Source organism: Papio anubis, chromosome 11 (assembly GCF_008728515.1).
Source record: "Papio anubis isolate 15944 chromosome 11, Panubis1.0, whole genome shotgun sequence".
In the NCBI taxonomy this organism is placed as follows: Eukaryota; Metazoa; Chordata; class Mammalia; order Primates; family Cercopithecidae; genus Papio; species Papio anubis.
In genome coordinates, this window is record NC_044986.1 from 88,615,123 (window position 1) to 88,757,734 (window position 142,612).

Sequence of the window (142,612 nt, forward strand, 5' to 3'; positions counted from 1 at the left end):
TTCCACCAGCTCTGTGATTGGAAACTAGAGCAGTTATCTGATTTGAAGAATGGGACAATTTTTATACTCCAGTGTTTATAAACTAAAATGCATACCCACTAAAAACAGATAACCTGACCTAGGCTAAGAGAAGCTGAGTGACTTGACCAAGGTCATGCAGCTGGTAAATAGCTGAAACTGACCAGCCCACCCACCCTGCCTTTTTTTTTTTTTTTTTTTTTTTTGAGACGGAGTCTTGCTCTGTTGCCTAGGCTGGAGTGCAGTGGCGCAGTCTCGGCTCACTGCAACCTCTGCCTCCTGGGTTCACTCCATTCTCCTGCCTCAGCCTCCTGAGTAGCTGGGACTACAGGCGCCCGCCACCACACCTGGCTAATTTTTTGTATTTTTAGTAGAGATGGGGTTTCACCATGTTAGCCAGGATGGTCTCGATCTCCTGACCTTGTGATCCACCCACCTCGGCCTCCCAAAGTGTTGGGATTACAGGCAAGAGCCACCGTGCCCGGCCCCACCCTGCTTTTAACAACCACATGACATGATACTATGGGTGCCTGGATCTCAGGAAGAGTGGCCCACTGACATTGGAAGCCACAAAGTGAACCTCAGGGGCTGAGACCTGCAGAGGGGGTATCTTGTGAGAAGTACTGGCTGCCCATCAGGAAGAGCGGCGTCCAGGAGCAGAGCCTTCAGTTTCTGCACTGGGGAGCTGCTGCTGCTACCTCACCTTCCTTCCCAATGAGGGACCTGGAAGGCACATGTGGCCACTGTGTTGTCATACCTGTGTTAAAAACAAAATTTAATCGGGAGGCCATTGGGCTGAGGCCGCTGCAGTGCCCCCCGATTCCTACGTTAGGAATCCACAAGCCAACTCAACATGAACAGTCATATTCTAGGCCTATCAGAAACTGCTGACTAACCCCTAACTGGCGACTTTCTACTAGTTAAGCTTAACCAATCAGAAATCACCAACTACTCTCTAACTAGGGACTTTCCATTGGAATGATCTGAATGAAATTACTGCTTCACTGTAAACAATCATGTATTTCCTTTGCCTTACTCCCACCTCTGCCTTTTAAAAGCCTTCCTCTCGCATGCCTTCCTCGGGGTCCCTAATTGCTTTCTATCTGGAACTGCCCAATTCATGAGTTGCTCATGAAAATCTCTTTGATATTTTATTATGTGCCTCAGTTTATCTTTGAACAACAGCAAGTGCTGAGGAGTGGTCCCTTCTTTATTCCTTTGTCTGGTTTTTCTCTGTGGGTTATACAGAACTGCAAGAGCAAAAAGACAAACTAGGAAAATCACTCTGTAGGCTATCAAAATATGTGTCCTAGATCTTTGTTTTTAAAAATAATCTCTAAAGCCAACCCAGACCTACACAGGCCACCTCTGGGGTGACTCTCAGGTCTCATGTGTGGGGCTCAAGCCTTCCTTCTGCCACAGGTTTCCTTGAGGCTCACAAATAAGAGCCAGTTTGCAAACAACAAAGGATGCAAAGGAAGGCTTACTGGGCACTGTCATGCCTTGGAGTTTAAAAATGGCAATCCCACCCTAGAGATGGTGGGGCTGAGCCCAGGGACCGTACACAGCCAGCAAGAGATAGCACCACAGCCCATGGTGCTAGGGTTTCAACCCTGCTGTGCTTTACAATCATCTGGGGACTTTTACCACCTGCAATGCTCAGGCCCCCTCCCCAGAGACTCTGGTTTATGGCACGGGGGCAGCCTGCTTTATTATTTTTTTAATGTTTCCCAGTTGATTTTAATGTGCAGCCAGGACTAAGAGCCACTTTTAGACAAGTAGTTTTCAACTCAACATGCCTGCACATTGTGTACACATTGAAATTACCTGGGGAGCCTTAAAAAAGGTACTAAGCCTGGGTCCCACCTCACTCATTCTGATGGAATTGGTTTGAGGTGTGACCTGGGCATCAGGACTTTTGAAAGCTCCCAGGTGATTCCTATGGGCAGTCAAGTGTGAGGCCCAATGTCTTAGGTGACACTTAGGTGAAGAATGAATCTGGGATTCTCAGAAAAGTTTTTTTGTTTGTTTTTTGTTTGTTTGTTTTGAGACAGAGTCTCACTCTGTTGCCCAGGCTGAAGTAGAGTGGCATAATCTCAGCTCACTACAACTTCCACCTCCTGGGTTCAAGCAATTCTCCTGCCTCAGCCTCCCCAGTAGCTGGGACTACAGGCACACACCACCACGCCCAGCTAATTTTTGTATTTTTGGTAGAGGCAGGGTTTCACCATGTTGGCCAGGCTGGTCTTGAACTCCTTACCTCAAGTGATCTGCCCGCCTTGGCCTTGCAAAGAGCTAGGACTACAGCGGTGAGCCACTGCACCAGTTGAAAGCCCCCCTGCTCTGCCGCTCCCCTCGCCCGCCTGGGTGCTTGCTAACCCCAAGGAGTTCCATGCACATCATCCTCCAAGGTTAAGATCTCTGGTCATGGAGACAGACCCACATGCAGAGAAGCCCTGCAGCTGGCACCACAAAACTCAGGTCACCCAGGTCCTGCATGCAGCTGTCTTGAGGCTCCTCCCCTGCAGTCCTGCCTTCCTGCATCCCCGTCTGAGCCAGGAGCCAGGCAGGCTTCCCTGGAGACCCTGCCAAAGACTTTTCAGTTCCTGCTGGTCGATTTTCTGGGTCATGTTACCTTTTCAGGGCATTAGCAGCCTGGCTTCTGAGGAAATTGAGCTCTCAGTCCTCCAGGGGTGGCACAAAGTGGCTGGGAGGCACCAGCGGTCTAAAAAGAACTACTTGGGCCAAGCACGATGCAGAGGACCCTACCTGCAGTTTCCCTGATGGGCCCACCAGAACCAAAGCAAGAGAAGCAGGGTGATTGTTCTGGAGCAAAGGATCTCATCAGAATCTCCTAGAGGGTTTGTGAAACCAAGACTGCTGGGCCCCACCCCAGAGTTTGTGATTCAGTGGGTCTGGGTGGGGCCATAATTTGTCTTTCTAACAGGTTCCTGGTTGGGGTGATGCCGCTGGTCCTGGAAGTCTCCTTGGAGAACCGCAGGCCTAGGCTGCTGCTTTCTGCTTTCCCACAGTGTAGCTTTTTCTCTGGCATGAGCATTCTCTGCAAGGCTAACTAAAGCACTCTGACTTTTTGTGCTGAAGTTCCCCACCCCAGTCTTCAGCAGAGGCAGAGTGTGTGGAGGAAGGATGGAGAGTGGACGGGGCAGAATAGTGTCAAGGTCCTAATCCCTGGCACCTGTGAGTGTTGTGTTGCTGGAGAAAGGGAATTCAGGCTGCAGACAGAATTAAGGCTGCTAACCAGCTAACCTGAAGATACGGTGACTGATTAGCCTGGGTCATCCAGGTAGGCCCATTGTAATTACAATCGCACTCCCTTCCCAGCTGCAAGAAAGAGAGGAGCAAAGAAGCAGAGACTCACAGGTGAGAGTGACTGGGTCACATTTGCTGGTTTGAAGACAGAGAAAGGAGGCGGCAAACAAAGGAATGTGGGTCCCTCTAGAAGCTGGGAACAGCCCTACCCTGACAGACAGCAAGGAAACAGGGACCTCAGTCCCATAGGTACAAGGAACTGACTCTACCCACAGCCTGAATCAGCAAGGAAACATGAAAAGCAAAAAGGCAGAGGAAAAGTGAAAGCCTGGCTTTTAAAGTTGGGAACATACAGACAGGAGCTGACTTGGTAGGGTCAGAGCTGGGGGCATCAGCCCACATGGAAGGTCATGGGGGCATGCCCTCCACCCCAAACTCAGAATCGCTTGCCAGCAGCACAGAGAGGCAGCCTGGCCTCTCCCAAAACCTCCAGCAGCAGGGACCTCACCATGCTCCAGGTCGTTCAGGTCATCAGTTCCTGGCTCACACTGATGGAACTGCTGGAAACTTCTCAGCAGAGAAAGCTTTGAGTCTGCTACTGCAAGGCACGTAATCACTAACGTGGGCCCATGTTTCCAGCAAGACTCAGACAAGCGCTTCAGTGACTGTGGGCGGCAAGGGCTGGAATGATCCTGGGCTGATTTCATCCTCTTGGGTGCTGAGGCCTCCCATGTGTGACTTGGGGTGATTCCCAAAAACACCTCCTCTGAGAAGCCTCCCTGGGTCAGCTCAGCCTGCTTATTTCTCCCTCGTGGCACTCAATTCACGTAGCCTTTATTGCTGTGAACTGTACAGGGCCTCATTCTTTTCTGCAGTATCTATAGTGAGACTTCCATGTATGAGCACTCTGAATATTTCTGTTGGCACACAGATGATTTCAGTATTTAGGTTAAATAAATCATTTAGCAACATGCGTATTAACTTTATGGTAAGAAAATGTTTTTCTGTATATGCATAAAAATATATCTAGAAGGATGTATTGTAGTATATTAAAATCGGAATGTGGAGGCAGTATTTTCTTAATATTTATGCCTGTTCCTTTTCTTAAATACTTTTTTATTTTTTTCAAAATAATACTAAGTTTAAAAAGTCAAGAAACAGTAAGTCTTAAAAAGACAACAGTAATACAGAGCTGTCCCATTTCACCCTTTCCACCCCCAGTTCTACCCACAGACAAACATTGTCATTAACACTTCTAGGAAATTCTTCTCACCTTCACTTTCATATTTTTGGTACTATATTCATGTTGCAATTTTTAATTGATTAGCTGTAGGCATTAACTTTTGAATTTCCCTTCACTAACCCTCTTCCCATCTTCCTAAGACATAATCACATTGAAGACCCCTTTTCTTCAGTTTTGGGAAATTTTCTTGCATTACATCTTTGAAGCTTTCCTCCCCCCATTCTGTTTCTGGAACTTTTATAGGTCAGCAGACTGGCCTTGAGAATAAATCCTATAATTTGTTTTATGGTTTCTCTTCTATTTTCCTTTACCTTTTTGTTCTACTTGATTTTAGCTTCTAACCATTCTGTTGTTTTCTGGTTTTATTTTATTTGTTTTTTGTTTTTTTTTTTTTGGTTTTTTTTTTTTTGCCTGCCTTTAATTTTGAGATTCTTGTGGTCTGGTTACTTTCCATGGCATTCTGTCCTTGTTTTATAGATGTAACATTTTCTCATATATCACTCAGTATAGTATCTGTAGGGTATATTATTTTTTAAAGTTTTCTGTATGTGTCCTACATTGGCTGCACTGCCCTCTCTGGGTCCCCTTTTTCTGTTTGTCCTGGTTTCTGTGCTTCATGTTGGATCCTTTCCTCAAATGCCAGCTGACTTTGGGCGGTCCTCATACCTAGGACAATGCTCTGAAAAACTGATTGAAAGTATTACATGTGAGTGTTGAAGATTTCAAAGACTTGTTGGCTTCACCAGGGGGTCATAGAATTTTTGGTCCCCCAAATGTTAGTATCCCTGTATTAGTCCATTTTCACACTGCTGATAAAGACATACCCAAGACTGGGCAATTTACAAAAGAAAGAGGTTTACTGGAGTTACAGTTCCACATGGCTGAGGAGGCCTCACAATCATGGCAGAAGGCAAGAGGGGCAAGTCACATCTTATGTGGATGGCAGCACAAGCAAAGAGAGAGCTTGTGCAGGGAAACTCCCATTTTTAAAACCACCAGATCTCATGAGACTCATTCACTATCATAAGAACAGCACAGGAAAGACTCACCCCCATAATTCCATCACCTCCCACTGGGCTCCTCTCACGATGTGTGGGAATTGTGGGAGTTACAATTCAAGATGCGATTTGGGTGGGGACATAGCCAAACCATATCGCTGTCTTTTCTGGGGTTACTGACACTCTCCAAGAAGAGTTCTCTAACTACCTGGGATAGAGGTGCCCTGCTGCTGTTCTGGGGATGGGGACTGAAGAGCCACTGATTGACACAAGTCTGGCTTCAATCCCTGTCTCCATCTTCTGTGTCACCCAGCCTGCCAAGGCCTGGTCCATCACCACTCAGTTCATGTGGAGAATAAACCTCTGGTCTGCATTGGATGAGGAAGCAGAAGGGCAAGGAGGGGGCAGGGAGGAAAAGAGGGATGGGGGTCCCCAGATTGGGTGGAGCGGGAGAAGGAGATTGGGGTCCGACTGCTCTAGAGGTAGACTTTCAGCTATCCCCTCATTTTCAGACCCAAGCCCAATCTCTGCTTAATTTCTGGTGTCTCTGGGTGCAAAGCCCTTCAAGTGGGATCAGGTGAAGCACTCATTGCTCACAGGAACAGCCTACTGCCAGCAGAACTCTCCGTGTTCCGCAAAATCAGTTACCCCCCAATCCTTAACCAGAATTCCTGTCTGCTCTTATCTGTGTCCTCAGAATGAATGTTTTTAAAATTCTCACATTCTTTTTCAGTGGGGAAGAGCCAAATGCCGATCACTGAGCAACTATATGTATCTGGAAGTCCCTGAGTTTTCAAAAATAAGCCTGTTTTTGGTTTTGTTTTTCAGTTATGCCAGGAAGTATATATTTTTACTATGTGGATTGGCAATTGGTTGATGGCAGGTGAATGAACAGAGCCAAATAAATAAAACACAATTTTAACACTTAGGGAAGTTACAAATGACTTTTACTGACTAAATTCTCATTTTTCCTGATAGAACTTTAGCCATCTTTTGAGAATTATTTTAAACTGAAAAAATCAAATGTTCAGAGACATTATCACAAAAAGCACTGACACAGATGGGAGGTTGTAACTTCCCTCCAAAGTCTACTCAGCCCTACACCCCTTGAAGAGCGCAGCCCAGCCCTCACAGAGGATCCTTTGTGCTTTCTCCTGGGCCAGGCCCTCGCCCCTAGAGGCTCTGATTAATGAGGAAACCCCTTCCTCACAGCAACAGCAGAGGGGGACCCTGTCCACAGACCCTCGGTGCCTTCGCCTGAAATATTGCTTCCTCTGCATGTTGGAATCTGTTCCTGGAGGCACTGGGGACTTAACCTCTTGAATGCTGTGTACTTAATCTCCTGGGTCTCTGGGGAGGACTGACGTCAGACACCAATTTACAGAAATCTGCCTTCATCTAGAAGGCCAGGCCCGGGAAGGTTCAGACTCTTCCGTGGCCAGACATTGTAAATCTGCCTCGCGACATCTCATTCCAGGAGACAGAGCTACCCGGCAGGGCCAGGAGACATTGAAGGATGTCCAATGAGCTTGCGCAGCAAAGAGGCAATCCCTGGCCTGACCCCGGCTGGCACAGCAATCCCTCACTCTGTCAGTGCCCTCTTTCAAGGAGGCTTAGTTGAAATGGAGCTCATGGTGATAAAGACCTCAGCTTCAGTGACTCACAAGGATCTGAAGGGTTCAACTACCTCTTTGTGAACAGAAAAACCAGTGCTCAAATAGTGTGGCTGCACAAGCTCACACTGACCTTTAGCTCCAATCAGGATTCACCTCCAGGTAATCTGGCTGGAAAACCACTGCACCATCCCCCTACCAGAAACCAGGTGGCAAATGACAGCTGCTAAGTCCCCCATATGAGCTGCAGGGGGAGCAGAGCCAGCTGTTCCACAGCCCCATTGTGGAGTAGGTATCTCACCCGACCCCACACAGACCAATGCCCAGTGGACTAGGCAGTTCTAATGCGCTGGAAGCTAAAGATTGACTTGCTGGGCAATGGTCAGGAGAATCATGCACAATAACAGGGCCTTTCTGCTTTGCTGGGAACACAGGCTCTGCACATACTCTAGATACTGCCCACGGTGTGAAGCAGGAAACGGGGACTGCATCTAACTCAGAGAAGGAGGGAGAGGTGAGGGACAAAGGTGAGCCTGAAAATGTATCCACTGCACCTTGTTCCACGGTTGGCTGTGTGGCTTTACCTGCTTCATGGATGTTGGCCAATTGATTCTACGGAAATGAATCTAAATAAAAGGGCCCCCTTGGACAAGTCTCCTTCATTCATTCCATCATCTACCACCTCTGATTTTACAAATCTTCCCATCTGGTGGGAGATCCCAGCATTAATTTAGGGAATTCAGATACAAAGGGGCTGGGCACGGTGGCTCATGCCTATAATCCCAGCACTTTGTGAGGTCAAGGAGGGAGGATCGTTTGAGCCCAGGAGTTCAAGACCAGTCTGGGCAACATGGCAAAACCCCGTCTCTACTAAAAATTTAAAAAATGTCGGGTGTGGCAGCACACACCTGTAGTGCCAGCTACTTGGGAGGCTGAGGTGGGAGAATCGCTTGAACCCAGGAGGCAGGAGCTGCAGTTAGCCAAGATCACGCCACTGCACGCCAGCCTGGGTGACAGAGAGAGACTCCATCTCAAAAAAAGAAACAAAGCAAAACAAAACAAAACAAAAAAAAACAAAAGGATGAGTGCTGGGGGCTGGAGGGCAGGTAACTAACTCTGATTGTGGGGATCAACAACTGTCGGGGGGCAACTGATCTGGACTTTGAATAATGTGTGTGATGATGATAAGCAGAAGAGAATGTTGAGGGGGAAAAGAGGAGAAAGAAGTAACAAAAGAATAAGGAGAACATGACAAAGGTAACAGGAAAGCATTTGTCTGCGTGGCCTTGGAGTCAGTCTGGAAGAGAAGGAGAAGGAGAAGGAGGGATGCTGGAAGATAGAGAGGTGGTGCAGGGGAAGCTTGCAGAAAGCCTGGGATATGGATGAAGGAATTCAGACTTCAGGCAATGGAAAATGTCTGGGAGTCTTAAGCAGGGATGTAATGTGTGAAGACCTGCTATTTCCAAAGTGAATTCCCGCAGGTGGAGGACAGATTGGAGAGGGATGATGCTGGAGGCTAGGAGGCTCATTAGGAGACTGGGGCAGCATCTGTACAAGAAATGAGAGGGATGGCAGATGTGGAGCAATGAGGATGAGGACTGGCAGAACGGAAGAGGAAGAAGTATTGTCAGAACTTATTTTGTTTCCAGATTTGGTGGCAAGGGTAATAATGAAACCAGTAGCCAAGATGTAAAGTCCAGGAAGTGGAAAGGAATTGAGGTGGAAAGAAGGTTTGATTTGGAATACATTGAGTGTGACACAGAGGTGACCAATAGGTAGGTGGAAATGGAGCTCATGGCTGAGGAGAAATGCTGGTGTTAAATCCCTGCTAGGAACAGTCCTTCTGCTTATGGTGCTCAGGCCACAGAGCTTCTTAGCAATAACCAGGAAGAGAGCAGAGAATGGATGGGAGAGAGAGGGTTGCAAATGATGCCTTGGTGTATTGCTGAGTAACAGATTACCCTGACACCTGGCAACTTGAAATAACAAGCAGCTATTATCTCACAGTTTCTGAGGGTACCTGGGAGCAGCTTAGCTGGGTGACTCTGGCTCAAGGCCTCTCGTGAGGTTGTAGCCACGTGGTCAGCTGGGGCTGCCAACATCTGAAGGCTCAACTGGGGCTGAGGCATCAGCCTTTAAGCTTCCTAACATAGCAGCTGCTGGCAAGAGCCCTCAGTTCCTCACTGCATGGGCCTCTCTTCAGGGCTCCTCATGGAGGCAACTGGCTTCCCCCTAAGACAGCAACCCATGAGTGAGACAGTGACCAAGGTCATAACTTTTATAACTCAATATTGGGACTATTGCTACCACTTCTGCTGTGCTCAGTCCTATAGGCAAACCCAGGTATAATGTGGGAGGCGACCACATAAGGATGTGAATAACAGGAGGGTGGTTCATTGGAGGCTGCCAACCATAGATCACCAGCCCAGGAAACAGCATAGAAAGAGGACTCTGTAAAGGATGCACAGAAAAAAGAAAGAATGCAAGCCCCAGTGCATGTAGGATGACTACCAGAGAATAATATATAAGGGAGATTGTCCAGAAGGACAGGGTGGTTTCAAATGCTAAAAAGTCCAGGCAGTGGGAACTGAATGAGCATGGAAATTAGGCCACTGGACCTGGTGACCACCTTCCAGGCTGGCATGGCCAGCCACAATGCTACAAAAGCAGGTAAAAGTCACCTCTTAGCAGATGGAGAAGTGGGTGGAAAATGAAGACATAATGGCAGGTCGTGGTAAAAGTAAACCACTTTCCAGAGTATTGGTGGTGATGTGAGGAGAGGCTGAGAGTGGTTTGCAGGGGAAAGCTGTTCTGTACACAAAAGGTTTGGCTAGTGGGAAGAGGAGGAGGGGAAAATTGGAAGACATGGGACAGAGACTTAATTGATGATCTAGAGTCCCAGAGGACATATGAGGACAGTGACTGGAAGCACAAGCTGAGAGAATTAACTCCCCTTCCTCTAGTGGAAGGAAAGGACAGGTGAAGGATGGTTGCAAGGGATGCGAGAGGTATGCAGGGTGCTCATCTGAGGGTCTCTATTTTCTTCTGCTGACATTGAGTTGAGGGATGAGGTGGTGGAGGGGGTTCAGAAGAGATCAAAGGCTTAGGTTAGCTCTGGTGACTTGTCTCTAGGGACAGGCACTGGCGTTGAGTAATGCCCATGACCTTCCTGCTGTGTTGTGGAAAATTCCTCACTCCACAGCTGAAGAGTAGCACACACCCCTGTTTCATCCTCCCCCGACTTCTCATGCTCCCCAGAGCCACCCAGGCATCTAGAATTTGTGTGCTGCTATCAATGGTGTATAATTTATGTCCATCCCCTATGGCTTGGAATGTCTACAAAGCATGTATTTATAGTAACAGAAGCTCCAGGCAAGGCTGGGGGACCTGTGGTCTTGACTGCTGGGGGAGTTTATTCACCTGGACCACCTGGAAGGAAGATGATGTGAGCCTTCCCCAAATCCAGCATCAGCTCTGCAGATCTAGGAGCAGTGAGATCAGCACCTCTGCTTCTAGTCCTCCCAAATCTTCTGCCCCGAGGCTGTGGAGACTCTCTTCTCACTAGGCAGCTCTATGCCTGAGGCACCTATGAAACTGAGTGTCAGCAGAGGGTCAAGCCTTGGGCAAGTCCACCTAACCTCCCATGACTCTGCTCCCTCATCTGTAAAACGGGAAGAATAGAGTTATTCATATATCATTTAGCACACTACCTGGAATGCATTTAACGTTAAGCAAACACTAGCTATTTTTCACAAGCCCTGGAGGCCAGACATTGACTGCCAAGGGACTCGATTATAGTTTTATTGAGTCAATCTGTCCTTCTATTGCTCCTGCACACAGACACTCTGCTTAGTGTACGGTGAAATGAAACAATATGGTGAATATGGACTTTGGATGAGCTTGTCCTTCCAAAGAAAAGCTACTCCCTTTAGCCCAATTTTCCATGGCCAGGGGTCCAGGCTCTGTCCCCAGTTTGGAGTGTTGGTTCAGTAGGTGGAATCCTATAACAAAACCTATGCAGGATTGGTCAGGGTGGCCAGTTTTCTTTGTTCTCTTATGATATTAGCACCCATTTCCTGGCACCCTCTCTAGACACAGTACATCTGACCCAGTAAGACAACTTCTAGACCCATTTTATAGATGAGGAAATTAGGACTAAGAGAGTAAGGAATGACTCAGGCCACACAGCTGCTAACTGTGAAGCTGGGCTTTGCTCCCCTCCCCTCCTCCCTCTTCCAGCCTCCTTCCCTTCATACATGGTTGCTCTGCCTGACCAAATACCCAAGGACCATGGACAAGAAAGAACTGGCAGCGAGGAAGCCCCAGCTGTGGTTTTTTGCATGCCGGGGTCCGGCAGAGATTGCCTTCCAGAGTCCTTTTCAACTTCTCAGAGCTCTTCTCAGAGCTCTCAGGGTTCTTTCAGGAATTACAGATGCCCAGAAACACAGACTCCTGGGTCCAAATGGTTGAGTCAGTGTGTGAGAACTGTCCGGGACATCCTCCCCCACCCAGCACCAAAACAGGTTACAGGGCGTCACTACCTCCCTCCCGCAGCAGCTCAGCCTAACACCAAGTGGCGGTTGCGGAGCGTCTTCCCTTACGTTGAGCTAAAACTCCCCTACCCCAGCCTCCCCTCACTAGCCCAGATTTGGACTCCTTAGGATGCAATGGCAATTGTGCTTTCTTTGTGTAATATCCACATTGCACCATCTTCCCCTGGCAGCCGGGCCCCTGTCCACTCTGCTTCATGAATGCTGTAACTTGAGACTCCCTTCTCATAGTACTTTTCCGCACTTGGCAGGTTTCCACCTCCCTCACTGCCTTGGGGCTCTCTGTCCTTCCCTCTGTCCTTCCCCCTCCTCTGCCTCTCACAAGCCTGTTAGAAGCAGAGCTTCCCGGGTGTGTGCTGATTTCTCCAGGAAATGCCCCTTCTCTTTTTCCTCTGGGTCCATTAGCAACTGCTAGGTCAGACGTGGATGTCTGGGGCTTCACCACCATCTCTTCCAAGTTCTATTTTAGGCTGTGGCCTTTTGTTCCTGGCAACCTCTTCTCTAACTCCGGAGAGGTGTAAGGAGCACACCCGCCCAGCCAGACCTCCCCCTCCTCCGGGGGCTCCACAGATGGGCTTAGATGGTAGTAGAGGAGTCGGAAGTTCCACAAGAGCCCTCTTTGTGGGTTATTCAAGAGGGGCCTTCTCTGAGGTTCCTCCATATTTTGCTTTTTGCCACAGGCCCTACTTTCTTTCCACCATCACCCAACACCTGCCTCTTCCCTACCTCTTATGGGGGCAGTCCCAGGATAACCCTCAACCTTGTTAGTTCCCAGTTCCCCTAACCTGAGCCCAGTGCACAGAAAAAAAAGCCTTCTGCGGGAAAGGCTGTGGGGAGAGCACAGCTCAGACACAGTCCACCGTCAACAAAATGCTCTTAGCTCTAACTGGAAGCCTACACCACCCCTTTGACAATTAGGAACAGGGAAGTTTAGCAGCTCCAAAACATCCTCCGCTGCCCAGTGCTGCTCATGTCTCATGGGCCAGGCCCTGAGCTGGTCATGGCCTTGGCTGAGCCCTGCCACAACAGGAGACAGCTGGCCACCTTGAGCAGGTGCATCCAAAGGGAGGGCGTGCAGCTGGTCCTCTCCCTCTTGTTAAAAGCGAGGGAGGCTTTCCCAGAAGCTCCTCAGCACACACTCTGTCTGGGCTATTTGACCAGAACTGGGTCACACCCTCTCATTCCTAAAGCAGTCTCTGGGAAGGGGAGACGGTGGACTAACCTGTGGACTGAACCAGGCCCAGAAGGAATTCATATCTTCTGAGCAGGTGGCCGTCAGATACAAAACAAAAATAAGTGACTGTTAGCCAGCAAGAAGCAAGTGAGCACTGCAGGCTGGCCAGAGCTTCTCGACCCATGCAGATCAAGGGTTCCTAAAGGACAGGGAGCTGCCAGCACTGCTGAAGCCCGGCCCCCGCAGCTCCATCTGTGCAATTCAGTGTGTGCCACAGAGACCGGAACACCTGCATTTGGGGGAGTGGGTGTGAGTGGGTGTTTAAAAAGACTGAAGCTGATAGAGTCTGCTAATAGACAACAACAAACCCAGGAAATAAGTATGTAAATCATACACTTATAAACCTGATCTTGAAGATCACATGAGCACAGAGATTCCTAAACTCATTCAAGGCAGAAAAATACAAAAAAAAAGGTAATCTTTATGGAATGCCAAGATTCTTGATCAAATTAATCAATCAAATTAAAATAATTTTAATAGCAAAAATATCTGTTCATTATATATGTTGAGGATGCAAGCCAGGTATGGTGTGCACCTGTAATCCCAGCTACTTGGGAGGCTGAGGTGGAAGGATTGCCTGAGCCTGGGAGGTTGAGGCCACAGTGTTTGCGCGACTGTACTCCATCCTGGGCGACAGACAAGACCTTATCTCAAAAAAAAAAAAAAAAGAAAGAAAGAAAGAAAAGAGAAAAGGAAGGGGCAAGGACAGGGGCAGGGGCAGGGGCAGGGGCAGGGCAGGGTAGGGAAGGGAAAGGAAGGACCCAAACTAACTGTCCTTGAGTTTTCCATTATTATTGGCAGTCCCCAGCTTTCCATGGTTCGACTTAGGATGGTGTGAAAATGATGTACATTCAGTAGAAATTGTACTTTAAATTTTGGATTTTGATGTTTTCCTGGGCTAGCGACATGTAGTACAATATATTCTTACATGAGATATTCCACACTTTATTACAACATAAACTTTGTGTTAGATGATTTTGCCCAACCATAAACTGAGTGTTCTGAGCACACTGAAGTAGGCCAGGCTAAGCTATGATGCTCAGTAGGTGGGGTGGATTAAGTGCATTTTTAACTTAAAATATTTTCAATGTCTGATGGGTTTTTGGGACATAACCCCATCGTAAGTTGAGGAGCATGTGTATTGGGTTTGCTTGGAGTTGTTTTTCCTTATTTGGTTGTTTTGTTTTCTATCTTATATGAGCAAAGGGGTAAAAGATTTCAGAAAAACACCTGAGAGGTAATACCATTCATAGTAAGATTAATGAATCTTAATACCATTCAATCCAGCATATCCATTAGTAAATTAAGAATGAGTGAAAGCCCCCCACTGGCCAAGTGTAAAGGCTGGACTCCCTGAAACAGCTACAAGGACACTCCAAGTACTTTGAAAAACACCAATTCAGCCAAAACCTCACATTTATTTTCTCCAAAAGTTACCAAGGCTCACAGATGCCTTTGGGTTTCCCCAAGGTCACCCAGTTAATTATTGACATAGCAACTCCCCTCGCAAAGCAAAGAACCAAAATGAATTTCCAACATCCCATGTTGAGATGCATGTTAATGAGGAAGGAAGGCCTCTGCATGGGGGGGCCTGAGCTAAGTATGTCTAGTCAGAGTCCAAATCCGGGACAAACTTGAAAAGCTTCCTAATCCACCTATATGCAGAAGAATGAAGCTTGGAACTCATTTCAAAAGTTGTTTCTACTGGTGATTTAAAGACATACTCCTCTCTCCCTCATGCACACAAGCACAGACCTGCAAGAACACTGTCCCCTCCAGAGCCTGACGCTCCAGACCCCCAGCAAGTGTGAAATCCAGGTGTGACTTTCTAGGCATGGCCTGGTAAGAAAGGGCCTGGCCTACTCCTTGGCTCCCTCCTCCCAGCCAGAAATGGTTAATTGCCAGCTCCAGGCTGCCTCCAGCCCAGCCCTAATCGCCGATCTCAGACGGCTGGGCTGCGCTGGGGCTGAGCGGCTCCAGCCCAGGCTGGGGTTGTGTGAGCAGCAGGAGCATTCTTCCAAGGTAATGATTAAGCTGAGTCCCTGGCAAGGGCACGGGCTGAGCCGGGAAGGTGAGCCCATTTCACACCTCGGCCAGGCTGCGGTGGCCAGGACTGGTTTGGGAAGGCAGGGCCCCGGTGTGCAGGGGCCCCGAGCCAGCAGCCGCAGCCTCCTACCTGCACAAGGGTGTTCGGGAGCATCTCAGGGCCGGAGACTTTGCTGCCCGCCCTGCCGGGACTTTGTCCTCACCCCCAGCACCATGAAGCTCCAGGTGTTCTGGACTGGGCTGGAATATACCTGCCGGCTCCTGGGCATTACCACTGCTGCAGGTAAGACCCCGCCTCCTGGCTGCTGATCCTTGCACACTGGCACGGCAGATAGGGCTGCCTGAGGGGTGGGAGGTGGCTGAAAGACAGCAGGCACATCTGGCCACTTCTGTGCTTCAATTTTTTCCCAAGACCCCCAGAAACACTGCTCTGTAGAGCAGCAGCAGGTGCAGTGGGGTGAGCCTCAGGCCGGGGGCCAGAGGGCTGGGTGCTGGATCTTTGCTTGGCAACTCACCCTCCCTGTGACCTTGGGAAGCCTCAAGATCCTCATCTGCAAAATGATTCCAGGGGTCTACCCCACCTACTCAGAGAGTTGTCATGAGATGGAGGTAGAGACAGAAGGTGAAGGTAGAAAGGGCTGGGCCTCGCTGTGCAGCTACAAAAGGTCAGCTGAGCTCATCCTGCTTTACTCAAACCATAACCCTACCTCATGGAGAGAGAATTCCCAGTCATGAGCAGCTCTGCCCAGTGGGGACAGCCTGAGCTAGGCTGGACATGGAGATCACAGGCTTCCCTCGGGCCCGTGCTGGACCCTGTTAACAGAACACCCTGTAGGAACCCAGACTCCCGTCTGAGGTCTGGCTGCAGGAGTGAACTGTGGTCTTAGCAGCAGAGATGCTTCCCAGAGATGCTGGGCTCCCCTCCCTCACCCAGCAGAATCACAGGGCTGCTCAACTGGCCAGGAGGGCAGATTGTTAGAGCAGAGCCCACAGCCACCATCCTGAGCCCTGCCTGCTCACTTCCCCAGGGCAGGCCTGACCCTTAGCCCCATGCCCCCTACAGGGCCAGGATCTGTATTGGGGAAGTGAACGGGCAGCACTCTGAGCCCTTAACTCTGAGCCACATTGTCCCCTGGGGACAGAGAGGAGACACATCCCCTATCAAAGCCCTTCCCCACCACTGGGCAAAAGCTTACCCACAGGTCTTGCCAAATGGGGAAGTTCTCCTAGGTCAAAATCACGCAGTGCTGGTTCCTGCCCCAGCCCAGTCACTGGCCTGACCTTGGGGAGCCCCTGCCCCCTCGGCGGCTGCACTTTCTGATCTGTATGACGGAGATGCTGGACCTGCTGGCCACGCGTTCGGACAGGTTAAGGATGCAGGAACTGAGCATGGCTAAGTGGAACTGAAGATGAAAACCTCTCAGCAGAAGCCCCCATGACATACTCCTGAGCTCAATGGGAAGCTGGGTCATTTCAGGAGCACTGGGCTGGGTTCAGCCATGAGCTGACCAGTAGGCTCTTCCAGCATCTAGGCTGTGAGTTAGATCATGAAGGGCTGCTGGATGGTTTAACCCCACCCCTCCTGCTATAGGATGGAGCACCTGAGCTCAAATGCGAGTGGTGACCTTGCCCAAGGTCATGCTGCATGTCAGAGAGACAGCCAGCCTGGAACCCTGGTCCTTCAACTTTCACAAAGGCCAGAGCTCTGGCCAAAACCTTCCCTGCCTTGCAGAGTAGGAAGCCCTGCCCAGCAGGCAGCAGGAGGAGGTTCAGAATTGCTCTGCTGAGGCTCTGAGTGGAAGCGCTGATGGAGGAGCCAGATCCAGCCACTTTCAGAATCACGTTGTCATCTACACTGAAGGGAATGATGGGCAAGATCCCCAACAAGCAAACAAGCCATCCTGGGGAAAGGAAGGCCACCCTAAATAGGTTTCCATATCTGTTGATCTGAGTCCACCCTGCTCCCTCTAGACTTTGGTTTCGAAATCTGTAAAATGCCAAGAATCCCACAGTTTCCCTAGCCACACTTCACCCAGAGCTGAGGCCCACCTCCTGTCGAGAGGCTGTTCTAAGATGTATGTACCTATCCTTCTAATGGATTAGCTAGAGACAGTTTAACAGTCTGATTTATCTCAGTCAATGGAAGAGTCTGCGGCCCTTGACACTCCCATGTGCATGCGCGCGCGCACACGCACACACCCACACCCACACACACACACACACACACACACACACGTGCACGTGCGTATAGTGCTCTTCTTAACCACAGCCTTTATCTCCGTACAGGGGACTGCTGTTATGCTGAGAATGGGCCTCCCTCTTGGTTTTGATAGGAGATTCAGACTAAAAATAGGCCATGAGTTCCCTTCTAATGGCCAGGCTTTCAAATGATCTTGCTTGGGCTTTCTAGAGTGCTGGGAGTGAATGGGAAACTAGAGAGAAGGGTTTGGTGTTCTTGGGCAAATCTCGAGTTTCTTCCAGCATCACTGAACTTCTGGTCTATTTCCAGTACACAAGATTTGCAAATTCCTTATTCTCCTAAGCCTCTTTTTTGTTGAAATCCTCTGTTGAGAACTCCAGGCTTCATTTACAAGGGCACTGCTGCTACAGAGGAAATAAGACTGGAAATAGAGGGCCTCACTTTGCAGAAACCCTAGGGAGGTAGGGAGTGCGGATTTCTTAAAAGCTAGGAAGACATGTGACTCAAGGGTACTCACAGTGTCAGCTGCAGGGACCAGGCAGCTGCTAAGAGGCTACAACCTCTCATTAGCAGCCTCCTCCCTGGACCCCCTGCAGACAGGATCAGGGCTGTCAAAAGCACTGAGGGTACCTGGTGGGTGCTTCTGCCAGCATGTCAAGGCCCTATGACTGTGGATGAAGCCACAGCCTTCGGATGATGCCTCCTTAGGATTCCTCGAAGTCCCGCAGGCCATTCTTGCCCAACCTCAGTGTCCAGCCCCACATCATGAGGGGTCCTAGAGCACAGACGCATCATTGCCGCCACCAAATGGGGATAAACAGGCCTCAGGTAGTAGCACCTGGGTGGAAGTGTTTCTAAAATTAGAAAATTCGTTCCCTCTGAAAATTCCTTCCATGTGGTTTCCAGGACATCACAGACCACTCTCACATTGTTTACACCGGGCTCATTTGCATCACCTCCCTGGCTCGGGATGCGGGGGTGGGGGGCAGGCGCACGTGCGTCCATGTGCATGCATGCACCAGTGTGATGTCTAAGTGCCTCAGTTGCTGAGACGCGGCATCCACTGCTGCCCATGGAAGCAGACCCAGCTGGGAAATGGCACACAGGCTGTGAGCACTCCACATCCCCCTGTGCGGATGCCAGGGCTTCTGCCTGTCCATCCCTCAAAGCAAATTCTCCCTGTGTCCACTGCAGACAGGGTAAAGGTGTCCTGAGTGCAAGACTCAGGCCCCAAAGTAGGCTTAGCCCTGTGACAGGTTCTCAGCACAGACCAAATGGCAGGAAAGGGGGCCTGGGAAATGGGTTTAACTGAGCCTGGAGCATAGCGGTCCAGGGCGCTCCTCCTCTGTGAGATGAGAAAGGACCAATCCCACAGCATTGGTCCCGATTGCAGGCTAGGAAGGCAGGGTTGGCTTCCCTTAGAACTTTCGCCATCCTCTTACCCTTTAACCTCAGGGGAATCGCGAATAACTCCCTCACCACTCCCCAGCTCCTGCCAAGGTGGCCAGGACGAGAATGGGAAGAGCCCCCTGTGTGGGGCAGAGGGTGCACCTCTCAGGCTGTCCAGGCTGGACATGGAGGGAAGGGGAGGCATGTCCCCGGGCCCCGCCTCGTAGAGAAAGGCCTCCCCTCCAGGCTGTGTCCTCACACACAGATGTGCGTGGGCTTCCCCAAAACAGGCTTGCTCAGAAAATGTCTCTGCCCGCTTGAGCAAGGCCTCCCAATTTCCCTCAGAGCAAAGAGGCTCCAGCTTGGGGCCCCACTGCCCCATCTCCAGGGCTGAATTTCACTCTTCCAGCCTCTGCCCAGAGCAGGGATTGCTGAGAATGAACATGATTATTTGAGTGTGTATTCACATAATACTCAAAGCCCAAGCTTTGCACTACATATTTTAAATGCAGTATCTCATTGCATCCTCCTGTCCTTGGAAGCATCATCATGTTCATCCTCATACCCACTGTACAGGAAGGGAAACCGAGGCCTGATGGGGTGAAGAATCTTGCTCAGGGTCTCACACCAGGAAGTAAGAAGACAAAGTTCCACTTGATGATGGTCTGCTCCTGAGGCCCCACTCCTAATTGCTATTTCCTCCACCTAAATCAGGATTTAAAAGCATGTCTCGTAGTATTTTGATGATCCCAAGATGCAGGATGAAAAACACACAGAGCAGAGCAAGAGAGGCCTGATCAGAACTGCCCGTCCTCTACCCTCATGCTCCTGCCCTTGGCCAGTTCTGATCAGGCAGGCGGGGTCATGGTGAGGACACACGTACACTGAAGCACATAGTCAAGGGTCACCAAACACTTCCTAAATCTCAAGACACCGATATTCATTGCACCTGTCCATTCTCTGTCTCAAGATGCTTTAACCAGCACCACCATGACCTTCTCTAGCCAAACCTGCTTCTGGACCCCATCTGGGGACAGAGAGATCTGCACACATTTCCAGAGGGAACTATCACAGTAGGGCTTGCCTTGATGGGTCCAGAGGTGCAGGGCTGACTGCATGCATTATGGTCATTGTCTCGCTCCAGCCCCACAAATGCCTGTGAGGCTGGAGTGCTGGGCTCAGTCCCATTTTACAAATGAGGAAACTGAAGCTCAGAACACTGAGGTAGCCTGGCAGAGCTCACATAGCCAGGGGACAGAGATCTGGTGTTGGAACTCCACTCTGCCCAAACACAGGACTGTGCTATGGCAGCTCCAAAGCAAAGGGCATAGCAGAGCCAGCAGGGACATGAGGGGGATGGAGGCAGAGCCATCCTGAGCGACCTCTGCTTGTCAGGCTGACATGCTGTTTCTCACAAATTGAGTGCTTGGGAACAGACTGGGATCACTGAGGGGTTTTGTTTTGTTCCAGGTTTTGACCCATTAACCTGTTTCTCTATATAATAGATGTGGCCACATTTTCAACTGCTCCCATACTTTCCACACAGTTAGAGCATTGGCTTATTAAAATAAATTAAGAGAAAAGAAGTGTTTAAAACCCAGCTGTTCTCATTATATTTTAAAGGATACAGCAAATGCATAGCTGACCTTAGCCCTGTTCAAAGCCTTCAGGAAAACAAATGCTTCTGAAGCGACCATCTTGGGCCCTCCATGCTAATTTCACCCCTCTTACATGTATATCCCCATGACCACTTCCTGCCGTTGAAGAAAGCGTCACGCACTCCAATGCCTCGCAGGTGATTTATCACCCAAGCAAGCCCACGTTGCGTTTTCAGACCTTCCAAGTGAATATTGACTGTTTTCCTCTTCTGTTACAATTGGCTCCACGAGTAAACGGAATCTGCCTCCCTCTGTTCCCCCTACCTACCACCGACACACAATAGGATTTGGTTCAAACACTTCTTTCTTCACAACTTTGTGCCTGTGCCTTGCTTCTAGCTTTATAACAAGAAATCTGAAACTTCAATTAGGTTTCATTTACTCGGCAAACTGTTGCTGAGTCCTCAGTCATGCAGTGTAGACACTTGGATTAGGATGGCAAGACCTCGCCCTGTGAGAGCACATAGGCCAGACAGAGAAGCAAACTAGTAAATGCACATCCGAGCACCAAGCACCACAGCGTAGTGTTTGGGAGATGGGTCTGTGTCCTGGGACAACCACTGTATCTACCCTCTGGAGTTGTGAGGACTCAATGAAACAATGGCTAAAGTAGCAAGCTGCCTGGCACATAGATTCTCACTCAACATAGGCTAATTTTAGAGGAACGTGCAGGGCATGGAACTGCATAGCATGAGTTATCGGCTCCTTTTGTAAGATGGAAGAAGTAGGAAAGTCTGAGGAAAGGAGCAAAGCAGTATGTGACCCATGAGGCTGGAAGGAGGAAGGGGCTACACTGTAAAGGACATTATACTGGGAAACATTTCTCATCACATTCTGAGCTTGGGTTGTGAAGATCAGCCCACAGGAACTTGGCTATTTCTACACCACATATAGCAAGCCAACCAGAAGGAAGATGGCAGCCCTGTTTTATTTTTCATGGGATGACAGCTCTTTCAAGATTGTCCTGGGTTCTATTCAGCCTTCTGAAGAGGGCTGTGAACAAAAAGAAATGTTGTCTGACGTAAGTGGCTGACACTGTGGAGAAGGGGCTCAGGAAGCCCCCCAGGAGGCCAGGTAATAGTCAGATGAAGAAGCCTGGTGTGTGTGGAATAGACAGAGAACAAGGGGGACATGGACAATGCTTTCTGGAAACCTGTCATGTGGATGAGTGAGCAGATGCATTCTACCTAAACACTGAGAAGGAATAGGAAGTGAATACCTCGGTTCTCCCTGACATTGAGACCTAGAAGAAATTTATCCTGTGGGCCTGTATAAGTTTGTTTTCATGCTGCTGATAAAGACACACCCAAGACTGAGCAATTTACGAAAGAAAAAGGTTTAATTGGACTTAGAGTTCCGTGTGACTGGGGAAGCCTCACAATCATGGTGGAAGGCCAGGAGGAGCAAGTCACGTCTTACATGGATGGCAGCAAGCAAAGAGAGAGAGCTTGTGCAGGGGAATTCCTCTCTTCAAAACCATCAACTCTCTTGAGATTTATTCACTATCATGAGAATAGCATGTGAAAAACTTGCCCCCATGATTCGATTACCTCCCACTGGTCCCTCCCACAACAGGTGGGAATTCAAAATGAGATTTGGGTGGGAACACAGCCAAACCATATCAGAGTCCTTACAAGGGAGATGCTATTCTACGTGGGAGACTCTATCCTCAATACTGCCAATGAACCACGTGGGTCTGCAGAGTACTTCTTCATCACCAAAGAGTGGGGTATCAGCCCAGATGGCCTCACAGGTGAACTCTACCAACACTTAAGGAATAAATAATATCTATTCCACACAAACTCTTCCAGAAATTTGAAAGGAGGGAATACTTCTCAATTCATTCTATAAAATCAGTATTTATGTGAATACCAAAACTAGACAAAGATATTACAAGAAAATTATAGATTAATATTCTTCATCAACATAGATGCAAAAATTCTAAGCAAAGTTTTAACAAATACAAATATATTGAAAGAATAATATATCATAACCAAGTGAAGTTCATCTCTGAAATGCAAGCTTGTTTTAATATTTGAAAAATCAATCAATGCAACTTACCATGTGATATGGACTAAATGTTTGTGTCCCCCCCACCCCCAGTCAAATTCACATGTGGAAATATTAACACCCAAGATGATTGTATTGGGAGGTGGGGCCTTCTCTGAATGGAAATAGTGCCCTTACAAAAGAGACCCGAGAGAGTTCCCTAGGCCCTTCTACTATACAATGTGCGGTAATAGTGAGAAGACAGTTTTCTACAAGAAAGGGGTTCCTCAGACGCCGAATCTGCCAGCACCTTGATCTTGCACGTACCAGCCTCCAGAACTGTAAGAAATAAATTTCTGTTATCTATAAGTCACCCAGTATATAGGATTTGGTTATAGCAGCCGAAATGGACTAAGACATCATATTTAAAAACTAAAAAAGAAAAGCCATATTATCATTTACATAGACACAAAGTTTTAAATAAAATACAACTTTTTTTATGATTAAAATAAAACTATCATCAGCAAACTAGTAACAGAAGGAAACTCCCTCAACCTTAAAAGGTCATTAGAGAAAACATATATCTACTTAAATGTAAAAGGCCAGGTGCTTTATCCTAAGATTAGGAACAAGGCAAGCGTGTCCACTCTACCACATCCAGCCAGCATTGTACTGGAGGTTCTAGCCAGTGCTAGAAACAGAAACAAAATGCATACAGGTTGTCGAGGAAAAAGAAAAATTGTATTCACAGATGACATTATCATCTATAGAAAATCTAATAGAATCTACCCCCAAAGCTACTTGAGCTAATGGAGGGAATAGCAACATTGCAGTAGACAAGCTCAATATATAATAATCAACTGTATTTCCATATATTAGCAACAAACAATTAGAAAATGAGATCTTTAAAAATACAATTTATAATAGCATCAAAAATCTGAAATATTTAGGGATAAATCTGACAAAAGATGTAAAACAAACTACACCAGAAACTAGAAAACATTGCTGAGAGATAATAAAGAAAATCTAAATGAATGGAGATTTATCTTGTTGATGGGTCAGAAGGCTCAATATCGTTAAGACATCAGTTCTCCCCCAAATTGCTGTACAGTTTCAATACGAGCTCAATCTGAGGTCTCTTCCAACTGAATGTCCAGAAATATCTACCATGAAATCCTTCCCTTTTCCCACACTGTCTCCGAACCCTGGCTCATGTATGTCAGCTGAACTGATCTCCACACGCAGGTGAACCTCCCCACCATGCTTACCGTTTACCACAACTTCTGAGCTAAGAAGCCTGTGGCTACTACTTACTGTCCCAGTGAATTCACAGCAACCGGCTCCAGCAACTCCATCTTGGAAATGGTACAAATCTACCTTTTCATCTCTACCCTGGCGGTGACCACCTCTCCTGGATCATCCACGCCCATTGTCATCAGCCTGGAGCATCTTTCCCTGAGATGTCCTTGGAGATCCTGAGTCCAGCAGGAGATGAGAATGAAGGGAAGCAATAAATATACACGGTGGGCTCTGAGGCTGCCCTCAGCAATGGTGAGTACAAAATTCTCATCCAGTGCCCAGGGCATCCAGTGCCAAGGTCACTGCCTGATACTAAAATCCAGTTAGTGTGGCCTCTGATGACTGTGAAGCATCCCATGTTGCCACCATCACAGTGAATGCAAGACATATGTCACAATTCAACCCATGGAGTCAGAACGGATAAGCAACAGTGGACCATGAGGTCAGCCCTATGGCAAGAGCAGCAGCAGCCTGAGGCCAGGAGAATATCCCCTCAGTAGGCAGCCCCACAGATGGCCCCAGCCTCAGGAACATGCTGGCCTGAGCCCCGTGGGAACCCTAGCAGGGTTATGGAGGGCTAACACAAGAGATGTGGAGATAGATGGGAGTTTGGGTCACTTATATCCCAACTGGGCTTTGAGAAGGGACCTCAAAGTAAATTAGTGAACAACAAACAACATTGGTGCACAGGGAAGAGCTTTTTGGATACACACAAAAAAAACCACAAGTGTGTTAATGGAAGCAAAGAATGAGAATAAACCCTCTCCTTTCCCTGGAGAATACTGATGGGAACCGCCTGCCTCTTATAATAGCTTTCCTAGCCATCGTCTGCATTTGTGCAGCACTCTCATTTACTTAGACTGAGCAGTGGTGGGCACCAGTTTGCATGTTTTTATTTTCCCCATTTTCCAGAAGAAGATGCAGACCAGAGAGTAAATCACTTTCCTGAGGATGCAGGACTCGGCTTTTCTGATGCAGGCCCCGTATTCTTTCTGCTCCGGTGCAGCCCCCTCCTAGCTTTCATCCACCCATGCTGAAACCAGAGCTCCAGGATGACAAGGATACTCACACAGTGGCTGCCCTGCCCAGGGCTGCACCACAGGTTCTTGGCCCAGGATCTCTGATCTCTGCTAAGCCTGAACTGCAATAAACAGCTCCAGAAAGCAACACAGAAGCAAGCCCTGGCCCCTGAGAGAAGAAAATTCTTGTACCAAGGTTGGATCTGGCCCAGACAGGAGGGACAGAGACTGGAGGGAAGGAGCTAATGAAATGAGAGAGGCCAGGCTTGTCCATGTGGCTCCATCAAGGTGCAATGCAAGGCACCTCCTGGGATCATGCAGGGAGTGAGACAGAGGTGTGGGGTGAGCTGTGCTGGGGTGGGCGTAAGGTACCTCTGTTGGGCTGGGGTGAGAGTAGCTGGGGAGCCTGAGGTGGGATAACAGGGAGGGATGGAAGGAGTCAAATGCCACTAATGGCCGTGTCAAGCAGTGCTGTTCAGTGCTCCCGTGCCCCTCCATCTGGGCAGGAAAGACAGCCCAGCCAGATTGAAGCAAGTCTCAGGGTGATTCTTTCTTGCAGAGAATTTGGTGTCATGAGGCTCTGATTCTGGGGGTAGCAGGGCTTTTGTGCCATTGTTTGTCTCCATTGATTAGCTCCTAATCATTGATCTGCTAATCCAAAGATCAGCTCTTCAGTCCCTGGTCCCAGATCCGGGCAACGCCCCAGGGGTATCTTTTCCAGTGAATTGCTAATTCAGGCCAACCACTTCCACATTGGACTAGCATCCTGTGAAGGCAGAGTTTCCAAGACACAAGCCTCACTGCCCTGTGAGAAGGATGGAAGGCCAGAGCGCAGGCCAAATTCCACAAGGAGCTAGAAGCCCTTAGACCCTGGGCCACCCAAATCTCTGGATGCCAGGGCCAGGGAAGGATACCACTGTCAGGGCCAGGGAAGGGCCTACACTGCCCCTGAGGGAGGGAGTGTTGCCTTGGGCTTAGAGTGAGGGTCACATTAAATTACAATGAGGGCCTCCTTAATTTTACAATAAGTACCCCCTTTATTTTAAGAGGAGCACCTCCTTCATTTTAGAATACCTCCTTAATTTAATGGCAAATACCATCTTAGTTTTAGGGAGAACACCTCCTTAATGAACGAGCACCTCTGTAATTTTAGGAGGCGTGACTCCTTAATTTCGAGCCCTGGTGTCTTTCTGGGCCCGCCCTGGTCCTAGTTCTCTGGGTGCCATAATTTCTTTGTGTTTAACAGAGAGCCCCGCCTAAGTCTGGAAACCTGGCAGAAACCTAAGGTCCAATTCCACAAAACAAGGATTGGGCCACCCTCATCCATGGGTTGAAGTGAGGCCTTTGAGAGGGCAGGGGCCCACCTATGCAGTCTCTGGGAACAGACGCTCAGGAGACCAGAGAGGAGCTCCTTCTTACCTGTGCCAATCCTATCCTTCATTCAAGCCCACACTGAATTTCAGGCCACATTTCATGTTCACCTCCTGCCAATTCTGGAGACTAGTCCCCTGGAAAAAAAACTTTTGGGAAACTCCAGGCCCTGAGTGAAAACACTTTAGAGTCCTATATTTGCGTCATGTGGAACTGTGATACCTTCCAAAATATTTTGTTCCCAGTACAGTCTAGTCAGCACACCAGGCTAGGGGCTTCCACAGCCAGGCCCAATGTGGCTGTCTGGGGTGAGTGTTGGATACAGGTCACAAAATTCCTACAGCAAGGAATCTCACTTCTTGCTTTCTTCACTTTTTCTACTGGGAATGTTTGCAAAATGCAACTGTGGGAGGGACCTGCTTTAGATGATACAGTGTTCTCCTCCACAGCTCCTCTATGAAGTCTTAAGATATAAAACCCCCAATAGGATTCCATGACCCAGTGGAAGTCCCCAGACACCACCCCTATTCCTTGGAGTCTGAATCTCCAAGGCTGTGGGGCAGGTGCTGCAGGACCCGGAAATGCTTCCTCCTGAGGAGTCAGAATATAATGTTTACTCCTAAGAAGTCAGACCAGACACAGAGACTTCCACACCAAAAACCTCAGGTGGCTAGATGACAGAATAAACTGCTTTTCCAGTTACCTGTGTGTGGCTGCACAACAACCCACTCTAAAACGTAGTGATGTAAGACTACAACCATTTGATTATGCTCAAAACATTGTGGCTTGGGAATTCTGGCAGAACGCGGTAGAGGCGGCTCACCTCTGCTCCATGATGACTGGGGCCACAGGTGGAGTCACAGGGTGGCTGGCATGGCTCACGTGGCTGAGGTGGCTCATCTGGTGCTTTAGTTCTGATTGTTGTCTGGGTCCATCACTTCCAGTCTGTGTCACATCTGCTGGTGCCAGAATGTCAAAGATAACTTCTTCCATCATTTGATCCACATCCCACAACCAGCTGGGGCTGTTGTGCCTCTCTCTTTCTCTCTTTCTCTCTCTCTCTCTTTTGCTTCCTTTCTCTATTTCTCTCTCTCGCTGTCATTTCTCCCTCTCTCTTTTTAGAAGTCTCTCTACAAGGCTGGCTTAGGCTTCCTCACAATGTCAGTCTCACTCCTCAGGGATTAGCAGGCGTGTCTTCACAGCAAAATCATTCTTAGCCAACGTTCCTGAGAGATGGCAGCCAGCACATCGCTGAGAAAACTGGCAGACTTTAGGGTTGGCAGTTGCCACTTGGGAGATGTGCAGATGAAACAAGACGTACGGAGAGGGCCTACTGTCTATATGGTGTGTGGTGGCACCTGGGTGAGAGGCAACAGGGCTGACATGCCCAGGAAGCTTCCAATCCCAGACACCTCCTGGCCAGCCCACACCTCTGCCCCCCACTGCCCGGATAAAGCCCAAACATCGACATGCAAGGGCAGGGCATGCCTTCTGCTTTATGCCTGGGAAACCTCCTTCTCTGGGTCCCCAGACAGAACAGACCCTCCACTCTCCTGAGCCGCTATGCCAAGCGCCCTGCTGTGCCACTGGACAAGAAAGCCACCTGCACCACACCATCAGGAGCCACAGCCAGAACAGTGCTTCAAGCCCAAGTCAACAAAGAAACTAGCAGATACCGTGTGCTGGGAGAGGAGGTGACCAGGAGCACCTGGAGCTTGTCTCTGTCCCTCAGCCACCACCAAATATCACCGAAGTCTCTCACCGTCTGCACGGGGTCAGGGAGCTTTCTGAAATACCAGTCCAAACATGAGTCCCTTCTGCTCACGCTGTACAGCCCAATATTTAAGAACCCTGCAGTCACCTTGATCCACATACACTGCCCATTGCCCCCGACGGTGTCCCTGCTTCTGCTGTTAAGGGCTCCCACCCCCTGCAACGCCTGGCCCCTCCATCTGCACAGGTCCATTCCTGCGGCTTTTCTAGTCCACTCTGCCTTCATCTTTATTCATCTTCCCTGATAGTCCCACGGGCGGCCCCTCCTGTCTGGCCCCAGAGCTCCTGGGTGAGTCCCTCGTCCAGCCTGGGTCACTGCCCTCGCTGAATGCACTTTTCTCAGTCCACATCACATCTCTCCCGCTGGACTAAGCCTATCCCAGCCGTGAGCCTGGTGCCTGGCCCAACCAGTAGCCACAGAAGACCAGGTGGGCCTAGGAGAAGTGGCCAGGAGCCGCCCCCAAGGAGAGTGCGCCTGTCGCTCCCAGCAGAGCGGCCTGAACATCAAGACCAGAGGCAAACAGAGCGGAGGACGGAGGAAGGACTCAGTGTGAGTCCATATTGTCTCAACCTGGCATGCTCTGCATCCAGGAACACGCACCCCACAAGTGGGAGGATTGAGCAGAAAGCAGTGACCCCCTGGCCTGGATATCAAAGGTCTTTACAGCCTCCCACGAGCGCCCCACTGATCCCCTTCCACCTTGCGTACATTGAGGAGCCATACTCCTGGCTCCCCACACTCTCCTCCTCCCGCCAACTGGCATCCCTCAGTCTCGACACGCAGAATCCAGCCGACTATGGTTGGGAGGGAGCTTGTGGGAGTGACTCCACACTCCTTAGTACAAAGTGACTGACTGGATACTGGGAAAGCTGCCAGGGCCAAGTTGGGGGGAAGGAGTCGCCTCTTTGCATTGATCACCTGACATCTATCAGGCACTAAGCCGTGCATTTCAGACTCCAATCCAAGCAATTTTCTCCAATCCAAGCAATTACTCTGAGTTATAACTTATTCTGCTGCTTCCACAGATGAGAAAACACAGCTTGGATGAATTAAGTACTTATCACTTGTGTGTAATAACACACAGAACTGGAATTTCCATCCAGCTCTCATTTCTCTGTTGCCATTTTTTGATATTTTTTTAATGCAAACCAGCACTGTTTCTACAGTGTTCCTCAAATGCCCCTCTGACCGCTGACCCCTTGTTTGTCTAAAGAGTACAAAACAAAAGCATCAAAATAGCTCTCCACATGCTAAATGGGTGCAGATCAGGGAAGAAGCTGAGTTCCCAAGACCCTTTCCTGCCATCTGCTGGTCGTCTGCCACTAGCCCCTGCAAATTGGCCAACATGACATGCCACGTGAGTGGAGCCCACACCTGCCCTACAGAATGCGCAAAGCAGACATCAGCCCTGAGTCGAACACCCGTTCCCGGGCCCAGGGCAGCAAGCACTTCTTCCCCATCCAGTGATTCACTGAGCACCCGTGACATGCTTGGTATCAGTTAGCTCATGACCACTGTGTGCAGGAGGTATGATGAGGAACAGACTCAGAGAGATTGGGTGACTGTGCTATGAACTGGAAAATGAGAGACCGAAACTGAGGATCTGACCTGGGCCTCCATCCGTAGTTGGTTGGTTGGTTTGACTTACATTCTGTGTGCCTCAGTTTCCTCTATGTGAAGTGGGGATAACAAGAGTACCTTCTCATAGGACTGCTGCAATGATTCAAAAAGCAAATGAATGCTGGGTGCTGAGAACAGGACATGGTGAAAACCATATAAGTGGCCATTTGCCTGCACGACACACGTATACTCACATATTCACACATGCACATTCACATGCATACACTCACATACACTCACACACATTCACACACACGCACATATATACTCACATACACTCACATTCACACATACATTCACACACATGCACTCACATACACACACATGTACACACACATACACTCACACAGTCACATATATACTCACATATACATATACACTCACACACTCACACATACACTCACACATACGTGCGCTCAAAAGCCTACCCACACACATACACATGTGTCCACACACGCATAAGCACATGCTGGCAGGCAGTGGATAGCAGGAAACTGTGCACCACCTAGAGCTGGCTGCCTCCATCTGGTCTCTAGGCCCTCACTTTCCAGCATGTATCCTTGAGTGAACTACACAGGCCACTGAGCCTCACTGTCCTCCTCTGTAAAGTGAAGAGAGTGGGACTCCTGTGCCACGGGCCTGCTGGAAGGGCCGGGATGTGTGCACCATGGTGTGGAAGCTCTGAAGTGCTCTGTAAGTTTGGACCCTTCAGTTAGGCTGACACTGCAGGGGTATGTGGCCAGCTAGCATCATCCGTCCTTGCCCCAGGTGAGCCAGCAGGGTAGCTGGAACCTGGAGAGGGTGGGAGACTCAGTGTCTGCCTCCTGTGAACCAAGGGGCTGGTGGCAGGTTAGTATGGGCAGTCGCCCATGAAGCACAGCGGAGCCCCAGAGCCCTCCATCCATCACTCAGAAAATATGACCGCCTCTTCTTGCCTGCCTAGATCCAAGTGCTCTGTCCCCTTTCCCTGCCCCATATCTCCACCATCACCCCTCCCACCCCCTACCCCTGGAATCGAGGAGTGGAGTGCTGGTCGCTTCAGTGCAAGGCTCTTCCCTGCTCTCTGGGAGGGGTGTTTCAGCATTGGATGAAGCGCCTTTCAGCTTGAGACACCAGGGGATGGAAGCCCACACAATGTCTCTGCCAGGGAAGAGAGGAAGCATCAGAAGCCAGGAAGCAGCCCCATGAGCAGCAGGGAGGAGGGGCCACCCCCAGGTTGCCAGGGACGACAACCCAGCCCACCATCTTTGACTGGGAGGAAAAGAGGATGAAGCCACACTCCAGCCATCATCAGAGCCCAGAGAGAAACAGGGTGCCCAACAGTGTAATCAGTTAGGGACAAAAAGATGTCTGCTCAGCAGGCCGATGCACTGCCCCTGGAATGTTTCTGTCAGGGACTCCAAGGGTCAGTGCTGTGCTGGTTGTGGGAAGCCATGGGAGCCAGCAAATCCCTGTGAGGAGAGCACCCAGAGACAGCAAGTCTGGAAAGGCAGGTCCGAGATGAAATTCACCCAGGACAAATGGAAGGTCATCACCAACTGCCACAAAAGGGGAGGAGGAGAGCTGAGGCTGAGCAACATTTCCTTGTCAGGGCGAAAGCCCAGGGGTTTAGTCAGTACTGGGTCCAAAGAAATGAGCAATGAGTGTGACCTTCAGCTACCCCTCAGCAAGCAAGACCAAGGCCACACAACAGCAACCAGTGACCCAAGCAAGAGAACAGGGCTGGGGCAGGGCCCATCCATGGCTAAGCACTGAAGCCAGACACACAGCACACACTGGGGTGGGCCCCAGCACGTGGCAGAGAACAGCTGTGAACCAAGGGGCTGGTGGCACATTAGTGTGGGCAGTCGCTGGGGGCACTAAGGGTGGCTGCTCTGGGGAAGCTTAATCAGAAGACCTCTGGGCCTTTGCCTGGAGTTCCAGGGACCAATCCAGGAGGCTTCCTGCTCTCTTGCACCTTGCTGGTCATAGCTGCCTGTGTCATGAAGAGAAGAACCTACCTTGGCTCTCAGTCTCTGGGAAGAGGACTCACTCCAGAGCCAAGGTACCCCCAACAGGGCAGTGCTGTAGTGTAGAGCTCCAGGCCCACTCTTCCTTCTTCTCTTGCCCCTTAGTGTTGATCGGCGTGGGCACTGAGACCTTCCTCCAGGGCCAGTTCAAAAGCCTGGCTTTCTATCTGCTGTGAGTATGTGTGCATGTGCCACTTTTGACCTGTAAGTTCTGCTCAACTCACCCTACATCTGTCTATGCAGAAGGATGGAATGGATGGAGCAGTCCCCTTCCCATGCTAATTCCATCCTATCTCAGGGTTGAAGGGAGTCGAGGGGGGCTTTAGAATAGCTCCTGGTTTGTGCAGACCATCCCATAAATCAATGAATTATCCTTTCTACCCACCCATCCATCCACCAATTCATCCAGCCAGCTGCCCATCTATCCATCTATCTGCCCATCCATTCATCAACCCACCCATCCATCCATTCACCCACCAATCTATTCATCCATCCACCCATCCATTCATCCATCTATCCAGCCATCTACCCATCCATCCAGCTACCTATCCATCTATGCTCCCACCTCTTCATCCACCTGCCCATCCATCCATCCATTCCTCCATCCATCCACCCACCCATCTATCCATCTATCTACCCATCCACTCACCTATCCATCTATTCACCCACCCATCTATTCATCCATCCACCCATCCACCCATCTACCCATACATGCATACATACATATACACACCCATTTACCCATTCACCCACCCATTTATCCATCCATCTTCCAATTCATCCAGCCATCCACTCATCTATCCATCCACCTGCCTATCCATCCATCTATGCACCTACACATTTATCAGTCCATCCAACTACCCATACACCCAACCATCCATCCATCCACCCACCTATCCATTTATTCACCCATCCATCTATTCATCCATTCACCCACCCATCCATCCATGTACCCACCCATTATCTGTCTACCCATCTATCTATTCATTTACCCATCCATACATCTATCCATCCATCCATCCACCCACCTATCCATCCATCCATCCACCTACTCATCCATACACCAACCCACCCATGCATCTCATCAATCATGTATTTTATTCAGCAAATATTAATTGAACTCTTGTTTTAGATAAAGGGGGATCGGGTCAAAGGAATATATATTTGAGCTTCTCTACATGTCAAACACAGTTAAATGTCTTAGTTGCATTATGTTCTTTAGCTTTCACAGCACTGTAGGAGAAGTGCATATTGGCCTAGTTTTACAGATAAGAAAATTCAGAAGGAGTAAGCAGGTTAGCCCACATCACCAAGCTCATGAGCAGCAGGATTCAGATTCGAACCCAAGACCCTTTTGTTTCCCAGACAATGTCCTTTCTTCTCCACCACCAGCTACCTCTGTAAATGTGCCCTGACAGGAAGGTGACCCCTGTGCAATGGTGTCCCAGGGGGTTAGAAGAACCTGGGTCTCTGCCACAGCATCTCTGCAGCCCCATTCTGAGGGGCTTCCAGCAGTTTCTTCCTAATGAGATAGGAAGGCTGTGTGTTCTAGCCCCACAAATCCTGAAGAACTTACTGAGCTGAGAAGCAATAGATAACAATTTGCCAGGCTGCCCCACAAATGTCTGGTTCTGTCTACAGGGTCCACCAGGCTGTGACCTCCACTCCCCTCCCTCCTCAGGATCTGCCTCCACCTTCAGGTGGCAGCTGACCTGTGTTCTTAGCAGTCTCCACCCTCCCGCCTGAGAGCAGGCCCCTTGCTGTGTTTGGGGGCTCACACCTGCCATCTCCTAGATGCAGGCCACCCTCCAAGCCCATTTCCACACTGTCTTCTAGACACACAAATCTCTCTGACAGCCTTCAAGGGCTCCCACCACCTCTGGTCCACACCCTGTGCCATCTTTTGGCCTCTGCCTCACTTCTTGCCACTCATGTACAGCCCGGAGCTTCTGACTCTTTCAAACTCACCAGCATGGCCTCGCCTCCAAGCTTCACTCATTCTGTTGGGTGCCCAAGTACCTTCCACCCGTTTCCACCTGCCCAATGCCTGACACTCCTTCCTGGCATTCCGCCCTGGCCATTGTGCCCTGAGCCTGGAGCCCCTGCTGGCTGGCAGTGACTTCTCCTTGTTCTGAACACCCTCCATGTTTAACTGACCCTGTCCCTGGCCACTGTGCACCATTGCCCTGGGATCCAGAAGCAGGCAGGCCTTCCTCCTCTCCAGTGGGTACCTAATTCTTGGGTCAGGCCATGGCAGGTGAATGTAGGCTGCCTTCTGCCCAGAAACCTGTTCTGTCTCTGTTTTGAAGGGACCCTATACCCATGTGGTCTCTGGGTGGTCCAGTCCAGCCTGGGGTCCCCTGCCCCTCGCTGTGTCCTGCTCGCTAACACCTGCAGGATCAGCACACACTGCCTGCCCTGTCTGTCCCTCCCTGCCACTCAGTAGCACCAGACAGGAAGTCTGAATGGGTTCCTTTATTCCTCAAGCCTTGATATATCCCTTTGTCCCAGGGTGTAGGAAAAGTCAGTGGAAATTATTTTGCGAAGCACATGTATTGATGGGCCTGCTAGCCACCCAAGCTCTGAAGCCTGAGTGCTGGGTTCTGATCTTTCCCCTGCTGCTGATAAGGGGCCGTCAGTGATGGGGCAAACTTCTCTGTGCCTTACTTTCCTCATCTGTAAACTGACAGTAATTGTAGTGTTTATTATAAAATTGTTGTGAGGACTAAATGAGTTGATATTTGTAAGGCCTTTAGAACTATGCCTGGCCCATGGCAATCATTACATAAATGTTAGTGATTATCATTTTAAAAGCAAGGGGTAACTTGGGAGGCATAAAGAGTGAGACACTGGGAGGCATAGAGAGTGAGAGGAGTAGAGATCACTAAATGATGTAAATAATCACATGGAGAGAGAAATGATAATGAGAATTGATATAATTATTGTGTGCCAAGCATGGTCCTAAGTGCTTTGCAAATATCGTTTAATTCTTAGAACAGTTTTACTGTTGATGCATTATAATAACCCCAGTTTACAGCTGAGGAAACTGAGACACAGAAAGGTCACACCTCTCACCTGTGATCATACAATCTAGAATCACAGAGTATTTCTAGATTGGTAGAAACACCCATGGCTCTGAGGAAACCCTGGCCCCGAGCCACCTTCTGCACAACACTATCTACTTTCATTCCTTCATTCATTGCAATGCCCATTAATGGAGCCCAGTAAACCCAACCCACTGCGAGCCTGGGCTGTACAGAAGAATTAGACAGGGAACGCCCCCTGGGAGTTCACAGACTGGTGGCTCTGGTCATATGGTACCACATGGAGAAGTAAGAGGAGGTCACCAGACAGACTGGAGAGGGAAGGGGTAGGCCTTCCAGGAAGAGCTCACTTGTGCAAAAGCCCTGTGGCACCTGATAGCTTCTTGAGTTGTCAAGGGAACATGGAGGATAGGCAGTGAGACCCTCTGCAAGTACATATTCCCATTCCAATGATTCTAATGTGAGTTCAGGAGCGGCCTAGGAGCCATGAATTCTACACATTCTTCAGGAGATGCTGATTGCAGGATCCCTGGATCACACTGGGAGCATGAGTAGCCTTTGAGGCATTCTGTATCAGGAGGAACATGATCAGATTCAGGTGTCACACAGCCCAGAGTGACATAGTGGAGGAGCAGGAGACAGGGCTGGGGTAAGTGAGTAAGTGGAGCTGGTGCAGGGGTCCAGGAGGCAGGGCCTAAACCCAGGCAATGCCCATGAGGTCAGAGAATAGAAGCGATTCGGAAGGTATTGAAGGAATGTAATCAACAGCTCCTGGTTACTGTTTGGACAATATGGAAAGGATGAAGGAAAGGGTTAGGAACAGGTCCAGCTTTAAGGCTGGAACACAGGCAGTGGGTGTCCATCCTGGTGACCAGCAGGTAGAAGGACGTGCCTGCCAGTGTCACACAGGGTACCAGGTGAAGGCCATGTCACCTGCTGGCCACAGTGCCCTCCCCACCCATCTCTGAACCCCAGACCCCACCTCTCCCCAACATGGCCCAGTACAGAACAGGCCATGGCCTGGAGACAGCCCCTGGTGAATGTTGTCTGGGGGAATCCAGGTCAGTCCACTGGCTGTAGATGTGATGTCAGGAGGCCACGTGTGAGAAGACAGCCCTCAGGAAAGCAAAGGAGGACAGAGGCGCCAGCCTCCCTCTCACCTGTCTTCACCCGCAGGTTTACAGGAGCCGCTGTCTCCATATGCGAAGGGGCCTACTTTGTGGCTCAGCTGTTGGCCATCTGCTTCCAGTAAGTAGTCTCCAGAAAGACCCTCCACTGTTCACCCCAGCCCCAGACACCACAGATGTCTCCACCCAAGAACCCTCAACCAAGGAATGTTCTGCTCCTGAAGCCACCGTGGACAGGATCCCCCCACCGAAGTACAGCCAGCCTGGCCTGGAGGTGGGCGCAGGCCCATGGGCTCCATTGCCTTCTTTGCCATGGTCCCAACCAAAAGAACCAACTGACACATTCATTTGGGGCCTGTCCTTGCTCAGAATCCCCAGAAAAGTCCAGCTCCCCCTCACCAGGAGCAACCAGTCACTGGGCCCCAGTGTCTGAGCCATCTGCCACGGGATGAGGACCCTTCAGAAGGCCCAGCTGGGAGTGAGCAGACCTGGGTTTGGGAACTGGCTCTGTCTCTTCCTAGGGCCTGGGGGCAAGTCAGGGGCGGTCCATCTCTACACCCTTCCGTGGGGCAGGAGTGCAGACCCTGCAGGATCTCGTGAGGCCCTTGCTGCTTCCCAGCCTACACTCAGTATGTGGAAGCTGTCATCGGTGAGACCAAGGACTGCGGCTCTCAGAACCTAGACACTGGTCTCTGGGTGGTCAGTGAGAGAGCCAGTGTTCAGATCCAGCTGTTCCAGCACCTTGCAAGGCCACTGGCTGCCTCTCAGGCTCACCAGCCCTGAGGCAGAAAGCTTTCCCCCTTTCTGCTGAATTCCATTGCCAAGGTGTGCTTGAAACTTCAGCTGGAGGGAAGGCTGGGGAGGAATGGACCCTGGATGGACTCCACCGCACACCCCCCCCCCCCCCCACCATATACACACAGGAATGGGCACCAGGGGGCACCAGTGAGCCATGGCAGTCCAGCCTGCTGAGCATAAGAAAGCAATGCTTTGGGCCACCTGGACAGCCTGAGCACTCCCCTCAAAGCTAGAGAGGCAGGATGCGCCTGTGTAGAGCCCCAGCTCTAGGCCAATTCAGAGGATGAAGGTGCTGGGTCTAAAGGCAGGCACTTGCCGCCTGTGAAACCTGGAGGCAGCATCCCTGAAGGAAGCTACTCAACATCAGGCTTCTGCCAGGGCTATGTGTGGTCCCCATGTATACAGTTAGGAAAGAAGCCCTTTTGGGCCGACACTGTCCTATGCCTAGGCAAGGCTGGGTGAATAAGGCACAGCTGGATTCCAGCCTGCTCACTCACCTGGCCAGGCCTCTTGTGCAGTGCACTACAGGCATAACTGCCCCAGCCAGGTGGCTCCCGACCTGCACACTTTCTCTGCATTGGTGCAGACTTCCCAGTGAGCCCTCAGCCTCCAGCTGTCTTCCTCACTAACTCATGCAGCATCCTGAGAGTTTAACTTGCTTCCCCCTCGACCAGAAAGACAGGGCTGGGCAGCCTTTCAAAAACTCGTGGGCCCTCTCGATAGACTCAGGCAAGTCCACTCATTGTGGAACCCACACCAAGGACTGCTAGGGCCTCCTGTTCAGCCAGAGCCCACTGCAGAGCATGCCCACAGCAGGGCCCGGCCCAGACTCCATGGCATCCAGTCTTGCTGAAGTTTTCCTGGGACACATTCTGCTAACCTGGGCTCCCTCTCACCAGGTGTCAACCAGGATCCCTGGCAGACAGAGTAAGGGAGAAGGCTCACTGGCTAGGCTGCTTCCAGAAGTTCCTGGCCTACCTGCTGCTGTCGGTGGCCTGCTTCCTCCACCCCGTCCTGGTCTGGCACGTGACCATCCCAGGTAAGAACATGGGGTAGAGATATGCAGCCCCAGCACAGGTGGGCTCTGAGCAGGAGGGGCTGAGCCCCTCAAAGTCTAGCTCCAGTGGTGGCTCCAGGGCCCTTACCTGCCCCACTGCCCTCTCTAACCTAGAGGGTGGGCATGAGGAATCACAGGAGTGCCAGACATCCTCCATGCTGATCAGATGGCAGGAATGTCCCAAGAAGTGCATCTTTCCTTCACAGAGCCGTCCAGAAGTGGAACCGAAAAGGGGACCTCGCCTTTCCTCCCACTGACCGTGTGTGGTCTTGAGTTTCCCAAGGGTGTGACATGGCCACTTCCCTGCCCAAACCCTTCCAAATCTCCTCAGTGCCTATCCATTCAGGTCCAAACTCCTCAGCCTGGGTTGAAAGGCACTTCAGGGTGGGATCCCAGAAAATCTTCACACCCTCATCCACTTCCACCTCACCAAATGCACACCACTGGCCAGCCTGCTTTCTGATCGCAGAATCCAGAATTTCTTGCTCCCACCTCTTCAGTTTCATCCACGACTTTTTCTGCTAGTGTCCTTCTCTCTGCTCCCTGTCTGTGAAAACTGTGCCCCCTCCTCATGAACCCGTCTACAATACAGGGAAGCCAGCCCTCCAGGGAGACCATGTTGAAAAGCAGAACCCCCATCCTTCCTGCCATTTAGCATCCCCGTCCCAGCCTCCAGGTGGACCTCCAAATCTGATCTGGGGTGTGAGGACAAGCCAGGCCAGAGAGCCAGGGCCACAGGGGCCTGTGTGTGGCCACACAGCGCAGGGTTACAGGAGTCCTGCTGCACAACATGCTCTCAAGGGCTCTGGATTTTCTCCGCAACTCATCTAATGTCCTGATCTCTGGCTCTTTTCCAGGCTCCATGCTCATCGTCACCGGCCTGGCCTACTTCCTTCTGAGCAAGCGGAAGAAGAGGAAAACTGTCCCCGAGGTGCTGGCCTCCCCAGAGCAGTACACAGACCCCTCCAGCAGTGCTGTGAGCACTACCGGCTCTGGGGACACAGAGCAAACCTACACCTTCCATGGGGCCCTCAAGGAGGGGCCCAGCTCCCTCTTCATCCACATGAAGAGTATCCTGAAGGGGACCAAGAAGCCCAGTGCTCTCCAGCCCCCCAACACACTGATGGAGCTGAGCCTGGAGCCAGCCGACTCCCTGGCCAAAAAGAAGCAGGTGCATTTTGAAGACAACGTGGTCCGCATCGTCCCCTCCCTCGCCGAAGGTCTGGATGATGGGGACAGTGAGCCAGAAGAGGAGACCACCTCTGACACGACACCCATCATTCCCCCTCCCCAGGCCCCAGTCTTCCTGTCATCTCTTACAGGCACTGGCCTGTTCTGAGCGCCTGTTCTTGCTCCAGCCTGGAGGACACTCAGTGAGGGGTCTACCTAGCTCAATGGCCTTCCCTGGAGTTTCAGGGTCTTCTCAGGTCAGCTTTGCAAGGGGTAAACAGACACCCCCACGCTGGCTGGGCCCCTGAGGCCATCAGGAGGTGTGACTGGCCAGCGTTTCTGCAGAGGCCTCGAGGGAGGCACAAACAAGGCTCATGCCACCTCAAGCCAGCACAAGCTCCTTCCTCCTGGCCACAGGTGGGGAAACACATGCTTCCCCAACAAGACCATCACTCCCACTGCGCACGAGGCTGCAGGTGCCATTGCCTCAGCCCAGAAAGGACAGAGGATGTCTGCCCAGCAAAAACCTCTGGCCTTTTCTTACTCCTGATCCAGGGCCCAGCACTCAGTGAGGAACCTGTGATCCACCCATCTCTGAAGGCCCAGGGAAGTGTCAGCAACTTAAGCATCTCTAAGGCAGGAGAAGGTGGCCGTGGGTCTTGACCAACCAAGACTGCTCAGGGTCGGGAGGGGAGACTGCAGGACTCTGGTGGGAGCAATTGGGCCGTGGGCCGCATTCTCTGCATGCTCCAGGGCTGGGGCTGAGTTGCTCAGGGAAACAATGCCGCGCTGTGCTGACTGTGGGAAAGCCAGGCCAGATGAGCAAAGCTCATTCCAGAAACATGGCTGGGGGTTTCCAGCCTCCTTACCACATGGCCTTTCCAAGATTCCAAGTTGATGATGCAAACTGAAAGCAGTGAATGCCAGGGCCCAGAAGGCAGTGCCTGCTGTGTGCAGGACCACAGAGGCTGCCCGGGGGTGGCACAGCACAGGGAAGTGGCAGTGCCATGTTTAGATGTCTGGTAGCAGATTAGGTGATAAATATAAATTTCTTCAAAATGGAAGGAAGTGAGTGGGGAGGAAGAGGAGGGAAAATGGGAGGACAGGAGGAAGGTGGACAGGCAGGCAAGTTCTCTGCCATGGGACCACGGAAGTGACAGTTAACCCAGAAGGAACAAAGACATCTGAATCAGATATTCCTTTGTAAATCTGTAGAGGATTTGCAATATAGGCTTTACTTCTAAAAATTGCTGTCGGGTCCATGAGGCTGTTGCCAGGAAGGGCAGACACACCATTCTTCGTGGCAACCGCAGTGAGGGAGCAGTCAGGAGGAAGAGTCCTGTGGCTTCCCAGTCCCTGTGGGGACTAATGCCAAGCTCTGTAGAATGAACCTTAGAGCACATGCTCTATGGTCTAATGAGAAACTTGGGTTTGTGCTTTCACACATTTCAATGTTCCCTACGGGTTATTTTACAAAGGGATGAAAATAATGGCCAACAAGAAGCTAGTATCAGTTTGGGCCTAAATGCGGCAGGTGTTCCTGATAAGCAGATAAGTAGAACTCTTCCTGCAGTAGCCCAGGTCTCGCCAGTCAAATGACAAATGGCTAATCAAGACATTCCGGCAAGCCCTTGATGGTGAGAGCGGCAGAGCTGCTTCTTCAGCTGCCATCAAGGCAGGACCTCAGGACCTGACTGTCCACAGTCAGAAAAGAGTGAACAATATGAGATATGGGTATAGGTAGGTGGTAGGCAAGGATGGTGCCCCATGGTTGATGGGTTGGGTGTCTCAGGCAGGCCCCTGTGCATGGAAAGAGCCTAAGTGCAGAGGTGCCAGGCGTCTTTCCCATCATCCATGGAAGGAGAATGCGATGGCCACAGACACCCTCATGGCACAGACATGACCAGCCTCTGACGTTCTTGTGCATCGGAATAGCTCTGTCCTCAGAGCCCCAGTCAGCAGAGCTGGATGGCCAGGTCGCAAGAAGCAAACCACAAAATGTGACGTCAGAGCTGTCAGATCTCGTTCAATAAACACTTCAGTAAACCCAAGTGCAGAGTGTTGTTTTGGGTGTGTCTTAGAGATGTGTGTTGGGAGCACCCTTTTGGAGGTGTCCTAGAGTGTGCGCTGGGAGTTCCAGTGACGATGCAATGGAATTCTGAGGCACCTAGGCTTCCTGGAGATTGCCATCAGTTAAGAGAGTGTCTGCTGGTGTGCAGCATTACAGGACAATTATGACCTTACCTAGGTCAGTAAAGTTCTCAAACACTCCTATGGCTACAAAACAAAAAACAAAAAGCTGGAGTGAGATCATTAAATAGGCCAGAACTTTCAACCATCAGTGGACCAAGCAAAAAAGTGGCACCTTTCTCATAAGTAGATGAGCACCACGTGTCTCCATTGATTCTCAGCCTGTGACCTCTATGACCACATCCTTGTCCAGTAGGATCCCTGCAAAGCAGATGTTGTAATGATCTGCATCCTTGCGAAGAAGCAAAGACTAGAAGGGCTGGCCCTGCTGCGATCCCCCTCCCTGTCTCAGCAGAGAGGGGAGCATTTTGTGGATGCAGAACAGAGTGACCGGTAGAAGAAACAGCAGCAGGCTGAGCACCATTCGACCTCCACTGATACACGTCTGACCTTTCTCAAGCCCCTTCGCGTCTCTGGCTCAGGTTCCCCTAGTAAGTGGGAATCACAGCAGTAACTCAACAAGACAGGGGCCAGTGCTTTTCAGAACTACAAACAAGTCACTGTGACTGCACCACATCCCTATCCCCTATGGGAGACTCGCTGTGAGGGGGCACTGAGGAAGCACCACCCTGACTTGCATCTGTGGCAAGGGCAGATCAGGTCCAAGAGCTCCTGTCTCCACTCTAGTTTCCAGGGCTAGAGCCTGGGGACGGTACAGCCCCCAACGCCTACCTCAGAGGAAAGCCATAGTGGACCCCACATTTGTTAACAGCTGCACCATGGGGGTCACACATGGGTCCTCTGTCTCCCTCTCCCATCAGCCCTAAGGTGGTTTTTTGTTTTTAGTTTTCTGAAATATCTTTATTGAGATATAATTCATATAACAAAATTCACCAATTTAAAGTGTACAGCTAGGCCAGGCGCAGTGGCTCATGCCTGTAATCCAAGCACTTCAAGAGTCCAAGGCAGTGGATCACTTGAACCCAGGAATTTGAGCCCAGCCTGGGCAACATAGCAAAACCCCGTTCCTACCAAAAGTACAAACAATTAGCCAGGCATGGTGGCACACACCTGTAGTTCCAGCTACTCAAGAGGCAAAGATGGAAGAATGGTTTGAGCCCAGGAGGTCAAGACTGCAGTGAGCTGAGATCATTCCGCTGAGATCATTCCACTGCACTCCAGCCTGGGCAACTGAGTGAGACCCTGTCTCAAAATAATCTTTAAAAATTTTTTTAAATTAAAAAAAAGGTGTACAGCTAAACAGTTTCTAGTAGATTCTTTCTTTTTCTTTTTCTTTCTTTCTTTTTTTTTTTTTTTTTGTAGATGGAGTCTCACTCTGTCAACAGGCTGGAGTGCAGTGGTGTGATCTCAGCTCATTGCATTCTCTGCCTCCAGGGTTCAGGCAATTCTCCTGCCTCAGCCTCCTGAGTAGCTGGGACTACAGGCATGCACCACCATGCCCAGACATTTTTTTTATTTTTAGTAGAGGTGGGGTTTCACTATCTTGGCCAAGATGGCCTTGATCTCTTGACTTCATGATCCACCCGCCTCAGCCTCCCAAAGTGCTGGGATTACAGGCGTGACCCACCACACCAGGCCTCTAGTAGATTCTTAAACTATGTTCATCACAATATAAATTCACATTTTCATCACCCCCCAAAGCAAACACAACCTAGCACCCATTCATACTCACTCCCTACCTCCCATCACCTGCTCTAAGCAACCATTAATCTACTTTCTGTCGTATAAATTGAACCGTATAATAGTGTTTTTTTTGTGACTTTGTTCACTTAGCATGACATTTCTGAGGTTCATCCATGTTGTAGCATGTGTCTTTATTTTATTTCGTTTCATGGCTGAATAACACTCCATTGTATGGATATACTGCCTTCTGTTTTTCCATTCATCTGTTAATGGACACTGGGGTTGTTCCCACTTTGTCCCTATAAAGAATAACACCTCTATGAACATTCATGTACGTGTTTTTGCGTGAACATCTGGTATCATTTCTCTTGGGTATAAATCTGGGAGTGGAATTGCTGGGTCATATAGTAACTCTGTGTTTAACTTCTTGAGGAAATGCCAAACTGTTTTCTAGAGGGAGTGCACCATTTTCCTTTCCCGCCAGCAGTGTATGAGGGTTCTGATTTCTCCAACTCCTTGCCAACACTTGTCATCATCTTTTTATTATAGTCATACATGCACTGTGGCTTTGTATTTCCTTAATGACGAATAGTGTTGAGTATCTTTCATGCAATTATTGGCCTTTGAATATCTTCTTTAAGAAAGTATCTATTCAAATGCTTTGCCTTTTTTTTTAATTGGGTTATTTGTCTTTTTATTTTGAGTTCTAAGAGTTTTTAATGTACTCTGAATACTATACCCTTTTCAGATACATGATTGTCAAATGTTTTCATCCACTCTGTAGGTTGTCTTTCTATTTTATTTTTTATTTTTTATTTTTTATTTTTTGAGACAACGTCTCACTCTGTCACTCAGACTGGAGTGCAGTGGCACGATCTCGGCTCACTGCAACCTCCACCCCCCGGGCTCAAGTGGTTCTCCAGCCCCCAGCCTCTCGATTAGCTGGGATTACAGGTGCATGCCACTACTGCTTGGTTATTTTTGTGTTTTTATAGAGATGGAATTTCGCTATGTTGGCCAGGCTGGTCTTGAACTCCTGACTTCAAATGATCCACCCTCTTCGGCCTCCCAAAGTGCTGGGATTACAGGTGTGAGCCACTGTGCCAGCCCTTTTTACTTTCTTGATAGTGTCCTTTGAGGAAGAAACAATTGAATTTCAGTGAAATTCAATTTATCTTTTTTTCTTTGTTGTTTATTCTTTTGTGGTCAAATCTGAGAAACCATTGCCTAACCAAAGGTTATGAAGATTTATTTCTATATTTTCTTCTAAGACTTTTATAGTTTTAGTTCTTACATTTAGATCTATAATTAATTTTGAGGTAATTGTTGTACATGGTATGAGGTAGAATCTAACTTAATTATTTTACATGTGAATATACAATTGTTACAGCACCATTTGTTGACTTGAACTGTCTTGGCCTCTTTGTTAAACATTAATAGACTGTAAATGAAAGAGTTTCTTTCTGAACTTGCAACTCTAGCCCATTGATCTATATGTCTATCCTGATGCCATTGCCACACCGTTTATTACTGTAGCTTTGTGGTAAGTTTTGAAACCAGAAAGTCTGAGCCCCCTCCAAGTTTGTTCTTATTTTTCAAAATAGTTTTGGCTATTCAGGGTCCCTGGCACTTCTATATGAATTTTAGGATCAGTTTGCCAACTTTCGCAAAGAAGAAAGCTGGGATTTTAGTAGGGATTTCTTTGACTCTGTAGATAAATTTGGGGAGTATTCCATTCCATCTGAACAATATTAAATATTCTGATCCAGGAATGTGGGGTGTCTTTCCATGTATTTAGATCTTTAATTTTTTCAACAATGTTTTGTAGTTTCCAATTGCAAGTCTCACACTTCTTTTCTTGAAATTTTTCCTAAGTGTTTTCTTCTTTTCCATGCTTTTGTGATTGGAATTGTTTTCTTAATTTCATTTTCAGATGCTAGAATGCAGAAATATGATTGGTTTTGTGTATGGATTTTGCATTTTGCAAACTTGCTGAACAAATTTAGTAGTTACAGTCTTTTTGTTTTGTATTTTGTTTTTGAGACAGGGTCTTTCTCTGTTGCCCAGGCTGAGTGCAGTGGCACAATCAAGGCTCACTACAGCCCAGACCTCCCAGGCTCAAACAATCCTCCTACCTCAGCCTCAGAAGTAGCTGGGACTACAGGCGCACACCACCACGCCTAATTTTGTACTTTTGATAGAAACAGGTTCTCACTATGTTACCTAGGTTGGTCTCAAACTCCTGAATTCAAGCAATCCTCCTGCCTCAGCCTGCCAAAGTGCCAGGATTATAGGAGTGAGCCACCATGCAGGATTATACAATCTTTTTTTAATGGATACATTGCTGTTATCTACATACAATATCATGTCATCTGCAAATATAGAAAGTTTTACTTCTTCCAATTTGGAAGCCTTTTCTTTCTTTTTCTTGCTTAATTTCTCTAGCTAGAACATCTAGTACAATGTTGAATAGAAGCAACAAGAGCCAACATCCTTGTCTTTCTCCTGATGGTTGGGGAAAGCATTTCGTCTTTCACCACTGAGTATCATGTTAGTGGTGGATTTTTCACAGATGCCCTGTATCAGATTGAGGACATTTCCTTCTACTTCCAGTTTGTTGGTGTTTTTATCATGAAATGGTACTGGATTTGTCAAATGGTCTTTCTGCACCTATTGAATTGATTATGTGGTTTTTTTTTCCTTTATTGATAAGGTTCATTACATTAATTAACTTTCAGATATTTAATCAACCTTGTATTCATGTAATGCAACCCACTTGCTCATGGTATGTAATTCTTTTACATGGTGCTGGGTTATATTTTATATATTGATATATTTTGTTGAGGATTTTTGTGTTTCTCTATATAAGGAATACTGGTCTGTTTCTGTTCTTGTGATGTCTTTGTCTTATTCTGGAATCAGGGTAATACTGCTCTCATAAAATCAAGAAATGTCCCCTTCTATTTTTTGAGAGTTCATGAGAGACTGATATCCATTTTTTGTTGTACTTTGGTAGAATTCACCAGTGAGGCCATTTGGGCCTTGGCCTAATTCAAACTCTTTACTTGATATAGAGCTTCAGATTTTTTGAAAATTTCACCTTTGAATCAGTTTCTACAGTTTGTGTCTTCCTAGAGTTTTGTCCATTTTATCTAAGTTATCTAATTTGTTGGCATAGTATTGCTTTATAATCGCTCTTATTTCCATAAAATCAACAATTATGCCTCCTCTTTTTAGTCCCCATTTTAGTAATTTAAGCCTTCTCTTTTTTCTTGGTCAATCTAGCTAAAACTGTGTCCATTTTGTCAATCTTCTCAAAGAAACCACTTGTTTTCATTGATTTCTGTTTTGTTGTTATATTCTCTATTTCATTATTTCTTTTGTAATATTTATTTTTTCCTTTCTTCTACTTACTTTGCAGTTAGTTAACTCTTATTTTTCTAGTTTCTTAAGGTGGAAAGTAGGGTTATTGGTATGAGATATGTTTGGGTTTTGTTTTGTTTTTCGTTTTTATTTTGTTTGTTTGTTTGTTTTTTGAGATGGAGTTTTGCTCTTGTTGCCCAGACTGGAGTGCAATGGCACGACCTTAGCTCATTGCAACCTCTGCCTCCCAGGTTCAAGTAATTCTCCTGCCTCAGCCTCCTGAATAGCTGGGATTACAGGTGTGTGCCACCACTCCCAGCTAATTTTTGTATTATTAATAGAGACGGGTTTCACCATGTTGGCCAGGCTGGTCTCAAACTCCTGACCACAGGTTATCCACCTGCTTTGGCCTCCCAAAGTGCTAGAATTACAGGCATGAGTCACCGCACCTAGCCATGTATTTGATAATATAGACATTTACAGCTACAAATTTTTCTCTGAGCACTGCTGTAACTGCATTTCATATGTTTTAGTATATACTGTGTTTTTGTTTTCATTCATCTCAAAGTATTTTCTATTTTACCTTGTGATTTCTTCTTTTGATATGTTGGCTATTTAGGAGTGTGCTATTTATTAGTTTATACCTATTCTAACTCAATTCCATTGTGGTTGGCAAACACACTTGGTATGATTTCAATTCTTTTAAATGTATTGGATTTGTAGTATGGCCTACCATACTGTCTACCTTGAAGGGTGTTCTACATGCTCTTAAATAGAATGTGTGTTCTCCTGTTGTTGGATGGTGTGCTTTGTAGAGGTCTGTTAAGTCTAAGTGGTTTGTAGTGTTGTTCAAGTCTTCTACATCCTTGTTGATCATCTGGTTCGTTCCACTCATTATTCAAAGTGGGGTATTGAAGTCTTTCTTATTATTAATGTGCCTGTTTCTCCCTTCAGTTCTGTTAGGTTTTGCTCGATGTGTTCAAGGCTCTAATGTTAGATGCAAGCAAGCTAGTAATTTTATATCTTCTTATGCATTGACTTTTTATTATTATGGAATGTCTCTCTTTATCTTTAGTAACTTTTTTGTTTTAAAGTCAATTTTGTCTGATATTACTGTAGCTACTCCAGTTCTCTTATGATTGCTATTTGTCCAGGAAATAGTTTTCCTCTTTTACTTTCAACCTGTTAGTGTCTTTGAAACTAAAGTGTGTATCAGGTTTTCATCTTTTACTTTTGACCTGTTTGTGTCTTTGAAACTAAAGTATGTATCCTGTAGACAACATATAGTTAAATCTTGTTTTTTTATCCAATACAGTAACCACCACCTTTTGATTTGATCATTGAATTCATTTACATTTTATGTTATTGATATGATAGGATTTATACATCCCATTTTGCTTTTATATATTGATACACAAAATATTATATATTTATGGGATACATGAGAGTATTTCTTACATGTATAGAATGTATAATGATCAAGTCAGGGTACCTGGGTTACCCATCACCTTAGATATTTATCTTTTCTATATGTTGGGAACATTTCAATTCCTCTCTGCTAGCAGCATTGAAATATACAATACATTGCTGCTAATTATAGTCACCCCACTCTGCTGTCAAACATTAGAACTTATATATATTTATATATATATATATATATATATATTCTGCCTAGCTATATATGTGACCTATTAACCAACTTTTCTTCATTTTCTCCTCTACTTTGCTTCTACTTTTCTATATATTTTGTGCATTTTTTGTTTCTGTGTTCCCCTTTTACTGCCTTCTTTTGTATAAATAAATATTTTCTAGTACAAAAATTTAGTTCCTTTTATAATTTTTAAAATTATATTTTTTAGTTATTTTCTTGGGGATTACTCTAGTGATTATAACACATGTCTTAACATATCAAAATCTACTTTAGATTTATACTAACTTAATTCCGTTGAAATATAAAAACTTTACTCCTGTATAACTCCATTCTGTCCCCAACTTTCTATCCTATCACTAATATATATTAGATCTATAAATATTACAAACCCAGAAACACATTGTTGTCATTATTACTTCTTACAATCAAGTCTTATAAAGAAGCTGAAAGGAGAAATGAATATATATCTATCACTTCTTATATTAACCTTTTTATTTACCATTTCCAGTTCTCTTCATTTCCTCCTTTGAGTTCAAGTTACTATCTGGTTTCATTTCATTTCTGCAATGTAGGTTTGTTTCCACCTGTCTCCTTTGTGCTGCTGTTGTCATTGCCTGAAGAGATTTCTTTAGTATTTCTTATTAGGTGGATATGTCTGCTAGCAACAAACTCTTTCAGGTTTTGTTTGCCTGGGAATATCTTTATTTCACCTGTGTTTCTGAAAGAGTTTTGCTAGATATACTCTTCTTGGTCAACAGTTTTTGTTTTTGTTTTTTGTTTTTCCTTTCAGCACTTTGAATGTCCTCACACTGCCTTCTGGTCTCCATTGTTTTTGATGAAAAGTCAGCTGTTATTCTCACTGGGGTTCCCTTATGTGTGACGAGTCATTTTTCTCTTACTGCTTTCAAGATTTTCTCTTTGTCTTTGCCTTTCAACATTTTTACTAAAATGTGTCTGAATATAGGTCTCTGCATTTATTCTTGAAATTAATTGAGTTTCTTTGATGTCCATATTAATGTTTTTTATCAAACTTGGGAATTTTTCAACCATTATTTCTTAGAATATTTATTCTTCCTCTTTTTTCTCTCCTCTCCTTCTAATACTTCCATTATGGATATGTTGGGGTGCTTAATAGTGTTCCACATTAGTTTGATGCTGTGTTCCTTTTTCTTCATTCTTTTTACTGTCATTCAAGTTGCATAATCTCTGTCAACTTATCTTCAAATTTGCTAATTATTTCATCTGCTACCTCAAATCTACTGTTGAGTCTCTCTAGTGAAGTTTTAATTTCATTTATTGTAATTTTCAAATCTAGAATTTCCATTGGTCTGTTTTTAAAAATAACTTATATCTCTTTTCTTTATTTGGTAAGATATAATCATACTTTTCTTTCATTCTTTAAATGTGGTTTTCTTTAGTTCTTTGAACATATTTATAACAGCTGCTTTGATGGCTTTATCAGCTAAGTTCAACATCTGGGCCGCCTCAAAAGTTGTGTCTATTGCTTGCAATTTTCCCTGTGTATCACATTCTCTCATTTAAACATTTTAGAACATAATTGGTATCAATTCTGGATACTGATTCTCCCTCCTTTTTCACCTGCTCTCTTGTTATTGTTTGTTTATTCATTTGTTTGTTTATTGACTGGTATAGGCTAATTCTATAAAGTCAGTCACTTTTTCCCCAATGTTCAGCTTCTGAAGTCCCTGCCCCCTGTCCTTATCTTTTAGACTGGTTACCTCAGAATTTCTCCTGGGTCAGCATAAGCCATTTATTGATCAAAAGTTGTGATTAAGCTCCCTTAACCGGTAAGATACTTACCTTTTAAGTAAGCATCTAACTAGGGGCATGAGGCTTGGAGGCCTCTACCAAAATTCAAAGAGGTTGCATTTATTCCTACATTCATCTAGGGACCAGTAGCTTGGATGTCTCTTCTCTGATCACTTCTAAGAGGGCACAATCTTGAACCTACAAAACTGTGATCTAGACTGCCTGAGATGTATGTGATTTTATTTTTTTGGCCTAGCTTTCTAGGAGTTGCCCCAGTCTAGTGTTTGGTCAGAGCATGTGCTTAAGCCCCTTGTGCCAGTGAGGCATCTACACTTTTTTTAATGGATTTGTGTGTAAATTGGGAAGTGTCTTCAAGTTGCCCCACATTCTGCTCTGATTGCTTCTGAGTGGGTACAGCCTAGTATTTGCCCAGCCTTCCCAATTCCCATAATTGACTGTGATGCCAAGAGGGCTCTTGGGATCTTGGCTGTCTCTTTTCCCAGTTATTTGTTAAATTTCTGGTTGTCCTGCCCTTTTGTTTTTTGCTACCAGTTTCACGGAGTTATGAGCACTCTTCTAATTGCTCTCCCCAAGATATTCATTGTTTTCAATAACAGTATGATGCACAAAATTATCCACATCCTGTTCTGAACAAAATCCTTCCTCTCAGGCAGAGCTATAAGCTCTTCATTCTTACTGTCTGCTTTCTCCCCGGGTAGAATGTCTGCAGCACTGCACAGGAGCTGGGAGTGGGAATAACTACCTGTTTCCCTGGAGTGACATCTCTACTCTACAGGTAGGTACTAGAGGAAGTGACACCTCTGCTCTACAAGTAGGTAATAGGGAAGTGGCCCCTGGTATTCTCAGCTTGACCCTTTCATTATGGAATCTCTGCCCTAGGAGTGAGTTGGGGTGGAGTAATTGAGGCTCCAGTATTCTCAACCTGTTGCTCTTGCAATAGAGCTTCTGCTAAATGACTCGGTGCTCAGAAGAGAAAGTAAACCTCAGTCATCTTGGCCGTGCCTCCCTAGAATAAAGCTTCTGCAACACAGGGCCAAGCGGGATGAGAAACACCAGCCTCTTTCCCCTCCCAGAGTGAAATTATGGCCTAGACTGAGAGCTATAGGGAGAGGAAGCCCCTGTGTTCTTGCCCACACCTGCCCAGAGTAGAGCCCTTAGAGCAGAATTTCCATAAGGCACAGCTGAGAGAGGGTAGGGGAGTGGGTTACGGTTCAAATGCTATGGACTCTCCCTCACTGTTTTTACCAAAATTTAGTAGATTTTCTTAAATGAATGTTTCTCCATTTGCTGTGTGCCCTTAGGACATATTCCAGAGATTTAAATGAATTAATATTTATCATTTTCTCCAGTAAAATAGTTGTTTTGCTAGAAAATGGGGCATCTGAGCTACTGAGTCATAAAGTACCACTTCTAATTTTTACTTTTTTACCATGACCATGAGGAAATGGAAGGCACTGATGAGAACTTTGACCATCAAGTACACAAGACCTAGGCTTGAGCCCTATATCTACCCTTCACCAGCTGTGTGGCCAGCTGGTGGAACTCCTCTGAGCCTTTGTTTCTCCATTTATAAAGAAGCAATAATAATAGTACTGACCTCCACAAATGGCTGAGAATTAAATATGATGACATAAGTGAAGTATTGGCAGGATCCTCCCAGCCCCGGAATGCTTCTTTCCTGAGACATTGGCGCCTACAGCTGCTCTGGGGCCATTTGCTCCCTTCTTGCTGGGATGCAGCTCTCTCTGCAGGCTGGAAGTCACGCTCACCAAGCCCTATTTGCTGCTTTCAGCTCAGCCTAAAGCTCATACCTTGCTGATGGCATGTTTGCCTGAGAAACAAACTTCATCTCCTTTTCCTGGAATTCAACCCCATCTCACTCCTTGCCAATCTCTCAAAGAGAACTTACTCTTTGGTATGTCCAAATGGGAAAATTTCTTGCTCCATTCCGTGTGTGCCCAAGATTTCAAGCTTTCTCTGCAAGCTGGTCACCCATCCAGCTGTCTTCTGTCCCTCAAAGACCCAGGCTCAGCTGCTAGCCTGCTGGTGAACAGTCAGCTGTTTGACTACCTGGAAAGGGGAGCAAAAGGGTAGTATTCTCGGGAGATAAAGAGGAACTGTCTCTGTTGGCCAAAATGGGGATTTCCCATGGGACTTGCTTGACTGGCTGAATGTCTTGTCATTGTCCAGAGAACAAGGAAGAACTGAGTCACGACCTTTGCACAAAAGAGAAGAGGTATTTCGAGAAGCCAAGTTGCAGTTAAGTGGAATGTTATTCCCTGAGTTTCCCATTATGACAAGGGTGAGACAGCTGCCAAGAAAGAATAGCAGCATCCAGGAAGTCAAGAGTTCAGGAGTATGGTCCCACTTGACTCTACTGGGATTTGGAGCCTTGGGTCATTCCTCACATGCAACCCAAGGGATGAGGCCATCCCAAAAGGTCCTGCCAGCTCCAAGCCTCAGGGATGCCCAGCTGTGCACATTACCAGGGAGCATTTGCCCAAACTTAAGAGCAAGCCCAAGGAAAATCCAGCACTGAGTCTAAACAAATGCCGTGCAATTCTTTTTACAGTATGAGCTTCTGGAAAGCTTGCATAGTCTCAGGACAGGGATCTGGAGGAAGTGGGGAGCATCAGAACCAGAGAAGGTTGTACTGGGAATAACTGGGGCAGGAGCAAGAGCCCATCTAAGGAGATGTTTACCACCTCACTGATATGCAAGCCTCTGTGAGTTTCAAATCAAATTTCCCTTTAAAGAGCAGATAAAGAGTAAAGCAAGTGGGCCATGCCTTTGATTATTCATTTGTCCCTAAATAGGTGCTTCTACCTGAGGCTGCACATGCTCCACCAGGGGTGAGGGTGCCACCAGCCCACTATAGCTTCAGTTTCCAGCTTCCAGGAAACTGGGAGGTATTTCAGGCCCTGAGTCTTGAGTTCCTCTTTCCACATTGAAACATGTTCCTTTCTTTTAAACCAGCAGCACCAGCATAAACTTAGGAATAGGTTGCTAAGGGCAAAAGTCAGTTTAACTCAGCAAACGTTTATTAAGCACCTACTGTGTGGACCAGGCATCACACAAGGTGCTGGGCTGAAGGGGTGAGTCTGGCATGCTGTGTGCTCTCTAGACAAGCCAAATGTGTGACTGACATGAGGCAGATATGGCACTACAGTAAAATCACAAACAGTGTGCTATGTGAGAGGAAGTCAGGCAGAGCGAAGTCTGGGAAGGTAGATTTGAGCTGAGTTTCAGAAGCAGAGCTAGAATCTTATCATGCACATCATTGTCTATCTTGGGACAAAGGAAGCATGGCCAAGTCCATCAGAGTCTGAAGCAGGTGGATTTATTTTCCATACATAACAAAGAAGGTGTTTGTGTAGTACAAAGAATATAAGACAAGCAGGCGTACCAACAATGATGATAACCAGAGAGAACTGAGACCTCAGTGGATTCAGTGCTTACTTGCTCCATCTCCTCCAATCCCCAGAGCCTGTGAGGCCAGGTCTCTTACAGCTCCATTCCATAGATGGGAAACCATAGTGCATGGTAATTTGCACACAGCTAGAAACAGGTACAGCCTGTATTCATTCCAGGCTCAGAGCAGAGATTCTTAATGCCATCAGGAAACCAAGGTCTGAGGCTGGCCACAGACCTCACCTGCCCTATGGCCTGGGCCTCTCTCCTCTCATCATCTGAACAAAGGGGATTTTGACCAGGTGACCCCAAAGGTTCTGTTTCGCTCAGTTCGGGCTGCCATAACAAATACCATACACTAGGTAGCTCAAACAACAAACATTTCTTCCTCACAGTTCTGGAGGGGAGGCTAGAAGTCCAAGATCAGGATGCCAGCATGGTCAGGTTCTAGGGAGTGCTGGCTTCCTGGGTCATGGACAGCTGCCCGTTTGTTATAGTCTCACTTGGGGGAAAGAAGACATCTCTTGTGTCTCTGCTTACAGAAGCACTAATCCTATGCAGGAGGGTTCCATGCAAATGATCCAATCACTCTGCAAAGGCCCTACCTCCTAACACCAACACACTGGGGATTAGAGCTTCTACATATGAATTTAGGGGAACACAATTCAGTCCATAGCACGTTCCCTCCAGCTAAGTCACCTGGGATGCTAAGTGTTCAGGGTGGGGTGTGGCAGTGCAGAAGAAGAGGAGGAAAACGTGGCTGATTGATGCGGGGGATAAAGGAAGCACAAGAAAGGGGAGCGCTAGCTCAGGTGGAGAAGGCAAACAGAGCCACTCCCCACTTTGGTTGTGACTGCTGCTGACTTCATTCTCGCCTTTGTGCAACCCTTACTCAGAGGCCATTTCCAATATGAGCACTAAGCAACCCGCACCCAGACATACAGTGCCAGGAGGAGTGGGCTCTACCTGCCCTTGGCGTGGCCCACACTGTGCTGCTCACACTGCTGGAGGCCTAGTGCCCTTTGGGTTTTCCCTGAGTGGCTGATAGTTCCTGAGTGGAGCTAGGCCCCAGCAGAGCCTGGGAGCTGTGCCAAGCTCTCCCACCAGGCCCCAGCCCTGCCACCTCCAAGACCAGAAAAAGAATCCTAGCCTCAGCGGGGTCTCCCCAACACCATGCAGGTAAGAAGTGGCCAAGAAAATGTCACCTTAATATTCAGGAACACAGCATGGACATCCAGGCTGCTCCTCAGTTTTCTTCTAAGGGCCCAGGTCTCCTGTTATTCTTGCTTGCTGTGCTCCAATGCCTGGGACTTACAAAGAAGGCTGGCAAACAGAGTCCGCCACCACTCAGCCTCCAAAAGCCTCTTGTGCCCTGAGCCCATTGCTCACTGCCACCTCCCCAAACCTCCAGCGGCCCATGGGGGCTTTTCTGGCCTCAGGCCCAGCTGCTGCTCTCCCCTTCACCAGAGCATTTTCAGTTCCCATTTCTCTAGTCTGAGTGGCCCCCTGTGCTCCTGGCCATACTCCTTCTATCTCTCCCCATCTCTGGGTCCTCTCCCAGCTGCCCCAAACCTCACTCCTCATGCACGGTGGTCTCCAGAGGAGCTGCTCTCCAGGATTTTCATCTCTCCAGCCTGTTCCCTTTCTCCCTCTTGAGACCTAGCTCACACTTTGCAGGCCGTGATCTTGCCCCTGGAATAGACCCCCTCAGCTGCTGGGATGCTGCAGCGTTGTGGCAGGCATTGCAGGGCTTCTTCCACAGGACACTATTGACCCCCTGCTTTCTGATGGAGCCTGAATTGTCCTGGCTCATGTACCTTCCTCCTCTTGGCCAGCCATGTCCTGCACTGGGTCAGTCACAGTGGTCTATACTCCCCAAGGTGCCTGCACCCTAGCCCTGGCCAATGGGAAGAAAGGGAAGGTGACGGGGAAGCTTCTGGGAAAGGTTTCCTTCCCTCAGTACTAAAAGGATCCCCAGGTGGGGCACCGTGGCTCACACCTGTAAACCCAGCACTTTGGGAGGTCAAGTCAGGAGGATTGCTTGAGCCCAGGAGTTTGAAACCAGCCTGGACAACAAAGTGAGACCCCATTTCTACAAAAAATTAGCCAGGTGTGGTGGTGTGTACCTGTGATCCCAGCTACTTAGGAGACTGAGGTGGGAGGATCACCTGATCCTGGGAGGTCAAGGCTGCAGTGAGTTGTGATCGTGCCACTCACTCCAGCCTGGGCAACAGAGCGAGACCATGTCTCAAAAAATAAAAGAAAAAAAGGAGCCTCATTGGAACACACTCTTCCTCTTCTTCCCCTGAATGTGGGCGTGTCTGAGGGAAAGCACAGAAATCATTTGCAAATATCAAGGAGAATTAAACCAATATGCTGAAGATGGCAATGAGCAAAGATGGAAAGAACTTGGGTCCTTCGAGATGACTTTGAGACATTGAATAAACTAAATCTAGAGCTACCCATTGCTGGGGATTTTTATTATGTGAGGTCATAAAATCCCCATTGTTTGGGTTTTTTATTCCTCACAACTAAAAGTATCCCAGTCCGTGGTGTCACTTATCCATCCCCTTCACCATGTTTGGCAGGGAGAAAAGATCACTGCCAAAGGGAGATGTCATACAAACTCTTCTTCACCTGTGGCCCAAATGGGGCCCTCTGCTTATTTTTGTAAATAAAGTTTTATTGGAACACAGCCACACTCATTCACTTACATATTTCCTATGGTTGCTTTTGCTTGAGCAGTTGCAAGAGAGATAGTGCGACCTGCAAATAAGAAAATATTCATTATCTGGCCCTTTACCAAAGATGTTTGCCAATCCCTAAGTTTGATTCATTAGACCAATGGAGTAGCAAAAATTTCTCAAACATTGCCACAGGTTGCACAGGTAGATGAAATCCCAGGAAAAAGAGGCACCATTACATGCTAAGGAGCCTCGGAATGCCCTGACATCAAGCCATGCTCTGCCACAGAGTCTATCCTGATAAAACATGAATATGAGCTGTGGGTCAAACTCTCCATGCTTACTGGTTGTGATGGTTAATTCTAGGTGTCCACTTGGTTAGCCTATTGTGTGTTTGATCAAACACCAGTCTCGATGTCACTGTGAAGGTATTTTTTTCAGAAGACACATACATATAAATCAGCAGACTTTGAGTAATGAAGACTTCCCTTCGTAATGTGCGTGGGCTTCATCCAATCAACTAAAGGCTTTAAGAGCAAAGATTGAAGTGCCTGAAAAAGAGGCGACTGTGCCTAAAGACTGCAGCATAGAAACCCTGATTCAGTTTCCACCTTGCTGGCCTGCAGATTTCAGACTCAACGCTGCAACATCAACTAACCTAAATCTCTAGCCTGCTGGGATCAGCCCAGCAGATTCTGAACTTGGCAGCCCCACAATTACATGAGCCAAATATTCCTTATAATCTATCTAGCTAGCTATATAGTGAGCTACCTAGCTAGCTACACCCATCTCTTTCTTGAACTCATGGGAGATATATATAAACACATATACTGTTTCTCTGGAATAACCCTGATTAATCCACTAATCATTCTAATTCTGTCTCAGCTGTAAAGTCGACAGCTTATTCATTATTTTGAGAGCATTAGTTTTCAAGGTGAAAAGCCAGAGATGATCTCCAAATGAGACAAAACTTAAGAACAATTTGCAATTACATAGCTCTATCCTTTCTTAAACACAAGTCCTTAGTTCACAGTTAGGAAGACTGGGAAGGCAGCTTGGGCATGGGCAGCCCCCATCAAACGGGAGGCTTAACAGAGGTGGCTTTGATGGCAGGCTGGGAGGTGAGGTCAACTCAACTGAACACAGGGTTAACAGGTCACGTCTAGCTAGCTGCGGGCCAGCTTGGCCCTTCCCCCTTGGGGAATGTTTTACATTCCTTGGAAGCTGCATACTTGAAAGAAAGAGAGAGGACAGAGCTTCCCTCCAGGACATGGCAGCAGCCACACTGTCTGGCTGGTGGATTTTCCCAGAATGCCCTGAGGATGGTGTGTTTTAAAACGTGCAGTCCCGGAGCTGGACAGATCGCCCTTGTTTGTGCATCTGTGCTGTGCCCTCTCAAGGTTCCTTTCCTTTTCCATCTGGGAGGTCTCCACTTCCTTTGGCTGTTTCACATCCTGGCTTGAGGGAAGGTCCTGATCACTTACTAGTTCACAGCCTTGCATCTCAGTCATATCTCACTATTCATAGGAATTCTGGAGCCCAAGCTGCAACACCAGGCTCTTTGTGGAGGAAAATCCATTTTTAAGACATTCTCCTTTGAGAAGCGCTGTCCTTCTGTAAACCCTCCTACACTGAACTGTTTTGTGCCTACTTTCCTTTCACAGTGCTGCTGTTTGTTAAATGATCAAAATATTGAACAACATAAAGTCACTTTCTGATGTTGTTAAAATTAGAGTTATATTGAAAATTTAGTTTGTTCAGGAGTCTTGCCATAATATTTTTGTCTTTTTTAAGATGATTTTAAAATCACCATAATTATTTTTGTCTTTTTTTAAGATGTTATCAACTCACAGCAGTTACAACGTCCATTAATAACAATCAGCTTACCAGCTGCCCCACACTGTCTGGGCCCCACAGGAGAACAGCCCAAGGCAATATTGGAGGGTGGTGAAGTGTGGATGGGTGGGGAGGTGACAGTCCTGGGGAGGCAGGGGCAGCCTAGGAAGGTGGAGAGATGTCCTTCTCCAGCCTTCCAGCTTGTTCTGTTGGATAAATCTATATCTATATCTAGATAGATAGATAGACAGATAGATAGATAATAGGTAGATAGATATTTCCAGTAGCTTGAAGATAGGGAGGTGAGGATAAAGGGAAAAAGCTATTGGCTCATCAAAAAACCAGGCCTAGTTATGTTCTCTGCATGTGGGCTTTCAGACCATCCTTGTCCTCATAAATGTATTTGGAGTAGACATGTGTCAGACAGCTCATCCTTTTCTCAGAGACAAAGTAGAGAAAGTGATTGAGCCAAGCACTTATTTTTTCCCCAAAAGGAAGTTTCAGCAGCAGTTTTTAAAAGAAACCCTATGCTCACACACTTATTAGTTCTGCAGGGTAGGATGCAAAGGGTTTTCTAAAGCATAATTGTAATGGAAAAATAATACATAAAATCTTGCATTTGTGTGTGTGTGTTTAACAAGAAGGCACTTATGCAGCATATATCATTAAACTGTATGTACACTTGGAGAATAAATTATCATTTCTAGTCTGCCTCTGGTATGGGTTGAAGAGTAAAATATATCTACCTAAAGTTATTATTTATATGCTAACAAATGGAGTTAATCAAAACTATTTCATGTAGAAAGAAAAGATAAGTGGTATGCAGATTTTTTGAGAATTCACTGAAAATTGATGGTAGATACAAAGTCTTCTGTATATTAAGATCATGCAACAGGATGACCTCATTGCTCAACGATTTCACCAAAGCAAACAGAGCAAGAAACGTTCTGTATGTGGTCTCTTCCTGCCAAGCACACACAATCATCAACTGTTTTCTAAAGAATACACATTTGGAATCACACAGACTTTTTGAAAAATTGATTGAAAAGGTCATTTGTGGTAGGGCATGGTGGCTCATGCCTGAATTCCCAGCACTTTGGGAGGCTGAGGCAGAAGGATCATTTGAGTCCAGGAGTTAGAGACCAGCTGGGCAACATAGAGATACCCTATCTCTATAAAAAAAACTTAAAAATTAGCTGGGTGTAGTGACACATGGCTATAGTCCCAGCTACTCAGGAAGCTAAGGTGGGAGGATTGCTGGAGCATAGGAGGTCGAGGTTGCAGTGAGCTGTGACTGTCACTGCACTCCAGCCTAGGGGACAGAGCAAGCAAGACCTGCCAAAAAAGAAGAGAGAGAGAGAGAGAGAAAGGAAGGAAAGGAAAGGAAAGGAAGGAAAAGAAAAGAAAGGAAAGGAAAGGAAATATGCCGAGGCTGAAAAAGAAAGAATGAAATGAAGGAAAGAAAGAGAATGAAAGAAAGAAAGAGGAAAGAAAGAAAGAAGGAAAGAAAAGAGGAAGGAAGGAAAGAAGGAAGGAAGGAGGGAGGTGGAAGGAAGGAAGGAAGAAAGAAAGAAAGAAAGAAAGAAAGAAAGAAAGAAAGAAAGAAAGAGAGAAAGAGAAAGGAAGAAAGTGAGAAAGAAAGAAAGAAGGAAAGAAAGAAGGAAGGAAGGAAGGAAGGAAGGAAGGAAGGAAGGAAGGAAGAAAGAAAGAAAGAAAGAAAGAAAGAAAGAAAGAAAGAAAGAAAGAAAGGAAGGAAGGAAGGAAGGAAGGAAGGAAGGAAGGAAGGAAGGAAGGAAGGAAAGAAAGAAAGAAAGAGAAAGGAAGGAAGGAAGAAAAGAAAGAAAGGTAGAAGTCATTTGTTTTTAATGTAATGTTGGATACAATGAAGGGGAAAAAATCACATAAAGTCATCCATAAAAGACCTTAAGGAATCAATCAGATCAATTAGAAATTAATTCAAAATCCCATTTACTGTCTTAAGAGAATGGTTTGAAAATGGTTCTCATTATTAATATCATTTACATCAAGATATATAAACCTATTTTTCAGGCCTCAAAAATCTAAATTACATCTCAACAACACGTGATTGTACCCAGCCTTTTCACCCTGGGAGCACCAAAGGGAAGAAGGTAATTTTTCGGTCTTTTGGAAGCTGAGCCCTGGTGCCAAGATGCCTCAAGCCAAAACCACACAGAACAGCCTGCCTGACAGACGGGCCGGGTAGGCTTTATCAGGCTTTTAGGTTCTTATGAGCTTCCCTACTTGCAAATCAAACATAAATTTGTCCTTTGTGGCTCTTTCATAAAAACATTGGCTCGTGAGTGTTTCCATTTGTCTTTTTATGGATCTTACAAGCCAGTCCGAACTGTTTGCAGAATAACAGCATTTCCTAAGTCTTTCTGAGGTAGGAAGGCCAAAAAGAATGCAATTGCCCACGATGAACAGGACGCCCTGCTCACTTAATGGACTCCCAAAGGCCTCCTTTACTGGGGTGGCGCCCTGGAGCAAGAAGTCTTGCAGGAACTTCTGTGTGGCCTTGGCTCCCCTGAGACCCAGTGTGTTCCATTAGAGGTAGATGTTGTTTTCCCTCACTCCCGGGTGGTACAGACACCACCACATGGGGCCACCAGGCACAAACCTGGACTCTACTGCTATCTGTACGTGTCATATGGAGGGGGATCTCGGCCTCCCTGAGTCTGTTTTCTTACCTGAATCTGGCAAAAAGAAAAAAAAAATCAATCATATATCAAATATTGATTAAACACTGTAACAATTCAGACAGAATCAGCGTTTAAGGAAGCATAGTGTCCCTTCCTCTAGGAGCTCATGATAAAGAGCTGGAATATACAGCACGCCAGAGTGGTACGCGTGGGTCAGGGAGGGGCATTTTACAGAGGGCCCAGGGAAGGCCTTAAAAAGGAGGTGATTTGTGATTAAAGACCTGAAGGAGGGGAAGAAGGGGAAGGAGGGAGCGCTGCAGACATCTGGGGAAAGAGCCCTCCATGGGAAGGCATGACCCTGACAGGAACAGGCTGGGTGTGTGGGAGAAACAGTGTGATCAGAGCAGGAAGAAGGAGAGGCAGTAGGAGGAGATGAGGTCAGAGAGACAATTAGGGGACAAGATCATCTAGGAAAGGGGTTGGCACACTATATATAGCCCTGCCATCCATTTTTTAGAATAGTTTTATGAGAACCACAACCATGTCCTTTCGTTTACATATTGTTTATGGCTACTTTCAAACTACCCCAATAGTGGTGAGTAGTTGTGACACGGACCATTTAGCCCACAAAGCCTAAAATATTTACTATCCAGCACTGTACAGAAAAGGTTTACCAACCTCTGCCTTGAAGAAATAGGAGCTAATTTTTCTCCATGGTAGGGAGTCTGGAGTAGGCAGTGCAGGGATAGTGCAGAAGCTCCATGATGTTAAGAAGGATCCAGACACCTTTGATCTTTATGCTCTGCCAGCCTCAGCATGTGGACATGTTGCATTATGATCTCAACGTGGCTGCCAATGCTCCAGATATTACATATCATGTACTCATTTGAGACAGGCAGGCAGGAGAGACATCTGTTCTTTCTACCAGGAAAGCAAAAGTTATCTTCACCATCCCTCAGATCTCTCCTCCCCCAGCACACTTTCCCCTGTCTCTGTGTCCAGAAGTAGGTCTCATGGTCACCTCTAGCTTCACTGAAAAAAGCTATGAAAAGGATTGTCAAGACTTAGACAGCTGTTTTTTTTTTTTTTAACTGTAACCCACAGTAAGAATGCAAACAAAAAGTTCCACAAAACACAACTTATATTTACTGTTTGTGCTGTACACTGATATTTTCCCTTGCATTTGTTTAAGTACTAGTCACATCATCAACTAAGTTAATTTCATGACCCACTGTTGGGTTGTAAGTAGAGTATGAAAAATACAAGTGGGCATGAGCCATAACTAGGGGCTGGCATGTTGCTGCTACAGACAAGTTGGTTTTTCTCTCTCCTTTCCCTCCCTCTTTCCCTCCCTCCCTCCCTCCTTCTCTCTTTCCTCTCTTCCCCTTTCCCTCTTTCCTCCCTCCCTCCTTCCTTCCTTCCTCCCTCTCTCCCTCCTCGATCTTTCCCTCCCTCCCTCCCTCCCTCCCTTCCTTCCTTCCTTCCTTCTTGTCCTTTTCCTTCTTTCCTATCTCTCTTTCTTTTTTGCAAAGAAGGAAGTGGATATTGGCTGGCAACCGACACGATCGGCAGCCTCCACCATAAGTGAGCTGGAGAACACACCCAGTTCTATTGAACCCTGAAAGAAAAGGTGAACCCTCCTTCTGAGGGAACTGAGGATGCTGACAATGGACACTTGTGTCCGATGTAAAATTCCAGCACTCGCAGCCATGAAAGAAAATAACAATGTGTCCTTTGCTGCAGCATGGATGCAGCTGGACACCATTATCCTAAGCGAACTAATGCAGAAATAGAAAATCAAACACCACATGTTCTCACTTACAAGCAAGAGCTAAATATCGGGTTCACCGAGACATAAAGAAAAAAACAATAGACACTGGGGACTCCAAAAGTGGAAGGGAGACAGCGCGGCAAGGGGTGAAAAACTTCCTACTGGGTACTACGCTCACTATCTGGGTGACAGGATCAATAGAAGCCCAAACCTCAGTACCACACAATATACAATTGTAACAAACCTGCACATGTATCTCCTAAATCTAAAATAAAAATGGAAATTTAAAGAAATGCAAGGAGTAACACCAACTGCCCAGGAGTGCTGAGGGAATTGCATGGGATCCCCAATGTAAAGCACTAGCATAGTGTCTGAGCCGCAATAGGTGCACAGGACACATGGGCTTGCTGTCCCAAACCCAGTCCTCACTCAGAGCCACTCATGGCCCTGTGAACAGCATTAACTAGGTCAGAGAGAATGATTCACACTCGAGTTCCGGAGAGCCCAGGGAAACTGTTATATCACCCTGTGCTATGTTTACTTCTCCTATCAGGAGTGATTAAATTCTTAGGATCTCATGCTCAGAGGTTGACAGCTATATTGAATTTTACCCACTGTTTTAAAAAACCTTTGGAAGCACCCAATTATTTGTCTCAGCTTTGATGAGGGCTGTGGAACAGCAAATGTGTCATGACAAGTCATCAACCACAGGGACCCTCAGAGCTATCAAAGCATGGGCCATTCTCCAAAAATTCAAGCAAACGCAGAAATGGGAGGGCCCCTGAACCGGGTATCTTCAGTCCTGTCACTTTTTGCAGGTGGAGGTTGCAACATAAGTCATACAGCAGCCATGTAAGCATTAGCAAAGGCCCTCTAAGTCAGGGTTCAGGGACCCATGAGACTCAAATTCCAGGTTGATTTTGGTGCATGTGGCCACCTGCGTTTTCTAGAAGATACATATCAGATTCTAAAATGGCCATGAAACCCTAAAAATATTAGGAAACGCATGTTGAATGAAACTGAAATGATTTATGTTAGGGGTGGGAGAGAACAGGTCCGGAGGTCAGAGCTGGGAATGGTGAGATAAAGCAGAAATTACAAATGTTTTCCATCAACCCCATGCCCTGCCTTGCCACCCCCACGCCCCAGAAACACTGAACTGTTTCCAGTTCCCCAAATGGCCTGTGGTTTTCTGTCCTCTCTGCCTCCGTGCTGGCAAACCTTCGTCCAGGAGGCAGTGACTGGGAGAGAAAGACTAACTTCTTCTTATTCACCAGATCGGATTTCTTAAACGATAAGAAGTTCAAAGTGGCCATGCCAAGCAAACAGCCAGACTGTACAAAGGTGCCCCTAGAGCAATAAATAGCAAATGCTCCGGGCTTTAGTGATAAGCCTCCCCAGACTCCAAGCCCCACCAGGCATGCAGACAAGTGACTGCAGTGATTGCAGCGCCTGCGCAGCGGCCTTTGTTGGAAGTCCAGGAGTCCGCGTTACCCCGCAAAGTCCCTGGCCGCCGCCCGCACACCGAACCCCTCGGGGCTGAGTCGGACTGCTTTCTCCGCGCGTCCCGGGACGCCCTCGGGAACTCAGGAACGCGCCGCGCGCTGAGCAATGGCCTGGGGACACCTGGCAGGTCACAGGCCCCTAACCTTCCCCGCAGCCCCTCCGCCACCTCCCGGCTCCCAGACCTTACCGGTGTTCTCGGGGCGGGGCGAAGCGGGGCGTACGGGGCGGTGCCATTGGCCGGTGCGGAGTGAGGGGCGTGCCCGGGGCGGGACGGAGAAGCCGGGGCGGCACCATTGGCCGTGCAGGGCAAGAGGCGGGGAGCGGGGCGGGGCGAGGGTCGAGGGGCGGGGCGCTGGGCGGGCCTAGTCCCGAGGACCTGAAGCCGGGGGTCGGCAGGCGCTGCGGGGGCAGCTCTGGTGCAAGCGACGGCACGACACATGCAGTGGCTTCTGGACTGCGCGATGACTGAACGGTGAGTGACGAACAAGCAGGAGAGTGCTTGGGCGTCCATGGACCATCCCCTCCGACCCAGGACTGCCACCAGGCAGGGACGCTGAAGCCTGGGCACTTGTGCCCTTCGGCCGCAGCACACAGGGTCCCTCCCCCTGCCAGCCTGGCGCATTGCGGGCCTCGGGCTCATTACTGAGAGTGGGCACTGCGCCTGGCACCTCTGTTAAGCACTTTAGGGGCTACAACCTGAGCACGACAGGTGAGCGCGGCCACTGGCTACACCTTTTTTGTTCACCTTGTCCTTAGCCAGTTTCCTAGAAGTACTGATCCTAGAGTTGGGGAGAGAGCCTAGAGGCCTCTGGCACAACTCCGATTTTACTGATGGAAATCGAATGCCTAGATAATAGCAGCAGGGGTCTGTCTCACAATCGCTGTCTGTAGAGGGCTTGCCTTGCTCTGGGCCAAGTGCTTTAACACAGTATGCCTCTTACTCCTCACAGCAAGTGAGAGTCCTACTTTCGTTATCCTGTTGTCAGATGAGAAAACTGAGGCTTAAAGAGTTACAAAATTGTCCACCTTTACCGGATGAGTTGGTGATGTAGTCAGGATTTGAACCCTGGGCTTGCTGTGCCGCTGGGTCTCTTATTCTTCACCCCTAGTCTCCCGAGCTCATCTTGCCTGCTGCCCTGCTCTTCTGGGCTCCTGACTCCAGACCCGTCCTGCACTTCCCACTTCCAAAAGATGCCTCAGTGTTTTCATTAACCTTGCACAGCGGAGGGAGGGAGGCCTCCTCTCACACCAGAGTCAGTGCCCAGGCCAGGGCCAGCACTTTCTTAAAACACAGTAAGGAGAGCTTCAGGAGCCCCATTTCACAGAGGAATTAAATAAGGTCGCACAGCAAATAAGGGCTGGGCTTCTGGAATTTGAACCCAAGCAGGTTAGACTACAAAGCTATGCTGTGCACTCACAGAAGAGCCCCTCGCTGGCTTTGCTGTAGTTTAACTGCCTACAGTACTAAGGTGTCAATCAGGATTTGTTGCCAAAATCCATTTTTTTAAAAAAAAAGTTAGAAATGAATTGGTGAAGTAACAGGTAAATGTAGACCTTCCTGCCTTCTGTTCCTCTGTGTGGTTCCTTAGCTACTGCTGCCAGGACAGCAGGTTAGGGGAGAAGATAGGAGGGAGAGGGTCAGAGGAGAAAGAGGAAAGGAGAGAAGAGAAGAGATGAAACTCATTAAACTTAGGTTTAAAAAAATGCTCCCAGAAATTGTCATGGGCTGTTTCAGCACTTTGTCAGTGTATGGGAAGGCTGTTGTCGTTAGTTCTAGCCATAATTCTTTCTATGTGTAGCGCTGGTGATTTGACAATAAAAATGTTGATGCCACAGATTAAAGTGTCTATCTGAAACTCAGGAGATGGGGCTGTATTTCCACCATGAAGCTCCAGTGGGTGGCCTGGAGGTCGAGAACAGAATCAATGTCCAGGGTCCCCCTGGGTCAGGACCAAGTGGACCATGACAGATAACAAAGAACATGAACGAAACTTGGGTGTGTGTCAGAGTTCAGATTCTGGAAGTGCAAGGCCTCAAAGGGGAGACCCTAACTAGGAGGACTGCCAGAAAGCCTCTGCCCTGGGCCCCTGGGGTCTGGGGCCTGGTTTCAGTGGTCAGCTCAGACTCTCTCCTCACTCATGGCCACTCCTACAGGGAGGCCTCACATTCCCATGTCTGGGGCCCCACGGTCTCTCCAGAGTCCCTGACTCCCAGTGTCAGTACGAACAGTAATGGGAGCCTCTTTTCATTATGGGTGAGCCCCACACAAGGCCCATCTTACATGTCTCCTCATTCGTCTTCACAGAAGTCATCGAGAATTTTAGTTATTTAATTGATGAGGTGCCCAAGGTTCAGAGAGGGAACTGGACTTGCCTAAGGTCACAAAGCCAGGCAGTCACAGAGCAGAGCTTACAACCCAGAGCCTTGCAAAGGCCAGGTGGTTATTCTCTCTCAGAGGACCTTTGGGAAAACTGTTTTAAAATAAAGAAAATCAAATAGAAAGTGGCTACACTTCCTAAAGCTTCTACAGTTTTTTTATTTTTGTTAAAGAGAAACTTGTGCCCAGGGTCTCCTTTTCTGGCTGTCCCACCTTCTTCCCTAGGATATACTCTGGAGGAAGAGGCCCAGAACCCGCTCCCTTTGCCCTGCCTGGCCTTGGGAAGCAGGGGTGGGATGTCATTGAGCCCCATAGCTGCAGAGCTGGGAAGAGCCCTGAAGACTCTATATCAGCTGCCACAACAGCTCTGGCTAAACTGAGGCCCAAGAGATGGCACAACACGCTAGGATCACAGGCCAAGTTAATGCCACAGCAAAATTCACATGCAAGGCTCTACGATGCCCCTTTGCCTCTTCTTTCTTGCTGTGACAGGTTTCAGCAGAGACTCTAAACCTGGGATCTGGGAATCTGGGAGCACGTGGACAAGAGCTGTCTCATCCCCCTGCAGTAGTATGCAAATTGTGTGTGTGTGTGCACGTGCATGCAGATTGCAGCAACATGCACATACATGCATTTTCTGGGGAGAGTGCACTAAGCTTTCAAGAGACTCCAAAGGACTCTATGACCCAAAAGATTCTGAGACCCTTGTGTCTCACAGGGCCCTTGTGTCTCCAGCAGTGGCATGTGGCACATAGGCCTGGGGTAGTGGACAGCACAGGTGAGGGCAGCCGTAGAGAACCTCCAGAGCAGCCCTGCAGCAGCAGGCACCCAGAGGGGTCTGCCCCTCTGCATTACACTCACAGCCCCAGGCAATTGGGATATTGGCCAGTGCCCATTTTGGGCACCTGTTTGGCCCGAAAACCATAGCTAAGAAGATCTTTGTTCCTGTGGAGCTTCTCTCTCTCTCTCTCTCTCTCTCTCTTTTTTTTTCCACTCTTGTTGCCCAGGTTGGAGTGCAATGGCACGATCTCGGCTCACCGCAACCTCTGCCTCCCAGATTCAAGCGATTCTCCTGCCTCAGGCTCCATAGTAGCTGGGATTACAGGCATGTGCCACCCCGCCCGGCTAATTTTTTGTATTTTTAGTAGAGACGGGGTTTCTCCATGTTGGTCAGGCTGGTCTCGAACTCCCAACCTCAGGTGATCCACCCGCCTCGGCCTCCCAAAGTGCTGGGATTACAGGTATGAGTCACTGCACCCGGCCAGATCTTCTCTTCCATAGGGAGGAGGAGAGCCTGGTTGATGGGGAAGTTGAGGAGTGGTTCAGGGGGTTCCAGGGCCAGGGATTGTATGTTTAAGGTGTAAGGGGGAGCAGGAGGACTGGACATGGTTTTCTTGTCCCAAATTGCTTTGCCTTGAAACAAGGGCAGAAGCCAGAAGTCTTGCCCACTGGGAAGGCTGGTCTGTGATCTACATGGGTGCTCAGGGCCAGGCTCTCAGAGGAAGGGGAACTGTATCAGGGAGGCCTGGATGCTGGACTGGACTCAGAGAGACCTGTCAGTGACAGCCCAGGACCACAGCGGGGAGTAAAGATGAGCCAGGCCTGTGTGGTCAGCCCAGGGCAAGTCGGGAGTGGAGGTGGAGGGGAGCTCTGTGCCTGCCTCTTCTGGACTCCCCTGGTCTCCACTGTCTCTACCCGGACAGTGCAGAATCTTCCGGGACAGGGAGGAGTGAATTGAGCCAGAGGGATGGTGGTGGGAGTGGAGAGGAGGGGTCTGGTGATTGGAACTAGGCAGCAGGAGGGGATAGCAGTGTGGAAGGAGGTGGGAGTGGCAGCTGCTGAGGCGCTGCCTGCCATCTACAACCAGACAGCCGGCTCTCGCCACAGAAATGCTTGGCTGAGGGTACCCCCTCAGAGGCACCTGGTGCTGGCAGACACTGCAGCTTCTTCCCCGGCCAGGCTCCTGTCATTTGCTGGCTAACAGGTGCTGGGAGGGGCCTTTTAAAGGTTCATTGTCCTCTGTGCCCGGTTGCCGTTGTGGCTGGCATTTGAATGTGGTAGCCATGAACTGCAGCCAGGAACTTAGTCCCCCCGGAATGCCGGCAGCGTGGCCTGCACCTGCTCTGTGGCCTGCACTTGCTGTCCTCCTCCAGCCGGAGCAGCTCAGGCCCCCAGCTCTGCCCCACACCCTTGTCCTCCTTTCTTTTGCTTTCCAGGTCACTTTCTATATAACCTATTTGATTTAAATCATGCTGAAATAAGAAAATAAAAATCACAATTCCAGGAAATGTTAAAACAGAGGTAACCAAGCTCTCAGCCTTCACAGACATGCTTAGAACATTTTAATTTGGATGCCCGTACGTTTTCCCTTTTGCCAAGCAAGGACACCACATCTATGCTGGCCATGTTTTATGTAAGAAGGGTCATTGTCAGACAGAAAAGCAGACAGCACAGTCTTAAAATGAAAGGCTTTCAAGTGGACTCAATTTCGTGTCACGAAAGCCTCACTTCACTCAGCATCTTCTGTTCCTTTTGCCACTGACCTGTAGGAATTGGGCCCCGGGAGTGACTGGAAGAATCACAGTCATCTTCTTCTGTAATTACTGTCCCCACAAACACAAAAAAGGAAAGACGGCCCATGCCTAGCAGCTCTAAAGCCCTCAGCGGCCTTTGTCCCTCAGTAGCGACAGCAGGCTGGCTGTCTGCACGGCTGGCAGAACAGCTGCTGAAGTGGAAAGGGAGAACAACTCACTGCTTGTTCACTGGGACAGGTAGCCATGGCTGGCATGCCGCCCAGGGGGCCTCCTCTGGGTTACAGAGGGCCCTGGCTGCAGTTGATCACTCTGGTTGGGGACAGAGTGTCCTCCAGCCTGGGAAACAGGCGTGGAGGCCTGAGCTCTGTCCTGGGACCTGGGGGAGGGGAGCAGGCCCAGACAAAGAAGGCTGAACTTTCCCAGCAGAATGGCACGGCTGGGGGGAGGGGAGGGCCCGCTAGCCGACTTGGCCTGTCCAACTGCATCTGTCACTCTGTGGTTTTGAGCCTGAGCCTGGGTGGCAGGCCAGCCCCAGCCCGTCCTCTCCTGACTCCTGCTGCCACCCATGCAGCCTCGCTTTAATCCATTTGTGTATTAGGCTTCTACCTAGGATCTAGTTTCAAGATAAGGTTGTGTTGTTTATAAAAGACTGGAAAATACACTGGCAGAGATTCTCAAAGGCCCCACCTAGTGCACTTGGAGATTCAATGCAAAAGGCTGCTCCAGGAAAATGCTCCCAATAGAGACATGGCTCCCTTTCCTCTCCTGTTGGGTGTGTGTGTTCCCCCTTGTAGCTCCCTCCTGCCACAGCTATCTTTTAGACACCCCTTATGTACTCATGCAGCTTCCTATAAGACTCGCCCAGTGATGTCAAAACGAATGAAATTCATCAAAATGAATGCAAGTCTGGTTAAGGGGATAGGGCGCAAGCTCAGTGTTGCGTTCTGCAGTGGAATTCTGTGAGTGATCCTGGAGCTCAGGGAAAACAGGTCTTCTCGCGGTGTTGGGTGTGAGAACCAAAGAGACAAGTGACTTTTGTGGGAGCCATAGGCTCTTAGCCCCTGAAAGTTTCACTAAAAATCAGACATGAGGTGGATTGATTAATAGGAGAAAAGGCATACACATTTACTTAAGGTGCATGCATGGGAGCCTTCAGAATGATGGTCTAGTTTCCCAGTGAGTTATATACCATATACAGAGACTTATATACCATTTTGAGGTTACAGAAAGAATAGGGGCTTAGATTCTGGTGAAACAGGCTATGGGAGGAGGAGAGGCTTGACTAGTGAAAGTGACCTTGTTATGTAGATGAAGCCTCCCTCAGAGAGACTTTTAAAGGTGTGGATTCTCAATCTCTCCTGGATGTGGGGAAAGACCTGGAAAGGGGAGGGGGCCTGGTTGCATTAATGGAGCTTCTCTACAGATGCAAATTTTCCCACTGAAGACACTCTGCCAGCCACTTTTTTCAGGATGGGCAAGTGGCAGCCATTTAAGAATATGTCAAAGAAATGTATGTTAGGGATAAAATATTTTCATCTCCTTCCCTTGCTTAGGGCCATGAAGCTAATGAGTGCTGGAGGACACAGAAATGTGTGTCTCTCTCAAAGGAGAGACTGTCTTTGTGTGGAGCCGAGGTTCCTACCCTGTAAGGCTCAGGACCCAGCCCAGCAAGCTGAAAGAGCCTCCCTTTGCTGCAGTGGGCCCTGAGCCACCTCCCTCAGCCTTGTTTGCTGACCCCCCTGCCCTCCTCTGAGATGCCATGCCCCATTCTCTGCCCCAGCTGTTCACCCCACAAGCCCATCTTCTCCTTTACCCCTTCACTTTGCCATCTGCAGTCTAGAACTCTTCTTTACTTTCCTCCTGGTTTGTCTCCTCTGAGCAGCCGCCCCCAGCTGATGCCACTCAATCATGGCTGGAGACACTCAACCATAGTTGTGTCCTGTAAATAAGCAGGCATGCAGGGGAAAAGCACTCATGAAGGCCAGCGAGGGAGAACCATGCTTTTCAAATAGTATTACCCAGAGTCCTAGGAGATGAGGCTCTCTGCCACCATCTCACTGTTAACCACGGCAATCCCCTTTAATCTGTTTTGCATATATTTTCTATTTGAGCAAAGAGTTCCACAGTTAAGAAAATTTCAAACCCATTGGAGGTCAATATTCTTGTTGTACAGATGGGAAAATTAAGGCCCAGAGAGGAGAAGGCATGCAGCTAAGCACCCCAGAGCTCTTTAGGAAGCATCTTCTATGAATAAGTAACCACTGCCTGACTTACGGGAAATTCCACTTCTAAGTATTCCTACTACGTATGGCAAAATGAACTTCTTCCCCACACGCTATAGGAGACTGGAAGTAAATGTAAATCATGCCGTGTCGTGAATCAGAAGTCACAAACTGGAGCCTCACTGTCTAGTGGACTAGGAGGGGTCCCCAAACACTGGTGGGACTTTGACCCCAGCTGATGTCCAGGCTCTTGACTCCTTGAATTCCTTCTCATACAAGTCAGAAAATAGTGAAAGTACACACTCAAGAAGGGAGAGTGTGCAAGGGAGTTGGGAGCTGCTGCCTTGATGGGTTTCTTTAACCAAGGGGTGGAATATCCAAGAAGATTCCTGGAAAAATGTGGAACTTTCTTGAAACTGTGGTGCCACCCATTTTTACGTCACATATTGGTGTTCTGGAACTGTCACGGTGCTGTGGGTGTGTGACTTAGCATCCCAGAGAGTTGCCTGGTTAATGAGTGAGGAGAAACCTAGGTCGAATCCAGCACCATGTTGGGTTCAGTTGGTCTTAGCCAGCTTGGCCAAGCTCTGATTTTTTAGAGTCTTATGACGCCTAGCTTCTTACAACTCCTATTTCAACAGTTTCCTTTTGATGGTCATGTGAAATGGCTGCCTGGAATTTTCTATTCTCCTGCAACCATCTGTATTATTCCTGTATCACCACTAGGTGTATCTGTCTTACAAAGGTGTTTGGTTTATTTACAAATATATTTAAATAAAATATTACATTAAATATATGTTGTTTTAATTGGATTATGTATTTCATGAGACTTGGTCTGGGTTATGCTGCAGTAACAAATCCCTGATACACCAGTGGCTTGTCACGGCAGAGGGTTATTTCTCTTTCTCAGTCTATATCCAGTGTGGGTTAGCAGACGGTTCTGGTCCACAGTCACTCAGAGACCCAAGCTGACCATCGAGTAGCTGCACAGTTGAAACACGTGGCTTTCTGGGCCATCATGGCGGAGACAGGAGAACTGCAGGGTTGTGCACTGGCTCATAAAGCTGCTGGCCTGGAAGGGACCCACACGCTTGTTCGCAGCTCAGTGGTCAGAATGAGGCCCATGGCCCCAGCCAGCTGCAGAGGGCCAGGGTGGTGAGCGACCACATGGGCATTCCAGGGACAGTGCATGCCTCTGCCAGCCATCCACCTTTCAGTAGTGGAATATAGCCCGGAAAAATCCAGATTCCTGGCTTCTTATGAAACGCCAAAAGAGTTGCCACGTCGCAGAATGAATGTGCCCCCCATTCCCCATGGACCCCGTGACGAGTGTCCCTCAGTGGAGTCACCTCCGTGGCCATTGGAGACTTTTATATTATTTATTGCTGCTGTATGTGCACAGCTCTGGAAGAGTAGACTTGGAGGGAGTCTAGAAGCTTCTTGTATTTATTCAGCAATTTAACAACCACGTATAGACTTCCTGCGATGTGCCAGGCTTATACTTGGGGCTGGAAACTAGTGGTAAAGTACCCTGCCCCCGTGCTCCTGTTCTCTTGGGAGGGAAGTCTAAACAAGAGCTGGGTTCTGCAGGGCCCAGTGGGGAAATGGGAAGAGGTGATGGGGCAGAGAGGGGCTGCCCCGACATGGACTGGGGCTTTTCTGGCAAGGCTTTCCAGGAGGAGCTAACATCGGAGGAAGGAGTAGTTCTGGGTTCTGAACAGAGAACAGCACTACAAAAGCCCCAAGGGAAGAAAAAGCATAGAGCCCCTTAGGGGAGCCGTGAACTGTTCAGTGAGCCCGGGGCTTAGAGCAGGAAGTTGGGGTGGAAGCTGGATACAGAGGAAGGCAAGAGAAAAAAACACCGCCTGTTATGTGGGGGTAAATCCAGCCCTTCCTGTAATGAGTTTGCTGAAAGCAAGATTTCGTTATGCTGAAGACCCACAGAAGCAGTGTGGGCTGAGAAACCCAGTCCCATGGTTCACCCTGGGCTGCACTAGGCTTCTGCCTTGCAAACATATGAGGAACTACCCAGAGAGGGGGGCAGATCACTTTTTCCACAGGCAAGCGGAGGTGCTGAGGAACTGAAACTTTATTTTGAAATCCCTGTTGCCTGGCCAAGAAAAATGCAGCAAGAAGTCACCGGCTCCAGGCCTTGCTGCTGGGGGCCTGACATCCTTCCAGGCCCTGAGGTGCCTCACTCTGGAGCACGGCAGAGGGGAGGAGGTATGGATAGGATGATCCTGAGGTGATCAGGAAGCCCACTCTCTCAAATCCTTCCCCTTCTCCAGGCCAACTGTATTTCCCTGCCTCTGGCATCACAGGCTCACGCAGGGCTGATGTTAGCACAGAGGGCAGGCTCATCACATTTGTGGGTGTCAAGCAAGGAGGGAGAGAGCAAATTGGACCTGTCCAAGTGAGTGCCCGAGGGGATGGGCATTCTGCAGGGACGGGCTCTGAGGACATTAATAAATACGACAGCAGGTGGAACTGAGCTTGAGCTCCCCGCTCCCCGTGGCATTAGAACACGCTCAGGTCAGGAAGACATGATGGGTTTGTGTGAACAGATGTGGGGGAGTTGTGAATGAGTGGAACTGTGCTGTGGGAAGGATGTGGTGTGGCCCCAGGCTGTGCCCCCTCCCAATGTGTCCTAACACCCCCAGCCCTGTGCTGCAACTTGGGAGATGGAAGGTGGAGGCAAGGTCAGCACTGCAGTGTGTGTGTGTGTGTGTGTGTGTGTGTGCATGAGATTGTGTGTGTTTGTGTGTATGTGCGTGTGTTGTTTGTGCGTGTGTGTGAGCATGTGTGTATGTCTTGAGTGTGACTGTGTGTTTGTGTGCACGTGAGAGTGTGTGAGTGTATGTGTGTGTGCATGTGATTGTGTACGTGTGTTTTTGTGTATGTGTGTGTATGAGTGTATGTGTGAGAGTGTGTGTGTGTGTGTGTGTGTGAAGCTTTACCTCCCTGCCCAGCATGTAGGAGGCCTTGATAAGAGTCCTTGGCCACATTGACATGGGGGAGTGAGACGAACAGGAAGTCGTGCAGATGCCAACAGGATCCAGAAAGCTCTGGTGGATTTACCGTCCGTGAAAGAAACCTGGGGAGGGCAGGAGCAGCTCCTCAAACTGGTCAAGGCTGTGTGTGGAAAGAGGGAACAGTATGTGTGTGGAACAGTGTGTGTGAACAGTGTGTGTGTGGATCCACTAGTGATCCTGTGGGCTTGAGATTACTTTGTTGCACAGACGAGGAAAGGAAGGTTTGGGGGTTTAAGTCACTGCCTGTGTTCGATATAGAGAAGGTGCTAAGAGACCAGAATCAGGGGTCCGAATGCTGAAACAGTGGCTTTGCTGCTTACTTGCTGGTAATCTTGGGCAAAGTGCTTAAACTCCTGTCCCTGTCTTCTCATCTGTAAACTGGGAATATGGTGATACTCACCTCACAGTATTGTTGTAGGGACTGGATGAGATAACTCAGAGAAGATGCCAACCGTCTACAGCACATAGGGAACACAGGCCGACTAACCCACTGCCAGGAGAGCCAGTGATGGGCCACTGCCTGGCTCAGTGGGAAGGCAGGAGAGAGGCCCAGGGTAGCTCTGGAGGACTGCGGGAGCAACCAAGGCAGAAGCCATCAGTCAGGCTGTCCCAGCCAAGGGAAGGGAGCATGTGGTCTAAAATGCTTAGGAGACAGATCTGGATTCCTGGGGATTATGGAGAGTCTTCCGAGGTGGGCGGCTGAAAGGACCAGTGTCACTGGCTCAGCATGACTTTGCCCAACCAAGGGCAGCTTGGCTGACATGTGGCCATGTGGGTCTGGGCCAGACCCTTTCAGCTGCAGCCACCTTGTGCCCAGGCAGTGTGATGCCAAGGCTGACGGTGTCTGTGCCAGGGCTGCAGGTGTTGGGTGCTGCACTGGCCAGCATTCCTCTGGCTCACCTGTTCGTCCACTCTTCCTTGTCTTCCCAACAAGTAACTTCTAGGTCTGCAGACAAGAGGAAGAGAAGATGAAGGAAGACTGTCTGCCGAGTTCTCACGTGCCCATCAGTGACAGCAAGTCCATTCAGAAGTAAGCATCGGTGTGCAGGTTGGGTGGGGGAGTCTTCACATTTGCCATTCCCCTCATCCTGGGCAGCCTTTAGGTGGAGGGGTTCTGAGCACTTGTTCAGATATCTGATGGGGTGCCCTGGGAGACAGTGATGGGGTGCTTCTTTTTGAGCCTGTCCAATAGGGGATCCCCAAGCCACACATGTCCATGGCTGGGAGGCATGGGCAATAGAAAAGAGGCTCCAGATGGCAGGCCCTTTATACTAAATAAGTGTGTACGAGGCCTCATTATAACTTTTACATTGATTGCATGTTGACAAATAGTAATTTAGATGTATTGAGTTCAATAAAATGTGTTATTAATGCTAATTTCACCTGTTTCATTTTCCCTTCTGTATTAGGCCATTCTTGTGTTGCTATAAAGAAATACCTGAAGCTGGGTAATTTATAAAGAAAAGAGGTTTAGTTGGCTCACGGTTCTGGAGGCTTATAGGAAGTGTGGTGCTGGCATCTGCTTGGCTTCCAGGGAGGCCTCAGGGAGCCTCCAGCCATGGTGGAAGGCGAATGGGGAGCAGGCACTTCACATGGCGAAAGCAGGAGCAAGAGAGAGGGAATGGAGGGTGGTGCCACACACTTTTAAATGACCAGATCTCGTGTGAACTCAGAGCGAGGGCTCACTCATCATCACGGGGATGGCCCAAGCCACTCATGAGGGATCTGCTCCCATGATCCAAACACCTCCCACCTGGCCCCGCCTCCAACCCTGGGAATTACAGTTCCACATGAGATCTGGGTGGGGACACAGATCCAAACCATATCACCTCCTAACATGTACTAGAAGATTGAAATTACCAGTGTGGCTCACATCCCACGTCTGTTGGCCCCACTGCCCCACAGAGCCCAGCTTGGGTTCAGGCAGCTGTCTAGGCCTCCCCTCCCTCCAACATTAGCCAGGGCTGTGGCTTTCCCTTCGGGAAGGGAAACAGCATTGAGGGAAAGTGACTTACTGCAGACTTCAGGGCCTTACTCAAAGGACCATCACCTTCTGCTGCGCCTTCGGAAAGTCAGGGTGGGGAAGAGGCAGGCACCCCTCAGGGTGGCCCACAGCAGCAACAGCAGGCCTTGTAGGAAGTGATATGGGGAAAAGCAATAGGCTGTACAATGCCACAAGCAAGTCCAGGGCATTTACTGTGAGGAAGCGACGCAGGTGGAGGACAGGGAGGCTGCCAGGGCCTTACCTGTGATAGTGAAAATGTCGGCACCCTGGACATCCTGGACCAGATGCAGGCCTGTCCTGTGAGTCTCGCCTCCTCCTCAGCCCCACCCCCATGCCTCCCACCAGGGCCATGTGCAAAACCATCTGGGTGCATCGCGATGGCACAGTCTGGTCTCCTCTGGTTATGCCTGGCCTGTGAGAAGGGTGCTGTCACACTCCTTTTACAAATGAGGAAAAAGAGGCCAGGGAAGCCAAAGACCAGAAGCCGAGGCCCTGCCACACCCCAGGAGTACATGTGTGTCTTTCCCTTTCTAGGTCGGAGCTCTTAGGCCTGCTGAAAACCTACAACTGCTACCATGAGGGCAAGAGCTTCCAGCTGAGACACCGCGAGGTGAGCCTGTTGCTCTTGTTCATAGAGGTCACCATGTACCCTGCGAGGCCCTGCCTGACACGTGTTGTTTCAGGGTAATGATGAAGACCGTTCCCTTCACGCTCAGCAGTGACCCAGTTTGGACAATAAATTATATGGTCACTCTCATCACTCACCTCTGACCCTGAGCCAGGGATCAGGTTATCAGCAGCCAGGTCATCTCCTTGCAGAGGGTCAGCACATCCCTTCCAGAGTTCCTAGTGGCAGAAATCACCTTGGGGGTCTTCCTCCTTCCCCATTCCCCTGAGACTTTTGTCCAGGTGAACTGCTGCTGAGAGCAGGTCCTTCCTCTGCCCATCACACCACTCAGCGGACGAGAGGAGTTGGTCCCTCTCTGTTCCCTGCTGGCCCCGCCACGTACCTGCATGGTCTCACCTGTGGCTCCTGGTCCCCAGTGCTTTCATTTGTAAAGTGGGGTGTGGGGCTACACAGGGGCTTACAGGCCCAGGGGCTCACAGCAGGCAGCGCAGGTGTGGGGAGTGGGTCCCCACTCAAGGAGTCAGCTGCCCATCAGATCAAACCATCCCTGCTATGCAGGACCGTAGGCCTAGTGCAGCCAGACCCTTTCTGATTTTTCAAAAAAGGATAGATTATCTGGAATTTCATGAGGAATTTCCCAAATCTTGAAACATCATGTGGGCTAAATACATGTCTGATGCCAAACACAGCCCTCAGGCACTGGCTGGACTCTGCAGGGCCTAGGCTTGGGGGACCACCCACTGGGCAGGGCAAGTGGAGCCCTAGTCTTGTGGTCATTCACATCCTCCGATGTTTCACGCGGGAATCTTGGTTGGGCTTTGTGGCCCTATCTTGGTCTAATTGAACATATTTGTACTGCCTAATGGCAAGTCTATCGTGGTAAGGCTGTTTTTGAGGGGGGGTTCTGCAGTTGAGATTGGGTTGGCTCCTGGACTTTCTCCCATCCATCAGCATCTGACCAGGGCCGATGGATTCCAAGTGCCCCTCTGTTGTTGAACACAGGAATGGGCAGGGCAGCCCCAGGAAACCCAAGACCTCCTCACTAGTCCTGGCTCACTAGTCCTAGTCCCCCCTCTTCAGTAATTTAGATACCCTTCTACAGCTCCCAGGCCAGAGCTAGCCCAGGCATCCAGGCAGCTCTGGGCAGCCGGGGGTTGCCAGTCAGTGGCAGGTCAGAGGGCCAGCCAGAATCTGCTGCCAGACGGCCTCAGCCAGCCCCTGAGGTGTCCCCTTGGCCAGCCAGGCCAGACGTCACACCCTTCGGGAGCTTCTGGCTCCTGGTGCAGGCTATGCTGGGCTGCCTGTGACCACCAAGCATGGTACAAATCTCACACTCCACCTCCTTGACCTGCCCAGGCCACAGGGCCCGAGAACTTGCTCCCCTCCCTCTCCTGCCATCTCACCTCCTCACGCTTGCTTCTATGACACCTGTCTCACCCTGCCTGCCCCCATCCTGCCCTCCCTAGGCCAGGCACCCTGTGGGTCCCTGTGCAGAGCTGGTGGGTGACTTAAGCAGCAGGTGTAGGCCTGGAGAGAGCTGGGGTGAGTTCTCAGTCCTGAGCTCCAGTGTGCTGGGCAGAGGGAGGCACTGGGGAGAGGGTGATGGGGCCACAGGGATTTCCACCTGTGCTGTTAACACAGGCCACTTCATATCTGGTGGAGGCCTGGGGTGTGGTCGCTGCTGTTGAATGCAAATTCCTACCACGCCCCTCCCCCCCGGCCTGCTGAACCGAAAACACTTAGTCCTCCTGTCCGTGTTTTTTTAATCCCCGTGGCCCCATCACCCCCTTTTCGAGGCGGAGTCTCGCTCTGCCGCCCAGGCTGGAGTGCAGTGGCCGGATCTCAGCTCACTGCAAGCTCCGCCTCCCGGGTTCACGCCATTCTCCTGCCTCAGCCTCCCGAGCAGCTGGGACTACAGGCGCCCGCCACCTCGCCCGGCTAGTTTTCTGTCTTTTTTAGTAGAGACGGGGTTTCACCGTGTTAGCCAGGATGGTCTCGATCTCCTGACCTCGTGATCCGCCCGTCTCGGCCTCCCAAAGTGCTGGGATTACAGGCTTGAGCCACCGCGCCCGGCCTGTGTTTTAACGAGCCCTCCAGGGCATTCCGGTGGAAGGTCAAGTTTGAAAACCACTAGTAAGAGCTTAGTTTTGGCACTCGGGATTCCCCAAGATAATCCCCTCTGTAGGAATGGTTGTCGGGGGCAGGGGTGGTGGGGCAGGAAGCCCCAAGAGCCTCCACCCTGCGTTTGTGGTTTGTGTATGCTGCGGGACAGCCCACATAGAGAACTAGGGGACTCTAAGGCTGGGAAGAGGTGCTCTTGACAGCCCTTAATGATAGAAAGTCAACCCACCAAGGGGATTTTCCTGTCCCTAACTCTGAAGAAAGTGTGAGGTTTGACCTGGTCTCCATGGAGCCAGAAAGTACCTTTCAGGAAACTTCTGTAGCCTTAACAGCCCAGGGGGTACCGGCCTGAAGAAGTGTGCATTTTTGCTGGGTCACAATCACCACATAAGACGAGGCTTCAGGCTGTGACGCTGATAGGCCTCCAGATCTCACTGCAGCCCTGTGACGCACCCGGCACGACCACCTCCTGGACCTCTGGGCACTTGCTACAGGGGCAGGGCCATCCCAGGCCAGTCTCTCCTCAGGCACCACAGGCCCCAAGGGCTGGGCAGACAAGAGGAACGGACACTTCCCCGGGGAACCTCCAATGCACCAGGCGCTTTGCCTCTCCTTATTTAGTATAAGGTGATACAGGAATGATTATTTTCCAGGCAAAGAGATCGAGGCTCCCAGAGTTTAAGTCTCTAGACAAGGTCACATTGCAGTAAATGAAAGGTGCTGGCCATGGCCCCAAGATCACAGCCACTCAAAACGGCAATACCATTTCCAGCATTAGGCTTTGGAGGTCTCCACCCAGTATCAGTGAACAGGTCTCAGGGACACAGGGAGCTGTTTGTTGCCCTTGAGCCCCAAGCCAAGGGGCTCTCAGGCTGGCGAGGGGCTCACCACCCAGGGTGCGCTCCCAGAGCCGCCTGAAAGAGACCCCCGTGTTCTCACTGCCCCTCCCCGCTGCAGCACCCGCAGCCTGAGTAGTACGGTTTGGGGTGCCTTCTCCTCCACTGTCTCATCGCACTTCTCCGAAGGTGGGCAGGGCCACGCCCTGGGGCCAGCGTCTCCTTGTGATTTCTCCTCGCTTCCCAGGGGCCAGAGGAGGGACGCCTTCTCTGGAGGCTGAGGCGCCGACTTCCTCTATCATGAACCTCACCTTTGGGATAATTTTGCTTGTATTACAACAAAAAGCCTGAACAACGGGGGAACAGCCTGTGCCTTTTGAACATGGCAAAGGGCTTTAACCAGGCTGGCTGGTATCTCAAAAGAAAAAAGGACTGCCGGGAAATGTCCTTGTGTAAACCCACCGCTCTCGGCTCTCGGGAAGCAAGTGAGCCCCAGGTGGCGGAACCCTCTCCGGGGACTGCGTGCCGGCCCCGCCCGCCTGGGGCGCGGCGCCGAGGCTCGAGGGCGCCCCCTGGTGACCGCGGACGCGCTCCACACCCAGTCCCGCTCCTAGGCCCTGGGACCCCCTCAGCAATGCGAGAAACGGAAGGGGCTTCCCCTGGTCCGGGGGCTCTCTCCCTCTCCTAGGGGTGCGGAAAACCAACATCCCGCCTTGAGAGAGTTGCCCCGTCCCCTCTCCGAAGGCCTGGCAGACCACTGGCCCCCGGAGTGACTGACCAGCTCCAAGAACATCTGTTTTCTGGGAGCCGCAAAGCGCTTCCCAGCCTGCCCGCTCTGGGCAGGGCCTTGTGTCCCAATCACTCCCTTCTTCACCTCCCACCAACACCTTCCACCACCCACCCCCCCCCACTCCCACCCCCACCTCCACTCCCCTCTCCACTCCCCTCTCTACTCCCCTTTCCACTCTCCCCACCCCCACTCCAGTGGCAAGTAGGAAGGAGAATGCAACTGCTCTACAAGGGCCCACCAGGAGGCTTAGCTTGAAGGGAAAGGAATTCGCCTGGGCCTCTCTGCAGGAGCTTGGGGCACTGCCAGAAGCCCCCACCACAAACCTGTATTCGACGGGGAGGGAGCACCTTCCAAAGGTGCCACTGACCTCTTTCACAAAGCTGGGTATTAGTGGGGAAGCCCGGGGATGGTGGGTCTCCTCAAACTGCCTGACCTCCCCAGATGCAGTGAGGCAGCTTCTGAGCATGGAGGAGTCTGCTGACCCCATCCTAGTTGCTGGACTCTCCCCTCTGACCCAATTTCATGATGCTTTGCAGAAGGGGCTGTAGTGAGGCTGGACCCAGCAAGCCTGGATCTCGGCCCCTCTGCTTTGGTCGGGGGCCCTCCGGATCTCTCCTGAGGGTGATGGTTGGCTAAAGGCTGCCCTGGCCAAAACCTGCCCCACACGTTTGCCCAAAGACAGGAACCTGCAGGTTTGAGACCACCACAGAGGCACAGTGGGCTGTGACAGATACAAACATTTGTCTACAGTGCTCACAATTGCAGCTCCAAGTTCATATGAGCAGGTTCCCAGCCCTTGCAGGGTGTGAAGGACACTGTTGATGTCCCCATTTTATAGATAAGGAAACTGGGTAATTGCTTGTCTGAACGTAACAGAAGACAAACATTTAACAAATCCAAAGCAATTAAAAATAGCCACAAAAAAAGAGAATGACCCAGGTTGACAACTCGCAGAGACCCGCCCAGGTGAGCTTGGTTGCCGCCGCCAGCTCAATCTTCCTCCTCTCCTCTCTCTGTCCTTTTGCCGCTGACCAGAGGCAGCCTGATTCCCATTCCCTGATGCCTCCCCTTCTTGCTGCCAGATGCCTCTAGGAATTGGGGTCCTTCAGACTCCAGATGCCCTGGCCTGGGCCTTAGAACATCTGGACTTCCCCGGTGAAGGGCAGCTGGACAGTGCCCTGCTTCTCACCCACAACTGGGACCCTGACCATGCCATGAGCCCCCTGGGTGGAGGTGAGATAGGGGTGGGGATGGTAGGACTGAGTGGTACAGATTCTGTCTTGGCCCTCGTCATGGGGGAACTCTCCCAGTGCCACGACAGGATGTATGAGTTGTAGCCAGCAGAGTGCCCCAGTGGTGCCAGGTGACAGTCCCCCTGGAATACATCAGTGCATTTGCTAAGACTCCATGTGTTCTCTTGGGCCTCACATAACATGGACTTTGAGAATGGAGGCCAAGAGGCGGACTTGGGAGTGCCTGAGGCCTTGTTCTGAAACACCTGGGGGGCTGGCACCCCACTACCCTCATACCTTTACCACCAGTTTCCCCACCAGCGATGACGATAGCTACTCAGCGAATGGGCTCCTACATGCCTTTATGCGTCAGAATGGCCTGGGAGGCAGGTGCCAGTAATTAGTCCCGTATTACCCACAAGAAACTGAGAACACAGATGTTAAGTAACTTGCTCAAGGTGATCAGCCAGCAAGGATCAGAGCAAACGGGATCGGTAACATCTCCTCATGTGAGACAGGCTGTTATATTCAGAGGGGGTTGGTCTCACTGTGAACTGCCCCAGCAGGGGCCTCTGCAGAAAAGCATTTCTGTTCCAGAGACCTGCCAGGGACAGTGACCACCATGGGGGAAGACGGGAGATGTAGACCCACCGAGCTCTTTACAGAAGCCTTTATTGGGCAGGGGTCAGAGTTCATGGATCACCGGGAGGTGCGAGTAGAGCGTTCTGAGGACACTGCTGGGGCGGGGGCTGCGGGGGGAGGCCATGGCTTGGGCAGGCTGCCCCAAAGTCCAGCTTCTTAGGTCAGAGCTCTGCTGCCCATCCCGCAATGGTCTTGCTAGGGAGTGCCCAGGCATCCTGGCTTCACAGAGCCTCCCTCTGGGGGCCCCCCTGGCCTTGCTGCTGTCCATCTGTCTGTGCGGACCCCAGAGGCCAGCAGAGGGGCCAGTCCTCCTCGGCAGGTCCCTCTGGCTTGGCTGCTTTTCCTGGGACTCCCCAAAAAGCCAGTCCAGGGGGTCCACAGCATCAGCCGTGGGCAGTGTGGGCTGCTGGCCACTGAAACGTGTGGTGATGTCCCGCAGGGACACAGCAGGGCGGCCCTTCCGGCAGGCCTGGGCTGGCCTGTGGGGTGGCCTGGGTTGGCCCTGGGCCGTGGCCTTGTTCAGCACAGAGGTGGGTTGTGCCAGTCGAGATATGGATCTCACGTAGTCATCCAGGCTAGGAGAGGGCGGGGGCTCCTGCCCAGGACCCCCAAGCAGCATCTCCTCCGTGGTCTCCCGAATTGTGGGCAGATGGGCCACGGAGAGCAGAAGCCGGGACCTCATCACCCTGGCGAGAGGAGGCGGCAACCTGTTGGATAACAGAGGCCAGGTGGTGAGGGCCTGCCATGCATCCCACCGCCCCTCAGTGTCCCCACACTCCTCTGGGGCTGCCTGTAGGAATCTGGTGCCCTGAGAGCAGTTCGAAGTCTACAGAGCCCAGACCAGAGCTCGGACTCCTGGGCTCTTTCTTCCTGTTTAAGTTGAAAACCCAAAGGCTTAAGATTTTATCCTTATTGTTTCAGAATGTGCACAGATAAGAGAAACCAACCTAACAAACCCTGGTCAGAGGAAAGCTGGGTTTAAAACCAGGATCGGCCACACACCTTGGGACCTTTGGCAAGGCCACCTCTCCAGGCCTCCACTTACCCATCCGTAAAACAGGGTTATAAATACCCCTGGCAGGGATGTTGTAGGAAACACATGAAATAACCCCTGAATCCCTTTGTAAATGCAAAGCCCTCTACAGACAGCCCTCTTCTCTAACCCATAGGGAGGCTGTGCAAGTTCAGGCTGGGAATTGCCTTCAAACATAAACAAAGTCCTTGTGTTTTGTCTCAAACCCAAGGGCAGCTGCTCCCTCTTACCTGGAGCTGAGAAGGTCTGGGGGTGGCAGGAGAATGGATGAGCAGGGACAGTCCAGTCCAAAGGAAGCCCCTGGGAAGCTTGGAGGCCAAAGGGTGGAGGGTCCGGCAGGGGGTCCAGGGTGGGGTCGCTGGGAGGAGGACGGTGCACTGAGTCTCAGAGAAAACTGTGCCAGACTCTTCCCTGAGCTGTCTGAAGATCTTCGGCAGGCAGCTGCTTTTATACCTTCCCACCAGCTATCAATCACTGTCACGAGGACCAAAAATAGCCTGCTCAGGAAGGCTCTCTTAGGAAAACAGCTTGGAGGGCGGGGCCTGGCCCAGCTGCCCGCTTGGAGGTGTTTTTCTGCCAGTAGGAGGCTGGGGAATGTTTACGCTGCAGGGCAGGAAAGGGGTGGGTGCACTGCTGGTCACCTAGGGGCACTGGGAGAGGGAGGGGTTCCACTGGGCCCTCACAGGTAGCCCCAGGGCCACCCCTGCCCCAAAGCTTGTTTCCCACTCTGTATTACACCAGCCCATCATGACTCCTGTGAAGTTGGGCCAGGTCCTCGGCAACTTTGATGAAAAATCAGCAGCACAGGACCCCAGCCTGGAGGCAGCTGAGGCTGGGTCCCTAGGCCTGCTCTTAGGATAGACACACCCTGCTCCCAAGGGACCAAGAGCAGTCTGCGGGGTCTGACCCTGGTCTTCTTACACCCCAGATGGGGTGCTTCCTGAGGATTTGTTTACTTGTTCACCAGATGTGAGGTGCTACTGTGTGCTGTGACTGCACACACAGGTGTGGCCCCCTGGAGCTCATATTCTAGTAATGGAGGAGATAGAGCCAGAGATGAGCGGGTGCTGTGATTCAGGCAACAGCAAGAGCTGCCTGAAGGAAAAGCACAGCAGCACAGTGGGACGCTGTGGTAGGCTGCCGCCACAGGAACAGTGGTCAGGGGTGTCTTCCCTCAGAGCAGATATTGGAGCAGAAACCTGAAAAAAATGGGAAAATGCACATTCCAGGTGGCGGGGGCAGCACGTGCAAAGTCCCTGTGGTGAGGTGCTCCAGACGGACATGCCCAGGGCACAGCAAGGTGCCTGCAGACTGGCCCATGTAGGAGGGGGTCAGTGAACCTTGGCGTGGATGCTGTGTTTCCCTCCAAGAGGGAGGCAAAGACACTGCAGGGTTTGAACAAGGGCACTGCAGTCTGGCTTCTGCTTCAAAGGATCGCTCTGGTTGCTGGGACTGGGCTGGGGCTGGGGGGCTGCCAAGGAGCACCTGGGCAGCATTAGAAAGCCACCGCCTCTGTCCAGGAGTGACCATGCCAGCAAAGGAGGCTGCCAAGGACGAGGGAGGCAGTCCCTGGGAAGCTCCTGTACTCCCCCGACAGGCCACAGATCCTCTGCCCCAGCCACAGTCCCACCTGGAACAGGCCTGCCTGTGCTGCAGGTGGGGGAGAAAGAGGAGTCCCCCAGAGGTAGCTCAAGCCTGAGCTCTCAGTACTGGGCAGACCCCAGACTCCCTAGGCAAGCAAGAGGAACTGGCAGTCCCAAGTTCTTGAATTCTAGGTGGGAACTCCATGTGCACAAAGGCATCGGAGCGGGGAGTGCCTGAGACAGTGAACAGGATTTCAGTGGCACACGGCACTTCTCACCTTGCCCAAACTCTTATATCTTTTGTAGACCCTTTGTCTAGTTCGCTGGCTCTTCTTTGAATTTATTAGCAATGAGCAGATTAGTCAAGAGACTAAAAGGAGGGAGACGGAGAATTTGCTGCTGGCTGATAGGACTTTCCCTCCATTCAGATGCGGCCAAGCTGGGGGAGGGTGAACCGTGGTGGGCGGCAATGTTGGGGGAACACACGTCACCTCTGCAGGGGTGGCTGGCCTGAGTCATGGCTAGCCAGCCTGCCCCAGTACAACCAAGCCCCCGACCTTGTCCAGGCAGGTCCTGCTCAGCTTTCCTCCCTGTCCTCCCTCACTGGTCTTCCAGAGTGCAGTGCACAAGCACCCTCTCCAGGAAGCTGCATTGCATCTCCTTCTGTGTCCTGAGCCCCTCATGGCTGGGGCTGTGTCTCCTCCATCTCCCTCTGCCTGGAGTCCAGGGTGGGGCTGGAGGGCAGTGGGTCTCCACGAGTGAGCCATCCCCACAAGCTGTCTCCACTGAGAGGCACCCGAGACCAAGAGGCAAGAACAGAACCCGCCGTAGACCTTTGAACTCCATAGATCCGTGCTGGCCTCTCCTTCATAGGGAGCTCAGTGACACATCTATGCTTGTAGAGCACCAGCGAGTATCAAAAACAGCTCTGGTTTCTGCTTGTTTGTTTTCCTTTTTAGCGGATAATGCAAGGTCATATCTGGAAGCTGTGTGTGTTTTTGATAACCTTTGGATACACTGTTTTCTCTGTGGATGGCAGGATGTTTGAACCCAGAAACCCCATTGCTAACTTACCATGAAATCCACATTGTGCAGGGTCTTCCTGAGTGCTGCCAGGGATACGAAGAAGTTTCCATGGCATCCCTGTTCTCACGGGGCTTTTAGTGCCAACGAGGAGAGAGAAATGGGATTTGTGAATCTAAAATATGGGTCAGAAATACTGCATAATTCCTTTATATAAGGAATCTAAAATAGGCTCATAGAGGCAGAGAGTAAAAATGGTGGTTGCAGGGCCTGGGGCAGGGAAGGAGGAAGTGGGGAGTTTCTGTGCAGCTGATATAATATTTCAGCTATGCAAGATGAGTAAGTCCTGGACATGGGCTGGGCAACATTGTGCCTACAGTGAACAATACAGTATTGTGCACTTAACAGTTTGTTTAGAGGGTAGTTCTTATGTTATATGTCCTTACCACAATAAAACATAAATAAATAAGAAAATTAAATGTTGATTGAGATGGCAATGGGAGAATGATATTCCAAGTTAGTTGTGGAAAGACTAGTGTCAGAGCACATTAGGAGTGCGTAGCTTCAAGACCGCGGCTCTGGGTAGAGGGCAGCCGAGGTTGCTGGCAAGTATTCTGGCAAATGACTCAGCTTGGCCAGGCTTACGCACAGAGTGACTGGGATTGGCACAGAGGCCTGGCGTGGTCTCGCAGAGACAGAGGCCTGGAATAGGTCAGAGGCACTGAATCAAGGGCCCAAGAGGTGCCAACCAGCACTAGCAAGGTGCCTGCAGAGGACTCTGTTGATTAGGGCCCCAGGTTGGCAGCAGAAGAGGAACCATGTCACCTGCAGACCTAGGGACACTGAGGCAGGTTGGGGACATGGGATGAAGGCTGTTGTAGAAATTCTGGCATGGGATATAAGGTTAGTGATGTCTAAGCAGTGGTGAGAAAAGCAAGCCTCTCTGTTAGCCCTGGCAAGTCGACACTGCTGCTTTCGGGAGGCACCAGGAGAAGGGTGAGGCTGAGACACAGCTAGGACAGAGAGTGCCCACTTCTGCTCTGGTGGGCGTGGGACCCTGCAGGGCCTGGTGGCACAGGAACTGGTGGCACAGGACCCCCCCTCCCAGGTGCAGTGTGGGCAGAGAGGTCCCCTGCTTGGCACGAGCAGACAGACTGTGCGTTCCTGGAACCACTTCCTCACTGCAGTGTGGACGTGTCTGCCGGCCAGCAGCTGGGTTCCTGTGGGACACCTGACTCAGCCCACTGCGCTCCGGGCTGTGTCCCTGGCCAGGCGTGAGCTGAGCACATCTCAGGCTTCCTCCCACAGGGCCTGGTCACATGCCTCAGGACACGTAGTGGTTGATGGTCCTTCCCGAGGGGATGGGGCCACTCAGGAGGAGGGATGTGCAAGGCCTAAGTGTCCAGAGCATCCCATCCCTAGGGGGCACAGGGAAGGTGGGCAGCTGCTTTGGGGGAAGGGCTGATGTGTGTACCCCCACAGGAAGAAGGGACTCTGATCATCGAGGGGCTCCTCAACATTGCCTGGGGGCTGAGGCGGCCCATCCGGCTGCAGATGCAGGATGACCGGGAGCAGGTGCACCTCTCCTCCACCTCATGGATGCCTGGACGGCCCAACTGCCCTCCGTGAGTACCCGGTGGCTTCTGTGACACCTGCTCAGCCCAAGCTCCCTGTTTGGGGTGTGGGTTGGGGATATCCCGAGCCTCAGGGTGGGAGCCCTGTTCCCTTATGGGACACTGGCATGGGAGGGTGACCCAGCCTCATCGCCATGCCCCGTGACTGCCTCAGTCCACAGCCTCACCCAGAGTGGCCTCTCCCTCCCTCCTGGAGAATGTTCCAGGCTCCCATGACCTCCATTTCTGTTTCTCAAACTTCCTCCAAGCCACCTTGCTGGCAAGAAGGGACGACTACAGCCAGCAGGGCTCCCAGCACCTGTGCAAGCTGAACATATCTTGCCGTCTCTTGTTCTATCTTAAAAATGCACACAAATTTAGCCTCTTACTACTCTGTTTTCATTTTAATGTCAAAATTTTTAAAATAAATTTGTCAGAATTTCACATTAGATTTGTTTAATATCGGAAAAATGTTTCCGTCAGGAGGAAATGGTCTCCTGCCTGCCTTACTGTTTAATGCACATTTATCTCCTCCTCAGCCCACTCCCAAAAGACGCAGTTAGTAGCTGGGCCTTGCCTGCTTCTCCAGTAATAACTCCTGTAGAGAGCACACATTCAGAGCTTTGCCCCCTTCAGATTTCACATAAAACCCATGCTGTGACAGCACTCACCACCCTGACAGCCCTGGCACATCCCTAGGTGTCCCGTCACTCAGCGAATTCTGAGCCACACAGAATTAGATCATAAAGTCAGACTCCTTAGGAAGGCTGCAAGTGTGACTCACATGTGCCCCTCCTCGAGGTACAAGCAGTCACAGACAGCAGTCGCGGCTGGTGCCCATGTGTTCTCCAGGATCCCGTCTGTCTTCTCCTCCCCAGGTTCCCTGGGCTGCAGGGATCTGTCCCATCATACTCACTCCTTCTCCAGCCCAGCACTGGCTGCCCTGGCCTGGGGTTCATCCTGCTAAGAGGCCTGGAGGTTGGGCCCTTCTAGGTGGCCCCTGCCTGACACCCCACCAGGCCTTTGGGAAGCCCAGTGAGCCCGTTTGGCACACAGCTGCTGGCCTGGCTAAGCCTGGTGCCTAGGAATGTGCAGGCCCTGACTGCGTTCATGCATCCATGTGTCTGTGTGATGCAGTCCAGCACAAGCCCTCAGGCCAGCCTCACTTCCGTTCAGCAGATGCTGGGGGAGGCCTCTACTTTTCTTTTATTGTTTCAGACTGACTCTCTCGGTTTGAAATCCAGGCCTCACCTCAGCCTGCCGTGCTTCCCGCCTGTGTCCTGCCCCAGGGGCTGCTGGTCTCTTCTCCTTGGCCTGAGCTCCCTTTCTCTGCCAGCAGCCATCTCAGCACCGCAGTTGTCTCTTTTCAGAAAGGAGCCATCGCCCCAGGACGGGAACATCACAGCCCAGGGGCCGAGCACTCAGCCAGTGCACAAGGCTGAGAGTTCTACAGACAGCTCAGGTAAGCGGAGCCCACGAGCTGCCCACACCCCTACCTCATCCAGGGTAGGAGCAGAGGGGCTTGGCTCACAACCACAGTCTCCGAAGGACAGCTTTGTGCCCCAGCAAAAGAGGGGCTTCACCTGCTGGACCCCTACCCAGGTGCCTGCCTGTGAGGCGCTCTGCCCTCATTCTGGCTCCTCTTTATGGAAAAGTGAGCAGAGGTTTGGGAGGTGACAGTGTAGGGGTGGCCTGAGTCCCCTACCCTATGTGTGCTATGGGAAAGGAGCATCCACAGAGGGCACTGCTCCCTCCTGGCCCCTCGCCTCCCTCTGGGACCTCGTCCTCATCCTCTGTACCTGCTGATACATCCTTTTTGTGCCCCTTCCCTTAGCACTCAGTGAAGGGCCTGTTTCAGAGCAGGGGCTCAGAAGACAGGGCTGGGGCCACCAAAGACCTCCGTGGGCACCCTAAGACAGAGACCAAGAGGGGTATGGCCATGTGACATTGTGACCCAGGATACCCTGTCTGGGTCTCACCTTCCTATCTGCAAGCTGGGAGTATCCAGCCTCCAGTCCAGGAATGGCCCTCACGTCCCCATCTGCCCCAATGCACATGACCACAGAGCTCTAGGGAGCCAGACCTCCTGACAGCAGGCAGTTGCTCTGTCAGGATCACCCACCCTGCCATTCTCTCATCCATTTCTCATGCAGGGCCCCTGGAGGAGGCAGAGGAGGCCCCCCAGCTGATGCGGACCAAGAGCGACGCCAGTTGCATAAGCCAGAGGAGGCCCAAATGCCGTGCCCCCGGTGAGGCCCAGCGCATCCGGCGACACCGGTTCTCTATCAATGGCCACTTCTACAATCATAAGGTGATGCCCCAGCCTGGTCTGTCCCCTGGGTACATGGGGAGCCAGCCCTGAGCACAGGCACAGCAAGCACCATGACCTGTGTGGGGGCTGCTGGCATTCCTGTGCCCTCAAGAGGAAAAAGCTCCTGCCAGGTTGCATCCACATAACAGCCCCGTTTATGACCTATGCATTTTCCAGCACATTCTCACTGTCAGTCCATCCTCATAAGTCACACAGATTTCTGGCAAGTAAGCGAAGATGCCCTGGGCAGACAGTAACGCTGAACGTATCTTCAACGAGGGCGCTTTCTAGGAGGCTTCCCCCGGAACGCGATTGGTTGATCCCTGGGAACACTGTGTATCGAACCATCACTCACACTGAATAATTAAGCAGGAGTGTGCCCAGGACACGTGTGTCTGTGCCCCAGAGAACCTGGATGACCCCAGATTCCCACCATGCAGCCTTTTGTCTAAGGATGCATTGTACTGACCTCAGGAAAAGCTTTCCTTCCCCAAATTACATCATTCTATAAACAAACTGAACTATAACAGGATAAGTTGATTGTTACTATAAATAGAATGGTTGGCTGTCTGGGCAAGGCCCTGGATGGAGCGTCCTGTGACAAGCCACATACTACCCACATCACTGGGAAATGCAAACTGAGATTTCCAGTTGAAGCAGCTGCCCTTCTTGATAGAGGATGACTTATGGCAGGGAGGGGGCCCAGGGGGAGGGTCTCAGGGTCTGATCTGAAGCAGCAGGTGTCCCAGGTTAGGCCATCCAGGGGCCATTCAAGCCACACTTGGGGTGCCCTGGACTTTGGAATGAAGCCGAATTCTGCTGGGCAAGCTGAAGGGACCCTGCTTTAATTTCAGGATCTCCCTTCCATCCCCTGCTAGGCTTGTGGTGAGTGAATGAATGACAATAGGGTTGCCTTTGCTAAGTCCAGAAAAATCCAGGACTATTCCAAAGTAGAGTTTCCCGAGAGAGTAAAGGGGACCCAGGGTTGAAGTTAGGCAAAGATTAACAACGGTGTAGATTAGCCCAAGGACACATAACATGACTTGAATATTCTTTAAATCTTGTTCCAAAAGGGGTTTAGTGTGTAATGTGTTGAGTACCCATTGTTAGCATTCAAATAAAGATTGATATGCTAGTTTAAGGAATTACTCAAAAATTTTCCAAAATATATGCATGAGTTTAGGTATTTTCCAGTTCTATGTTTCTTACCGAAAAAAAGCCAGGCAGGGGGGATTCTTTTGCTCCACGATTCAAAGTACTGAATGGTGGGGTTTAGCATTGGTACATTCGCTTCTCCTCGAAGGGTCTCATTCATCACTAAGAAGTGTGTCTGGCACAGTAAACCTTATTGTAGTGATTGCCAGTGTCATAGGAACACCATGTCCTAAGCACTCTGCAGCCTTTGAAATGAACAGTGAGGGTTTTCATCACAGCCTCTCATTTCCGTCTGAACCACACTATCAGGAAGAGCTACTCAGCCAGACGACACGGGGTCTCAGCCTGTCACCCAGTGAGGGCAGCTTTTCCTCCTAGTGACAGATTTGCCTATGAAATGTGAATCCATTCTTCCAGAAAAAAGTACTGCTTTCAAGGACAGGGAATAATATCATAAGCATTTGGGGCACCAGCTCCCCCATCTTCTGGGTGAGTAAGGGGAGTCCCAAAGAAAATCACTGTACAAGAAGCCCTTTGTCACTACGCTCAACATCCATACAGAACTAATGTCCTTAGAAATTAGGACACAGATTCCTTGAGTCAGAGGCAACAATTGAAAAATAAATAATTCCTAGCATTGAATTTCTGAGATAGTTCCAGGTTTTGTTTCTTAGAACTGTGCACTATTACTTCACTCGGTCATTTTCCAAAACTGTTGTGATTCCCAGAAATGTTGGTTTTATTTCCAGACTGGGTAAAACTTTGTAGCTCTTTCTACTGCCTGACCTGTTGGATTCCAGTGCATTTTGTTAGAGAGAAACCATTTGTGGTTAGAGATGAGAAAGTAGCCACGGGGCCTTTTTTCCTACTTGAAGTTGGTTGGTATCACCTTGAGAAAAGGCTTTATGCAGAAGAAACACAGTGTCTTGTTAACAAGAATTTTTGTCTTTTTGAAATAGCCTAACTCCTCTCTTCCATATTTCTTTCTTTTCTTTTCTTTCTTTCTCTTTTTTTTTTTTTTTTTTTTTTTTTTGAGATGGAGTGTCACTCTGTAGCCCAGGCTGGTGCACCGGCATGATCTTGGCTCACTGCAACCTCCACCTCCCAGATTCAAGCGATTCTTCTGCCTCCTGAGTAGCTGGGACTACAGGTGTGCACCATCATGCCTGGCCAATTTTTGTATTTTTTGTAGAGACGGGGTTTCACCATATTGGCCAGGCTGGTCTCGACCTCCTGACCTCGTGATCCTCCCACCTTGGCCTCCCAAAGTGCTGGGATTACAGGCATGAACCACTGCACCTGGCCCTCTCTTCCATATTTCTTTGGACAAGAAGGCCTAATCCCAGTCCTGGCTTTCTGTGTAACTGAGTCACTCTGCACCTCAACTAGAATCAAGCCGGGGGAAGCAGATCAAGGTTGAGTCTCTGGCACAGCATGCTTCATTTTATTGTGCTTCTTGTTACTGTACCTCGCAGATTGTTACAGATGGAAGGTGTAAACATCTGCATTTTTTTTTTTTTTACTACATCCGCGTTTTCTGCAAATTGAAGGTGTGCGGCAACCCTGTGTTGAACAAGTCTGTCGGTGCCATTTTCCAACAGCGTGTGTTCACTTTGTGTCTCTGTGTCAGATTTTTTAGCAATAAAGTAGTTTTAATTAAGGCATGCATATTTTTGAGATGTAATACTATCTCACCCTTAAGAAACTACAGTATAGTATAAACATATCTTGTATATGCCCTGGGAAACCAAAACATTTGTGTGACTCACTTTATTGAGATGTTCGCTTCATTGTGATAGTCTGGACCTGAACTCACAATGGCTCCCAGATGTACCTGTACTTATCAGAGCAGGGACCAGTGGGGGATACTGAATAGGTCCTTGAACTCTCTGAGCCTCAGCTACCTCCTTGGGAAAACAGAGCTAGGATCTCAGAGGAGGAATATGTGAATCTAAACTTGAGTTTGAAAAGCAAGGGGAGGTTCACCTGCAGAGAAGTCACATTCGCTGGGAGGCACCAGCACCAAGGGGGTAACATGTAGGTTTTCAGGAATCATGGAATCCTTTGAGTCAGGGCTCTGTCTTTTCTAGATGAGTGACTCTGAACAAGCTGGGTAGCCTCCTAAAGCCTATGATTCCTTTCTAAGAAAAGGGAACTGGTTATAGGTGCCTCAAAGGGTTGTTATGAATGTTAAATCAATGATTGTATGTAAAATCTTGGGTTCAGTACACAGCTAGTGTTTATTGAGGACCGACCTATTTCCTTATGTGTCAGGCAGAGTCCTGGTTGATTTCATATATGGTGTCTCTTAGGCAAAGGCAAGATACCTGCAAAATATAATGTGCCCCCGCCGCCCCCCAGCCAGATTGTGAAGAAGCTCTATGACTGGAGCACAGGGTGCTTGTTAGGCAACCATAGTGTCATACGCACATGGCATGAGAAGAACTACAGATGATATTGCACAGGCCCCAGGAAGCCTTCAGATACTTTTAGATCCATGCTTTCAAACAATGCTTCTCACATTAAACTGCACAGATTGCTTGGCCTTGTGTTCTACAAACGCGAACTCCGATTCAGGTGGTGTGGAGCAGGGTAGGGAAGGGAGCCGAGACTGTATGGATGCAGCTGGGCTAGACCTCACTTGGAGGTGCATGGGTTTTAGAAGTTTGTGCCTGTAGGCAAGCGGTGCAGAGTACAGATTAGAGGGACTGAGACCAGAAGGGAACAAACTGGGAAGCTGATGGGTTGTGAACAGTGCCTCTACTAGGCACCGCTGGGAGAATGAAGAGGAGGGTACAGACTGGGGAACTTTCAACCTTAGAATCAACAGACACCTGGTGACTTGATCAATAGAAAGAGTGAAGGAGAGACTGGTTCCCCCACCCTTGTGAATGACTTCCATGGTCCTGGTTCCTCGGGTCCAGAGAGCTGGCCCTTCTGGGTGTGTAGACATCTTCCTTAGGCCTCTGGAAGGCGTGCACTACTACAGCTTCCCGGAGTGTCCCCCAGGTCTGGGAACAGCTTGTGTGTGCATCAGCGTGAATGGACAGGCACAAGTGTTCCCAGCGTCACCTGCTGCCTGGGTCTGTTCACCATCGTGATGTCAGCCCCTTGTCCCTTCGGGGCCTGCCCTGAACTTCTCTCCCTTCCTGGTACAGACCTCCGTGTTTACTCCGGCCTATGGGTCCGTGACCAATGTGAGGGTCAACAGCACCATGACAACCCTGCAGGTGCTCACCCTGCTGCTGAACAAATTTAGGGTAAGCCTGGCCAGGAGCGGCCTTGCCCCAGGATGCCAGTGATTTGCTGTTCTGTTGGGGGTGGGGTTCTGGGGAAAGTTGCCCGTGGCTCCTGGGCAGAAGGTTTAGCAAGGGTCCCTCTGCTGAGCTTTTGTCTTTCGGATTTCAAGCAAGAGGGGGTTGGGAGAGGGCAGGTTCCTTGTGGCTTGTCTGTGTGTTACTGGGGGTGTAGTTACTGTCAGGGGATCCTCTCGGTTCTCTCCCATCTCAAAGCACTGTGATCTGACTTCCTGTGACTGCCCGTGTAGGTGGAAGACGGCCCCAGTGAGTTCGCACTCTACATCGTTCATGAGTCTGGGGGTAAGTACCTGCCCCACTTCTGGATCATAAAAGCAAAAGGTCTCTGCCTGTTCAGCAAGCCCCCTCCCCACCAACCACCGACTGTACTCCCTCCCAGACGGGCTCTGGGCTGGCTTGCCTAGTGGGCTGGGGCACACTGTGCTTCCCAGTATGAATATTTCTCCCCCACCCAAAGCCGGGCACACTATGGAAGTCTTAAGAAAAAGAAAACATACTTTGGGCTTCAAATTTAAAGCACATTAAAATGTTCTTGGATTTTCTAGGTCGCTCAGTACATTAAGTTTAATTCTTTCAGGATTCTGAAAGAGAATCCCACCAAGCTGTAGGAAGCCTCCCTCTCCGCCTCTTCCAGTAAATGGATGGGTCCCTAGCTCATTGGGGCTGAGTCAGGAAGGGTAGGGTGTGTGTCACAGTGCATCAGGCCCTGGCTCTCCCATCTCAGCTTTTCTTTCTCCTACCCCCTCAGATCTTGTTTCTCTTCAAGCTGCACCTTTGCGGAATGACACTGTAGGGGAGGAAAAATATCTTTTCCTTCTACCCATTTAGGTTCATTGGCTGAGGCCCTGTATTTAGATTAACAAAAGCCTGATTAAGGAGAAGAATAGACAGAAGTTTGTTAACACTTGCATCATGCATGCCCTTTGGAATATCCAGGGATGAGTGGTTAGAATTTGGGCTTAAATAGCATATTCACAAAAGAGCAGTAAGTTTTTAGGGAAGTGACGGGACAGAGCAGAAGCGCCTGAGTTTCTGGGGAGGTGAAGGGCCGGAAGGTCACTGCATGGGGAGCTGTCGTCCCACGGAAAGGCTTCACCGGGACATGCTGTGCAGGTTCCTCTGGTGCCCTCTCCAGACTGAGGAGGGGCTCAGGTTGTCTCTGGTGATTAACTCCATCCTTCCCTGGAGAGGGGCAGGGGCACACCTTGGCAAATTTATGTCCTGCTTTTCGGCAAATAGGGGAGGGCAAAGAGCCTCACTTGCATCTTCTTCTTCTCAATTGCCAGCTGCTCCACTTAATCCTTATGCCAAAGTGGCAGATTTGGGGGCCCTGTTCTGCCTTCCTTCAGCATGAGCAGGGATCTCTCAGGGCAGTGCTATTAGAGAGGTCTGTGTCCTTAGGGTTCCCTTCGCCCCTAGACGTGCATTTTCTATCAGTTCTTAATCTGGAACAGAGAGAGGTGACTAATCTGCCGTGATTTTTGTAAACCATCTTCTTTTTCAGAGCGGACAAAATTAAAAGACTGCGAGTACCCACTGATTTCCAGAATCCTGCATGGGCCGTGTGAGAAGATCGCCAGGATGTTCCTGATGGAAGCTGACTTGGGCGTGGAAGTCCCCCATGACGTGAGTGGGGGCTGAGGCTAGGGAGGCCTGCTCTAGGGTGAGGGGCTCTTGGGTGACGAGGCCTACCGAGGACTCCTGGCCAGAGCCCTCTCAGGTGATGTCTCCAGGAGCTCCATACCCTCCCGAAGGGCTCCCAGCCCAGCACAGGGAGGCACCAGCCCTCCCTCTCCCATCAGTGACCGCCAGCGCCAACAGCTTAGGGAAAAGAAGAATTTGGGTCCTATAAAACCATGGCCCTGTCCTCTTCCTTTCAGGGAAGTAAAGTCTTTTCCTTTATTGGAATGTATTTTGTTGTCATTATGTGAGAGACCTATGCAAAGGGTTTTTAACTAGGCCCTACCTTGCACTTGTGGAAGACAGGGAGCTATTTAAGTCTTACCGATAGCCTGAGTTCTGACTAGACAGTGAGTGCATTTCCAAACTCCTCTGCTTAGAGGACGCTTAGAGGCTTTGAACCTCAGGTAGGAGGCCCAGTGACCCCATATCCCTCAGGCTGCTGCAGTTGCATTCCATTGTTAGAAACAATGGTGCTCCCACCTCCCTACCCCCCAGCCCAGAGGGCACCCAGTGGGACAAGGCTGCTGTACTGAATGCTATTCCTAATATTCAATTTAATATTTCCTCCCAGGGATAACAGTTGCCTTTGAGATAATAATAGGCTCCTGTCCTGGCATCTGTACACAACCCAGCAGTGTGGGGGTGGGGTGGGAAAAGCGGCAGCTCCTTCCATGGATACAAGATGTTGGCTGGATGGGCCACTGTGGAAGCCTTGAGGAAAAAAAAAACATACTTTTGGCTTCGAATTTAAAGCACATTAAAATGTTCTTGGATTTTCTAGGTCGCTCAGTACATTAAGTTTGAAATGCCGGTGCTGGACAGTTTTGTTGAAAAATTAAAAGAAGAGGAAGAAAGAGAAATAATCAAACTGACCATGAAGTAAGCAGCACTGAAACAGCCAGTCATGAGTCCTGAACATCAGGGCAGGTCTGCAAGGCACAGCACCAGTGCCAGCTGGGAGGTCTCTCTCCTCCATGGGCACTGGTGCCCTGGCATGGGAAGGCCTGCTAACCCTGGCTCTCTGGCATCGCCCTCTGGCCCCCTGCTTGGTATTGCCACCACGCTGGGGTGACAGCTTGCCAAAATGGTGGGACGCAGTCCTGATCACCCATCCAGCCTTGGCATCCTCACCAGCATAGGCATGAGCTGCAGAACACCTGGCAGGAGACTCAGGCAGGAACGCAGGTGGGCGCTGGGTCAAGCTTCTGAGGTCTGCTAGTGATGCAGCTCCAAGGAGCAGGCATGCTGAGGCAGACTTGGCCTGGTCGGGGCCTTTCGTCCTAGTGGGAATTCTGAGCCTTCTCCAAAGTGGCAGATGTTGGAACTCCCAGCCTCAGCTGATGTTTTCAGGTGCAGAGGGCCAGTTCAATGAAAAGGTGAGCAGGTGTCACCTGCCAGCTCCTGGGGACACCACGCCAGGGTCTGGCTGCATGAGGTTAGCCAGGCTGTAGTCCCACTGACGTCTCCCCCTCAGCAAAGTGAACTGTGGTGCAGGACTTGTGGAGGGCACCCCACCCAGGGCTGGCAGGGAGGCAGCTAGGAAGGAAAGGGCAGGAGCTCACTGAGAGGGCCTGGGGTGGGTGGGAAAAGGATGGGTATTAGCTTCTGGTTGAATGGCCCACGGAAAGCCACATCCTCCACAGGCTCCTGTCTGTGCAGCCAGACCCCACACAGACAGAGGAGACCAAAGTCAGAGGGAATCTTCTACTCTGCAGTCGGTCCTGACCCTGTAGGATTTGAGAGCTGAAAGGGATCTGGGGGTCAACTAGTGGGTCCACTTAACGTACAGAGTGGACACTGAGGCCCAGCACAAGGAAGGTTGCCGCACAGCTTACGGCATAATCTGGGCTGAAACATGGGCTTCCTGATCTCTGCCCTACTGCCCTGTCCACTCCACTGTGCTGTTGTCTGTATTAGAGTCTTTGCAATAGAAATGACAACACTCCGCTTTGATGCTCTGTGCAGTCCGCAGCCCGGTTTCGCTGCTCCTCATGAGACGCAGGCCACAGCCTTCCCTCTCTCTGGCAGAGGAGAGATGAGGCTGCTGCAGGGATCTCCTGAGCTGGCCATCTGCAGGTCCCTCGCTCTGCTGCCCACCTCCCTGCCCTGTCCAGCCTCAGTGAGTCCTCTTGGCGATGTCTCCCTCCAGGTTCCAAGCCCTGCGTCTGACGATGCTGCAGCGCCTGGAGCAGCTGGTGGAGGCCAAGTAACTGGCCAACACCTGCCTCTTCCAAAGTCCCCAGCAGTGGCAGGTGCACACTGAGCCCTGGTGGCTGGCCCCGGCTGGTCACATTGACTGATGGCCACTGCCTGAGGAATGGAGCGCCTGTGTGTCTACCTGTCTGAAGCCTGAGCACCATGATTCCCACAGCCAGCTCTTGGCTCCAAGATGAGCACCCACAGGAAGCCGACCGAGGCCTGTGGGGCTAGGAACTTGCTGGGTCAGATCTGTGTGGCCAGCCCTGTCCACACCATGCCTTTCCTGCACTGGAGAGCAGTGCTTGCCCAGCCCCTGCGGCTTTAGCTTCATCCGCTTGCTCAGTGCCTGTCCCGGAGACCCTGTGGTCCACAAGCCCCTGTCCTCTTCCTTCATGTGAGATTCTTGTCTGCCCTCATATCATGCTGCCCCGCAGGAACACTGTTGGGAAAAGCAGGGCCTGCCAGCAGGTATGAGATCTAGCCTGCTTTCAGCCGTCACCTCACCACAGCGTCCCCGGCTTCTAAGCCTCCAATGTCACCCTGTGAGTCTGGCACAGCTCAGCCCCAGCACAGAGGTAAGACCAGGAATAAGGCCACAAGTATCTCACTTTCTCTGCAGAAATCAGTCTTTACTTCATCAGAGAGACCTAAAGGGATTCTTCAAAGGAGCTTGCTGCAAGAAACACGGCCATTCAGTCACATTGACGAGGGTCCACATGGCATTGAGAGGTTGCTGCCCTGTGTGGATGAGAGTCCACGGCTGCCCAGCAGCAGCTCCGGAAGGCAGTGTTCAGCCCCATCACCACTGTCCAGTGGGTGCCTGTGTACCTCTTGCCTTTTCTGGGCTTGTGTTTCTCTCTTCTAGTGGGTGGGGATGACTTTCAATACTTCCCCGGAAGGAAGAATGATAAGGAGAAATGTCTGTTTTGAGGAAAGGGCTTTGAATTCCCTAGGGCCAGATACTGAACAATTTGTGTTTGTGACTGATGGAGAATTTCAGGAATGAATGAGACAGCCTTTGCGAAACTCTGCAACAGTTTACATCAGTCATGTGAAGTATTTGTCTAAAACAGAGCAAACTGAAGACCAAATTAGTCTCCTGTTGAGGTCCATGGAAGGCAGATTTAAAGGGAAGAACCACAAAGGCTTGCAAAGATAGGAGAAGCTCCATCTCTAAAGCATGTAGAAGCTCCTTACAGGTGCCCATCAAGAGCAGAGCTTGGAAGCCACCATGCTGTGCGGAACTGTTTGTCAGGGCAAATGTCACAGCAGGATTTCCCCAACCCAGCTCCATCATCACAGACACAGCTGCAGGGGAGGCCTGTTCACTGTTTTGGCGACTCTGCTCCTTTGGCAGCATAGATCCTTAGGTGCTCAATAAAGGCGTGCTGTATTGAACTGAAGAAGTGAGAACCAAGCTTTCTTTTTTTTTTTTTTTTCTTTCTCTGCGTCTCCCCTGACTCCCTGCTCTAACTTCTGAAACTCTTATCCTAAACGATGTGTGGCAGAAGAGCCACAACTCGCTGCTCTAGGAGCCGACATGACTCCTTCATTTCTGTGCATGCCCTGAGGACTAGGGTGGTGCCTGAGGAGAAGCTGCCATGGAACATGCAGGCGTCACTGGTGGGAGCCTACAGTGACCTGGATGATGAGCAATAGAGTCACCCTGAGCCACAGAATCTTAGCATCAGGAGGGCCCCAAGAATCTTCCAGGCCAGGGGCTCAGGTGGGATGGAAGCAGGGCCTAGGAGAGGGTACAAAACAAATCAAACAGGAGCTCCCAGGTAACTGCACTCCCAAGCTATTATTTACAACCTCAGGTGTAGGACAGCTCCTGTCCCATTGTTCAGCTGTAACTGAGTGACTGCCTTGTGCCAGGCCTGTGCTCAGCCCTGGAAGCACAAAGATGGAGCCAGTCTGTCCTGTGTCTAGGGGTCTCCTCATCAGGAGAAGGCGGCCAGACACTGGGAGGGTCAGGAGATAGCTGAGCAGTGAGCCAGCAAAGCTTCTGAGAGTGAGGTGAGGCCGAGGCAGAGTTGGCTAAGAAGTGCATGTGGTGTCACAGGTCAAGATGCACCTGCCAGCCAGGAGCAGGCCAGGTCCTGGCACACAGGAAGCCAGTGGAGCAGGAGACCCTCTCTAAGCACCAGCCTGTTTGGTTGGTTGGTTTGCTTTTGCAAGTTATTACAATATTACTTAAGACCTTTTTGGATAAGTGTCACTTTTAAGGTAGGTGTTATCAATCTACTTTCTGAACATTACGGGTCAGAAAAATCACTAGCAAGTGGCTCAGAAAAAGGGAAAAGGTACACTTCTGCAATCAGCTGAGGAGTTCACACCTTTTTTTTTTTTTAATCAACATGATATTTGCTGTTCAGAGGCAATCTGAAAAGCTGCAAATTCAGCTCACCTCAACCCCATAATTTCAAAGGTTAGAGGCTGGTCTCTGTGGTTTCCTACGGGTTCCTGTGGGGAGCTCCCGCTTTCTTTCTCCATAGGGCTTAGGGTATTTCTCATATGCCCTGTTGGCGACCTAGTGTCTCAGGTAATAAACATATTCGAAGATAAAGCAAAGATCCCTATGGGAGAGTGTTGTCTCCTAAAATAGGACTGTCTTGCCAGCACAGGCCTCAAGAACCAGAGAGAATAATAAACAGCACAGGATGAAATCAGCATGATTGCAAAAGGACTGGACTCAGGAAAAACAAGTTTGTTTGCCCAGAACAAATTACCAGAAAGGATCAAAAACATCTTGTTTTTCCTCGGTGATAACCACATGCTACCTGCTTGGAATGTTTACCAGAAAATGGAATAAGACCTTCCCACTGGCAAAATAGAGCCAGGGTTCACCCAGGATACATCTGGCCCCTTAGTCCCATGGAAACAAGGCCCAAAGCATATCCAGTCTGACCAGACGATTTGTGGAGGAACCAGCAGTGCAAAATGTGTCCCTGGTGTGTAGGACGCAGGTGCCTTGCAGCTGCAGAGGGGCAGCAGGATATCCTTGCCAGGTGCAGTGGTGGGCAGCAGCCCCCTGCCCTCAGTTCCTCAGTGGTGATCAGACAGGAAGCTTGGTCGATCAGAGCCAAGCAACTGAGTATAAAAACAGCCAGATGCATGGGCTATATTTAGGCCCTGAGAGCTGCAATTGTTTGGGGTCAGGCTAGCTGCTCACATGCCCTGCCCGAGACTCATGTTGTGCAGGGTGGGGCCCTGTGCCCTCCTGGTCAACTTTTAACAGAGATGTTTTCTCAGACCTAGGAATGGGAATTCCCAGGATTTTCTTTCCCAGAGAGTCCAAAGGAAACAGAAAGCCAAGTCTCAGGCTTGGTGGAAAGAACCATTGTTCAGGATCCCTGGGCTGAGAGTTCTTGGTGGGAGACGGACCACTCTAATTACTGCACATGAGCCACACCTATAACTGCCTTTCTGGCACTTGAACTGGGGATCCATGTTGCCAAACACAGACCCAAGGCAGCAGTGGTCCCGGCCGAGACAGCGTGTGTGTGTGTGTGTGTGTGTGTGTGTGTGTGTAAGCCAGTGGGGTGCAGGGGACAAAGACACAGGAAAATGAAACTGTCTTGCCAGGACTTTGCTCACCCCAGAAGACTCTTCTTCCTAGAATGAACCCTTCAAATACCACTGGGCTCAGGGGCACACTGGCCCCTGCTGGGTAGTTTCCCAGAGATGCCCCGGCCACTAAGGGATCTGGCCTCTCTTGGGCCAGAATCCCAGAAATATGTGCAGAACGATTCCCAGACTGTGTCCACCCCCTGGCTCCCACGCCCTTGTTCCCTTTCTCCCTTGTGTTTTGTAAATATCATGTGTGACCATTTTCAATAATTTGCATAAAAATTGCCTAGAATTCCATTTGGGAGATACACTGTTATAGAAAGGTTAATAGGCTCTGGAGCCAGACTTTCTGATTTCAAAGTCTGTCTTTGCCACTTATAAATGTGCATGACCTTGGGCGAGTTTCTTGCCTCAATTTTCTCATCTGTGAAATGGGGATTCTGTGTGGAAGAAAACAAACTCAAAGTGCTTTCTACTATTCTTTCACTCAGCAGCAATAATCACAAAAGACTTCTGTGATCAAATGGGGCGAGGGGTTCTCCCCACACACCAACCAAATAATAATTTCTGCAGAGACACCAGCTGGGTGTCCTCTAATTCAGTTTTGACACTATCTACTTGAAGATAGCATCACTTCTCATAGGTTGAGGGCTCAGTCCCATAAGGTGATCTCCACCCGTCCCATTAGTTACAAGCCCTGGCCTCTGGAACTTGTGAACTACCCACTTTAAGTTCGGATTCCTATGACCCCCTCCTTGGGTTAATTTGCAAGAGTGTTCACAGAACTCAGCGAAACACATTTCCTGGTTTATTACAAATGATATTCCAAAGGATACAGAAAAAGAAATGCATAGAGTGAGGTATGAAGAAAAGGGTGCAGAGCTTCCATGCCCCTTCCCCTTTGCACCCCCCAACCCCAGGTGTCACCCTCCAGTAACATCCATGTGTTCAAGTATCCAGAAGCTCTCTGAACCCAGTCCTTTTGGGGCTTTTATGGAGACTTCGTAACATAGGCATGATTGATTAATTCATCAGCCATTGGCAATCCACTTCACCTTCAGTTGCCCTTCTCCCCAGATGTTGATAGGGTGGAGCTGAAATTGCCATCCTTTTATTCCTGCCGTGGTCTTTGCAGTGACCAGCCCCATCCTGAAGCTACCCAGGGGCTGCCAGGCATCAGTCAACTCATTAGCATATAAAACGACATCACTTTGGAGATTCTAAGAATTTTAGAAGTTGTATGTCAGGAAATGGGTAGAAGACCAACTATTTATTTCACAATATCACAGGATAATAACAATTCCTATCTCTTAAGGTTGGTGGAGGTACATTAGTCAACTTTAATGCAATAACAACACCAAGAATCTCAGTGTTACAAGAGCATTTGTTTCTCTAACGTTATGTGGGACTGTTGTAGCTACGTGTGAGCTTCTGTGGCTCTGCTCCATGTGTCTTATCATCCTGGGTCCTAGACTAAAGGGACAGCCCCTACTTGGCACATGCTATTCTCAAGGCAGAGGGAAAGAGCAGAGTCCTGGCAGAAACACAATGACTCGAAGCTTCTTCTGGGATGTGGTGTACCCCTTGCATCCAGTCACATGCAGTCGGCCAATTGAAATCAGTGGTCAAGTCAACATCAGTGGGATGGGCATGTGGTTCACAAGGAGGCACCGGAGTCACACCACAAAGTGCAGGGACCAAAACCAGAGAAGGTGGAGCAAACTCTCAGGAACAATCATGCCTCAGGAATCTCACGTGAGATCCTCAAATGCTGCAAACAGTGTGCGGCACACAATAAGCACTCAGTAAGTGTTAACTATTATTATATTAATAGCTAAGCTGAAGGCATAAAACCCTACCTGCTTTCTCTCCTTGTCTTTTTCCCATTCTCCTTTACCCTCCTCTCCCTCATATCTTTCTCCGGCTCTCCCTCCTCTCCATCCTTACTGCCTAGGACTCTGTCCACACTTAGAGACACACACCCCTTTATTTCCTGACTTTTATTTCTCTCTTTTTAAAAAATCCATCCTTGTTTACCCGATGCTTTAGTCGACATACCTCTGGGCCTTCTATGGCTGGCCCAGTTGTTTTCAGGTATAGGAAAAAGGGATAGTCCACCTTTATGTAGACAAGAAAAGAGTTAGTTTTAATTAGTAACTACCTTACTAACAAAATGGTTTTTTAAAATTATCTTTTTATTTTAGTGTACATAGAGCAGACACTCCCAACAGGTCACGTTTGCTCCTGACACTTTTCCTAAACCATTTCTACATATCTGGCCATTGCTCTTTACCCCCAAACTCTCCAACCACCAGCATCAACCAACTTATAATAATTTAATAATAAAAGTAACAGCAATGACTGTCATTTCTTCTGTGTTATACATTGTGCTAAGTGCCTTACATTATCTCATTTAATCACTGCAATAGTCCAGATACTCTCTAGATTGTGAGTGGAGCTTCTTTGTCCAGACCTCATTCAGCTTTGTGCTTTGCCATAAGCAGAGACAGCTCCCTACAGAGCAGAAAGCCTCAGCTTAAGAGAATGAACCTGTGACTTAGTTTAGCCTCCACCAACAACCCACTGTATTACTTCAGGCAGGTCAGCCTCTCTTGCCTCAGTTTACTGATTTGCAAGACAGATATGATCATCTGTGCTTCATGATACTATGGTGAAGATGAATAACCAGAAGACAAGATGTAAAAGCACTTTGTAAACAATAAGGCATCTTATAAATTCATTCATTCAACAAATATTTACTGAGCGCCTGTTCCCTGCTGAGCACTGTTATTAGCACTGCAGACACAATAAAGAACTAAAGAGACAGATCATGACAGGCATCGTGTGCCACTGCAAGGCCCCTGACTTTGCTGTAATAAGTTGGGAAGTCTTTGAAGGTTTTGAACAAATGAATGACACGATCTGACTTAGGTTTAAGAGGATTACTCTGGGGCTGTGAATAGACTGTAGGGCAACCAGTCAGGAAGCCAGTATAATAATCCAGAAGGTGGATGAAGGTGGCTTGGTGGTTATAGCAGTGGAAGTGTTGAAAGTGGCTCGATAATGAATATATTTTAAAGATGAAGCCAACAGAATTTGCCGATAAATCACAGGTGAGTTTTGGATGAAAAAAAGAAGCGACAACAATGACATCAAGGTTTTTGGCCTGAGCAACTGGAAAGATGATGGGATCTTCAACCATCCCTGGGAAGAAGACTGTTGCAAGAACAGGTTAGGTAGATATCAGGAATTCATTTTGGGGTATGTTAAGTTTGGGATGTCCATTACACATGCAAACGCAGTGCTCTTGAGTAATCATTTCGATATACAAGTCTAAAGTTCAATAACATTCACGTCCCACGGTCAGACTGGAGTTACCAATGCGGGAGTCTTCAGTATGCAGCAATAGCATTGGAAGCCAAGAGGTGGAGGAGTTCCCCACGGAGTGGGGGAACTCGGAGGTCAGCTGGTCAGATGACTGAGCACGGCCAGGATGGCTGAGGAGGAGCCTGGAAGGAAGAAGAACCAAGAGAGATCATTACTAATGAGCAACAAAAGGGGTGTGTTGAAATCAGACTTTGGAACCATAAAGAACCACTCCAATTCTGGGTCGTCCGCTTACACACGGTGAACGGAGCAAATTTCTTCTCTGAGCCTTGGTTCCTTTCCTGTAAATGGAGTATAACCGCTCCCATCTTACAGGTGCTTTTCGGTGATAATTAAATAAGGTGACTTCGTGAAAAGTACCAGGCTCTCAAAAAGCTCGGTATTTGTAGAAAGTATGCAGTTTCTAGGTTGGAGAAGCCGGAGTTTGTTTTCAAAAGCCTCGACCACACACAAGGGCGGTTACAGCTCTTGAGGTCCTAGGGGGTCACAGGACGCCTTCCGAGTCGGGGCAGGGGGAGGGGAAAACAAAACCACAAGAAAAAACGAACAACGCTTTCGGGTAGGTCCGGGACCATAGAGGGTCGCTCCGCCTCATTCCTAGAGCGACCGCGGCGGCGCCAGAGCGCGGCGAGGCCCTCACTTCCGGCGGCGCGGGAGGCGCCCAGCGAGCCAGGGTGGCGGCTGATCCCGCGCGGTGAGTGGGCCTGTGGCGAGTGCGGCGCGTGGGGCCCGCGTCGGATACTCAGGTCCGCTCGAGAGCGCGCTGGCCGTAACGAGGGCGGCGCGGGCCGGGGCGATGGCGTGGCTGGCGTCTCCGGCCTCCGGGCTGTGCCTGGCCGCCGGGCGGGGGCGGGAGGGCCACGCGGGCTCAGGGTGGGGCCGCGGCCTGCGCGGCGGGCTGGCCGGGTCAATGAGGAGCGGCCGGCGGAGTGCTGGGGACGGTGGAGGCTTGGAGTGAGGGCCCCGGCGAGGCGCGGCCCGCAGCGGGTGGAACCGGTCGGGTGAGCAGCAGCCCCGGCCCCTTCCGTCGCTCGGAGCGTTCGAGGACTAGATAACGTGGAACAAATGCTTCGGCGGCACAAGGCTGCTCTGAGCGGTTTTCAGATTCAGACTCATTGCAACTTCTAACATCCTGATGGTGTTGCCACTTTATCATTACCCTCCCCATTTTACGAGGAAACTGAGGCACATTCCAGTTAGCTGGGTGTGCAGGAACAGCAGCTTCTGTCACTCAGGTTTAACTTGGTGCTTGCTCCTGCTGCGGAGCTGTGCAAAGCACGGGTCGCCGCGCTGGACTGAGCGATGGAAGATGTGGCTGCCACTAAGAATACAGGCTCTGGAGTCAAACTGCTAGGATCTGGGAACCCGGCCAGTGCCTTCTAGCATTGTGCCCTCGTTTCCTTAACTTCAAACGGAAATAACTGTATAAAGGTGCCGGGAGAATTAAAGAGCTAGTACAGAATCAAGTTACACAGTGTCTGGCACATACTACCTATTAGTATGATTGCCTCATCCGTAGGTGGATTTGACAGTCTGAGTTTCTGACTACATCTGACTTCCATTGTATTAAATGCATGTGCTTTTAAAAATATGTATAATGACCATTATAGTTATTAAAAAAAAAAAAAAACTCAACAACACCAACACCATGTACCAAACTAACACAGTGTCTCCTGTGTGGTAGATGTTCTGTAAATATTTGCTTAAGTTAAGGACTGAGTAGTGCTAACTGTAATCTTGTGTTATATGCAGCTTGCTCTTATGCTAACCATAATTACAGCTGATGTAATTATTAAATATCCAGATAAAGTCCTGGGCCTAAAGTCTCAATTATACAATAAGATGAAAGGAAAGCAAGAAAAATGATGTTTTTGTTTTCATTTATTTGCTTTATATGCTTGTATGCAAAGAAACCCAGAGTAATTGTTTCTGTTTTAAATTCCACATTCTGACAAAAGATAATGAAAAATAGTTCCAATAATTGTATTGCTTTTGAAGTTCTAGATTTTCCCACATTGCCACCTATGTGGGGTTTGTAGGGATTTTTGTTGGTTTGTTTTGGCTGTTATTTTAAATAGCCACAAGTCAGCCTTATAAATAAATAAAATTCTTTCAGATTTTGAATTTTGCAGCATTTGGGTATTCTAAAAATTCCGTCCTACTTTTAACATGTAAATTCATTTTCTCCCCACTCTCCTTTTCTTGTGTCCTACCTACCATGCTTTTTTCTACTCAGTTTCATTCAACTATCTGGTAAAAGTTCTTTTGCAGTTTTCCTCTCTCCGAAAACAATACTTTTGTTTTGGGTTTTCAACAGATTGCTTTCTTGGATCATTAGGATCTATAAAAACCAATAATAAAGCGTGTCTTCATAGACTAAGCAAACCTACCACTCCCTATAGAGAAGTTTCAGTTTTCAAAGCACTTTATGCTACAGAATCAGAGCTAAGCTGTCATCTAGAGCTATGGAAATCGAATGCTAAATACAGATAACTAGGAATATGTCATAAAGTAGTATAATGTGTCATTTCTTATTCATTTGGGTACTTTAGGCAGTTACTAGTGAGTAGAAGTTTAACACGGAACTAAATATTAAAACATAGTGATATTCTATTACACAAATTTTGATTGTCTTTTGGAGTCATTCCATTCCCATTAAGATTTACCGTATCTCCACTTTTTAGTCCTTCAAAATTATGTACTCATTTGGTAATGCCTAGAAAATTTATATTTCACCTCATCACTTTGTTTTTATCCTGTCCCAATAGAAACTCCAGTGCTAAACTCAGTCAAAATTTGGTGATATTTGTTAAGGTTAAACTCTGGAATTGTTAGAATTACTTTGCAAGTATTTCCCCCCATATTATCTTTGTTTGCATTTATACTTTTTAAATTTAAACATGAATGCAATTTTGGTGGTTTGAAGAGATATTAAAATTGAATAATTAACAGATACCTATATTTTTTTTCTGATCATCTATACTTTTTTTTTTCCTTCTACACACAGAAAATTCTGAGCTGTGCACCGCTAGGAAATGAAACAGTAGTTCAGAAGAAGCCTGTAAACTCTCTTACAAATACATTTGGTTATTCACCATGAGGTTAGCAAAGCCTAAAGCGGGTATTTCTCGGAGCTCAAGCCAAGGAAAGGCCTATGAGAACAAGCGCAAAACAGGCCGGCCGCGGCAGAAGTGGGGCATGACTATTCGATTTGACTCAAGCTTGAGTAGACTCAGAAGAAGCTTGGATGACAAACCCTATAAATGTACTGAATGTGAAAAGAGTTTCAGTCAGAGTTCAACTCTTTTTCAACACCAGAAGATCCATACTGGAAAGAAATCCCATAAATGTGCTGATTGTGGGAAAAGTTTCTTTCAGAGTTCTAATCTCATTCAGCATCGACGGATCCATACTGGGGAAAAGCCCTATAAATGTGATGAGTGTGGAGAAAGCTTTAAACAGAGCTCAAATCTCATTCAGCACCAGAGAATTCATACTGGAGAAAAACCCTATCAGTGTGATGAGTGTGGCCGGTGTTTCAGCCAGAGCTCCCACCTTATTCAACATCAGAGAACCCACACCGGGGAGAAACCCTACCAGTGCAGTGAATGTGGCAAATGTTTCAGTCAGAGCTCTCATCTGAGGCAGCACATGAAGGTGCATAAAGAAGAGAAGCCTCGTAAAACCCGGGGCAAAAATATCAGGGTGAAGACTCACTTACCCTCTTGGAAAGCTGGTACAGGAAGGAAGTCTGTGGCTGGTCTCCGTTAAGTGTAGGGCTTTTTGACAGCTTTTTGAGCCCCCTTGAGAAAAAATAAAAAGTAAAAAATGAATCTTTTTTAGAAATAGAGATGCTTTATAGTAGATCACTTAAATACTGGATCTTTTGCTAGTGTGAAAACATTGGGAATTTAATGACATTGAGCTGAAAGAAATTACATGAGTCCAGCTACCCTCATTTCTTTTTTATGTGACATGGAGCACAAAGAACTGAAAATACGTTTTGAGGGAGCATGACATTGTTGACCTAATTTGAAATTACTTCCGTTTTCAAACACCATCATGATTTGCAGATACATTTTGAGAAAAACCATCATGTTTTGAGGATACATTTGTGAAAGTGCAGGCATGCCAATGATTACTCAGTTTTAGGACTGTGGAAGAAAAAATTAAAAGGGAGAAGAAATTAATTCCACTACTTTTGAAGTTCTGCAACAGACGAGATTTTGTTTATAAAGTTTTGTAGTATATTAACCATTGGTTTATGACTAGATTCAACATATTAAAATGTATTCAAGCTCACAGATTTTTAATCAGTAAGGCCCATCTATATTAGTTCTTTTATTTCTTCTCCTTGTTGACAGCTGTTAATTAAAGGAGTAAGGATTTCCCTGTTTGTTTGTGTTTTAACCAAATTCTTAGAGATGCTATAGAATCTAAATGAGAACTGAATTGAACCTTAAGTCTCCTATTCCTACTAATAGAGTTCTTTGTGATGGTAACTGCTGTGTCATTTGTTTTCCACAAGTTGGGATGGATTCATGTCGATCCATTCCCATGTCCTTGACCTCTTCTGGCATTCTTTTGTGCTCTGACAAACTGAGCCAGCCTTTTAGATCTACATGAATAAACGAACTATTTTACCAAGAAAAATCTCAGCTTGCTTTCTGCTAATTAAAAACCTACAATTTACACACCTCCCTGCCTTCAAGACTGTGAGCTTTAGATAGCCCTGCTTAAATGTTTGTCAACAACAAGAGTCATGTAATGTGTCAGTGCATTGTAGCTCCTTTGAAATTTAACTTTCTGTGTTACATGAATTGTTTTAAGGAGTCCGGCAAACATGTTTATTCAATTCCATGAGAATGGTGCCAAGTGTCAGACTCTGATGAGCCCTCAGCTCAGGTTTTAATTTCTATTGAATGCTAACATTCTTCTGATTTTTTGGTATCTTTTATATCGGTTTCTGCTGTATTAATGACAATTATTCATGAAAATAAAAAATGAAATATTTTGTATACTACTACCTTCTGTTTATTTTTCTCCTGGGGAATTGCTTTAATTATTTAGACACTAGATCTAAAATCACAGCTTTTGGATGGATCACTTGCTTTGCCTGTTTTTGATTTCCTCACACTTGAACTTTGCCTTCCTCCTGGCCTTGCATTTGAGCATAGGGCCATAGAAGTTGGCCTTGTTATGGCCTTGTTGACAAGTGTCATTCTGCAGAATATTCACAAGGTGTTCTGTAAGCATGAGATGATCACAGTTTTTTACGAAAGAAGTGATCTTTGGCCGCCCTGTTATATCCAAGTCACTCCTTGGCAGGACTGTGGCTATGGGGCCTTTTTGAGGATTTATCAATGCTCTTCACATTAGTGTTGTGTCTGGAATAGCTTCAGGCCAGGGCCAACACTTCTTTCCTAAATTTCAGGAATTTGCCCATTCTGACAGCAAACAGGGCTGTGCACAGTAGTGATATTAAAAATAATTTAACAAGCAGTATGCCCTTCAGGACAGCAGGAGAATTGTCACAGACAAGGTCCCTTGTGTGCTTTGAGCATGGGGATGCATTACTCTGTTCCTCCACTGCGTTGGGGAACATGTGGAGAGGAGCACAGATAAGGGGTATTTTTGGTTAATAGAGCTCTGGACCAGTGGAAGATAGATGGAGCCAGTCTTGATCTAGAGATGTCCCAGGGTTTTCAGAGTGTAGTGACTATATGGGATTTGGGATTATCTTCCTTGGGTAGAAGGTATATTGTGTGTGGAAGGAGGAAAGAAGGATATTTGGTGAGATCCAAATGTTGGCCCCATGTTTCCTGGAACCCTTACAGTGCTGTGAGAAACAACACTAGGTCAGGCCATTTGAGTTAGTGATGTTTTTAAAAGCTGTTGTGTGATTCTCTGTGCTCATATTTCCCAGGCCAAAGTGGAGCTGACATTTAGGTAGTTCCTGAGCCTCTTGCCAACCTGCTTTGGGTATCACATGAGTGAGAAATAAACTGTTGAGATAGACCACAGATTTCAGTGTAGATTTGGTACCCGTCCTGATTGATGCCCCCATCCTGCTGTTTTTGTGCATCTCTGGACCCAATCATCCGTCTTAAAAGTTCTATCCTTTCAGTGGCCTGATGAGAAAAAACAGCTTTTTGAGGTTCATAGTTGAGAAACACTGCCTCGCCTCCCCTACATTCTCTTTCTGTTTCTAGCCTATACCCTGTAATACTTCCTTTTTTTTTTTTTTTTTTTTTTTTTTTTTTGCCTGGGGACCCTTCTCTTTGTTCCTTACTGAGACTTAAAGGCAGCATTAAAACTTGTTTGTGTGTTTTATTTGTATCCCATGACTGGCCTGGGGTGAAAGTCCCCACACATAGAGTTGCCGGAATGTCCTGTGATGTCAGCCCTGGAAGTTGAAAATTTGTCCTGAGACTAATATGCTGTCCTCAAACATGGGAGAAAGGGGTGACTGTCCCTCCACCATGCACAGTCTGAGTATGGCAGGACCCATGAGAGGATGCTGAGTGGGTGCCAGGAGGACTCACCTCCAAGAGCAAGAGCCTCCGGTCCCTGTTCCACATTGATTTCAAACACACCAACCAGCTTGGACAATTGAAATTCTTAATTGCAGTCATGATGAACTGAAGACCAGAGGACCTTCCTCCAATTTCCCGGTCCACATGAAGCGCTAGATTGTAACGTAACCCTAGATATGTTGAGGGAACTCCAAAATAGAATTTCTCACCACACTGGTAAAATAGGGGGACTATTTTAATCTCATTTAGCAATAAGTATGATGGCTGTTTCCTAAATTCAGAGTTCTGTAGTAAACTGATAACTAACAGATTCTTTTCTGTCATTTTTCAAATAAAGCATTGTGACATCTGGTAAAAGAATTACTTTTGTTTTTCTTGTTTTATTGTTCAGAAGAAGTGCAAAATAATCCAGACCAGTTTAAAATTGATAAATTTTACTGCTGAGTGATGGACAGAGACAAAAATGACAGAAACATTATTCATAGCTGCATTCCTTACAGTAAAGCCAAGCACAAATAGCTGTATTGCTTAGAATCATTGCATTTAAATATAGCAAGATCAAATCTTTCATAGTCTTTATGGATGATATTTTTTTCCTTTGATCCGCATGGTTGGTAATGTGTCAGAATAGATTCAGCAATTTTGTCCTACTAAGTAATGGCATTTTATAATTCTAGTGTTATAATATCTGACAGTATTTTACTTAGAACTTTTACATCAATATACATCAACTGACTTAGTTGCAAGTTTCTTTTTGTATGTTATCTTTGTCATAAATGTCAATTACATCGTAGAGCATTTCAGGAACTGTGTCGAGTTCATAATACCAGGTTACAAATGTGTTACACTATATCCCAATTTGTCAAGAGACCTCTCAGGCACAGATTTTTGAATTCAGGAATTCAGGATGGGTATGCCAATTTAAATGAAGCTTCTGAGATGAATAACCTTAAATCCCAGAGAGACCCTGGTTATATCTTTATGTTCAGGGCAATCTAAATGGGTCCCCTAGGATACAAGAAGCCTGTCTATTCAGTGGGATTAAAAGGCTAAATATCGGAATTTAGGCAGGTAAGTCAAAGAGGGGACACTATGATGATTCGGGGGCAAACAGTCATGAAGAGAAGCTCAGGTTCAGTGAGAAAACTGAAGCCATTCTGTGTATTCCACATAGTTTAATATAGCTAGTTAGACTTTCTGTTATGTCCATGTTTCTTCTTTGCCTGATAAGTTCACCAATTCGGTTTAACCCAGCACCTGCATTCCATTTTCTCTATTAGAGTAATTGGTCTGGTTTCTCTTTTTCTAGCTAGACTTTGGCTGAAAGGACAATAATAAGAGAAATAAAACTACAAGGAGCTACTATTTCTTATGTATCAGAATGACCAATAGTGTAAAACCTACTCCGTTGGTGAGGCTGTGGAGAGCTAGCCAAACTCAGACATTGATGGTGGGATACAAAATGTTACAACCCATACTGAGGAGGGATTTGGCAATATCTAGCAGAAGTATATATGCATTTACTCTCTGATCTAGAAATTATGTTTCCAGAGATTGTTTCCAAAGATACAGTACCAACAATATAAAACAATGTATACACTTGGCTGCACATTTTTATAGAAAAGACTCATTTCTCAGGCATCTGGCTCCAATGGAGTGTCATATATTTGTTCGATAATGGGCTTTTTATGATGTTCTCATGACCTTTGCTTGTGTTGTAGTTGTACCATACGTCATTTCCAGAGGTCAGCTTGCCTCGTTTTGTACAGGACCCAGAGTGTAGTTTAATAAGTGCTCTCGAGGAGATTAAGTGTCACTGCTGATGCAAACCAGCAAATTAAATTCCCAGGCTCAGCTGGAAATACTTCAGCCCAGTGAGGGCGCTGGGTAAGAGGAAATAGCCACATCAAGACTTCATTGTTAGAAAACAGACTTTTTCTATTTGACGTTACATAAAACTGTCACTAGATGGCAGCAAAGGAGAGATCATGGAAAACAGCCCGTCCTGTAGTTTCTCCACATTCAACTTGTACAGGTTGAGTGTCCCTTATCCGAAACGCTGGCGACCGGAAGTGTATCAGAATTCAGATTTTTTTTTTTTATCATTATTTGGGAATATTTGTATATACATGATGAGATATTTTGGGGATGGGACTCAAGTCTAAACACAAAGTTCATGTGTTTATTATACCCCTTGTATACATAGCCTGAAGGTAATATTTTTAATAATTCTGCACATGAAACAAAGTTTTCACTGTGACCTATCACATGAGGTCAGGTGAGGAATTTTCCACTTGTGGCGTCACATTGACATTCAAAAAGTTTCAAATACTAGATTTTCGTATTTAGGGATGCTCAATCTGTGTTTTCCTTTGAAAATACCATGCTCAAAATGTAGAGACTACTCTTTACAATCAACTAGGGTTCAGCTAAATGTCTGAAAATACAAGCATAATTTTAAAAGTTGAGCACATTTTAGTCAAATTACCTGAATGCCATTTCTATTTCCACTGTAACTTAGATGTTTAATAACTTACAAGACACAGGAGGATAGGCAAGTCCTTTTCTTATCCTGGTAGAAAAAGAAATTATCCAAAATGTTTGCTAAACAAATAATAGCTACTTTCTCAGTTTCTCTCTTTTGCTCTTTTCTACAGCCAGCTCCATGAAAGATTTGTCTACATTTATCTTCCCTGTTTCCTTACCTGGCAGTCTCCCCTTAGTCTATTTCCATCAAGCTTTCATCCATCACTCTGCTCAAAAGCACTCTCTCCAAGGAGTCTCCATGAAAATCTGTGTAGAACAGTGGCCCAGACTTTGACACGATGGCTAGAATGCAAAGCCAGACCCTTCGGGAATGAAATGCAGCTGTAGAGACTGATGCAGGAACTGCAGACTTGGGAGAACAGTTTACTTTTCATAGATAAGAAGCTGTTTGAACTTCTTATCATGTGCAGACATTCTATTTACAGTTGAAATGTAAATTAAAAGTGAATTACATTCCAGTAGCAAAACAGAGATTGGGAACAGCCTAGGGAAACAGGAAAGTGGGTCCCAGAACAACACTTAGGTCCTTTCTCGCCTTTGCCTGGTAGATGAGAAGTCACCACTGAGAAGCCAGTTGTGAGCACTGAATTCATAAAGTGACCATCTCATCTAGAACTTACTCTAATCCTTCTCCTGGTGCTTTTCTTCTCCCTTCTTCCAAAAGGCTGAGCTGTACCACAGAGCCTACACATGTGGACCTCTTGGTGGTTAGCAGTTGAGTGCATCTGGGGTGGGATGTAGAATCTGAAAGGCAGTGTGATGTAAGAGAAAAATCTCTGACCTGGAGTCATTAGTCCTGAGTTCTAGATCCAGTTCTGCTATGGAAAATCTATGTGCCTTTAGGCAAGTCATTTTTTTCTCTCTGGTCTTAAGACCAGATGAAGCCAAAGTTGGCAAGTAAACTTGTTTCAGTTATGATCCTATGGCTTCAAGGTGCTAAAACCAACAGTCATTAACCAAAGCAAAATAAAGAGAAGTAAAGAAAGATGACTGAAGAAAGAGTTGAACCAACGGGACTTAGGAAGGGTAGCTAGGGCAGCCTCAGGTATCTCGAGGTTATGAATGGGTCTTCAGGGGACTACAATTAGAGTTCTCAGCTCTAGCTACAACCTGCCCATAGCTGTAATGACAGGGCTCCTTTCTGTCTTTAATGTGTGTGTTTTGTAGGGGAGGAGTAATGTTGTTTCTAACGATAAGAAAGAAAGTAGAAAAGAAAGGAAAGAAAGGAAGGAGGAAGAAGAGAAAAGAGAAAACAGAAAAGGGATGGAACTTATATTCTTGAAACTTATTAGCTCTGGAGGCAATTTCTAAATTTACAAATTAGTATTCTAACAATATTTTGAGCAATCGCAGCATTGCAATGAACATATAACTTTCACATACAACTACTTTGAAAAAACAATAATTAGTCAAATATGTAAGTCTTGGTAGTATGTTTTGTTATGTAAGTCTTGGTAGTGTGTTTTATATCCATTCTTGCAAAAACTAATAACTTTTTATATTATTGAGTCAGGTCTTCTAAGGACCTCAGTAAGTGAATCCTATCTACTTAGAAACAATAAAACACAAATTTATAGGCATACCTCAGAGATAGTGCAAATTTGGTTCCGGACTACAGCAAAAAAGTGTATATCACAATAAAGTGAGTCAGACAAATTGTTTTATTTCCCAGTGCATATAAAAGTTACATTTACACTATACTGTAGTCAAGTGTGCAAGGGCAAGATGTCTAAAAAACAATGTGTGTACTTTAATTAAAAATACTTTATGGCTAAAAAAAATGCTGAAGATGATCTGAGCCTTCACAGACTCAATCTTTTTGCTAAAGGAGGGCTTTGCCTTGATGTTGATGGCTACTGACTGATCAGGATAGTGGTTGCTTAAGGTTGTGGTGGCCGTGGCAAATGCTTAGTGAAGTTTGCCACATGAATTGACTCTTTCATGAAAGATTTCTCTGTAGCATATGGTGCTGTTTGATAGCGTTTTACCCGCAGTATAACTGTTTTCAAAATTGGAGTCAGTCTTCTCAAACCTTGATGCTGCTTTACCAACTAAGTTTATGGCATATTCTAAATCCTTTGTGGTCATTTCCACAATGTTCACAGCATCTTCACTAGGAGTAGATTTCATCTCAAGAAACCACTTTCTTTGCTCATGTATAAAACACAACCCCTCACACATTCAAATCTTATCATGTGATTGTAGCAATTTAGTCACATATTCAGGCTCCACTTCTCATTCTAGTTCTCTCGCTATTTTTACCACATCTGCAGTGCCATCCCCCACTGAAATCTTGAACTTCTCAAAGTCACCCATGAGGGTAGGAATCAACTTCTTCCAAAGTCGATATTTTGATCTTCTCTCATGAATAATAAATGTTTTTAATGCCATCTAGAATGACAAATACTTTCTAGAAGGTTTTCAATTTATATTGCCCTGATCTGTCAGAGGAATCAATATGGAAGCTACAGACAAAATATATTTCTTACATAATAAGACTAGCAAATAAAAATTAGTCCTTGATCCATGAGCTACAGAGTGGATGTTGTGTTAACAGCTGTGAAAACAACATTAATCTCCTTGTACGTCTCCATTAGAGCTTTTGGGTGACCAGGTGCATTGCCAATGAATAGTAATATTTTAAAAGGAATCTTTTTCTGAGCATTAGGTTTCAACAGTTGGCTTAAAATATTGAGTGAACCATACTTTAAACAGATGAACTGTCATCCAGATTTTGTTCAGTTTACAGAACAGAGTCAGTAAGATTAGTATAATTCATAACTGCCTTGGAATTTTCAGAGTGGTAAATGGGCTCTGGCTTTAACTTCAAGTCACCAGCTACATTAGATCCTAATAAGAGTGTCAGCCTGTCCTTTGATGCTTTGAAGCCAGGCATTGACTTCTCCTCTCTAGGTATGAAAGTCCTAGCTAGATAGTGTGGCCACCTTCATGAGTGATCTTAGCTAGATCTTCTGGATAACTTGCTGCATCTTCTTCATCAGCACTTGCTGCTTCACCTTGCACTTTTATGTTATAGAGATGGCCTATTCTTTTAAACTTCATGAACCAACCTCTGCTGGCTTCCAACTTTTCTTCTGCAGCTTCTTCACCTCTCTCAGCCTTCATGGAATTGAAGAGAGTTAGGCCCTTGCTCTGGATTAGGCTTTGGCTTAAGGAATGTTGTGGCTGTTTTGACCTTCTATTTAGACAACTAAAACTTTCTTCACATCAGTCATAAGGTTGTTTCTGTTTCCTGTCATTTATATGTTCACTGAATCCACGAATGATGATTTTTTTAAAAAACATTAATTTCCGACCGGATGCAGTGGCTCGCGCCTGTAATCCCAGCACTTTGGGAGGCTGAGGCAGGCGGATCACCCAAAGTCAGGATTCGAGACCAGCCTGACCAATATGGTGAAACCCTGTCTCTACTGAAAACACGAAAATTATCCAGGTGTGGTGGCAGGCACTTGCAGGAGGCTGAGACAGGAGACTTGCTTGAACCCAGGAGGTGGAGGTTGCAGTGAGCCAAGATCGTGCCACTGCACTCCAGCCTGGGCAACAAAGTGAGACTCTGTCTCAAAAAAAAAAAAAAAAACAAAAGAAAAAAGAAAAAAATTAATTTCCTCAAGAACATTTTCTTTGCATTTACAACCTGGCTCACTGCGTAGGTTTTGACGTGCCTTCTTCACTAAGCTTAAACACTTCTAGCTTTTGATTTAGGATGAAAGACATGCAACTCTTCCTTTCACTTGAACACTTAGAGGCCATTATAGGAATATTGACTGGCCTAATTTCAGTATTGTTGTGTTTGAGATATTGTGAGAATTACCAAAACACAAATGAAGTGAGCACCTGCTGTTAGAAAAATGGTGCCAATAGACTTGCTGCATACAGGATTGCCACAAACTTCCATTTGTAAGCAATGCAGTATCTGCAAAGTGCAATAAAGGGAAGCAGTAAAATGAGGTCTGCCTGCATTTAAATTGCTTTTTACTTCACACTTACTTGAGAAAAGTTCCTCACAGGCAATTTTCCCTTTAAAAAAATCTTAATTTAACTCAAGTACTGGTTTTAAACTTTATACTTCGTTGCAGAATTATTAAGCCATATTTTCTAACTTAGCTTTTCAGATTGCATATATCTACTATGACCACATTATTTTGTTCTCTTTCTTGTGCTCCAATAAAAAGTGTATATTCTTACATAGATGTGTATCAACTTTTAATTAACATGTAATTAGGAGAAAAAGTTCTCATATTAATATTCTGATATTTATTGAAATATATATAAATTTCTTTTAATCCTACTATACACATCTTTTTAAATGTTACAACTACTGTTTTATTACATAATATTAACTCTCCCCTTTTAAGTACCTTATGAACTCATGACCTTTCACTGGCTTAAGCTCTTCTGATTAAACATAATTATGATTCCGGTCTTTGAGTTTCACTAGTGGGAGCCCATCGCCCTGACATCTTGATAGCATCCCATTTTCTGTTACTACTAAGTCCAGGCCCATGGTGATTTTTCCTGAGCCGTGTAATCAGTTGTCCTCCAAGAAGTACTGATTCCTTTTCCTGGAAAATAATCTTGGAGATGCAATTCTGGTTACTGTGCATGGGCACAAGAGTCACAAAGTGAGAACAGTCATGCTTTTTGAGGTTGTGTGTTTGCACTGGCTTATCTTTTCTTTTTCATTTCAAAAAGTTATGTAGCCACGTCCCACTCGACTCCAGGTTTTGTCTATCTCCACAACTTCATACTATGCAGACACCAGGCTGCTACTCAGCTCTGATGTGACTCTGGATGGGCGGCCAGCACTCTACTTTTGTGTCTTTAATCAGCAAACAGTGATAGGCTCCATGCCAATAGTGCCAGTGGGGGACTCACTGGGCCATGGCTACAGCAAAAAGTGAGCCACGAAACCAAATCATGCCTAAGATGGGGATACATGCAGAATGGAGACGTGCACTGGGCCCAGCACAGCACCAAGGATGAGAGACCCTCCTCTGGTTGGATGGGCCAGGAAGGATTTGCCAGTTCAGCCTGAGATGGTTGGAGGAAGAGAAGCCATGCCAGTGTAGGAACACATACTCAAACGCACAATGCATAAAGGAGCATGGAATATTCAGGGGACTGTGCACAGCCCCATGTGGCTGTTACTTAGAGTGTGTGTTGGGAGTGGAGGAGATGAGAGTGAGGAGGTAGAGAGGTCACCAATCATGGAGGGTGTGAATGACTAAGAAGTGTGACTGATGTTCCTGAAGTCATTCTGGTATTACCAGAGGGCTTTAAGTAGGGGCGATATAGAGTCAGATTTTTATTTTTATTTTTATTTTTATTTTATTTTATTTTATTTTATTTTATTTTATTTTAAATTCGAGATGGAGTCTCACTTTGTCACCCCGACTGGAGTACAGGGGTGCCATCTCGGCTCAGTGCAACCTCTGTCTCTCCAGTTCAAGCAATTCTCCTGTCTCTACCTCCCAAGTAACTAGGATTACAGGTGCCTGCCACCATGCCTAGCTAATTTTGTATTTTTAGTAGAAATGGGGTTTCACGTGGGCCAGGCTGGTCTCGAACTCCAGACCTCAATGATCCACCCATCTTGGACCTCCCAAAGTGCTGGGATTACAGACCTGAGCCACTGTGCCCGGCCAGATTTGCATTTTTAATGGATCTTTCTGGCAGCCATGTAGAAGAATGCCTCAAGTATATACACTATTGCACATTACACAGATTCTTTTCAGTTTCCTCTTCTCCATTTTCTGATGCTGAGGGTATGTTATTCCAAATAATACCACTTGACAATCATATATTCTTTTATTTCCTTTCTGAAATTGAAGGGAAATTGACTGGCTTAGGCCTTTCCTTTCTGGACCTGGCCTTTTAAAACTCCAGAGTCCCAAAGCCAAAGGCAAAGTTTATGTAGTGGATTGAAGGACTTACTTATCTTCTGTCAACATTTATTATTTTGATAATTAATTAATGCCTCACATGGTCCTAGAAAAAAATTATAGTAAGTTTCCAAAATGTGCAACAACAACATTCAGAATGGTCATGCTACACAGCGGTTGTGATGGTTAATTGTACTTGTTGACCTCACTGGGTTAAGTAATATGCACGTAGCTGGTAAATAATTATTTCTAGATGTGTATGTAGGGAAGGGATTGGCATTTGAATCTGTAGACAGAATAAAAAAGATATGCCCTCACCAATGTAGATGAGCATCATCCAATCCCTTGAGGGTTGGATTAAAACAAAAAAGAAGAGGAAAGGTGAATTCACTCTCTTCTGGAGCTGGGAAATCCATCTTCTCCTGCCCTTAGGCCCTGATACTACTCGTTCTTGAGCCTTCATATTTGGAGGCTGACACCAGCAGCCCACTAGGTTCTCAGACCTTTGGACTCAAATGGAATTACACCACCTGCTTTTCTGGTTCTTGAGCTTGCAGATGACAGATCATGGGACTTCTTGGCCTCCATAATCATGTGAGCCAATTTCCATGATTAGTCTCCTTTTATAGGCTGGGCGCGGTGGCTCATGTCTGTAATCCCAGCACTTTGGGAGGCCGAGGCAGATGGATCACCTGAGGTCAGGAGTTCGAGACCAGCCTGATCAACATGGTGAAACCCCCATCTCTACTAAAAATACAAAAATTAGCCAGGCATGGTGGCATGTGCCTGTAATCCCAGCTTCTAGGGTGGCTGAGGCAGGAGAATTGCCTGAACCCAGGAGGCGGAGGTTGCAGTGAGCTGAAATTGCACCACAGAATTCCAGCCTGGGTGACAGAGTGAGACTCTGTCTCAAAAAATAAAATAAAGTAAGTATCCTTTTATGTATCTATATATATCTGACTGATTCTGCTTCTCTGGAGAGCCCTGACTACTAGAGCAGTCTCTAAAAAGAGCTTATTTCAAACACCCACAGATATCTTCCTGAACATACAGGTGAGAATACAAACCCATGCTCTCACTAAAACCTCAGAATGATAGACAACCTATTAACAAATAAGCCTAGATTAAGGAATGCAGTCCATACTTTGTTACATGGAAGGATCAGGCTTTGATTGATGAAACAAAGACCACAAAAAGCGCAGAAAAACACTTAGGTCCTGTATTAGTTTTCTAGCCCTGCTATAGCAAAGTAACACAAACTGGGTGACTTTCAATAACAGAAATTTGTCTCCTTACAGTTCTGGGTTCTAGAAGTCTGAAATCAAAGTGTATACTGGGCCATGTACTCCCTGTGGGGTCTAGAGGAGAATAATCTGTGCCATGCCTTTCTCTTAGGTTTTGTTGCTGCTGGCTATCTTTAATATTCCTTGGCTTATAGACACATTGTTCCAATCTCTGCCTCTATCTTCACAAAGCCTTCTTCCTAGTGTGTCTCAGTGTCTGTACCTCTTCTCTTCTTATAACAATATTGGTTAGAATGGATTAAGGGCCTACTTATTCCAATAAGACCTCATGTTAACTGTAAGTACATTTTCAATGGCCCTATTTCCAAATAAGGTCACATTCTGAAATTCAGGAAGGACATGAATTTTGGGGAGACACTATCTAAACCAGTACAGGTTCTATCTCTTGGCCTGCTCCCATGATTCAAGATCAGTGAGAAAACAAGGTACCACCAACTAAGTAGCTTAAAACAACATAGGTCTAATGGTCAAAAGTCTGGATGGGCTCAACAGAGTTTTCTGTTTAGCGTCTCACAAGACCAAAATCAAGGTTTAGGCTGGGCTCTCATCAGGAGGCTCTGGGCAAGAAGATGCTTCCAGGTCATCTAGGTTGCTGGCGAATACTACAGATTAGTAAAAAGGAATTATCCTGGCATTAGAAAGGAATAATATACTTGGCTTGGCTTGGATGCTACCAAAAACAGTGAAAGCAAGAATATATATATTCTTATTATTATTCTATAAGGATAAATTATTTGGGGGAAAATCTGAGAGAATGGAAGGGAATCCCCTGGGAAAGTGATAAAAGGAAGAAAGGCTGAGAGTGACTGGGCTTAATTCCATCAGGACCTTCAAAGGAGCCGATAGAGTGTCTCTCCCATTTGTCTACCCAAGGACCCACAGGCAGCAGTCTTTATCCATTGGCTCTGATAGGGCTGCTGCCCAGGACACTAAATCCTCCACATACTTCCAGATTGTGATGGTTCTTATGTGCTGGAGAGAGGGCTGCAGTCCATGATGACAAAGACATCCAAAAATAGAAAGTAAAGGATGCGCAGGGCATATTTGGAGCAAGACACTCATGGTGTGAGGTAAGTCAAAGCCCATGCTAAGTTGTTTGCCTCAGTCACTGCTGGAATCAGAAGCAAGACTAAGAGGATGGGAGTTTGGCACCAGACCTGGTACAATACCTCTGAAAACTATCTACTGAAATGCAGCAAAATGCTTCTCATCCTCACAAATATGAGAGAAGCCAAGTTCAGAAAGCAAAAAGACAAAATAAGAAAACAGTTGGATTAGGAAAGATTACAAGAAATCTAAAATTGAAATTCAGGCAATTGAAATCCACACTGAAAGCCGCAGAGACCAGCGCAGATATTTTAGACAACAGAGATGTAAAAGAGCTCAGGAGACATATCCAGAGTGTAGAGAAAAAGAACACAGAAATAAAAATGAGGCTGGGCACAGTGACTCACACCTGTAATCCCAACATTTTGGGAGGCCAAGGAGGGTGGATCACTTGAGGTCAGGAATCCCAGACCAGCCTGGCCAACATGATGAAACCCTGCCTCTACTAAAAATACAAAAAATTAGCCGGGTGTGGTGGCATGCACCTGTAACCCCAGCTACTCTGGAGGCTGATGCTAGGAGAATTGCTTGAACCCAGAAGGTGGAGATTGCAGTGAGCTGAGTTGGCACCAATGCACTCCAGCCTGTGCAACAGAGCGAGACTCCATCTCAAAAAATAATAATAATAATAATAAATAAATAAATAAAGATGAGAATTACAATGGACAGAGTTCAGCTCTCAAGTCTCTGGCTAGCATGATAGGGAATGTACTTGGTGTATTGGAATCAAGAGGAAGGAGCACCCCAGTCTCTGATGACCAAGAGTTTTCTGAATTCAGGTGCTGTATTAGTTATCTATTGCTGCAGAGTGAATAACTATAAACTTAGCAGCCTAGAACAACACACATTTATTATCTCACGGTTTCTGTGAGTCAAGAGTTCAGGCATAGCTTCTCAGGGTCCTGTGCTTCTTGGCTTCCCACCAGGCTGCAATCAAGATATTGGGCTTCCCACTTGGCTGGCATTGTGGAAAACCATATGGAGGTTTCTCAGAAAACTAAAACTACCAAACGATCCAACAATCTCACTACTGAGTGTTTTCCAAAGGAAACGAAATCAGTATATTAAAGGCATACTTGCACCCCCATAGCATTATTCACAATAACTAAGATATGGAATCAACATAAATGTCCATCAACAGATGAATGGATTTTAAAAATTTGTTATATATACACAATAGAATACTACTCAACCATAAAAAGTGAAATCCTGTGCTGGGCATGGTGGCTTATGCCTGTAATCCCAGCATTTTGGGAAGCTGAGGTTAGAGGAGTGCATGGGAGTTCAAGACCAGCCTGGGCAACATAGTGAGACCCTGTCTCTAGGAAAAATACAAAAAGCAACTGGGCATGGTGGCACACACCTGTAATTCTAGCTACTCAAGGAGGCTGAGACAGGAGGATCACTTGAGCCCAGTAGTTCGAGGCTGCAGTGAGCTATGATCATGTCATCATACTCCAGCCTAGGTGACAGAGACCTTATCTCAAAAAAATGTGAAATAAAATCTTGTCATTCTTGGCAACATGGATGGAGCTGGAGGATGTTATGTTAAGCAAAATAAGTCAGGCACAGAAAGATAAATACTGAACGTTTTCATACATACGTAGGAGCTAAATAAAAACCAAACTCATGGAAGTAGAGAGTAGCATCATGGGTATTAGAGGCTGGAAAGGGTAGAAGGGAGGGGAGATAAGGAGAGGGCTAACTGATACAAAGTTACAGCTAAATAGAAAGAACGAGTTTTAGTGTTCTGTAGCACTGTGGCATGAATATGGTTAACTATAATTTATTGTGTATTTTCAGAAAACTAGAAGAGTGAATTTTGAATGTTCACAACACAAAGAAATGGTAAATGTTTGAGGTAATGGATATGCCAATTCCCCTGATTTTGTAATTACATATTGTATACATACGTGAAAATATTATTCTGCATTCTATAAATATATATGGTTTCTATGTGTCAACAAAAAGAAAAAGAAAACAACTTGGGAGAAAAAAGACGGTGGCTGGGGCTGCAATTTCATCTCAAGGCTTGACTGGGTAAGGATGTTCTTCCACAACTATGTGGTTATTGGCAGAATTCAGTTTCTTGTGTTCTATTGACTGAGGGCTTAATTTCCTTCTGACTGTTGGCTAGAAGTTTCTCATAGTTCTTTGCTATGTGGGCCTGCCTCCTCATATAACAGCTCACTGGATAGCAATTTGTTTCATTAAAGCCAGCAAGAGACAGTCTGCTAGCAAGTTAGAAATTACAATCTTATGTAACATAATCACAGAAGTGATGTTCCATTATGCCTGCTATGTTCTATTGGTTAGAATTAACTTAGAGCCCCCACTCCATCAACCCTCAAGGGAGGGAACCACACAGGATGTGAAAATTAGGAGGCAGAGATAACTAGGGACCATCTTGAAGCCCACACGGCACTGGAGCAGAGGAAGGGTATTCCAAAGATAGAGCAGTCTGTACAAAGATATGAAAGCTTGGGATAGAATGTCACATTTAGGGGCTCGCCAGGGGTTAGCATAGCTGGAGAATAGACTACAAAGTAGAGATTAGTAAAATCTGAACTAAGCAGGGACCACATCTTTGTGGGCTTTTTATGCCAAGCGAGGCTCTAGATTATGTTACTAGATCATGTGTTGGCTGGAATATATTGGTGATCAGAACATTTCAGGGGTTGTAGGTTGCTAAATGCAGGACCACCACTAGTTTCATTGTCTTTGTATGAATAAGAAAGGAATCCTTTCCTCCAAGTTAACAGGACCCTGCTGCAGGACATAACATGTAAAGTGGAGGAGAAGTGAGGTTTCAGCCCCCTTCATCCTTCCACTGATGAGTGCACAAGTAAAGTGCAGAGCAAACAACCTTGCAGGTGTCAATTGAAAGAGTGCAGCATTTTTTTTTTTTTCAGAGAGAAAAGATATGGGCCTGATTAATGAGGCCAGTGACTGCGACGATAGAAGAGGGGAGCAACAAAAGTGATTTTTTTTTTTTTTTTAAAAGCAAGAATCACACAGACTCAGCAATGGCTAGGTATGAGGGATGAGAGAAGGGAAGAGCACTAGGATGATTTTTTACATCTCTGGCTTGGACAACCTATTGAAATGTGACATTGCTAATTAAGATAAGGCAATATGTTAGGAGAAGGACATTGGGGACAAAGGAGCTGTATCAGTGAAAGTCACAGCAGGAAACAGATGGTATGTTCCAATTAGGATTGTTTGTAGAGAGTTTATTAAAGAAACTATCTCTTATAGAGAAAATTATTAAAAGTATGGGCAAGATGTGGGAAAATCACAAGAAACAATGCAGCACCCTGGGGCTAGTAGCAGTGGGGCTGGAACCACCCTTAGGCTTAAAGAGGGGAGAAGAGGGGAAGGAATGATTGTCATAGTGGGAAGGATAATTGTATGGTGAGGGTGACCATCGAGAGGAGGAGGGGCACTTGATGGAGGCATCCAGCCTCCATTCCTCTGAAATGACACAGTAGGGAGGAAGCTGTTAGAATAAAGACCCTGACTTCACTCTCCTTCTCACCTCCAATCTGTAAGGACACCCCCAAATGGAAGAATAGAGAACAAAGAACTCCTATTGGTATAGTCCTCCCAGGGAAGAACCCAGAGAATGATATGTATGAATTAAGCAAAAAATGGCCAAAATATAATTTTATTATTTTAAAAATATATGTAGCATTTGGAATGATGTCCCTTTTTTCATTCCTATTATTTGTAATTTTTGTGTTTTTTCTTTTATCAGTCTTGCTACCATGTCAATTCTAACATCAATTCTATTAACATATCAAAAAAGTCTTATTTTGTTGAATTTGTTTTCTATTTTCATTTGATTTTTTAAAATTTCATGGAATTCTGCTATTTTCTTTATCTTTTTATTTACCTTTAAAAAGTTTGATTTACTTTCTTTTTCTTTTTCTTTCTTTTTTTTTTTTTTTTTGAGACGGAGTCTGGCTCTGTTGCCCAGGCTGGAGTGCAGTGGCCGGATCTCAGCTCACTGCAAGCCCCGCCTCCCGGGTTCACGCCATTCTCCTGCCTCAGCCTCCGGAGTAACCCGGCTAATTTTTTTTGTATTTTTAGTAGAGACGGGGTTTCACCGTGTTAGCCAGGATGGTCTCGATTTCCTGACCTCGTGATCCGCCCGTCTCGGCCTCCCAAAGTGCTGGGATTACAGGCTTGAGCCACAGCGCAAGGCCGATTTACTTTCTTTTTCTAGCTTATTTAGAGGAAAGTTAAAAAATAACATTTCAGATGTACTTTTTCCTCTAAATATGCATTTAAGGCCAGAAATTTTCCTATATGAACTATGCTTAGAGTACGTACTTTGAATAATTTTGATTATTTTATATTGAGATTTACTTTGTACCCAAAATATGGCCAGTTTTGGTGAATGTTCCATGTACACCTGAAAGATTTTGTATTTTGATGTTGTTGGATTCTATACACATCAACTGGGTCACATTTCTCAGTTAAGTTTTTCAGAATGTTTATCTCTACTATATATCTGTTTTAGATTATATTATTGGTTATTGAGAGAGGTGAATTTTAGTCTCCTACTTTAATTGTGTTTTTTTCTATTTCTTCTTCTATTTTATCAATTTTTGTTTTACATATTTAGAAATTATATTATTTGGTGCATATAGACTGAAAATTGTTATATCTTCCTGGTAAATTGATTCCTTCCTAATTATGAAATATTCCTTTTCTCTGGTGACTTTTCCTGCCTTAAAGCCTATTTTGCCATTAATTTCTATATCAGTTTCCCTTTTTCACTGTTTTCTTAATATCTTTTCCCACAATTTTGCTTTTAAAGTTTGTGTCCTTAACAAGTTGTTTACTTGTAATAGCATATAGGTGAATTAGTCTTCTACTTTTCTAATTCAGTTTGATTGTCTATTTATTGGCATGATTACATTATTTATATTTAACATAGTTACAGAGATAAATGTGTTTATATATACCGTCTTTTTTCTTTATATGGTTAACTTTTTACTATCTGATATATTTCTTTTCCTTCTCTTTTTTTGGGGGAGAAGGGTTTAATTTTATATATACTTTATATAAACATCTAATATATATAATATTCAATATTTAATTATATAAATATACATATTAGATGTTTATATATAGTATATCTAATATTATATATTAGATATTTATATACTATATCTAATATTATATATTAGATGTTTTATAATCTATTCAAATGTACCATATATTATTTAATTATATAATTTTTATATATAGTATATGTACATATACTATATATTAAAAAATATATGAATGTACCATACATTAATTATTTAGTTATTATTTATAGTAATTATATAATTACTACATAGTTACCATACATTACTATATATTATTTACTATACATTATTTATATTAATTGTATTATTATATATTAATTATATTAATACTATTAATTACTAAATATTATTTAATTTTATAATTATTATATAAATATATATATCTTAACTTGTTAGCCATACAATATTTTACCCTTTTAGTTGTTACCCTAATAATTATGTATATTCTTAGGTATTTGCAGTCCAATATAATTACTTCTATTATTCCCCTGATAATACCAATGCCTTAGAACAATTTCACTTCTTTTGTCATCTACATGCCTTTTATCTTATGTTTGGCATGCATCTTAATTCTATATGTATTTTAAATTGCATAAGAAACTGTTGTTATTGCTTTGTACAGGCAATAGTCAGTCACTTATGTTTCCTTATATGTTCCTTTATTCCCTCCTGCATTTCTACATTTCCATCTAGCATCACTTTTCTTCTGCCTAAACAACTTCCTTTAGTGTTTCTTTTAGTGAAGTTACTTGGCAATAGAGTTGCTCAAAGTTTTTTGCAAAATATCTTATCAAAATATTTTATCTTTATTTTTGAAGAATATATTTCTTGGTATAAAATTTAAGTTGACAGTTATTTTATTTCAACACTTTAAGTATTGTTTTCTTATAATCTACCTTCTATTGTTTCTATTGAGAATTTGACTTCAGTTTTACTGCTACTCGTTTAAATTATTTTCTCTGCTTGTTCTCAAAATTATCTGTCTTTGATTTTCAGAAGTTTTACTATGATATATATTTAGGTATGGTTTTATTTGTATTTAATGTATTTGTCATTCACAGAGCTTCTTGAATCTGAGGGTTGAAGTCTTTTTCTTAGTTCTGGATGGTTCTTGACCACTATTTTTCAAATATTTCTTCTGCCCCATTCTGTTTTCTTGCATGTCTCCAGTTATATATGGATTTTTCACTGTGTACTTCATGACTCTTACACTCCTTTGTTCTTTTCATTTTTTTATCTCTCTGTGCTTTCATTCAGATAGTTTCTATTGAGCTGTCTTCTAATTTACAAATAATTTCTTCTGTTGTGTCTAATCTGCTTGTTAAATCTATTCTTTTCAGTTATTAATTTTGAATATTTTTCTACTGCAGAATTTCAACTAGATTCTTTTTATTAAATTCAAATTATCTGGTGAAATTTTCCTCCATTGTTTCCTCCACCTTCTCCTGTATATCCTGGATATGTTAATCTTTTTAAAAAACTCATTTTAAGCCCTTATCTGCTAACCTGAATATTTGAATCACTTGTAGGTCCTTTTACTTTTAATTTTTATATTTTATATTTATATTCCCTTATATATTTCTCTATTTCCATCTAGCATAATTTTTCTTTTTTTTTTTTTCTTTTTTTTTGGGGACAGGGTCTCACTTTGTCACCCAGGCTGGAATGCAGTGGCACAATCACAGCCCACTGCAGCCTTGACCTCCCAAACTCAAGAAATCCTTCCACCTCAGCCTCCCAGGTAGCTAGGACCACAGAAACACAGCACCAACCCTGTTTTTTGTTTGTTTGTTTGTTTTAGTTTAGTTTAGTTTAGTTTTTTGGTAAAGACAGGGTCTCATTATGTTACCTAGTCTGGGAGTTGGCTGATCACTTTATTTTCATGAGGAATTGTGTTGTGCTAAGTCAAATGTGATTGCAGCTTCAGAAAAGCTCCATCTGCCTCTGGTTAATCCATGTTCTTAGGGTAGAGTTTTTTAGTGATTCTAAGAGCCTAGCATATTCACCTGGGCCCCTTCTCTTGGAGGTTCCTGAACTGCCTTGTTTCCTCAACTAGTCATGCTTGCTAAATATGCTTCTCCACTGTCCAGATGCTTTTCCCCCAACACTCCCACTCCCCAACCGTGCGCCCCCCACCTCCCTGCTTGCCTTCTTTCCTGTGAAGCTTCAGGACTCAGCAAATGTCTTAAAGGGAAACTTGTCCACGTATCTGGCTTAGGATTTTTTTTTTCTTTTCTTCTCATTAAAATCTTGTTTCTTCCAATCTCTAATTTCTCTTCCTCAACTCCAGAAGATTTCTAGAGTTTCCACTGGTTTCTCTGCTTCCCACTAATGATCCTCTGCCTAACCAGAATCCTAGCCTCCTTCCTCTGCACTAGGAATCCGCAAATGCTTCTAGGGAAATATGTGACTGCAAAGCATCATCTAATCAATCCATGATTTCTCTCCTCTGTGTAAAATATTGGTGCTTCTAGTCCTGGTTAATTCAACAACTCCCTAGTGCCTTTAAATTTTTTTTTTTTTTTTTTGAGACAGTCTCGCTGTGTGGCCCAGGCTGGAGTGCAGTGGTGTGATCTGGGCTCACTGCAAGCTCCGTCTCCTGGGTTCACACCATTCTCCTGCCTCAGCCTCCCGAGTAGCTGGGACTACAGGTGCCCGCCACCACGCGCAGCTAATTGTTTTGTATTTTTAGTAGAGATGGGGTTTCACCATATTAGCCAGGATGGTCTCGATCTCCTGACCTCGTGATCCACCCACCTCGGCCTCCCAAAGTGCTAGGATTACAGGCATAAGCCACCGTGCCCGGTCAGTGCCTTTAAATTAAAAAAAAAAAAAAAAAAAAAAATCTTACCTGGCTTTTCAAATTGGTCTCAAGATCTTTTTTATTTTTTCTACCATACCACATGTAGTAGTCCACTACACATAAGTGAAGCCCCTCATGTGGTATTTTTAACATTGAAATTAAAAGTGCATTGATATCTTCCCAGTTGTAGAAGCTGTAAGACATAAAACCTGAGTGCTACCAGTAGCCATGTTTAGCACTGCTGGAGAAATTTCACCACGATAAGAAACAATGAAGCTAACACACAAAGAGATGCGTTTATGAGAGATGGAAAACATGTCCTGATAGCATTTAAAGTCCTGGAGTCCTAGTTTCAGTTTTTGTTAAGGCCCATTTTTCCTTTTTTTTTTTTTTTTTTTAAATAGGGTCTTGTTCTTTCATTCAGGCTGGAGTGCAGTGGCATGATCATAGCTTACTGCAGTCTCCAACTTCTGGGCTCAAGATATCCTCCCATTTCATCCTCTTGAGCAACTGGGAATACAGGTGTGTGCCAGCATGCCTGACTACTTTTTAAATTTTCTGTAGAGATGAGAGTCTCACTATATTGCCTAGACTCGTCTTGAACTCCTGACTTCAGGTAGTCCTCCTGCCTCAGCCCTTTAAAGTGCTGGGTTACAGACATGAGCCACCATTCCAGTCTCTTCTTATAGTTGGGATATTCTTTTATGTCTTGTATTTGCGAGTTAACACGTTTAGCTTCTTCATAAACTAGTTTTGGTTTGGTGTATGTTATTTTAAAAACTGGCAGTCCTGATTAATATAGAAATATGTTACTTGGAATTGGAGTATTATAAATGACAGATTATAAAATCTGATGAGATAGGGGAACGAGGAATGTGAGCATTCCCTGATCTGTGGCCAGGTTGTCCCTGTTATGCAGTGTTGTGGTGGACAGACTCTAAGATTGTCCCTATACTGCTCACCTCCTGGTGGTCAGACCCTGTGTGTGTACCCTTGAGTGGGAATGACCTCTGACTTTAATCAATAGAGAATATGGCAAAGATGATGCGCTATCACTCTCATGATTACATTATCTAAGACTCCATCTTGCCAGAATTTCACTCTCTTTCTCCCATGCTGGCTTTGAAGAACTAAATCACTATGTTATGAGAGGGCCTCTGAAGAGGGTCATGTGTCAGGGAACTGCAGGCAGCCTCTGGGAGTTTAGGATGGCCTCCAGTCAACAGCCAGCAAGAAGCTGACTCTCAATCTTACAGCAACAAGGAAATGAATTCTCTCAACACCTTAGAAGTGGATTCATCACCATTTGAGCCTCCAGATGAGAACCAAGCTCTGACAGACATCTTGATTGCAGCTTTGCAGAGCGCCCGGTTAATGGCCGGTAGAAACTGTGAGATAATAAATTTGTGTTGTTTTAAGCTGGTGTATTTGTGATAATTTGCTACTCAGCAATTGAAAAGTAATACAATTAATTAAACAGTTGAGGGCCAGGAGAAGATAATGGAATGCACTTGTCATTGGAAGGGGGGACTTCTTTCCAACTCCTAATGTTTCTTTTCATGCAGAGAGAGCTCCTCCAACTGTAAGACACTTGCTTTCCCCCAACCTCATTCACCGAGGAGATGTGAGTTGGAGGAAGACCTATGTTATTGGTGAATTTTGAGAGAAACGCTGGGTGGGTATGTCCTCATCCTTCCTTTTCCCTTCTTCCTGGAATCAGGCTGCCCCATAGTTGGCACATGCTCTTCCTAGTGTTTCCAGTGGCACATTCCTATGGAATTGCTTATGCCCCCACTTCCCAGCAGGGCCCATTTGTCTGCACCCATGCCAGCATTCAGTATTAATGCACACCTTGGTCTTTCCATTTTGTAGTCAACATCTAGATCTTGCTCTCTTAAGTGTTATAGTTTGTTGTATTTTTCACACATTTATTAGCACGTGAATAGCACTTGAAATGATTTTGCTATTTTCTATTACCATCTTTTGACAATTTTAGAATGTGTATATTTTACTTAGTGACTTGGTTGAGCTTTTTTACATATTAAGAAATTAACTCTCCTATATATTCTGGCTATTTTTACATTTAATACAGAAGTTTAGCATTTTATACAGTTAAATCTTACGTTTATCCTTCTCCTTTTTCTCTTCTATCCCTTTTCTCTTTCTCCTCCTCCTCCCACTTCTACTCCTTCTTTTTCACTTTTGTGCTTACGTTTTGTGATTAAGAGATGAGTTAAATATCCACTGTACTTTCTTATTGTTTCATTATTCATATTTAACTCTTTAATTCAACTAGAATTTAGTTTACTATATATTATAAAGCGAGTAGCTATTTTTGCAAATAATTCATTGTTCAAACACCAGCATTTATTTGTGAAACTATGTGCTACAGGTTTGTTTGGAGCCCATTTTTCTGTTCTATTAGATTATGATGATTTTCTATCGTCAAGTGATAAAACCTATTTAACAAACTTTCAATTGCACAGCCTTAATTTCAAAGGTAAAGGGAACTAACATGCGCTGAGCTCTTCTGTGGTTTCAGGCCACTTTACACAAGAGAGATTTCTGAGGTGAAGTCACTGTGACAGGCACAGGACAGGCAAGTGACAGGGTGATGTCCTAACACTGTGTAACTCCACATTACCTACATATTCCTGCCTCTCTGCACAGACCGAGGATCTCATAGAATTAACTCCAGCCAAATTCTAGTTACCTCACTTATCAGACCAACAAAGTAGCATTGTCTCCACATTTTATTTTTTTAAAAAAGAGTCATGCCACCCTAAAGCCAGTGAAGTTGTGTTTTGAGAGGGTGGCAGATGGGGTAAGAGGGATAAATGTTGGGTAATGGTAGAGGAGAGGAAGCCCTATAAACACTACACATCTCTCATTACTCAAAGCAAGCATCCTAACCCTGCAGGCTTTTGGGAAAGCCCACTCACTAGCTTGGGATATCATTAGTAGAAAAATATATGATTCCCAAAGCAAAGGGTCCTTTGCAATCTCTCTTTTCTTGGCATACGTTTACTCCAGCCTGTAGACTTTTCTCTTAGTCATAATAATTCCCCTGAATTTATCCATCCTTATCTACTAGGGGAAATTTCCCAAAGGCTCTGAGTCACTTCAGTCTAGAACTGGCCTCTGAAAACACCCCGGAGCCTCCAAGCTGCCTGGAAGAGCCCATTGGGAGGCCAGCCTCCTAGAGATAACAAAGTCCTCAGAGACAGGCAGATAATGACCAAACTCCAGGATCCCTGCAGACATGGCTGGAGCTGTCTCTGCTTCCGAGATCTAGAGGCTTCTTTTTGCAGTTGCCCCACACTTTCCGGGAGTAATTAATACCAAAAGAAACCTCAGTAGACTAGTTAGTCAAAGTTCCAGAAAATGGCCCTTTAGGGTGGCTCCATTCTGGGCTGAGGAAGCACAGGCTTCCCTCCTGCACTGTCACATTTACCTCTGCTATTTCCCATGTTACTTCCTTTGAATACTGCACTGTGGGAAACACAGAGCATGCTGTGTGAGGAGTCAGGGTAGGAAATCTGGGATCTTCTTTCGGAAATCCCACAGTATTTCCATGTTGCCATGTGTTTTGATAGTGAGAACTGATTTTCAAAATGCATTTCTTGTTTATTAGCTTTAACCCCAGTAATGGACTCATGAAGTATACACCACATTCAGCTATTTACCAGTGTGGAGGCTGAGACTGGGATACAAATTTTGCACATAGATCTTTATGTACTAGGGCTTTAAGTTCTGTGGGATAGACTCCCCTAAGTGTGATTGCTGTATCAAAATGTATGCCTGTCTCTGCATCCAACAAGCGTATATGAAAAAAAAAGCTCAACATCACCAATCATTAGAGAAATGCAAATCGAAACTACAGTGAGATTCCACCTCACACCAGTCAGAAAGGCTGTTATTAAAAAGCCAAAAAATAACAGTGGTTGGCATAATGTGGAGAAAAAAAGAATGCTTTTACATGGGTGGGAATGTAAATTAGTTCAACCATTGTGGAAGACAGTGTGGCAATTTCTCAAAGACATACAGGCAGAAATGCCATTTGACCCAGCAATCTCATTACTGGGTATATATAAATTATTCTATTATAAAGACCCATGCACGCATATGTTCACTGCAGCACTATTCACAATAGCAAAGACATGGAATCGATTGAAATGCCCATCAATGATAGACTGGATTAAAAAAGGTGGTACATATACACCATGGAATACTATGTAGCCATAAAAAAGAATGATATTATGTCCTCTGCAGGGACATGGATGGAGCTGGAGGCCGTTATCCTTAGCAAATTAATGCAGGAACAGAAAACCAAATGCCACGTGTTTTCACTTATAAGTAGGAGCTAAATAATGAGAACACATGTACACAAAAAGGGGAACAAAGCACACTGGGGCCTACCAGAGGGCAGAGGGTGAGAGGAGGGAGAGGATCAGGAAAAATAACTAATGGATACTAGGTTTAATACCTGAGTGATGAAATAATCCGTACAACAAACCCCCCGGTACTTGTTTACCTATGTAACAAACCTGCACATTCTGCATATGTACCCTGGAACTTAAAAGTTAACAAACAAAAGTGTACGCTTGTCTCAGTGTCACTACGTACTGCACATTCTGATCCACAAAGGCTACAGCAACTCACCCAAAGCAGAGGAATGGGCCTTTTTTCCTGAATCTTTTGTTTGCCCTGACTGTTGTACTTCTTTTAAGTGTGGGCCAATATCATGGATAAATGTCGTTTTACTGTTACTTATTATTTTATTACTTATTATGTATTATTCTTTTGTTCTTTTTTGGTGACTAGCATGATTGACATGCACACTTCCTCTTCTGAGAGTTGTCTCTTTATGTTGTGTGTCAATTGTTCTATTGGATTATCTATTAGGAGAGATTTTAGTGTTAAGAAAACTAACCTTTATCTGTCAAATATGATGTAGGGGAGGTTTGATGAAAATTGTGGATAGAAGGCAGGACTAACTTGCAGCTCCCACTAAAGTGGACAGAACAGCATATGGAGACCCACATCATGAACTTTTGCTCCAAGAACCACCACAGGAACATAGGAAAACCGAAAGAATTCACAGATGCCTTGAAAGAAGCAGCTTGCCACTGCAAATGCTGTGAGACTGGAACAAGACAAGGATGACCATTTTCACCACTTCTATCCAACATACTACTGGAAGTTCTAGCCAGAGCAATCAAACAAGAGAAAGAAATAAAGGTATCCAAATCGGTAAAGAGGAAGTCAAATTGTTGCTGTTTGCCGATGATATGATTGTATGCCTAGAAAGCTCTAAAGACTAATCCTAAAAGCTCCTAGATCTGATAAATGAATTCAGTGAAGTTTCAGGATACAAAATCAATGTACACAAATCAGTAGCACTGCTATACACCAACAGCAACCAAGCTGAGAATCAAACCAAGAACTCAACCCCTTTTACAATAGCTGTGAATAAAATAAAATGCTTAGGAGCATACCTAACCAAGTAGGTAAAGGACCTCTACAAGGACAACTACAAAACACTGCCGAAAGAAATCATAAACAACACAAACAAATGGAAACACATCCCATGCTCATGGAGGGGTAGAATCAATATTGCAAAATAACCATACTGCCAAAAGCAATCTACAAATTCAATGGAATTCCCCTCCAAATACCACCATCATTCTTCACAGAACTAGAAAAAACAACCCTAAAACTCATATGGAACCAAAACAGAGCCCACATAGGCAAAGCAAGGCTAAGCAAAAAGAACAAATCTGGAGGCATCACATCAACCAACTTCAAACTATGCTATAAGGCTGTGGTCACCAAAACAGCATAGTACTGGTATAAAAATAGGCACATAGACCAATGAAACAAAATGAGAACCCAGTAATAGAGCCAAATAATTACAGCCAAATGATCTTCGACAAAGCAAACAAAAACATAACTTGGAGGAAAGAACACCCTATTGGAAAAATGGTGCTGGGATCATTAGCAAGTCACATGTTGAAGAATGAAACTGGATCCTCATCTCTCACCTTACACAAAAATCAACTCAAGATGGATCAGACTAAAATCTAAGACCTGGAACTACAAACATTCTAGAAGATTACATTGGAAAAACCCTTCTTGGCATTGGCTTAGGCAAAGACTTCATGACCAAGAACACAAAAGCAAATGCAACAAAAACAAAGGTAAATAGATGGTTCTTAATTAAACTAAAATGCTCCTGCAAAGCAAAAGAAATATGAGCAGACTAAACAGAATATTCACAAAGTGGGAGAAAATCTTCACAAACTATGCATTCAATAAAAGACTAACATCCAGAACCTACAAGGAACTCAAATAAATCAGCAAGAAAAAACAAATAATCTCATTAAAAATTGGGCTAAGGACATGAACAGACAATTCTCAAAAGAAGATCTACAAATGGCTAACAAACATGTGAAAAAATGCTCAACATCACTAATTATCAGGGAAATGCAAATCAAAACCACAATGCAATACCACTTTACTTCTGCAAGAATGGGCATAATAAAAAAAAATTAAAAAAAAATAAAGATGTCGGCATGGATGCAGTGAAAAGGGAACACTTTTACACTGTTATTGGGAATGTAAACTAGTACAACTACTATGGAAAGCAGTGTGGAGATTCCTTAAAGAACTGTAAGTAGAACTACCGTTTGATCCAGCAATCCCACTACTAGGTATCTACCCAGAGGAAAGTAAGTCATTTTACAAAAAAGACTTGCCCTCACATGTTTACAGCAGCAAAATTTGTAATTACAAAAATATGGAATCGGTCCAAATGCCCATCAATCAATGAGTGGATAAAGAAAATGTGTTACATATCTATGTACCATGAAATACTACTCAGCCATAAAAAGGAACAAAATAATGTCATTCACGGCAACCTGGATGAAGTTGGAGACTATTATGCTACATGAAGTAACTCAGGAATGGAAAGCCAAACATCATATGTTCTCACTCATAAGTGGGAGTTAATCTATAAGGATGCAGAGGCATAAGAATGATACAACGAACTTTGGGGGCATGGGGGATGGGTGGGAGCAGGGTAAGATTTAAAATAACACACATTGGCTACAGGGTACACTGCTTGGGTGATGGGTGCACCAAAATCTCAGGAAACACCACTAAAGAACTTATCCATTGAACCAAATACCACCTGTTCCCCCAAAATTATTGAATTTTTTAAAAAGATATGATGTAACTATTTTCTTCCAATCTATCATTTTGCACTTGACTTGTTCATATAAATGTATATTTTGCTATGCAGGATCTTAATAATCTTTTATGTTCTTAAAATTCAGCTTTTAGTGTAGTTGTTTCAACAATTATCTTGACAGCTTCTGAGTTTCTTCTCTTGCTTAAGAACCATGGCACAGTTGTGCAGCTGCTAATTAAAGGAATCACACTTTGCTCAAATCTCCAACAAAAGAATTTCAGAATTCTTGCTTAGGCAAACAGGAAACCAAATGTAGTATTGACCTTTGTCATTTTTTAGATAAGACCCATCAACAAATAAAGTCACATTAAGATTTCGAAGGCGAAAATCTAGATGATCAGCCTTTGGCATTCTTCCTGATAAAAACATCATTGCAGCTCAGTCATCAGGTAAGGGGAAAAGAGTATAATTTCACTAGTTGAAAAATTTAGCTGAAGCTGCAGTCACTTGGAGGCAAAAGGACTTAAGTCTTGGCTTCTGGATCAAGAGACAAGCTATAGGCAACCAGTCACTGATGGGTGTTTTACATTCATGTCTCAAGACCATGACCTGAACTTATCTGGACACACAGAAAAACAAAAAACAAAAAACAAAAAAACAAAAAAAAACCTGTTTATCATAATCTGGAAGACCCAGCAAAGGTAGTTGTTGAAGGGGCATTTTGAGGTTACTAAAGACATTTTTAATTTCTGGGATTCACAGAAGTGAAGCTCATGTATAGGCCTTGCTATTTCAGTAAAGCCGAGTCACCATTGTATAAAAATATAGCAAATCCAAAAAATTTTGTCTTTTAGAAAATAGCTTTGGATAATTTTGAATAGTCAACAGTATTTCGCCAGATAACACCCTAACTTTGGCTGACAAATCATGATTGAGGTAATGATTGGCCTTTTAGGACTGGGAAGCTTTTCTTTAATCTATGTATCCTTCTTAAACCACTTCAGTGAATAGATATTTAGAGTTAGTTGTAGAAGAATCTGAATCAGTGAAGTGTAGAAGGAGATCATCTACATATTGTATAAGAGAGATCAAAATGGAAATTTTGTTTTAGACACCCTCATCTAAAAGTTGAGAGACATGAGCTAGAGTCCCAGTAATTTCACAAGTATCACTGTCCAAGTAATGTATTTTCCCAGGAAAAGAAAATAAATATTAACTATCTTTAGTTACCGGTATAGTAAAGAATGCTGAATAGAAGTCTACGTCAGCGAAGAATTTTCTATCTTCAGGGTAAGACTGAGCAAAGTATGCTCAGTGGGTTAGGAAATATCAGAAAGTAAAGTATAACCACATAGCTATTGTATTTGTTACTCGGAAATCTCGAAAAGAACTACAATCTCATCCATTTGGCCCTTATGGGCAAATCGGGCATATTATATAGACTAGTGAAAGGGGTGATTAGTTTTGCTTTGTTCTGGTTTTCAACAATATGAGACATTGACTCTACCAATGGCTTTTTTGCTTGCAATAGCTGTACATATCCTCAGTATTAATTCCCTAATTCTTAGATTATGGAAGGCCCTGCAATTCAGTTTCTATTTTAGGGACTGTTGTTTTACCTGAGGGCCATAAGTTTGTCTTCGCCTTTGGCATACCAATTGTTTTAAGTCCACTTGAAATCACTCAGCCAAATATTGGAGATTCCCCCATAACTACAATTTTCCAAGCAATTTTTAACCAAATTTTCTATTTCAGATTTTAGCCCATCTATTACATAAAGAGAGGACAGGGTTCCTTTTACAAATAGCTTTGGGTCTGCTTCAGGATATTGTTTGAAAGTCTCCTGAAGTAGAATACAAAAATCTTCTCTACATTTTTTTCTTGTTTATAACCTTAGATTTTAGTTTATAAAAGAAAATCTTCAAATGGTCTTCTTGCAGTTTTGCCCTACTTTTCTTGCTCTTTCTAGTTCTTGTTTGCTGTTATGCACGGTGGAATTTTAAAAATCTTTTCCAATTTCCACTTGGTAGGTTTCAATAATTATTTCTTCTATATCCAAGAAAGATTTTTTTGTTTAGTTCTAGGATCCCTGGACAGTAAGCATATAATAGGATTCAAATTTTCATAGCAATGTTTTGTCTTCTCTTTATGGTTTTGGAAGTCTTTTATTATGGCTCTTCACTATAGCTCTAATATGACTCCACTTATATTCACCTTCCACTGCTTTACCTTCTTCCATTTTTATCTCCTTTTTCAAAATTATTGAAGATATTATAATCTTTTGCATTTCCATATATAATAGAATCGATTTTTCTATATCTATAATTAAATGTTGCTGAGATATTCATTGAAATTGAGTTAAAATTTAAATCAATCTGGGAAGAATTTATGCCTTTACAATATTGATTGTATAGTCTATGGACACTGTATTTATTTAGGCCTTTTTCTGATCTTGTTCCTCATTAATTTGTGGTTTTCAGCACACCACACCTGTACATGTTTTGTTATATTTATACCTAGATATTTACATTTTTGAGATATTTTAAATATTGTTTTAAAATTTCTGTTTCTATTTACATTGCTAGTGTATAGAAATATGATTGAGGTTTGTGTGTTCACTTTGTATCTTTCAACTTATTGAACTCACTTATTAGATCTAAGAAGCCTTCTAGAGTTTCCTTGGGTTTTTGTATGAAGATAATCGTGTCATCTGTTGGTAGGTACAGTTTTGTTTCTCCCTTTACAGTCTGTGTGTCTTTTTTTTTGTTATCTTACCTTACTGTACTGGCTGGGACTTGTAGTATGGTGTTAAATTGGGATGGTGAAGGGGGACATCTTTGATTTGTTACCGACTTTTAGGGGAAAAGCATTCACCCTTTAACCATTTAAGTATATCATGACTTTTTTTTGTAAGTGCCCTTATTACATTGAAGAAGATTTCTGGGAAATTTTCACCATGAATAGATGTTAAATTTTGTCATATGTCTGTTCTGCATCAATTGGTATTGTGATGTGCTTTTTCTTTTTTTTTTTTTTTTTTTTGAGACGGAGTCTCGCTCTGCCGCCCAGGCTGGAGTACAGTGGCCGGATCTCAGCTCACTGCAAGCTCCGCCTCCCGGGTTCACGCCATTCTCCTGCCTCAGCCTCCCGAGTAGCTGGGACTACAGGCGCCCGCCTCCGCGCCCGGCTAGTTTTTTGTATTTTTTTAGTAGAGACGGGGTTTCACCATGTTAGCCAGGATGGTCTCGATCTCCTGACCTCGTGATCCGCCCGTCTCGGCCTCCCAAAGTGCTGGGATTACAGGCTTGAGCCACCGCGCCCGGCCCGTGATGTGCTTTTTCTTTTGATCAGTAATATTATGCATTGTATTTACTGGTTTTTAAAAATTGAAACATCCTTGAGTTCCTTGGATAAGCCCCATAAGTGGTATGTTATTATTCTTTTAATATTTTTCTAGATTGGGTTTGCTAATATTTTGTTGAGCTTTTTTAAATCTATGTCCATGAAGTATATTCATGTGTAGTTATTTGTTTCATGATATCTTTGTCTAGTTTGAAGCAGAGTGATATTGAACTCATATAGTGAGTAAAAAATTCTCTCTTTTTCTTCTATTATCTAGAATAGATTTATAAAATTAGTGTTATTTCTCCTTTGAATTTTTGGTAGACTTACCATTAAAACCATCTGGACCTAGATATTTCTTTATTAGAAGTTCCTTAAACAATATTTTTATTTTAAAATAGTTTTAGATTACAGAAATATTTATGAACATAATATAGATTGTTTCCATATGCCCTATACCCAGTTACACCCTACTATTAACATCTTATATTATCATGGCATATTTGTTAAAATAAACCAATATTAATACATTATTTTTAAAGAAAGTCCATACTTTGTTTAGATTGTTTTTAGTTTTTGCCTAATGTTCTGTTCTAGGAGCTCGTCTAGGGTACCACGTTATATTTACTCAAAACGTCTCTTTAGAATTTTCCTGACTATGACAGACTATTTCTGATGATTTTGAAAGTTTGAAGAAGCACTGGAAAGGTACTTTGCCACTCAATTGGTATTTGTCTGATTCTTTTCTTATTATTAGACTGGGATTATAGATTTTTGAAAGAAAAACCACTTAGATAAAGTGCCAATTACATCGTATCAAAGATATACACTATCATTGTTAGGGTAAGCATTGTATATCATTGTTGGTGTGACCTTTGTCACCTGGCTATGATAGGATTTGACAGGTTTTTCTACTGTAAAGTTACTCTCCCCAACTCCCTGCTATACTCTGAAGGAAAGTCACTCTGCAGAGTCCATACTTAAAGAGTAGGGAATTACTTTCTTGAAGGTGAAGTATCTACTTAAATTATTTGGAATTCTATATCGAAGATTTGTCTGTTCTCTTCTGATAGGGCTCCGATGAGTGAAGGAACACCAGGGCTCTTGTCTCGACTCGAATTGGATAAAATGACACAGACACACGTGGAGTGGTTTTAAGGAGCAGAGAGTTCAATAGGCAAGTAAGAAGGAAGAAGCTCCTCCATACAGAGATGGGTGGGGGGTGCTCCAAGAGAGGAAACCCCATGTGCAGTTGGAAAGTGGCTGCTTATATGAGTAGGCTGCAGGAGGTGGTGTCTGGTTTGCACAGGGCTCAGGGGATTGGTTTGACCAGGCATGCCATACACGCAGCTCACAAAAAAAAAACTGGCCTTCCCACCTAGCCTTTTGATATGCAAATGCAGGGAGCCCTTATGTTCTACACACATGGGGATACATGGGGGCGGCCATGTTCCCAGGCACATGTGGGGGCAAGGGCAAGAAGAAGAAGGCAGAAGTCACCATTTTTGGGTGGACTCAGTTTCTAATGACTTGCATTTGCACATTAAAGGTTGCCAACCTGGCTCTAAGAGCTGGGGCTTTCCTGCTAGAAAAGAAAATTTCTGGAGCTGCTTTAAAAGAAACGAAAACTTCCCAAGGACTCTTTTTCCTTTCTATCTGCCTAAAATAATTTCTTAATAACTCCTATAACACTTCCATTTATTTATTTCTCCAGTTATCTATTTATATCAGTATGAGGTTGTATATATTTATTTTGTAGTTTATGTTATTATCTAATACTATTTTATTTATTTTATTGATCAAATCTTTCCAGCATTGGTTTTTGGCAGCTATTTCTGTTGACTGCTTCTCTTTGCCATAACTCCATTATTTGCTTTAAAAAAAAAAAAAAACAACTGCCTTTTTCCAGATTTATAAGATGCTCCATGCTTACTTTGTGTATTTCCTGTAGCAGTCTTATACTCTGCCCTTTCTTCAAAGAGTTCTGATTCCTCCTGTTGGTGAATAGTGTCAGAAACCTATGATCTGGGTGCTAGGTCTGTTCATTGCTACTGGGTTGTCATTGCTTCTAGGCCTTCTCAGCTGTCAGATTAAGGAAATATATGTGTGTCTAATAACCTGTGTATATACACTTATCTGTAAACATTTCTATATGTAATTAATTGTATCTATGAAATGGCTCCATTGTCTAGGGTGTATACCCTGGTTCTTTGTCTCAGTTTGTAGCAGGATGAGCCACAGACAAAACTCCTCAGACACCAAGTTAAATGAGGAAGGGTTTTATTCTGCCAGAGGCATCAGCAAGACTCCTGTCTCAAGAGCCAAGCTCCCCGAGTGAGCAATTCCTGTCCCTTTTCAGGGCTCACAACTCTAAGGGGGTGCGTGTGAGAGGGTCGTGATTGATGAAGCAGGGGGTACGTGACTGGGGGCTACATGCACTGGTAATTAGATCGGAACAAAATAAGATAGGGATTTTC

General features: G+C 46.6%; 4 protein-coding genes, 1 long non-coding RNA gene and 1 other non-coding gene across 10 annotated transcripts; 3 read left to right on the plus strand and 3 right to left on the minus strand.

The window, feature by feature from the left end:
• Positions 1-14,910: 14,910 nt before the first annotated feature.
• Positions 14,911-40,542, plus strand: TMEM72 (transmembrane protein 72). The gene is made up of 5 exons (XM_003919337.5): positions 14,911-15,255; positions 31,406-31,472; positions 35,521-35,592; positions 37,169-37,308; positions 38,184-40,542. The coding sequence occupies exons 1-5, from the start codon at positions 14,952-14,954 to the stop codon at positions 38,663-38,665; spliced, it is 1,065 nt and encodes a 354-aa protein (XP_003919386.3). The 5' UTR covers positions 14,911-14,951; the 3' UTR covers positions 38,666-40,542.
• An 85-nt stretch (positions 40,543-40,627) lies between these two features.
• Positions 40,628-61,118, minus strand: LOC103881768. The gene is made up of 4 exons (XR_643305.4): positions 60,405-61,118; positions 55,261-55,312; positions 51,045-51,205; positions 40,628-41,174 (listed from the first exon to the last, which is right to left on the minus strand). It is a non-coding gene; the product is annotated as an uncharacterized LOC103881768 (long non-coding RNA).
• Positions 61,119-63,365: 2,247 nt separating this feature from the next.
• On the plus strand, positions 63,366-98,742 carry RASSF4 (Ras association domain family member 4). Of its 3 annotated transcripts, none has more exons than XM_009199821.3 (11): positions 63,366-63,475; positions 74,103-74,198; positions 75,708-75,783; positions 86,544-86,686; positions 88,045-88,136; positions 88,828-88,985; positions 93,299-93,400; positions 93,688-93,739; positions 94,962-95,083; positions 95,922-96,019; positions 97,290-98,742. In XM_009199821.3, exons 2-11 carry the CDS (start codon positions 74,137-74,139, stop codon positions 97,348-97,350), a joined length of 966 nt encoding a protein of 321 aa, XP_009198085.2. In that variant the 5' UTR covers positions 63,366-63,475; positions 74,103-74,136; the 3' UTR covers positions 97,351-98,742. The 3 variants fall into 3 exon arrangements, with proteins under 3 accessions (XP_009198085.2, XP_009198086.2, XP_031508235.1); XM_009199822.3 differs by having other exon boundaries at positions 74,113-74,198; XM_031652375.1 differs by lacking the exon at positions 95,922-96,019 and having other exon boundaries at positions 97,290-97,927.
• Positions 81,221-82,974, minus strand: DEPP1 (DEPP1 autophagy regulator). The gene is made up of 2 exons (XM_003919335.3): positions 82,686-82,974; positions 81,221-82,129 (listed from the first exon to the last, which is right to left on the minus strand). The coding sequence occupies exon 2, from the start codon at positions 82,102-82,104 to the stop codon at positions 81,466-81,468; it is 639 nt and encodes a 212-aa protein (XP_003919384.1). The 5' UTR covers positions 82,105-82,129; positions 82,686-82,974; the 3' UTR covers positions 81,221-81,465.
• A 2,956-nt stretch (positions 98,743-101,698) lies between the features above and the next one.
• ZNF22-AS1 lies at positions 101,699-105,032 on the minus strand. The gene is made up of 2 exons (XR_004177019.1): positions 104,535-105,032; positions 101,699-104,421 (listed from the first exon to the last, which is right to left on the minus strand). It is a non-coding gene; the product is annotated as a ZNF22 antisense RNA 1 (transcript).
• On the plus strand, positions 104,421-109,322 carry ZNF22 (zinc finger protein 22). Of its 3 annotated transcripts, none has more exons than XM_003919336.5 (2): positions 104,421-104,993; positions 107,307-109,322. In XM_003919336.5, the coding sequence occupies exon 2, from the start codon at positions 107,396-107,398 to the stop codon at positions 108,068-108,070; it is 675 nt and encodes a 224-aa protein (XP_003919385.2). In that variant the 5' UTR covers positions 104,421-104,993; positions 107,307-107,395; the 3' UTR covers positions 108,071-109,322. The 3 variants fall into 3 exon arrangements, with proteins under 3 accessions (XP_003919385.2, XP_009198083.2, XP_009198084.2); XM_009199819.3 differs by having other exon boundaries at positions 104,933-105,045; XM_009199820.3 differs by lacking the exon at positions 104,421-104,993 and adding an exon at positions 105,203-105,300.
• The last annotated feature ends 33,290 nt before the right edge of the window (positions 109,323-142,612 follow it).

Bases quoted from the DNA above. Each gene is read 5' to 3' on its own strand.
- TMEM72 (XM_003919337.5), top strand. From the start codon at position 14,952: ATGATTAAGCTGAGTCCCTGGCAAGGGCACGGGCTGAGCCGGGAAGGT. The intron at 15,256-31,405 runs GTAAGACCCCGC...CTTGCCCCTTAG, and splicing joins GGGCATTACCACTGCTGCAG to TGTTGATCGGCGTGGGCACT. The intron at 35,593-37,168 runs GTAAGTAGTCTC...CCCTCTCACCAG, and splicing joins CTGTTGGCCATCTGCTTCCA to GTGTCAACCAGGATCCCTGG.
- DEPP1 (XM_003919335.3), bottom strand. From the start codon at position 82,104: ATGAGGTCCCGGCTTCTGCTCTCCGTGGCCCATCTGCCCACAATTCGG.
- ZNF22 (XM_003919336.5), top strand. From the start codon at position 107,396: ATGAGGTTAGCAAAGCCTAAAGCGGGTATTTCTCGGAGCTCAAGCCAA.
- RASSF4 (XM_009199821.3), top strand. From the start codon at position 74,137: ATGAAGGAAGACTGTCTGCCGAGTTCTCACGTGCCCATCAGTGACAGC. The intron at 86,687-88,044 runs GTGAGTACCCGG...GTCTCTTTTCAG, and splicing joins GGACGGCCCAACTGCCCTCC to AAAGGAGCCATCGCCCCAGG. The intron at 88,986-93,298 runs GTGATGCCCCAG...TTCCTGGTACAG, and splicing joins GCCACTTCTACAATCATAAG to ACCTCCGTGTTTACTCCGGC.